This window comes from Ochotona curzoniae, unplaced genomic scaffold, assembly GCF_017591425.1.
Source record: "Ochotona curzoniae isolate NIBS_2020 unplaced genomic scaffold, NIBS_Ocur_1.0 scaffold_4505, whole genome shotgun sequence".
Lineage (NCBI taxonomy): Eukaryota > Metazoa > Chordata > Mammalia > Lagomorpha > Ochotonidae > Ochotona > Ochotona curzoniae.
In genome coordinates, this window is record NW_024467118.1 from 53,203,765 (window position 1) to 53,347,943 (window position 144,179).

The window sequence follows — 144,179 nt, forward strand, 5'->3', positions numbered from 1 at the left end:
AGTTTGTATAAAACTGGCTTCTATCTACCTTAAATTGGTATAGGATACCATTCACCTATCTCATGTCTATTTTCATTTTAGTATTTAGCAGTTTATTGTGTTGAAGCATAATTTTTACTGAACTTGGCAGATTTTAGGATACTCTAATCTGCTTATACCTTTAGCAAGGCATGTGACACCCGTTGAGGCATAGAACACTGTTGGGAGGGGTGTGCAGAGAAATCCTACATGCCCTAGTTAGGAGTAGTTTATTTTCATGTCCTACCTAGTAAGGTATGTGTGAGTCCCCACTGATCGTTTCCTGTCTAGTTCTAAGCTTTCCTTGTTGTTCTCTATTTTAATTTTTTTGTTGTTTGTTTTGTTTTGGGGGGACTCCAGGGCGACCCTGATGGTCACTGCAGAGAGGGTGGGGATCCAGTACTGGAACTAAGCAGTATAGTTTTAAGAACTAGCAATTTTGAAAATTTAAAACTTGTGTATTTGCTTATAGATTAGATCTCAGGATGTTGAATACTGATACTAGAATCTAAGTAAAAAATTTTCTTGATTCATTGTTCAATTCCTCCTCCTGTATACTTGCAAATCTAATGTTATGACTCAAACATGTTTGGAAACTCTCTTTCAGAAGCATCTTTTTTTCTCTTAATTTGAAGAAAAACATGTTGGTGTTTTAAAAAATATAGCATAGTAGTGTAGGTACCTCCGTAGGAATGCTTGCTGTGCTATCAGAGATTTCAGCAGTGTATCACTGTGCTGTGTCACGCACTGAAGACACCCTGGCGAGGGTTCACTTAGAAGATACTGCGTAGCTTCCTAATAATATGCTGTTCAAATATATCATTGACAAGACTGATAGCTGGAGAAGGAAGACTAACACCAAGAGCATGATTTTTCATAAGGAAAAAAAAAGTGTGGTTTAATAGAAATTATAAATTGTGTTAAGTGGGAGCATGTGTGTATATAACACACAGATGATAGTATATAATGTTATGTACACTGTGAAGTATGGCTATGAAAAGAAAACTTAAAATGTGAACATTAACTAAATAGAAACTATTCTGAATAGATGGAAAAACAATTGAAAGTAGCCAGTAGTCCATGCTTTTGTTATTTAATCAATTTCATTCTGAATATATCTGGTGCCCTGCCAAAGTCTCTTATGCGTTCCAATAGTCTTGACTGAGCATTTCAGTTCTCCTATGTAGAGAATCATGTTGTCTGCAAATAGAGATAATTTCCGTTCCTTCTTTCCAATTTGTGTTCCTTTAATTCTTTTTTCTTGCCTAATAGCTCTGGCAAGGACTTCCAATACTATATTGAAGAGTAGTGGTGACAGTGAACATCCCTTTGAGAAAATCAACAAAATTGACTCCCCACTATTCCAACTAATCAAAAAAATGGAGGGAGAAAATATGCATCAATAGTATCAGAGACAAGAAAGGAGATATAACAACAGATACCTTGGAAATACAAATAATCATCAGGAACTATTACAAGCAACTATATGCGAACAAATCAGAAGACCTAGAGGAGATGGATAGACTTTTGGACACACACAGTCCACCAAAATTGATTCAAGAGGAGCCAGAAGCTTCTTCTAGTTTTTCCATGTGGGTGTAAGCATCCAATCTGCTATTATCCCAGTAGAGTTAGCATGGAGTTGGACCAGAATTGGAACAGGCCAGACTTAAACTAGCACCCAACTGGGATGCCAGCATTGCAGGTGGCAGTCTATCCCATTGCACAACAATGCCAGCACCAGGTCATTATTTTAAGTGATAGAGTGTTATATCTGCTTAATGTAAGATATAAGGAAACCTCTTCCTTTTACTGTGCCTTCTGTATCTGAGCCATTCATCCATTGGGATCCAGGTATATATGCCAAGCAGTTGAAGACCTTTCCTGATAATAGAGATTTTACATGGTAGCTATAAAAAATATAAAAATATACTTGTAAAACAGATAATTTCAATTGAATTTCTTAAAATTTCCCATGAGAGATTAATTCAGTTGCTAATCAGTGAATTAACAAAAACATCACGTTATGATTCTATAAAGATTGCTTCCATTTCAGATAAGATAACACACAAGAAGTATCGGGAAGATGTAAATTTGCTTCTTATTAACTTCCTTTGCTATTATTGTTTTCTGTGTAGACTGTCTTTTGCAGTCAGAAGGCATGAGACTGCTGACACTACCATAGAGAGATATGCCAGATGGAGAGAGAACAGTTAGATTTTTGCACATATTAAGCAATAATATTTCTCTTGAGGAAGCCCTTGCCTTTGTGCTTCATAAATACTACGGGATCAAACAGGAACTCTCATGGCTCTGTAGAATAAGAAATACCTCCCAGCTCACTAAATCTCCAGACAAAAGTCATTCAATCTGGGTTTACTAAAATACAGTTAATCCTATCAAAGGACTATAACACTAACGTCCAAGGCAGCAAGGGGAATAACATGTTGAGAAATAATAAAATTCCTCAACAATAACCATAAAATTCTCATGATTTGATATGTATTATATTTCTCTTTCCTTTAAAAAATGCTCTTTAATCTCCCAAACCTTAAAAAACCGATTTTTATAATAATGAAATGTCTTTAACAGATAAGAGATCCCATAGCTTGTGAGACACGTAGTAACCTAATTACTTAATGGCTTAAGTAATGATGGACTGGCACTAAACAAGAGCATTGGTGTAAGCTCTGAATTCTTATGTGATTCTTTCAGTAAATTAGAGGTAAAATATATATGCAATAATTTGCTGAACTATCTGTATACTCAGTACCATCGATGGAGAGACACATTAACAGGAAGCAATTACGGGCCTGTATTTATATCTGATTGTATTAACACACACATATTGAAGAGGCAAGGGGTAATTACATAGTTTACATATAACAAGTTATCGGCCAGACAGCTGTCATTCTGATAAGGATAAGACAGCCACATATCACATGTAAATTGCTTTTTTACTTATTGATCAGAGTCAAAAATAAAGTTTTAAAAGTAAACAAAACTGGGCTAGGAGGGTGCCTAACTCTCCATAGGGATAAAGTCAACAGTTGACTTGAATGCTGAAGAGGAATAAAGAATTCAAAACAGGTAGCTTATTTCATTTCTCTAGACAAATCACTTTCAGAAAGTTAATTCAATTAATCAAATATTGAGCGACTCTATATCATGAGAAAAGGAGATGTCTCCTCCTTCAAGATACTACAATCTATTAAAGGCAAAAAAAAAAAAATGCTAAGGGAGAGGATAGAGGACAAAGCAGGGAAGAGCGAGCTGTTTTGAAAATGCAAATGCCAACACATTATGATAACCAGTACATGAATAGAAATAATTAGATCAGAACAACAAAGGCGGTATGGTGCAGAAGACTCGGTGTTTCACGAAGAGGTCTGATCGGGTGAAAGGTTAGGTTTTGAACTTCCAGCATTATCGTCAGGAGTCCATAGGAAGTCCCTTGACTGCTGAGTTAACACTTGTGACTTAACAAATCAGAGTTTATAACCACAAGAAGTCAATGTTAAGAGATAGATGAGGACATGTCAAAAAAAGAAAAAAAAAAAACCTTTATGGAGTTAAGAATGTGGAATTGAAAAAATAATGTGTATTTTCCACAAAAGTTTTGAAGTAATGCATACTAAGATTCATTCAAGTTTTATGTTTCTATGAAACTAAGACTATGAACTAAAATAGAAAAACTTTTCACCAATTCATCTATTTATGTGTCTGATCATTTGCACTTTGAAAGCTGTAACTGAAGGAGGTTTTCATGAAGACACAATTAAATCCACAGCCCTATCTCTGTGCAAAGATGATTAATTTCAGAATTATCTAGCATGAGGTTCTTTTTAAAAAGCATTGGTTCTGGGTTTTAAAACTCTGGTTAAAGTGGTTCTCTTGAACATGCCAATCATCTAGACAAAAAACATACCTAAGACTTCTAATAAAGTAATATTCATTTGTTTCAGAAATATTAGGTACAGGGGAGCCACAGTCGCAGGGGCACAGCTGATGAAGCAGCTGATTCTCTCCCGTGAAAGCTGATGGGTAGGAGGTGGTCCATCCAGGCCCACTGAGGCAGTGCTGCAGCAGACTTCACAGGAGCCCCAAATCCTTTGGGTCCTGCACTCCAGGATACTGCCTAAGAATGTCAGGGTTCTCACTAGAATGATGGGAGCAGAGGGCAGGTCTTTGTCTTCTACACTGGCTGAAAAACTATCAAAAAACACAAACATGCCTTAAAAATTGAATTATACTTTGCTAAAGCGGCAAAAACTTGAAAACATTATAGCCAGCCATTTTATCCCTGGGAGTCTATTTTTAGATAAAACAAAATATGGTATCTTTGTGCTGAAGAATCCCAGCACTGTGTCATAGGGAAAAGAAAGTTAAATGACCAACATGAGAGAAATAGTACCGTAAATATTGATGTGAGGAATAACAAATTGCTTTTCTGTAACCTTACACTGTCTACAAAATACTTCTGTGCCTAAGTATGTGGAGTTTTGTTGTTGTTGTTTGCATGTTACCCAGTTCACCAACTCCCTATAGAATAACTTGGCATCGTAAAGCTTAATGCAAATCTGACACCATCTCCCTGGTATTAGTGTGAGCCTTGTAAACTGGGATTTCAGTCACATAAAACTGTCCCCTCTTCAAGCAGCAACCTCATCTCCCACTTGTCACCCAGGTTTCTGACTAACGGGCTGCCTATCAGAGATTCCCACAACTTCCTGCAAGTTAGCTTGTTTGCTACAGCAACTCACAGAACTCAGGGTTTGCATGTGAAAGATATCTGTATCCAAGACAGTTTCTGGAAGTGATAGGAACCACAGAAATACTTCAGATCAAATAATCATTTTCCTGGTATTCTAGACTCTGGACAACCTTGTGAATGACATGAATTGCTGAATTATTTACCTCGAACAATAAGAGAAAATGATTCATGTTTTCCCAGTGACCACCACACAGAAGATACTAAAAGCAGTAAAACAACTGATATTTAACTTAAGTAATTAAAGTATTGTATGTGGGAGTATTAGCGCATTAAGAGCACAATTTGCATAGATTATAAGAACTATGAAAGAAAACAGATCTCAGTGACACAGCCCTAGGTTTAACTTCCTCTGTCTGAGGGGTTTTACAGATTTCTGGGGTAATAAAGGACTCGTGGTGGGAACTTTGACCCCTCTGAAGGAAGTCAGGCAATGTGACAATGTGACGATGTTCCTGTGTAACTGTAGCACTGTACATGAGGTCAGGTTGAAACAAACAGGTTTTCTAGAAGAGCAAAAAGTATAGAGACAGACAGAATCTGTCTGTCTATCTATGGACATGGGCTCATACCCTACAAACTTTAGTCTAGACTCATATATATAAATATCTCTATTAAAAGTAGTTTCCAAAACACAGGTTTAAGGAAAATCTTCTGAGTCCCTTAATTGATGTATATTACTCTCTAAGCTTCCTAAATTGTTGCCATCAAATTTTAAGCTTCACCTAACTATATGAAAGGCAAACAATGGAATGAGAGAGAGAGAGAGAGAGAAATGTTCAAGCAGAAGCCAGACTCCAGGACCAAAGAACTTCATTCTAGTCTCCCATGTGGATATGGAGAGCAAGATCCATCCACTTGGCCCATAATCCACTGGTCTCAAAGAGGCATCAGAAGGAAGCCTATTGGACAGTGAGTAATCAGGACTGGCACTGGTACTCTGCTATGGAATGCCAACATTGCAAATAGTGGCCTGCTGCTCCACAGTGCCAACCTCCTAAGAAAAAAGTTCCAATTCTTGTAGAAAGGTCTTCAGCTGTGTTCTTTAATGATGAGAGAATATCACTGTATTTTCTTGCCTAAGTAGAATTTTTTATACCAACTCTCAAAGGATTTCCTGTCCCATTACTTAGCCACCTCACACCAGGAAGAGCATCCTCTGTGGGACACATCCTGACGTTAATAAACCTCATCACCATACTGATTTCCAAAATAGTTCATTTGATTATATTCAAATTCTCAACCACACATTTATTTCCTCACTATTTTAGAGACTCAAACAGGTCTATAAATGAAAAGTGTGATTATCTTGGACTGACAGTTTTGCCAAAGTAAGAAAAACATTAACTACCAGGGAAATATGTTCCAAAGAAACACAGTAGGTAAATTAAAAAGACAGGCTGCTATCAGCAGGTATGTGATTATTAGAATTACATTTAATGGACAGGGAGGAAATGTAGGAACATAATGATATCAGAAAAGTATGAGAACTGGCTTGTTAGTGCTTAATGAGGAAGAGGGATATAGTCCCCCAAAGTCCTATCACACTCCTTTCAGTGACTGTAATTGATTGGCTGGGTTGGTTAATGAGGGACTGTGCACTCGAAAATCTAAGCAAAGATCTCTATTCTCATTTTATGATAGAACAGATTGATTGCAGAGTTTTCGCTGGAGACAGGCAGATGTTTCTGGGTGTTTCATACATTTCCCTTTATATCCTTGGTGCTGGGATATTGTTGTGCACTGGGAAATTGACTTGAATACTACCTTTAATAGAAAATGTGGAGAACTTTTAAAAATTCTAACAGCTCTGCCATTCAGTCTAAAAAGAAAAATAACTTTTTAGTAAGTATACCTTTCATGGAAGTAAAAAATACACATGAAGTGTGACTAAGAAAATATGGCACATAATATTGAAGCAAACTTCACATAAACTCTCTCATCTCGAAAATTGTGAAACGACATATGATATATTCCTTAAGCATAGGAAAAAGAAAATGAGGAGATGCTTCTAGGCTTCCTTGAGAATTGACAGTTGATTCAAAAGTAAAAGTTAGTTGCTTGTTATTGACTAGAATAACCTTATGACACTTCTTAATGATGACGAACCTATTGAACACTCTTTGTACTTATTTTGGGTTAAAAATAAAATCCATATATTTTGAGGAATGTGGTTTTTGTGGCAGTTAATGGATCAGAAAACTTGATTCTAAATTCTAGCCCTCTGGTTTGTGTTTGGTAAAACACTTGCCATATAGCAGTACTCAAATACATCTTATTTTGATCTATTATTGGTGCATACTGATGAAAAACTATTTGTACTGAACATACAAATGATAAAGACTATACATAATAAATCCTTTCAGTATAAACATTATTATGCCTCAGTAACAACAAGACCTTTACATTAATAAAGGCAAAAGATTTAAAAGATAACACTCATGAATTTTGACATATAATAGTTATGCATATTTTCTAAATATTTATTTAATTTTACCTGAAAGGCAGATTTTACATAAAGAGAAGAGAGATGGAATGTTCTCCATTCACTGCTTCACTCTCTCGATGGCTGCAATGGCCAGAGAAAAGCTGTTCAGAAACTGGGAACCAAGATCTTCCTTTGGGTCTCCCCTGTGGGTGCAGGGTCTCAAGGATTTAGGCCATCCTCTGCTGCTTTTCCAGGCCAATAGCAGTTAGCTGGATTAGAAGCAGACATGGACCCACGTCCGCATGGGATGCTGACACCACAGGGAATTGGGGTAGCCTGCTGAGCCACCATGCCAGCCCCAATACTATGCATCTTAATGGAGTACCATATGATAATTTGATAATCACATGCAATGCATGATAAACAAAGTGTAGTTAAAATATAGTAACACAATATTCAAGAAATGGGATAAATCAAGGTATAAATTGATAGATGAGTGAATAAAGAAACTTTAGTATTTAAATACAGTGGATATTATTCAGCTATAAACAAATGAAATCCTGTCATTTGCAGAAACAGGGATGTAACTGGAGGATGCATTGTTTGAAGAAATAAGAAAGGCCAAGAAAATAACTTTGTGCAGGTTTACAACATCTGAAAGAGATTTTAAATGCTCAAAATTAGTGATTAAGTTTCCAGCAATTCATCCTGCCTCATTAAAATATGTATTTGCAATTAATATTACTTAACACTGCAAATAAAAATTATTATATTATTATTCATAATTGCTTCAAAATTATATAAATGTGAATATACACATTTAGGTATGTATGTATCAATAGGTTTAATTTTTAAAAATGTCAAAAGTAAATTATGACTCTTTGAATCTATTTTTCCATAGGGCCAATGAGATTTCTGGACTATTCGTTTACTTTTCAGGGGGCAAAATTAGAAAAGGACTTTCAAAGAAAGTTGGTTGGATCATTTTGGCGTGATTTTATTCTAGAATGTGTTGGGAAGGCATACGCAATCTCAGTTCCCACAAAGCTGCTGGAGACAATAGACAGATGGATAGAAGGATATTGATGAGGACAGTAGGGCAAAATGTGGACAATTGTAGCATCTGAATCAATGGTATAGGGGAGCTTCTTATACTATTCTTAAATTTTTTCCCTGTAAATTGTAAACTGTATGCAAATTCAGATGCAACAAAAATACTTCTGGAAAATATGACATAAGATTTTATTTTCAGAGATAAATTTTCATGTAGAGAACTTTCATTAAATCCAAAAGACAGCCATGTACTATGAATAAGGGAACTGCAGTGCAAATGCAAAACTAATTCTGAGGAGAATAGAAAAGTGCTATTTAAAGTTGTAATGGACAAAGGGAAGATAGACAGGCATGAATACATTTCAGGTTAACAGTGCCTGTGCATGCTATTGAAACTGTCAAAAAGTAAGTTCATGAAACACATTGTCAGAAAATTCATCCATATAAAACTGCTCAAACTAAATAAGAGATGAAATGAGAAAAATTCTTTGAGGTTGCTGAGGACTAAAACTTGCACCATTTCCAAAGGAGGAACATAGGATTAGATATGTCTTTGTCTTGCTGGGATTTGTAGGATGTGAAAGTTGATGCCACTCAACAACACGTTGATATTTGTTGATGGTTTGAAAAGACCTAATATAAGAAGGAAACATTCGGGCAGTCATCAGAAAATAGCTCTCGAATAGAAGAGAAATCATTGTCCAAAATTAGCCATTGGCATCTTTTCCTAAGACGATTCTGAAACATGACATCGGACATGGAGGGCATTTCATTGGTAGAGCCAGTGGTCACTGAGGATCATGAAAAGGCTCGTCTTTTGTCTCCTATTACGGTTTTGTTTGCATGGAATACTCTGCAAGCAGACTGAGTACTCATGAATTAGCAGCCTTAGTAGCAATTCTACTATTATATTTCAAATATCCAAGCTCCTTTTTAGACTTTGAAGATCTGGGTTACTTGCCAAAAGGTAAAGTTTTTGTGTAGTTATGGCTTGGCCAAATTCAGTACACACCTGATCATGTTTTTGTAAACATTAGCACATTTTTGTTTTGTGAAATCGAGTCATACTCACATACACATTTATGCAAGACAACTTTCCAGTTACCATTTTATTTCCTGCAGATACTGCTCTCATGGAATCAAGTGCTATTGGAGTGATCTATCCCTGTCAAGGTGCTAGAATGAAATGTCTTTTTTATATAAAATTTTCAAGATATAAGGAACAGCAGGCATTTTATTGTACAGAGAACATGCAAGATCATGCAGATAGATATCCTCATATTTTTTTCTAACAGTTCTTCAAATTTATAACCATAAGACAATTTTTTTTTCTGAGTAACCTGGCAAAGGCAGTACTATCAGATATATAGTTTAACAATGTGTCCACATTAGGTTCAAACAGCAAGTGTGAGTGACTTTATTTTTCTGAGGAGCCACCGTGTCCTGAAAATAATAGATCTCACTGGCAACTAAACCTTACAAGGATATCAGCTGTGATTTCATGTCTTTGAGAAGATAGAATCAACAGTCTGAACAGTATTATGTGGTCCATGAAGAGGTGCTTCATTCAGTAAACAAGGAAGACATTGGAGACATTGGTTTTCTTTGTTTGCTTGTTTGTTGTAATAAAAGACTGAATGAAGGTCTTATGTAAAGCAGATTTATCCTTATTTATCTGAAAAAAAAATGTGTAAGCACATTTTGATCTTGCATCTAAATCTCTGCTTGCCTCAAGATTCTATGATTATCTGATTCATTTAATATGCTCAGTGTCTTTATATTTAAAGGATTTGTTTTCAGTTTCTAGTGGTTCAAAGTGGTGTTCTGTGCATCAAGACATTCTACTCATTCTGCGGCTCGAAATTCTACAGCCATGTCCTAAAAGATGTGTAGATACAGGTAATAATTATCATGCAGGTAAAGGATATTTCAAAAATTGTTCTCTTCTACTCACATGAAATACAAAGATTCTAATGAAAGAACTATATTAACATGTTTATGGAATCTCAGGGGTTGTTTATCTAGAAGGCCTGGTTCCTAGGTCATTCAGGCTGCATTGTGACGTGATGACAAGAGGGAAATAAGCATATGAAAAGATGCAATAGGCATGTTCCCAGCTGGATCTCGGTATTAGCTTCTGTTAGGGAACGATGACAGAATAAACTGAATTTTTTTTTCCTGCTAAATTTATGCTGTTGAATCACCTTGTTATTAAAGGCTCTTTCCACTTTTGGTATTTTTAGGGGGAAAAGCACCTGTGAGCTGTCTTGTTACTGAAATGTAACTTTCCTTAACACTTAAGACTGGGATGACTCAGTCTTGAGTTCAATTTTATATTCACCTTTTACGTTGTTTATATATTTACATTATATATATTTTATATTATTTATTGTTATATAATTCCCGATTTTTTTTGGTAACAAAACAGTATCTCCTGTGAGTATAGAAACAGATATAACTTGAGGGTGGCATAACTAAAATTTTTTTCATATCATTAAAAGCTTTCATCAGTTGACCTAGTAAAAAAGTAATGGGGCAGGACAGAGCATTAGGCTATGGGACCAACACAGTACAGATCTATTTTTAAAGATTTATTAACTGAAACTTAGTAGCAAGCAATACATTCCTATAATCAGATTAAATTTTTATGAGCTCACTAAGTTCTTGAATGAAAATAAGTGTCCTTTTACTGGCAAAACGTATGTGTGGTCAGGAGATACATCCAGTCATGGGCACAAATGCTCATCATTTTCAGAGATGTCTTGAAAGAATAAGAACATAAATCAGTTGCTGTGATCTAGAGACATTAGGATTTATTTAATTTCTTTCTTATGCTGTCACCTACTTGGTTGCTATGAACGTGAGGTTGTATGTATTGGGTATTACTCTGAAAAAATACATTTTTGGAAGCCACTGAAAAGAATGACTAACACGCCTTTACCATCTGGTGCTGGTTTTATCCAGTTTACTTGTGCTGATATTTCCTTTCTGACCTGAGTTGACATGCCACCTCATAGTCTATGGGAAAAGGTGATATTTTATGAAATGCATTCAGTGAGGACTGAGAACTCAGAAATAATGATAAGAGCCCCAGGCAAAATTCCTAAGTAGCTGAAATTCATTTTTAGAAGTCAGCTCCTCCTTTTTTCAGCATACTTTCCCTACTTTTTGGTTGCCTCTGTCCGATATTCAGTCACTTCACAATCTTTTCCTACTGCTGACTCATACCCCATACCCACCCTCCCTGGAAGTACCCTATTCTGATATTTGCACATTGTTTACCCTTTGTTCATTTCTAGGTGTCTCTGTTCCATTTAGCACTACCACCCGGATAGCTGACATTCAGGAAGTAAAGTAAGAAAGCTATCTTACTGAAAATATTAATGGCTAATGAGTCCTTACTCTTCCACTGGCACTTGCATTTTCCAAAATTTTCTTATATAAAAACGTGAAAGTAAATCAGTATCCACAGAAGTGAAGCATGAATGATGAAGTCAAGTGCAGCTAAGGGCTAGTGTACCTGTATCATCAAGCACCTTTTCCTATCTCAAGTTATTTAACCTCAAGCCTCATTAAATGTGTCTCCAGAATGCCTAATGTTTCCAAGCACTTTCTTATTAGCCTAGTTAGTTCTAAATCTCTTAATTTTGAAAGGGCTGAAAAATTACATATATATGTATAAATGACCCTGGACTATTTAAGTGAAATCATAAATATTTTATTGAGCACTCTTTTATGCCAAAAACAGTGCAATTTTTTTTATATATATATAAAGCATTTTTGGCATGCAAATACAAAACTAAGAAAAAGTCTCTGTCCTTATGAGATACATATTCTGTATCAGCTCAAAAGTAAGTCAGTGCAACATACGGTGTCCAGAGACAGACATAAAGAAGAGAAAGCGGTGCTGATGCTGTTTAGGGAACACTGATACTTGACATCCAGGAGGGAAATTCTAGATGGCTCAGGCTTCCTTTATTTGGATTATATAAGTTCTAGGGAAAAATGCAAATGGAGCCATTTGACACCATGAGTAAATTTCATAGATGGGTTCTGTCTTGTGCTGTACCAATTTCCTTGTCTTTTAGAAAGAAATGGTTTAGTATTAATGGGCTAGTGTGCTTCCGAGAAACTATCTTCAACTGAAAATGATCCACAAGTACAACCCTGGCCAGCTGACAGAGGGTAACAACTCAGTTCCTGAGATCTCCATTAACGTCTCTGAGGTCTGTTTAAAAACAGCTCCAATTCTCCGTCTCCTCTACCCGGTTCCCTCTCCTTTCCTGCCATGACTATGGCCTGGGAGAGTGATCCTTTATAAACTCCTCGGAAATGATCACAAACCCTTGCGTTGCTTCCCAGTGATCACAAACAATGCTTGCTGACATAAGATTGGCCTGAAAAGTAAGATTGCAAACAGAATGTGAGAGGTGGATTGTCACATCTGGGTAGTGTATCTAAATAGAGCCTTATCAATGATGATATATTGAAGAGAGGCCGTCCTGATTATAGGTTACTAAACTTTTCATTGGAGATGAACTGAAAAGATATTTTTAGCAAAAAAAAAATGCATTAGGAGTAAGATAGGTTGGTCATCTGCAGTAAGAAGATTGGTCTGGAATAAGATAGACTGGTACTAAGTATATTTGATGCCTTGGAGAAAGATGCATATACTCTTTAATAATTGAAACAAACAGGACTCCCTTGAGATATCTGTGCTCCTCATTCCCACATAGCTGAATCCAGTGGTATCAGAGTCCCTTATTTTAAGAATAAAATATTCCACAGAGCATAGCGGTTCTTGAACAATGACCTCAGAGTCCATTCGCCTCCACAATTCAAAAGACAAGCAGGGCCCGGCGCGGTGGCGCAGTGGTTAAGGTTCTCACCTTGCACGCCCGGGATCCCATATGGGCGCCGATTCTAGCCCGGCAGCCCCGCTTCCCTTCCAGCTCCCTGCCTGTGGCCCGGGAAAGCAGTCGAGGACGGCCCAAGGCTTTGGGACCCTGCACCCGTGTGGGAGACCCAGAAGAGGCTCCTGGCTTCGGATAGGCCGTTGTGCTCACTTGGGGAGTGAGTCATCGGACGGAGGATCTTCCTCTCTGTCTCTCCTCTCTGTATATCCGCCTTTCCGATAAAAAAAAATAATAATAAAAATAAATGTTAAAAAAAAAAAGACAAGCAGTCTCCATTCTTAAAGGTGTAATTAAAGAGATCATGAGAGAGACACACTGAAATGCTATTACACCCAGGGGCCAAGAGGACAATCACCTCTGCAGACTGTTGATATTCCCCTTGCAAAACATGGGCAATGCATGATCTGCGCAGAGCTGTCATCATGAGGGCTTGCGTTAGGGGTCAGATTCCTCCTGGATGAAGGTGTAGGACAGGACTCCAGGCAAGCCAGGTGGAGGGAATCTAGAATGGTGGCTAGAGGCAAGGTATGCGAAGCACCTGTTGCTGTTTAAGACCCCTTTGGAACTTTGGGGAAGTAGTTCTGTCTTTTCAAACTTTCCCAGCAAAAAGTGATTCGCCATCACTGCTGGCAAGCTGCTCTCAGAGTTTATATAAAGAAGTGGAGCTGCAGGGTATGGTAGACAGCAGACACTGCAACAGGCGGCAGACTCCTCTTCATGACTGAAGGACTCATTCCCTTGGTCACAAGTGTTTTTGGAAGATCTCACATCTCTTCCTTCTTTAAAAATGTCCCAGTTAGAAGGTCACACCCCTTCTCAGGTTTATTCAATGATTAGTTGATTTAAGGGCCATAATAGCTTTAGAATTCTCCTGAGAGGCTTTTATTGAGATAATATCAATATCCATCTTTAGGCCTCAGATACGGTGTTTAAAATCCAGTTGCACCGCCACCTTTGCCCTAGCTAAAACTTTCCTGAGTGGTTGCTTTTGATTGATCCTGAATGTTTCTTCTGCTAACCGCGCACAGCCTCACACACTCCACAGCTGTTGATGATGGAGCACCCTAACGAGCAACACCAGAGTCGTATTTAAAAAGTCCCGCTTCCGCATGTGAACTTTCTTCAGCCAATCACAAGGGAAGGCAGAGACATGCGCGTTTTCTCTCCCCTGTTCGAGCTCGACTGTGAGCGTCCTGATGGCACCGTTCCTCTCTGTGATCTGTGAGTATCACATTTTTTTTCTTTTTCATGTTTTGTGGTTTTATAAACCTCATGTGTCTTACCAGAAACACTAACTAGAACCTCACCTCCCTTTGAGGTCTCCTTTTAGAGTCTCTCAGGGCTGTCCTAGAGAAGGGCTCCTTTGGTAGGCATTAGCTGGACACAGAGCAGAAGAAAACCACATGGCAACTTTCACTAGGAATAAAATCCATGTGTGAGGGACACTTGTCATGTTAGGCCAGCTTCCAGGATCAAGTGTTTGATGAAAGGCAAGCTGTGAACAGCCATGGCCAAATCGCCAGAATTTCAGGCCTGGGTTAAAGTGTGTGGCCTTCCTGGGCAACACAAGACCACATTAAAAGGTAACTATAACAAGTTAAAACAATGTCAGAGCTTTTCTGCTCCTGTCCAAGACTCCTTGTCTTTGAACCCCAGCTGTTACTAGATGTCTGCTTCCCTGGAAGTGGCCAATGAGAACCTACCCTCTTTTACTGATACCCTTTTTTTCTAAGTTTTTTTCCGACCATTTCCCAATAACTGGCCTGCAGGCAACCCAATTAGGAATATTTAGAACCCAAATTTTATGTTGACTAAGCTTTTATACACAAGTCACATTTCCAATTGCTAACCGCTTTACCTAATGACCGCTTCCACAACCTACCAGGCTACTTGGATGATAAGTATTCTTTAATCCTTGGTTGTCCTGAGTTTTAGCACAACAGACTTACACAAACATCTTTACCATGTTTTTTCATGCATATTAATAATAGGAGAGTCAAATTCCACACTAGCTTCTCCTGAAGTGTTTTTTGACAAATCTACACAATTAAGTAAACATGTGGTGTCCCCACGTGTTTTCCATACTGCTGATTCTCTTCAGTGACTACATATTCAGCAGATGTGTAGATTTTCTGAGGTCCACATTCACTGGGTTCTGCAAATAGTTGGAAATTTTCACCCTTTGCTAAAGACAATGGCAACAGAGTATTTGATTGCTGACTATTCTTTTTGTATTAATTTATGTTTTCTTTGTCCTTATGAAATAAAAGTTACCTACTAAAATAACACAAATCTTTTCAAAAACTATATTGAGGACAAAAGCATTTGAGGGTGTCATGAGAAAAAGAACAATAAAGATATGATAAAAAGGTTAGTAAAGGGACAGGTGGTTCACTTAGCTGTGAGGATTCTGCTTGGGATACCTGTGCCCTATATTAGAGTAGTTAGGGTTAAATCTCAGCTTTGCTCCAAACGGGTTCTACCTGTTACAAATCCTGGGAGGCATCAGGAGGTGATTCTTACATCTCTGTCATCCATGTGGGAGACTTGGCTATGTTGGACATTTGAGGAATAATCTAACAGGTAATACAGCTCTGTTTCTGTGCCTTTCTGATAAAGAAAAAAAAATTGAAATGCTTTTTAAATGCCAGTAAAGAGAGAGTCCCTGGTTGAAAGACAGGGAGTTTGAAAATATTTCAATGGAATGCAAGGATAAGTGTAACTTGCCTCAGATATAAATAAAGCTGGAAAATAATAGGAGTCTGTTTATACACAGCCTTCACTAATGTAGCTGATGTAAGTTAGGAAAAGATGAACAGCTGAGCATTTACACAACAGCTTTTCAACCATTCCTGGTAGTGCAGGCATAGACCGAGTGAAAAGGTGTACTTAGAAACAAAAAAGTGAGTAAGTATCCAGCTCATCTTCTTACCTCTGTTAGGTCAAAATAGATAAGATTATGATTGCACTATTGACAACTGGTGTTAAGGACAACTTCAGAAAACTATCACAGTGCAGCCTGAAATACTGGAATGCAAGTGTTACACTAGATGAGTGGTCCCATCTTAATGATCTGCTTATCTTGTAAATCAGCAGTTATATTATTAAGAAGAAAAAAGAAGTCAACCTGCTAATGCTAATCACTCAGTAAGCAAAATTGTACATACACGAAGTGTGATGGCATTAATCTGTGCCGAAAAGGCAACGCTGGTGATACCTATGGCAAGCACTACATTCTTCTGGCTCTTGGACATGGCTGGCTATCACATTAAAAAAAAAAAAAAAAAAAAAAACATTATTTTTATTGGAAAGCCAGGATTTACAGAGAGAAAGATCTTCATCTGCTGGGTCTCAGAGTTTAGGCCTACCCAGCAGGCCCCCTAGGTCATTAAGGGTGAGGCAGGCAGGATCTGCTTGTACCTATGCATGGCTACACTTTTCTTAGACTTTCTCTATGTCTGTGGCACTTGTGACCTTACTCAACACTTCACAAACTCCTTTAGTCACAGTGAGCGCCACACTTTCATGCATCCTCAGTTAGGAACCTATTTAAACTGTGAGGGCACATCATAGTCATTCAATCATACTTGCTTTATAACCCAGCCGTTTTTGTGTATTTTTTCTCACCAACTTATAGAAAAAACCAAAAGGTCAAGTCCTACCCACATTTACATCTGTTACATTGTTTGGCATGTTTATTATGTGTACTCAATTCTAAAATTGAATTTTTCAAATAAGCATATTTGCGTTTGGTTTTCATATATTCAGTTACATAGACTTTTTGCTCTTGAAATTCGAACTTCATTTTGAGTCCGTTTTTTATCCTACCTTACTCTGCAAATTCTTGACTGATCAAAATATTACCAACATCATATTAAGACAATGTCAGTATTATAAATGTCTGCTTTTCCTACTGTCCCAAATATACTTGCTCCCTCACCTGCTTTCCCACAACATATCCAAACACTATCACTGTATCCTTCTAAATCTGTTACAAGTACTCATACAGCGGACCGGCACTGAGGCATGGCCATTGAAGCCACAGCATGTTGTATCCCAGCCTGTCCCACTCCTAATCCAGCTCCCTTCTCATGATCTAGCAAAAGCAACAGGAATGGTCCAAGAGCTTGCACCCTTATGACCCACATGGAAGAAGCTCCTGGCTTCCTTCCGGCCCAGCCCTGGCCATCGCATCCATGTGGGGATTGAAGCACTGAATAGAAACCCATGTGCTCTTTTTGTCTCTGTTGCTCCTTCCTTGGTGTAACTCTGACTTTCAATTAATCCTTAAGAGTAATTTACTATCTGTGCTGCTTTTACAAGATTAATAGGAATTATAATTCCTTCAAAATTAATTTCATTATGCAAATACATCCTTTGGTAAATGTGTATGTTGAGGCAAAATAATATTTTAAAACTAAATCTGAAAGAGTCAAATATTGACTTATGTATACATAAAATAGAAAATTATCCTCAAATTCAGCATTCACATTTTTAGAAAAGATTTATTTTTATTGGAAAGTCAGATTTACAGAGAGGAGGAGAGGCAAAGATCTTTCATTTGCTGCTTCATTCTCCAAGTGACTGCAACAGCTGAAGCTGAGCCAATCTAAAACCAGGAGCCAGGAGCTTCTTTTGGATCTCCCACGAGGATGCAGGGTCTTAGTGATTTGACCTGTTCTCTGCTGCTTTCCTAGGCCACAAGCAGGGAGCTGGATGGGAAGTGGAGCAGCTGGGACACAAACTGGCACCCCTATGGGATCCCAGCACATACAAGGTAAGGATTTTAGCCACTAGACTATCATGCTAGGCCCAGCACTTACATATTCTAGTATTAATCTTATACTGTATTCTTGATTTTAGTTTTATTCTAGAAAAACATATTCCTGGATGTCAGTCTCATTTTTTGCTGTTTACCTGAACACTTGTGCTCAATATCTGTTTCTTTATTCATAAATGAACAGATTTTCTTTGTTATCTGTCACACATTTCCTGAAATGAAATTTTTAAGATCCATAATATATTCAAAATTTAGCATTATTCAGTTTCATGTTAATTCATCAGTTACAATTAAGTATAATTGAAATGTAAATTTCTTCCAGAAATAATGTGTTAGTGGAAACCATATTCAAACCATCAGTGTTAATTTCAGTTCTTATTTTTAAACATATTTTAAAAGATGGATTTGTCCGTCCACCTGATCACGAACACCTTGGTTGAGGCTGTATTTTAGTTGCCATGAAGAGTGATTCCGTGGAAATGCCCGTGTGTGTCACTTTGTGGAGAATACTGCTTTGTTAAATTTTTCATTAAATATTTGTGAAAATTAAGAAGTATATGCTTCTATCGTATTAACGTCTTTGTAATTCTTAACATTTAGTTTACATGAACGAAGTTGAATATCTTTCCATGTGAGCATCGTTTACAAACCTTGCCTATTTTCCCACTGGATCATTTTGTGGATGTTTATTTACAGGAGTATTACGCTTTTTCTTACAATTAAAATGAAAATGGTATCTCAGAATTTAAAAAGCTGGACACAGTGATGTAGGGGCTGGGGATGCTCTCACAAAGGGGAGGGGTCTTTCTGCTGACATGCTCTCCAGAGTGACAGAGGGGGAGAGAAGGGGAAACAAATAGGGAGATTGTTTCTGGTTTTTTTTTTTTTTAAGATTTATTTATGTTTGAAAAGTCAGATTTACAGAGAGGAGTAAAGACGGAAAGATCTTCCTTCTGCTGATTCATACTCAAGTGGCTGCAGCAGCTGGAGCTGAGCTGATCTGAAGCCAGGAACCTCTTCCTGGTCTCCCACAGGGGTGTAGGGTCCCAAAGCCTTGGGCCGTCCTCAACTGCTTTCCCAAGCTACAAGCAGGGAATTGGTTGGGAAGTGGAGCCACCAGGACATGAACCTGCACCCGTAGGGGATCCAGGTGTGCACAAGGTGAGGACTTTAGCTGCTAGGCTACCGTGCCAGGCCCGGGAAATAGTTTTTATCTGCTGATTCACTCTTCCAAGGTCCACAAAGGCACAAACACCAGGGCTGGAGCAGGCCTCACGCAGGAGTCCAAACCTCCATTTGGCCTCCCAGATGGGTGTTAGATGCCCAAGTGCGCTAGCAGAGAGTTGTATTGGAAGCAAAGCACCTGCCATTCTACAGGTCTCTCCAAAATGAGATACAAGTGTTGCAGACAGTGGCAACTTAATGTGTACAACACTGTAAAAGTTGGTGAAAATGTGGACCTGGCGCCATGGCCTGGCAGCTAAAGTCCTGGTCTTGAACCCATTGGGATCCCATATGGTCACCAGTTCTAGTCTTGGCAGCTCCGCTTCCCATCCAGCTCCCTGCTTGTGGCCTGGGAAAGCAGTCAGTGATGGCCCAAAGACTTGAGACCCTGCACCCGCGTGCAAGACCTGGAGGAAGTTCTTAGCTCCTGTCTTTGGATTGACGCAGCACTGGCCGTGGCGGTCACTTGGGGAGTCAATTATCAGATTGAAGATCTTCCTCTCTCTCTTTCCTTCTCCCTGCATATCTGACTTTGCAATAAAAAAAAAATGAATCTTTAAAAAAAAAGTTGGTGAAAATGTTAAATGTATAAGACACTGTATAGAAAGTATATTAAATTAATGTGTAACTCAGATCATAGCCATTCTTGTATAAATGACACATTAATAACATTAGAATATCTCATCTTGTGTATAATGTTTAAAAGTAAGTAAATATAAAACCTTAATTCTTTAAAAATATGCAAGCATTTCTAACTGGGACTAATGAATGCTTTAAAGTAATTGCTTCATTTTAAATCATTATACACAATCATGTATGAGCACATGCACAATTTGAGTTTTATAATTGCCTTTTAATGGACATGGAAACTATAGCCTCTTCATATTTCATTTCTTTTGTATGCTGTCTCTGCCTAAGAATGGTAGAATGCATTTGCAGAAATTCCACCTTAGGGGAGGACAGCTTCAAATTTATAACGTAAGAAAAGGTTAATGTGGTACTCTGTGGTTAATTAAAACAGAGTCCCCAATAGTCTACTTCTTAATTAAGGGAATGTTCTAAATAGGATCCACCTTTTATCTTCAGTTTAGTAATACCCACTGGCCCTAGTTTGCCAACTTAATGGTTAGAAACAAATTCTCACCCTATGCTCCATGTACTTTCATGGTCATGGAAAATACATTCTTCTACCACAATGAACGTCCTTCTGGAATAAAATACTGGTTATCTGCACTGGCTCCTCTGTATAAGAGCGCACTTAAATATCAGTGTTGTGGATCATACGAGTGTCGGCTGAAACCTGTACAGCAGGCAAAGCCTTATGCTTAGCCATGTCTCTTACACTTTGTCCCCTGCCTTGGCCCATAGAACATTCTGCTAATGTCTTCTCGTTTCTACTATCTCCTCTCTTTTCTTTCTTTACTCTCTTTCCTTCTCTCTCCCCTCTCTCCTTCCTTGACAATACGTGCCTTTAACGAAAATTTTTCGAGTGCAGGAATTTGCTCTAGTGCTTCAAATGACTTATTTGGGTAGTCCTATTCCAAACCAAAGGACCTGGCTCTAGTCCCAGCTTACTCATCTGGCCCAGCTTCCTGATAATGTAACCATAGGAGACAACACGTGATAACTCACTTAATTGGGTCCCTATCATCAACATAGGAGACTGGGCTTATTTCCTAGCTCCTGCCTTCTGCTCTGGTCCAGCCCCCTAGCCATTATGCACATTTTGAGGAGTCAACCATCATATGGATTCCTTTCCCCTTCATAAAAATAAATTTTTTCAAAATCTTAATATCTAAGCATAACCCTTTTTAAAAATAATAAATTCATTTTATTTTTTGATGTTTACAAAAGTGAGAGGGAAGCATGCCCATGTGGACCAATCATTAGGGTGAGGAGGGTTGAAGAATGGGGGAAAATAGATGACATAACTGCCTCCAATTTCCTTTTTTCTTCTGGTATCTGGGGAAAGTAGAGAAAGGGAAAAGGTGCCCCCGGCAACCCAACTGCATCAGCATCCAGGAGTGAGGGAAGGCCAACCAATTTCGTGAGTATAACTCTTCAGCTGATTTCTTGACTACACAGAAAAATTTTATCCCTGTCTCCTACACATTGATACACCCAGATAACGTATTGTAGAGCCCTTTGTTAATTCTTTGTATCATAAATAGACCATCATCTGTACTAGTTCACTCTTGCTGTCATGTCCCATTTACGAGTTGTGCTCTCTATTGCTCTCAAAGGTGGCCTTGTGTGCATACAGTGGCAAGCAGAACAATGTCCTGAGTGATGTCCCTGATCCCATTCAATAACCTGGGGTATATTACCTCGTAGGATGAAAGAATTTGCAGATACGATAGAGTAAAAACCTTGAGATGCAGGGATTACCTTACATGAAATAGATGAATCCAATCTGGTCACTTAAATCCTCAAAAATAGAAAAGTTTTGCTAGGTCTTTCAAAACATGGCAGAAGGAAAGCTTTCTTCTGTCTTTGGCAGTTTTGAGGATGAGGTACAAGAACGAAAGTTCAAGAACATTGAGACTTTTAAGCAAGATTTATTTTTTTTATTCGAAATACAGATTTGAAATAAATTGAGATACAGATGGAGGACGAGACATAGGGAAAACATTGCCTGTGCTGATTAACTCCCCAAATGACCACCAAGCCCAAGGCTCAGCTGCATCAAAGCCATGAGCTTTATCAGGGCCTCCCATGTGTGCCCAGATGCCCTCCGACTTGAGACATCATCCTCTGCTGCTTTCTCAGGCCGTTAGCTGGGTGCTGCGTCGGAAGTAGAGCAGCCAGGGCTCAACCTGGTGCCCTCATGGGATGCTGGCATTGCAAACCAAGGTTTAACCTGATAAATGGCAATGCTGGCCGCATGAGGAGCCTTAAGAATCAGGCTGTCCTTCACAGCTGACAAAGAACTGGGCTCCTGCCTTCCAACCACAATAAAACTAACTCTTGGGTAACTCAAAAGAAAAGGAAATGAATCATCAGAGTCTGCAAGTGGGAAAGTGTCCTAACAACAGTTTTAATTTTAGCTTGAATTGACTTTGCTCATGTTTTGCACTGTGACTTGCTTTAAGATACTGAAATTGTGGGGCCAGCACCGTGGTGTATCATACTAAGCTACCACCTTCACTGTTGACATCCCAAATGGCTGCTAGTTCACTTGCTTCACTTTAGCTGCAGCTCCTGGGTGATGTCCCTGGGAAAGTATCAAAGGATGGCACAGCTGCCTGTGTCTCTGCACCCAAATGGGACACTCAGAAGAAACTCCTGGCTTCAGTCTGGCCCAGTCCCAGCTATTGGGGCCATTCGGGGACTGATCCAGCAGATAGAAGAAAAAAAAAAAAAACCAACATTGCAAACAGTAACTACAGTCACTTCTAGCTGGGAAGCCGTGCCAAGCCACTGATCAGAGAATCTGCTAAGTAGGAAACCAAAGCAGAAATCTGCTTTAAGAGTCAGAATATAAGCAGAGAGAAGAGAAAGGCTACTCCTCAACCCTCTTTGTTCTTATTATCTTCATCAATGCCTTTATTGGGTATGGTGACATAATCTGACAGGCATATTCAATAGCTCATGATCAAATCAGGTTAGTGTTTCTATCACCAGGAATTTTTATTTTTGACTATTATAGGATAATGAACACTTCTTTTTTGTTTAGAGCCTTTAAGCTTGTGGGTTACTTTTGTTCATAAAATATATACTACATTATTCTGATTCCTTATGTTTGATAAAGTTAGCCTTTCTATCCTAAAGATGAGAGTAAAAATGCATTTTTTTAATACAGTAAGATGGCAAATGGTGTTAGTTTAGGCTATCACAGGTGGAACTTTTAATGTCATCTGTTCAGAAGAACTACATTGTGGATGTACACAGAAATGGCCCTCGTGGTATTTTTGAGGGTGTCCCAATGCGGCTGAATGGATGGGAGTTGTACGGGACAGGAAAGTTCTTACAGGGCGGAACAAGCTGCTGCACCTGCTGTGAGTTCCACTGATCCAGTGCTGATTTCTGCAGCTGCCTTTGCAGCTGTCTCAGGCTCGAGTGCCACTTTGTCTTGTCACTCGACATTGTAGAAATTAGTTGCCTTAGTTTTAACCAGCTCATTTATTGTTAAGCAATTAAATCCATCTCTTCAGGAAGTCACTCTTCTGCTTTGGAGAGAAAGTACATAAGGAACATAAACATACAAAGTTGTACATTGAGTGGTACACACTGTCCTAAAGCCCACAAGTAGTAGTGTGAGGGGGCTTCCCACATTTTGTGGAAAATGGAATTATCTGATGCTTAATTGCAGAAAATGAAATCCATGAATATGTAGATTCTTGAAAAATTCATGAGGAGTATATGGATTCTGAAAATTTTGTACATGAATTTCAAGTTTTGTGTAAAATACACTCTATGTTCCTTTCCCATGAACTTTAAAAAATATTTCTATTGGAAAGGCAGATATGCAGAGAGAAGATGCAGAGATACATCTTCTGTCCACTGGTTTACTCCTCAAGTTGCTGTAATGGCCAGAGCTGAGCCAATCCAAAAGCAAGAGCCAGGAGCCTCGAGCCTCACCCACGTCTCTGATGAGGCTTTGGGAAGTCCTCTACTGCTTTGCCAGGCCACAAGCTGAATGGGAAGTGCAGCAGCCAGGACATGAACTGGTGCTCAAATGGGGTCCCTGTGTGCAAGGCTAGGATTTAGCACTAAGCTACCATACAGGGCCCTCCATGAAGTTTTTGAAGCATTCTTTTACATGGCCCTGGCAGAACCATTTTACATATACCAACAATAGAATAATATGGACTTAGAGATGAGAATATCTGGTAATGACCTGGGAGGAGATGAGGGAAAATCTTACAGGCCAGATTGAAATTTATCAGAAAACAGTCTGGTATCTTCCATCTTCCTACAACATGGTGCTAGCAGTGTGGGCTCTAAGCCACAGCATCATATGGAAACTTCTCGGGATTTGTAAATTTTGGGTTCTTTCCTACTATGCTTCCTGAAGCCAGTAATCTGAAGGTATGCTTCTATGATAACAAAATCCTGCAGGTGATTGTTACATGTGCTAAGTTTGCGAAACAGTGCCCTAGTAAAACACAAGGAACACCAGGAATTACTTTGAAAGTGGTCCTTTCACTGCCTCTGAAGCTAGCGTGTGACAGCCCGTTCTGCAGACACAAGGGCTGCACTTACACTGTGGTCCCTGAATGGTATTCCTTTGGGTGAGTTAGTTTACTAATGATAGATTTCTATCATAATCCAATGAGATTCTCTACAGAGCAGATGCTTACTAAATGAAAATCAGTAATACATTTTGATAAATAAGAACATTTTTAATGAGTAGGAATCTGAAAGAGGAGATAAAGGAATGCATTTATTTACCTCATGCCCATTGGATGTGCATCCCTCATTTCATTTTGCAGACTTTAGTTTGTGTAGTAACAAGATATAAAAATGAAACACAATTGTAAAGGTACAGATTTGCTGCAGAACCCCAGACCCTGGATGTGCTCAATTGATGTGCAACAGTCTGATCACTGGCATGCATGTGTGGGAGCAGATGCTTGTTTGCACGATGTGGATCCAATGGCCCAGGCAGCTATTGCTCAATTTTAGATTCCTGAAGGAGTTATGGGTAATTTTTTTCTAGATTGAAGGTGGGACTGAGTGTTTCATGTTCAGTTCATGTGCAGGCTTATGATTGGTCCACAGCACTTGCAGTGTTGCGTGAGTTGATTAAGTGATAAACCATTGTAGTTTTTTGTGGATGCTTTGACGGCAGTATGAGCTGCCTTCTGTCTTGGGTCTCAATGCAGTTGATTATTTTGATTCATCAAATTGTGGAATCTAGTGAGACATCCTATGTTAACTTTGGAGGTGATCACTTAAATTCTGTGTCTTGTGAGGCAAAGCAGACCTGATAAACCCTACTCCCCTAATTTAATGAGTGAATCTTTAGATATTATCAAAGTGAAGATAAAGGAATTGCTAGATTAGGGGAAAGAGAATGGATCTTGGTACAATGTAAATGTAAAGCATAACAGATAGGAGCTTGAATCCGACTGACAATTTATAAGTCTATGGAATTCTTCAGCCCCCCACCCCACACATGCATTTATTCAGTATGAATGTACATAGCACCTACACATTAGCAACTTCTATCTGCATGTATTTCTAGATAAAAAAAGAAATATGCCATCTGGAAGAATCATTAGATTCCTCCACATGTCTGCAGCTGTGAGATTTCTCGAAATTGGGTTTTTGTAGTACCTCTGCAATAGTTACCGCATAATGTTGGTCCGTGTCCAGCCTGGAGATGTAGGATGATCCTTGCAGCACATGCATTCTTTCCTGCATGTTTTCCTTGTTATATCCAATATTTATTTGCATTTATATGCATGCATTTTCCTGAGGAATCTTCAACCTTCAGCACTTTTGCTACAATTGTAATTCCCTGCAGACCTGGTAGAATATCTTGAAAATACACACCTGCATAATCGCAGGCTAATTATGCCATAGTTAAGAAATTCAGCAGTAAATAAAAATTTAAGAAACCATAGTGATGGCTTTCTGTATTTTAGGGTGATAAGTTTACCAGAAAAACAATGGTTGATAAAATATTAATAAATTCAGACAGCATGGAGCTCTCTAACTTTCACACAGCTGAAGAGGATTTTTGGAGACTAGAAGCAAAAGGGCCTATAGAAGTGGAAAAGTAAAAATTAGCTCATGTCTATGACCCTGTGACCTGGTCTGAATTATTTCTACTGGGATTTTGCGCATCATATTTAATGCCCTTTTAAAGCATTAATTCTTGCTTCACTATGTATTTTAGTTAATACCAATTCTGTTTGCTCTCATTTTTTTTTTTGCTTTTTTTCTTTTTTCTTTTTTTTTTTTTTAATAATCTTAGTTGATTAGGGTGCAAAGGGTCAAGGACTATAGGAAAGTGGGTAATGCCATTGTTTCTACACTAATATCATTTTTTCCCCAGTATCTGGGGACAGGGGAGAAACAAAGAGAAAAACCCCACCCAGCCTCCCACCCATCCCAGGTCCCCGATGTGAGGCACGCTCTGAGGGTCCTGCTCAAGCAGTTTGATAGTTCAACCATTGTGAATTGTTGCCAGTCTCGCCGTTCAAATCATGATAAAATCTATTCAGAATCCACTGTCTGACATAGTCTCTTCATGGTTGGGGTTCTGATATCAGCAGTTCAGTTGGAGGGATGTCCAAAGAAATTTCGTCTGAGGTGATCCCAGACCTGATTCTTGTGTGAATTCACCAGTACAGGGTCCAGCACAGTTCGTTGCCCCAATCAGGTTATGCATATGCTGGGTCAGTTCTGTTTCCAGCCCTGTCTTCCATGTGAACTGCTGGGTGTGGTAGCCCAGCCCAGTCCTGCCCACTTCATACTCGGTGCTGATGCAAACCAGTGGGAGCTGCAGCCTAGTTGGGGCAACTCCCCATACGCTCTCAAATTTTTATCATTTAAATTTCATCTTTATGTGGCAGACAGAGGTTGATTGATTGCCTTATTTAGATCCAAAGACCTGTCTTCTATTCATTGCTTCACTTTCAAAGAGCAAGATGGGTCAAGCCTGAGTTGGAGCCAGGAGCTAGGCATTCCATTCTGGTCTCCCACACCAATAGCATGAAGCAAGTCCTTGAGCCTTCATCATGTTCTAGCTGCCCCGAGCATGCAGGCCCTCTCAGAAGGAATGTGGGCATCCTAAGTGGTCACTTACCTTGTCATGAAATAATACACACCCCAGATTGGGCTATTTTAATTCTAATGTTTACCAACCTTTGTAATAGTCACTAGAAATGATTTATATAGCTAAAATCGGTGATAACTGCAGCAAAAAGAAAAGATAGTAATGACCTCACTTTTGAGATCGGTCCAACTTCCTCCACAAATCAGAATAGAAGGGCTTCTTGATGCAGTTGTGAAAAGCTGGTTAATTTAGTCTTCTTGTATACAACCTGGAATTAGAATACTCCGATTAATACGGATTAACTTCACCATCTTCAAAATCATTGAAGGCTCAAGTGTCAACTCTGAGAAATCCCTTTCTGTAATCCAGTCTGATGTAGATGACACTTGCATGCTCTCACTGCACCCTGTGTGATGGTATATAACAGGGTACATAGTAACACTCATATCTCAACTGTAAATCCCATGTGACTTCTCCGTTTTTCATCATTAAAATATATTGTTGCAAAATCATTTTTATTGTTTTCAATGTCTAAAAAAGAAATATATGTTCTTCATAAAAGTGGGAGGTAAAATGAATAAATGCACTTAATAAATGCAGTTATGATTAATAGTTCAAATGAGCTACGGATAATAAACCAGTGGTTGTCACAAGTTTATGCTCTAGTTTGAAACTGGAATGGAGGCTTTGTTGAAACTTTGTGGTTTGAGCAATAAAGCTAAAAAGCAATTTAGCAAGCTCACTACATTTATGGACTTGTTGATTTATTTCTAATTATATTGATTTGTACTTTAATGAAACAAGAGTTGCAAATGGCAGTATTTTTTATATGGGCGAAAATGCAAGCCCCGCTCCACCTGCTCCCCATCTTCGTTTTCTCTGCATGTTTCCTCCCCAAATCTTTCACCCAAAGATGATGATTGTGTGCTTCTTGAATAATTGGATTGTTTTCTCTTTAATGTAATCTGCGGTGAGAAAATCTAGGGGTAAGTGTGGATATACTCTAATACTAATATCTTGCTTAAGGCAAAACTGGAAAATCACAGCTTATTGGTGGCTTTGTTTATAAAAAGCAAAGCAGAACTTAAGTTTGAGACTTGCTTATGTGTTTTCTGTCATTTTATAACAGCATTAGTCACTGACGTATTTTATTAGTCATTTCTTTTTCCAGTTGACTTTTTTTTTAAAGATTTATTTTTATTGTAAAGTCAGATATATACAGAGAGGAGAAACAGAGAGGAAGATCTTCCCTCCGATGATTCACTCCCCAAGTGACTACCTTGGCCAGTGCTGCACCGATCCAAAGCCAGGAGCCAGGAGCCAGGAATTCTTCCAGGTCTCCCACGGGGGTGCAGGGTCCAAAGGCTTTGGGCCATCCTCGACTGCTTTCCCAGGTCACAAGCAGGGAGCTGGATGGGAAGTGGAGCTGCCAGGATTAGAACTGATGCCTACATGGGATCCTGGCACTTTAAAGGAGAGGACTTTAGCTGCTAGGCCATTGCACCGGGCCCCCCCTTTTTTTTATGGCCTTTTGTAAACTGTGCTTGAATTTCTGGTGTTTTTTTTAAACTTTATTTTTAGCATCCAAATAAACTTACTTTCAATTTCTTTTTTTAATGAGCTTTTGAGATTCCCCTGCCTACACAATGTTATGAAAATAGCTTTATTCAATGCTAGACATTATTCTGCAGAGACGTCTTCCCATTTTTTAAGGAGAGGAAAGAAACTAGCTACTGCTTCAGTCCCTAAGGTGCTGGGTAGTCACAACCAGACCAGAGAGCAGTAAGTACTACCATTAACTCACTAGGCAACCCAAGGGCTAATCAATTTTTCCCTATCCGAAAAATTAAGTTTTTTCATGGAGAATATATAGAAGAAGCCCTTTTTACTCTACATGCGTCTATGTTTGTATCAACATGAAAGATGTTGCCGTTCTCTGCCATCGTGCTTTCTGAGTTAACTAGCTCTGATCAAACATTCCCTCCCGGAGTGTGTAATGGTCTCCACCAGCCTGTACTTGTGGGTCTCTTGGGGGCTCTTCAAAGACCTAAAGTTATGAATTAATACACTAATTAATTTCAGCTGTAACTTCAAAACTTTGTTTTCACTTTGTTCCTTTTTTTAAAAAATAAAGGGATCCAGGAGCCAGGAGCCTCTTTCTGGTCTCCCATGTGGGTGCAGGGTCCCAAAGCTTTGGGCCGTCCTCAACTGCTTTCCCAGGCCACAAGCAGGGAGCTGGCTGGGAAGTGGTGTAGCCAGGACTAGAACCGGTGCCCATATGGGATACTGGTACTTTGTACAGAGAGAATTTGCCAATTGAGCCATTGCACCAGACAATTCCTTTCTCTCCTTTTCTCCTTGCAGAGCTGCCTTTGGGAATACTTTCAGAAAAGCTCCAAGATTGCTTTCTTGGGAGTTGGAATCATAGAAGTTTGCATGGGTCATAAAAATGTTTAAAAAGGCTAATGAAGAAGAAAATTTCATTGAGAATAGTTTTCATGATGCCTGCCTCCATTTCATGACATCCTTTTATTCGCTGTTCACAGAACCAAATCATTTTTTCTAAAACTGGGTTAGGTATGAAGAGAAACAATCCAGATAATGCAAGTTGACCAAACCTGGACGTACTTGCTTCTCTCCTTACATGTTCTCAAAACTATACAGAAAGAAACGAATTCAGGTAAATCCATGCCACACCATTTTGAAGAACAAAATCACCTTTAGGATATTCTAAGTTTTGTTGACATTTGATGAACAGGAAGTACCTTGTTAATCCCCTGGTGTTTGCTGACAGCTCTAGAGCAGGTTGTACTGTTCTGGTGTCTACTTCTCGCCAGAGATGAGCAGACATGCACTCTTCCCTGATGGAGGCACGGTGTCAGACACTGTCTCAGGGCTCTGCTGCTGTGCATGGTTTGCTCTGCAGAAAGGAGTGGAAAGTGAGCTCATGACTGTGTCCTCTCCAGGCTCTCTATTCCAATGAAAACCCTCACCCTGTTCATGTATATGTATGTGCAAATTTGCAGATGTTATCTAGCATGTAAAATGTTATATGAATAAATACAAAGCAAGAGCTCGTTTGTTACAGATGAAGTCAAATCCAAACTCCTCCACCAACAAGCTGTATGATCTTAGGGGAAAAGGTGTACCTTCTCTCAATCTTCATCTGGTCAATTGTAGAAGTGGTAGCATAACGCTTTTTCCTGTTGGTCCTTACAAAGTGTGAATGAAAGCGTATGATAATGAATGAAGCCCTCTGGGGACAATTACTGATGATAGTTCCCATCCTTTCTAACACTATTGAATTCATATATTGCAAAGGGAATAAAATTATAGAGAAATAACCCCAAGATGCCAGATAAACAAGGTACATCAAAAGTAGAGGACCCGATACAGTAGCCTGGTGCCTAAAGTCCTCACCTTTACATGGGCGCCCCACTTCCCATCCAGCTCCCTGCTTGGGTCCTGATAAGCAGTTGAGGATGGTTCAAAGCCTTGGGACCCTGTATTCATGTGGGAGACCCAGAGGAAGCTCCTGGCTTTGGATCAGCAGAGCTCTGGCTATTACAGTCACTTGGGGAGTGAATAATTGGATGGAAGATCTTCCTCTCTCTCTCCTCCTTTCTATTTAACTGTTTTTCCAATTAAAAAAAAAAACTTTAAAAAAACTCAGCGGAACTAAAAGATGTATAGCCGTTTTTGAGATGTACGTATGCGAATGCTTTTCAAAAAGCTCATAGGAAATGCATGTTGTAGGTGGGGGAAGCACGGTTTGTTAATTTTTGTGTCAAACACACCTTTCTAAGTCCATTTTGTTAGGAGGGTTTTTTAAGTACTCATATGTATTTTAATGTTCCTGCTGTGCTCATACTCAGATCTACTTGCCCTAGAGGAGTGAGCAAAGCTTGGGGAATTTCTGGCATCTGAGCACTTGGGTGAAAGAAAAACAATTAAGTCTACATAATCTTCATACTCTTAGGAAATAATAGTGTAAGTTTTTAGTATGTTAACATTGGTTACACATGCTGTAAATTTTCTTCCTTCCTCTAAACCCAGGCCTTTCTGTTAAAGGTGCTATTTTGAAAAAAAAAAAAAAAGATTGTTTATGTATTATTTAAGGTAGATTCTATACTCTGATTTCAATTCCCATTTGACTGCAAAAGTCAGAACTAGGCAGGAGTCAGATCAGTTACTCTCTCCAGGTTCGCCATGTTGGCAGCAGGAACTGAGGTGGGTTAGCCACCACCCTCTGCTCCCCAGGCTTGTTAGCAGGGGACCGGTTAGAAAATGGAGAGGGCAGGGCTGGGACGGCTGCTTCAATATGCACTGTGTACATCCCAGACTGCATCTGGAGTCACTGTGCCACAGCGCTGGTCCTCCAAGGCCACTCTTTTCTTCCTATGTCCTCTCTTGGACCAGGCAATTTCTTGCGCTGACTGTATTGTTCTGCCCGTTGACTAGTAAAGGTTCCCATTTTTTAAAAGTGTAGCAATTTGAAAATCTAATCCAACTTTTCATCTTCCTATATTGATTTTTGACCAAAATAGTCTTGTCATACCACAGTGAAGCTTCTTATAAGCAGAAGTCAAAATGATTTTTACTTAAATCCTTTTGACTGTCACCTTGAGCTTTTAAATACTGACACTTCTGGTGTATTTTCCGAATCTGTAAGAACAGGTTTTCATTTAACTTAATGTGTACCTCAGTGTCAAGACCTCACTTTGACAAAAGAAGCACTTCTCTATTCTTCATTTAGTTCAAAGCAGGTTCCCCAGCTCCATTTGCATTGTGCATTAGAAAATCAGGAGAAAAACCTCTCAGTTATTTTCAATGTCCTTTGGAGACTCCCCCTAACTTTGTGTTATCAGGGATTAACAGCTCCAGTTAGGAAAATCATTAAAATGTGTTTTTACTGACCCACAGCACTTGTGGGTGGAGGGACCAAAGAACAAAGCAAGATCTCAAACAGAAATAGATTTAAAATAACCACTGTAGAGTAGGAGTCCAGTGAATGCCGTTTCCCATACTGGCTAAGAGACATGCATATTCTGCTCCATTCTCCGGTTCCCAGGCTGCCTCACAAAGATCGCCTTCCATGCAAGGTGCCTGTGAGGGTGGACCTGCCCAGGATTTTGGCATTTCACTCTGTTCCAGACCATGTGATCCTCTGAACTTCAATGAAATGTAAATGAGGATTATACCAAAAGTTCCCTTGTTTTGAGAAACATCCAGTTAAGCAAAAATAAAAGATGTCTTTATTATTAAATTTCACAGATAATTAAATGTATCAATGTGGAATGTGGGTTTCAAAAAAGAGGTTTGATATTGTAGTTTATAGCTTATAAGAGGACACTTCAAAAGTTTCAAGTAAAATGCTTCTTACGAACAACGGCATAATTTTACGTTTTTTCTACACTTTATCTAATTTATTCTTATTTTCAGTAAACAGTTTGTTGATGGATAATTTTTGTCAGCATCATATCAAGTTATGTAAGATTTTGCAACAAAAAACTTGTTTTTTATAGACACTTCTAATATGTAGTTGCACATATTATTCATTTATACTTAAGGAATGCGATATCTGAAATTTAAATTTTATGCCATTATTTTTGGTTGTTCTCTCTATCCCTGTCTGAGACTCCTGTGGAGCTGGTGTTTTTCTCTTTGTTTGTCCAAAGTCATAAATTGTTTTGATGTGCATAATATTTATCTTTTATTTTTATGTATAAATAGATTTTCAAAAAAAATTTGAAGTGACTTTTTAAAGTCTTGTTAATATCAGTAGCAGTCTTCCTGCTCAACTGTCTCAGTCATTTCTGCTTTTATTTTGGAGGCTTTCATTTAAAACTTTCAAAAGGAAAATCGTGCAGGTTCACCATGTGCTAAGTGTTGTTTCATCACATGTATACATTGTGTAATATCCAAGTAAGGTGACTTTGTTCTTTTAATCATTTTTTTCATTTCTTTACAGTGGAAACACAGTTCTCTTTTCTAGGCATTTTTAAGTTATGAAATAGACAGATATACACATCAGCCATTGTCCTCTTATTATACAATAAAAACCCCAGGAACTGCTTAAATTCCATTCAACCTTATCTGATTATCTGTCAATCCAGGATTCTGCATTTCTTCCTTCCCACTTCCCTCCCCATCCTCTGAAAACCACCATTTTTTTTTTTAATTTTCATGAGCTTACCGTTTTTCTTCAGATTCCACATATAATTTGTGTCATAATTTTTTTGGTACTGTGTTTCCCTTGCCATAAGGAGCTTGACATTTATCCATGTTATTGCAGATGTTAAAGTGCCACCCTTTTTCATGCGTGACGATCCCTTTGAGTATCCTTATCTGTTCTAAAATCAGCGCACAGGCCTTCAGATAATATTTTTTTTTTGACTATTGTGAGTTGTGCTGCAGTAAACACTGCAAAGTACATGACTCCTGAGTGGGTGTATTTCATTTCTTTTGTATATATATGCAGGAGGGGGATTGCTGGGTCACACTGTACTTCTACTTGGTTTGCTTAGAAAACCCGATACAATTTAGCACAATAGCTGTGCTAATGTACACTGCCATCAACAGCATCAAAGGTGACTCTTCCACATCTTGCCTTGCTTAGTCTTTTTGATAGTAGCTCATGTGAGGCAATTTCACGTTAAGGTTTTGAGTTACGTTTTCTTCATTTGTAATCGCGAGCCCTTTTTAAAACTCATCTCTTCATTCTTATTTTAAAGGAAGAGTGACAGAGAGAGAATGGAGAGGGGGGGAAATCTTCCATGTGCTGCTTCACTCCCCACATGACAGCAGTTGGATCCTGTTGATGCAAAGGCAGGGATTAGGAGCTGCTTTGGGTCTCCTAAGCGCCCATACCACCCACACCTCCTTCCTGGGATTTGAAAGGGAGCTGTGCTGAGGTGCAGCAGCCAGACTAAAACTAGTGCCCCTGTGGGATGCCAAGCCCATGGTGGAAGGCTTAGCCTGCTTTGCTGTGACGTCAGCCTGCTATGCCGTGATACCAGCCCTGTGTGTACTTGTGTATTGTAAAATTGGTATTCAGTTTGTCTTCCTTTAAGACATGCCTGGTAACATTTTACAATTAAAGTTATACTTTTTGTGATGTATCGCTCCAAATATCCCACGGAAGGAGCTGTCTCTTTACTCTGCTGGTTATTCTTTCTGCACTTTGATCCTTTTGCTTGCATTTCCTGTGATTTGGGGGGGGGTGGGAGTGGGTTTGTATAATACTTGTCATTCCAGACTCTTAAATTGTTTTCTCCACATATTATTCTAATATTTTCATTATTTCAGGTGCAGTTTTAGGTCTTCATCCCATTTTTAGTTTATTTTTGTAAATACCAAGTGATAGGGGTTTTGTGACTCCTACATTAGGACATAAATTTTCCCAGCACTGCTTGCTAAACAAACTGTTTTACTAAGTGTGTTTCTATTAAAGATCAGTTGAGTACAGATGTCTGGGTTTACTTTAGTGAATCTTTAAGTCAATACCATGTTGAAGTTACTAGAACTTTGTGATAGACTTTAAAGTCAAGTACTGTATTGCCTCCTGCATTTTTTTCTTTTTTTGCTCAAGATTGCTTTGGCCATTTCGAATCATAGTATGTCCATCCAAATTCTACTAATTACTTGAAAAAATGGCGTTGGTATTTTCACAGGGATTGCATTGAATGTATAAATCTTAAGTTGAATCAAAATTTTATATGGAGATAGGGTGTCTATTTCTTTGTGACTTCTTAATTGCTTTCATAAATTGTTTCTAACTCTCATGGTAATGATACTAACCCTCTTCAGTAAGTTTTATTTCCAGGTAGTTTTGGTAAATATTGAAAATGACATTGCTGGTTTTTTTTTTTTTTGCTCTATTTCTGAGATGATTCACTGTTGATGTGTCACAACTATACTGATTTTTCTACATTGACATCGCATCCTGCAACTTTGATTATTAGTATAAACATCTACTTAGTGGACTCTTCTGTGTCATATCCATAGGAGATCAGTCACCTATATGACAGTTTGAATTCCTTTAAGTTTTGATGACTTATATTCCTTTCTCTTACCCTTGAGCAACCAACAGTGACTAAAGTGGGCATCCTACTCTTGTCCTGGATTTCATACAACTTTCAAGTTTTCTCATTCAGTATGATGTTAGCTAATGGCTTCTTAGATACGATCTTTATTATGCCAAAGTATGTTCCCTCTCTAATTTGTTCAGAATTATTATCTTGAAGGGTGTTGAATTTTATTAAATATTATTTTTGTGTTCATTTAAGTGATCAGAGTTTTCATCTTCATTCTGTTAATGTGATTCACTAATATTTGCTTATTTCCACAGGTTTTACCGCAGATTCATCTCTTGGAAAATTCCATGTGATCATGGTGAGTAATTTTTTAATGTGTTGTTGGATTATATTTGCTAGTATTTGTTCATTATTTTTGCAATTGTGTTCATCAATACGTGTAGCATCCTTGCTATGGTAGTGTATTTTGTCTTTTTAACATTTTTATTGTCTGTTTTTTGATCCAGTGCAATTCTAGCACTGTGGAATGAATTTGGAATAGTTCCCTCCCATTTTTTGGAGAAAAGAAGGATAGGTATTAATTCTTTAAATTTTTGTAGAATTCAGCAATGAACTCATGTGGCTATGGACTTTTCTTTGATAGGACAAGTTTAATTACAGATTCAATCTTCCTATTCTTTAATAGACAAGTTAGGTATTCCATTTCCTAATGATTCGAGCTTGTTAAGGTATATTTAAAAAATTGTGTGCATGTGTTCTAGGTTCTTGGTGTCATTTAATGATTTATAGTATCCCTGAGCAATGCTTTTCATCTTGTAGTATCAGTCATAATGTCTCTATTTTAACTAGTGATCCTACATATGCAAATACTGTATTTGTTTTGTGTATTATTTTAGTTTGTATGGGATCGGAGTTCTATTTGTATTCCTCCTTCAATTTTGTATTTGATGCTCTGGTTCCTTGAAGTGTAGTGATAAATTTAGACCTGGATAATTTTGTCACTGTTGTAAACATCAGTTGATGTAAAATTTTCTATTTTGTCCTATATTTGTAGAGACACGTTCTGTCATATGCCACACAAAATGTCCATCCTACAAATTCTCTTGTGCTGTTGGGAAGATTGTGTCCTGCAGTTTCTGAAAAGGTCTGTCTGTAGGTGTATATTAGTTCCACAGTGAAGGGACACGTGTCAGCTCTGCCATTGCTTCACTGCTTTTATGTCCAGATCTGTAGATTTTCTAAAAGTGTGGTGTTAATGTTCCCTATTATATTACAGTCCATTTCTTTAAATGAGGCTAATAATATTTTAAATAGATTTATAATTGAATATATATGTATGTATATATTTGACATATAGATACGACATTTCACTTTTTATACAGTGACACTCCTGAGGTATTTTTACTCCAGTGTTCTTGTTTGCGTATGGAATATGGTTGGGGTCCTGTTTTAAATTCATTCAGATACTCTATGATTTAATTTTATAATTTAATACATTACAATTTAAGTAATTTTTACATGTAAGGGATTACTGCTGCTATTTTGATATTTTGTATTTCTTTCATAATTTCTTATTTTTTTCTTCTCTTTCAATGTTCATTTTTTCATTAATTATTTTTCTGGTGATATGCTTTCTCATTATTTTGGTAAACATTATGCATTATTGCTTTGTGTTTACTATGAAGCTTCCCCAAATTTGTAACAACCCATCTTGACCTTGTAACTTAGCATTGATCATAACGATAAAGACCAACAAAACCAAAAAAGAAATCCTTTTAAAGAATGCTTTTCAGTTGTGCTCTATTTCTCCTCATACTTTCCATTTTTGAAGTTAGTCTTTCAATATTATCATTCTTCACATTTAGTTAATTACAGTTTCATCTTCATAGTAAAGAAATAAGTGGATTACATCAGAGGATAGCAACTTTAGGCTGTTCTGAATTTGGCTACTACTATTTGTTAATTTTCTAGCTTGTGATATTTTCTTTTTCGTTGCTTGAATCTCTTTTAGCTTGAAGAGCTCCCGTTAGTATTTCTTGCAACACAGGTCTAGTGGTGATAAATTCTGTTTGGCTTCATATTGGGGATGTCTTTATTTTTCCTTCATGTCTGAATGGCTCCTTTGCTGGATATGATATGCTTGGCTGTATGTTTTTCACTTAGTATTGTAAAAGTATTATCCTGCTCCCTACTGGCTTGTAAAGATTCTGCTGAGAAGTTTGCAGTCAGCAAATTGGTACACTTTTATGTGTTCTTTGCATCTTTTTCCATTGCAGCTTTGAAAGTGCTGTTTTGTCTTTAACCTTGGAGAGATTTACTGTAAAATGTCTTAGGGCGTACCTGGCTGGGTTGAAACAGACTAGTGACTGTTGATCTTCCTATGCCTGAATAGTTACATTTTTTAGATTTAGAGAATTTTCTATCATTTCTTTGGGTATGTTTCTACCCCTTTGGTTAACCAGCATTCTGCTCTTTTCCCGTTATCCCAAATTTCCAACAATAGTTCTTCATCTTCTGATTCTTACTCTTCTCTAAGTTCGTATTTTCAAATATCCTATCTTAGACCTCATTGATTTTTTTTTCTTCTGCTTGATGTATTCTTCTATCTATACTCTCTTTTGTGTTTTTAATTTCACCTAGTGTACTTTTCAGTTGAAGGATTTCTGCTTGATTTTATTTAGTGGATTTTCTCTCCGTTAAGCAGTCTCTGTTAGAATATCAAATCATATTGCTGTGCTCTCAAGTTTCCTTAAAAAAGCCATTTGAAATTACCCAAGCATTTTGGAAATGTCAGTTCTGACACTGTTGATTCCTGGTACCTTATTTTGTAAATTTACAGTTTCCTGAAACATCCTAGTGCTTGTTGGTTTCCCACATTTTCTTCATATTGAAAGACTGGTTGCAAAAATATGGTTCCATTGGGAGTTGTCTTTCTGAGCAGTCTGTATGGCCAGGGCAAAGGGCTCTGCCCGAAAGTGCGCAAATCCAGTGACTCTATTCATAAGCATTTGCCTTTGGAGGGAAACTATAGAGATATGCCCTATGTTAGGCTTTGCCAGTCAAACACAGTCCCATGGCCATTGCTGTCTGCCCAAGTTTGGAGGACAATGATAAATGTAAACTTCTGGCTACCTAAATTGGCCCCAGGTGAAGTATTAAAGGATTATATAGATAAAATTACAAAAGATAAAGGAAACATTTAGTGGTTAATTCCAAACGTGGGATGCTTGGATGTGATATTACATCTTATAAAAAAATTAAAATGTGAAAATATCGTTCTGGTATATTTAGTAATTATTATACATTACAATAAAATTTGCTTCTCTGTTATTTAATATTTCCCCTGACCCGCACATTTTCCCCCAAATAATAAGTGCTTCAAATATTTATGATAGAAAATAAGGCAAAATTCTAGTACCTTGTATAAGAATCTTCTTGCATTTAACCTGATATTGAGATTCCTTTAAGAATTCAGTGAAAGTGATAATTAAGACTCATATTTTCTAAACATCAGTACACTAAACAATGAGATGGTATGAAGGCTGATATTGCATTTCTGCACATAGTTTAGAAAGAAATTTATGACCCATCAACAGGGGATTCAAATCAATAATTTGTATCTATAATGGTTTTGGAACATAAATTAGGTTTAGTATAAAACACCTTTGTTGCTGATGATAATAACAATTATCTAAACTGAAAAATTCAAACTGTTACCACTTCTCATTATATTTTGAGATTCCAGATAGTATCAAAGCATACAAAAAAATAAAAAGCAAATTTATTTGAAACAAATACGCTTGTACTTGTAGAAAAAAAAATGTGTGTAAAACCCTAAGGGTGAAACCAAAATAAAATGTTTGAAATAGCAAGTTTTTTTTTTATTAAATGCATAGGTTGCAAAGTCAGTATACATAATTCAGTATTTCTGCATATTAATGACAAAAATATTAAATATAGATACTTTTAAAGAAAGGAAAAGCAATTTTATTCAGGACTAGAAATCAAATACATTGAGACAAATTTAAAAAGTGGTGAGTAAGACTTTGTTCAGAAACTTGTTGAAGAAGATAAGTAAATGAAGATAAGTAAATACAGAGATAACAGAATTCTGGTCTGCAAGAGGAATATGAACCCGCCAGTTCTGCTAAATGTATCTAATCTCAGTACTATCCCAGAAAAAAAAAATGAAGAAATCAATAACAGAATTTAACAAGCAGATTTCAAAATGTACTTCACAATGCAAATGAGTTAGTAAAATGGGAAAATTCCTGAGCGCCATATGCATCTATGAAAAATAAGATGCATTTATGTAGTAATTAGAGATCAATAAAATAGAAGACTCCAAAACAACCCACATACACCACGGAGTTCCAGAGAAATCCAAGGTAATTCAGTCAGAACTTGGAACTGAAACGTTGTCGAATGCCACAGTCATAGACACGATGAGCATCTTGGACCTGCTGTGGTCCCTGACTGGTGATGAGTATATGGATATAAAAATGAGACAGATCTCACTAACATAACACATAGTGATGTATTTCTTGGTACACAGATGGAGTAACACTAAAGTGAACAAAGGATTATCTCATGGGAGACCAAACTTCACAAGGGAGAAACTACAAAACACTTCAAGAAGTTCTCAGAAAATAGAGCCAGGGCCCTGAGAAAGCCCCCAAAGTTCATGTGCCCCGTGGGCTTCACAGGTGCGGCATTGTGCCCTGGGTAGAGGTTTGGAGAAAGCTCCGGGATGCTATGCAGACTCGTGTGGAGCTTAACATGGAGCACAAGCAGCACACAGATCCTTGCTAAGAGGATGAGGACAGGTCTGAGCCAACAGGAATGAGACACGTGCAAACCCGACCTGTGTGTGCCGTCCGGCAATCTGGAGCTTTGGTGCCTGGGAGATCACACCCTGTTAGCATGTGTAGAGGATAAAAGGGACCCGGTCCTCTGGGTGCCAAGGGCTGGGACCACTGAAGTCTCTCAGACCTTGTACACAATTCCAGTGAAAAAGCAGGGACCCCAAGTTGCCATCTCACATGATGGGCCAGGGTGCATACTAGTCACCAAAGTGGCTTAGAAGGAAACAACCACAAAAAAGTGAGTCTCAGACCTGGCACAATGGCAACAGCCAGAGCTGGGGTAAGCTAAGGCAAGAACCTGTATAGCCATCTCGTTCTGTCATATGAGTTAGAGGGTCTCGGGTACCCTCGTCACCACCAACTAATTGCCAGAGTGTGATTTGCAGTTGTAAACTAGCAGAGACTAGAACAGCACACTGCAATACAGGATTTGATGGCCCAAGTGGTTAGTTTGCTCCCCCAGAAGGTGGTAGGAATTTTTCAAAGAATCAAACCAGTTACATCTTGACTTTGGGTCTTCAAAAGAATGCTAAAAATGTTTGCTAATGCATTTCCTACTTTCTAAAAAAGGTGTCTAACAAGGAAAACGCACAGAGGTGGTTATGGAGCTCTCTCAGAATATTTGAAATGAAAAATATCAACAGTACAACTGCATAAGTGGAAGCCACTTCCCCTAGATCATAGCATCATCTGACAGGAGACAAAATTAATCACACTAAATTTTATTTTTTTCCATTATGGGTCTTTCATTTCTGCTCCATCTGATCTCTAAATCTCCTGCATACATCACACAGTGAGAGTACTGTTGCATCCACATGTGAAGCCCATTTATTTGTTCATATCAACTTCAGTTTCCTATTACTCTGCAGTGCATGTTTTAGCTAATAATTGATACTTTTTTTCTTTCGTTCTGCTATATTAATGATTTAATATGCCTGACCCCCCCCATGCCCCTTGAAAAGACTAAGCAACACTGTAGTTCTTACCCCGATCCCCCTGTTAGCATTCTTCTTATACATTTATGAGGCTTCCTTGAACAGTGGGCTGGGTGGAAGGAAAAGCACCAGTTGTTATAGAGCACCAGGTGAATGCTAGAATAACTACCTCACAGGCCATTTTTTTTCACACAATGAGGCAACACATCCATAACATTGACAGCAAGGGAATATCAGTTTAATTTCCCTGAGTAGGATTTAGAGAATTAGACAGAATTCAATTATTCTAACAAATTAATTATCCAAGATATCCCCAGGGACACTGGAGGAGGATACTATTGGTCCCCAAGTGGTCTCCTCTCATAAAGTGTTGTATAATGGTGGTGAACACCCTTAATATGTCATGCACTATGATTGGCAGCCCTGGGGATGGTTTGCTTTGGAAAAACACTTTAGAGCAGAACTAACCAACATACGCCATTAGCTATCATAAATGTGTAATACCCAGAGGCATTTTTTTTTTTATGTAACTGATGTAAGACTGGAAATATGGGGAAAACCTTCAAACAGTCCTACAATTAGACATACTTTTTATAGAGTTTCGATATTAAGATAAATTTGAGGCTGATGATGTATTAGTCTGTAAAGTTGTGTATCTGTCACTCAGGTGGAAGTCTAGCGTTCATCTTGTAAGCACAATGAATACATTCCCCTTTTTTGCGGTCCTAAGACACAGGACTTATGCATTAGCTACAGCAGATCCCTGAAAACCAGGAGCTGCCACTAGGAGGACACAATTCCCATGTGACTCAGACATAAGGACTATCTGCCCAATGTTATTTTAAAATAGGAATGAATTTTTAAAGTTTCCATTTATAAATATTATATGTATATAAATATGGGGATGGACTTTAATATCCACAAAGTAACTTTATCACATCATAAGAAATCAGCAATTCCCAGAAATAAAAACTCAGATTTTCAAAACCATTAGTTGATTTTGAATGAAGATTTACAAGGTTCTATGTATTGCTATTTTTTAAAATATTTTTTAAGATTTATTTTATTTTTATTAGAAAGGCGGATATACAGAGAGAGGAGGGACAGAGAGGAAGATCTTCCATCCGATGATTCACTCCCCAAGTGACCGCAACGGCTGGAGCTGAGCCAATCCGAAGCCAGGAGCCTCTTCTGGGTCTCCCATGCGGGTGCAGGGTCCCAAAGCTTTGGGCCGTCCTCAACTGCTTTCCCGGGGCCACAGGCAGGGAGCTGGAAGGGAAGTGGAGCTGCCGGGATTAGAACCAGTGCCCAAATGGGATCCCGGGCGTGCAAGGTGAGGACCTTAACCACTGCGCCATCGAGCTGAGCCAAGCATTGCTATTTTTTTGAACCTGTGTTTTTTAAATCTCAATCTCTTTTTTTTACTGGCAATCATTCATTTTTTAAAGATTTATTTTATTGGAAAGGCAGATACATGGAGAAAGGAGGAGAGACAGAGGATTCTGTGCATTCATTCACTCCCCAAGTAGCTGCAGTGACAGGAGCTGATCCGATTCAAAGCCAGGATCCAGGAGCCTGCTGCGGGTCCCCCACAGGGGTGCAGGGTTCCAAGGCCTTGGGCCATCCTTGACTTTCCTAGGCCACAAGCAGGGAGCTGGAAGGGAAGCAAGGCTGCCGGGATCAGAACTGGCACCCATATGGGATCTTGGCATGGGCAAGGAAAGGGCTTTAGCCACTAGGCTACTGCATTGGGCCGACTGGCAATCATTTGTTAAGGGGGCTGTATAGTTGCTTCTGTACTTCCCAGTTCTGATTTGTGATTCTGTCCATGCACTGTAGCTTGATGAGTTCCTGTGCTTTCTGTATCCTTGTTTCCTTGTAAATCAGGAGTTAAATGTAGAAGCGATACTGGGTTCTAGTTTCTTTTTTTGAAAAAGGACAGTTTCAAGGGCCGTGGCGTGTCCTTCTGATTCCTTTTTTGTGGTAACTGTGATTGAAGGTCAGTGTCTACTTATGGCAGCTGTTTTTCAAATGGAGATTTCACGAATATATTTGGATATGCGGCATGTTCAGAAAGAGAACTTAAAAAGCCAGTGGAAATTAGCAAGAGCTGAGTAGCCACTATTCATTTTAGATGGGTGTGTGATCTCTGGACCCGCAGTGCCTTCCTGCTTCCCCTACGGCCACCGTTTCCTTCCGGTTACCTGAGAAGCCTCCTAAAGGGCTTTAACTTGGAAGCATCTCCTGTAGAACAAGCTATTCAAATGAAAAGAGACTTTAAGATTTTGTCTTAATCAAAGAACCATTAGAGTAGTCTACCATTGGGGGTTCTATTTGTGTAGAAGAAAGTGAGACTTAGGGTTAGTATTGGGGCTCATCGTGCTAAGCTGTCACTGAAGCTCTGGCGTGATAGCCAGTTCAAGTCCTGGGTACTACATGTTTGATCCAGCTCCCTGGCAATTCACCTGGAAAAGAAACATAGTTCAAAATATTTGAAACCCTGACATCCACGTGGAAAACCTGGCTGGCATTCAGCTTCCTGATTTAACCTTTGGCTTAGCTACAGACAATTAAGACCATTTAGGCGGTGAACAAGTGGTTGGAAAGTCTTTGTCTTTCTTTACTTCTCTCTGTCTCTCTCTTCCCCTTCTCCTCCCTCTATCTCTTAACAATTAAAGTATTTTGAAAGAAAATAGGAAGTAATTATGAATGGCTAGTAAATAAAATGATTTATATGTAAAACACTTGTAATTTGATTCTATACTATGTGGGAATGGCAGTTCAAACAGTATTTTGCAATCTGTGAAGCATTTCTCCAGCCAGGACTGAAATATTTCATCCATGTTTATTCTACAGTAAGAAATTTTTAATTTACTTTAGTAGTATCGAGTATGACTTTTCTAAAAAAATGAGTTTTGTCTTCCAAGAATTAAGTTATTTTAGTCCAACTCAATTGCTGGTGCTTCTGTCTCCCTTCGTCCTTCAATTAGAAATCCCTTCTAGAAAGATGCTTTTGGGTTTTCACAGTAAATTCTCTGATCATGTGAAGCTGGATTATGCATTCATAAATACAAAGAATTTTAAATCCACCAGCATTGTTTCTGAGAAGAAAGAAAAATCAGCATTGACGTAAGTCCTAGCTATAAGGCTCATTGAATCCCATACAAAGACAGATACTCTCCAGGCTGGTTGGTGGTACACAGAAGCATAATTTGAGATGGTAAAATCGTTTTGCTCATAGAAAATCTTGCTCTTACATTATCTTGTTTTTTTATTTTCCACACCCCTTGTGAATAGTAAGAATCAGTTTTTTTAGCCTGACAGATGTAAAAGTATTTTTTCTTCCATTGAAAAGAATGCTACATTTCCACCCTCAGCATTTGGAGAAAGAACAATATTTTAGGGAAAGGAAAGAAAGAACATGAAAGTGTTATTAACAACATTCCATGTTTGTTCTAGAAGGAGAAACTCATTTAGAACATACTAAACAACTCCACCAGTGGTCCCTGGGGAGGGTTTGGTTTGGAGGAACTGCTTTTGCCTGAAAGTAACTGGTGAGTTCTTTGCTCTTTTGTCAGAAAGACAATTAACTCAGGAAAAAAAAGAGCCACAAGTAATAACATAATAAATATATTTTAATTTGGACATCAGAATCTGGCCCATCAGGCATAGATTAATTCATTAAATAACTGTATGTTCAATTTTGGTACAATGTAAATAAAACACGGTATCTGTTTGAAGAGCCACCAAATGTGAGACTCAGTTACAGTAAAACGTTATAAATACTAATACAAATATGGATAAACTGCCCTAGAACACGGATGATGAGTGAATTATTTTGCCTGAGGGAGTTAAGGAAATATTTTCAATGAGAATAAATTGTGCGGTGGAACCAAAGTGAGTGGGAGACAAGGGCAGGCTTTGTGAAGTTACCATTTGGGATGCCCACATCCCAGACCTGAGTTAACCTGGGCTTAAGGCCCAGCCCTGCCTTCATTTCTGGTTTCTGTGACTGCGCATCCAAAGAAGCAGCAGTTGAAGGCTGAAGTATTTGCATTCCAGTAGACAGGGAGGGAGTTCCTGGCTCCTGGCTAGTCCTTGCTGTCACAAGCATTTGGGAACTGAACCAATGTATGAAAGATTTCCTCTTCCTTGTATCCGTCTCCCTATCCCCATTCCCATCTTCATTCTTCAATCCCATCGCTTTGCCTTTCAAATAAACAGATGTAGAACACTGGGTAAAAGTCAAGAAGCATGCAAAGCAGGGAGGAACAGAGAAGAACTGGTACATGATGTGTCAGCTACCACACTGTGTAAAACATGATTTCTAACTGTGAAAGTCAAGCTCACAAGATGATTGCTGTAACGACAGAAGTCAAAGACATCTGAGATAGAAAGAATAAATGAAAGTACATCAGCAATATCTGTCATCTTTTATAATGAATATAAAACCTTTTGTAGAAATGCCCAGTAGAGTTTGATTTACCTCTTACCAGCAAGAGATGTGCTAACAATCACTGCTAGCAGTAGTGAAATGTGGGAGTGGAGATGGTTGGCTGACATTTAAAGCCGGTATTATCTCAACAATATAAGACACAAAAATGCCCCTGGATGAGCATGTATTACAGAGTTTATAAAAACTTCATGGGATAGAGAAAAAGGACATTTGGATAAATTCCACCTCCATACTGATCAAGAACCTGCACAACTGGAAAAATCACTTTTTTCAATGTTCCTTATTCACTTTTTTCAATTTTCTTTCAAAAACTTAACCTCCAGTGCTTGAGGGAAATTTTCATCACTTTATTCAGTTTTTGTTTCTTGAAAAATCAGACACTTCACAGATGAGTGACACCTAAACACAAAGGGTCAACCTATTGGGGCAAATAGTTTTCTAAACTAGGTCCCAAGCCCTATCCCAAAAGACCAGAGAATAAATCACCCAATCATACTGCTTTTTAAAATCCTCATAGTTTGCAAGGAAACAGATGTGGCAATAGTATCAATAAGCACTTGTCAGTCAACTTTGATTCCTGTTAAATTTCTCTGTGATTGAATAATTTGGAAAGTTGACACAATGCAGATTCAGGGCCTGTTGATAATATAGCACTCTTCGGCAATAAGAAAATCATTGTTTTTGATGTTAGGAAAAAAAGTAAGAAAATAAGATACTGGTCATATACTCTGTCTTGCTGATTTCTGTATAAATCTTTGAATTAACTGGCCTTCTTGCTTTCCCTTTAAATATCACCCACATTTAGGAACTTAGTGATGGCACTGGTTTTAAAGAGAGTTATTGCTGGAGTCAGAGTTGTGACTCATCAGGTTAAGCCTTTGCCTGCAACACCCATGTTCCATAATGGCCGAAATTTGAGACACAATTGTGTTGCTTCCTATCCATCTCACTTTAATGGTCCCAGGAAAGCAGTTGATAATGTTTTAAGTCTTTGGGCCCCTGCAACCCATTTGAGAGACTACAAAGATGTTCCTGGCTTTGGCCTGGCCCAACCCTGGCCACTGCAGCCACTTGGGAGTGAAGAGGCAAATGGAAATACGCTCACTGGCTTGGTCTCTCTGTGTAACCCTATCTACTCTTTTCAATTTTTTGTTCATTTTTGCTTTTCAAAAAAAATACAGTTAGCACAATAGTCTTGTCCAGGATATGCAGATGTGCCTGGATTCCAGCATGAGACCAATGTTCTGCAGCTGAGGAGACAGGCTCTTGCTGGTGTTGATTCGTCTGGTATTGTCATTAACTGAGTTAGCTTAAATGGTTCTGTGACTGTGTTTTGGAAAAAGCCTTATTTCTGAGATTGAGCTCTAGAAAAGGGCAAGAAAAACCAAACTTGGCCAAAGCTTTTCCCCAAGAAGATTTCTTTTCAATGAATATTTGGGGCAGAGCTCACACAATGCCTGGAATGCCTACTCTATTGCCTTGGATAGAGTCTTGTAAGCACTACTGCCTTCATCATCCTATTAATGCACATCCAGACAGGGAGCAGGTGGTAGTTCAAGTAGTTGGGTTCTTGCGATCCATAGAAAAAACTGAGTATCTGTTTCTGCCTTTAACCTGCCCTATACCATGGCCACTGTAGCCACTGGGGAGCAAAAACAGCAGAGAGTCTGGTCCTCTAACCAAAATCAAATAGTGTTTATTAAAATTTACATAATGTGAACAAATTGTACTATATCATCAGTAGACCCTGAATAGTTATTGGATCAACTCTATAATATTTAATCACAGAAATTTAACAACAGGAAATGAAAATTGATGGACAGATGCTTCACATATTTTATGATGCAGATCTCGGAGCATAGCGATACTTCCCACCCTCCCAAGCCTCCTGCCCACCTTCCCCACGCTCCCTTCTCCACCTGCATTTCATTTTGGAATGCCATATTTTCATTTCAGGTTGTAATCACAGGCTGACCACTCCATCAGGTAAACATGTCAACCCAGAGTAAGTAGGAAAAAAAAATTGAAACAAAAAATAACCTACTATTCCTCAGGAGTACAGATACAAAAAGATGTAAAGAATAATCAAATTCAAGAATGTTAATTTTTGTCATGTGGACTAATTTTGTGCTCAGTATTGTCACAGATAATGGAAAATATATGCTATTTGTCGTTTTGGGACTGGTTTATTTCACTAAGCATAATGGTTTCAAAATGGATCCATTTAGTTGGTAGATCCTAGATTGATTGTATGATTTGACTATTGTGACTAGTGCTGCAATGAGCACAGGGGTGTGGACATATGCTGAATTCATTTCCTTTGGACATAAAGCCAGATAAGGGACATCTGTGATATTTGATACATCTAAATACTATTCTGAGAAATCTATATTCCATTTTTTTCTGAGAAGCCCATTTCTTAACTGGATTGTTTGTATTCTGGACATAAATATATTTTTAACATTTTCCTTCAGAGTTGACCAACATTTACAAAACAAAAATCACAAGGTAGTGATAAAAACAGTTTCAATTTAGTCTTTCCCCCATTTCACCTGTTAACATTTCAGGTTAGTATCTCTAGTCACAATTAATAAAGCACACAGAGCTTCCTTTACTTTTTTATATTAATTCCTTTTAATGATGAATGATGTGCAGAATACTTTGTCTCATTCTCTAAGTTGTTGTTTTACATGTTGTTTCTTTTGCTTTGCTAAAGTTTTAGTTTGATATAATACTACTAGTCTGTTTTAATTTTGTCATGTTTTATGCAAGTTGCTTGTTTGTCTTAAAATTTTCCCTATTGTTTCCAGTTTTTTAGTTACAGGCCTTACACATGTATCTTTCATCCATTTTTGAGATCATTTTTTATATCAAGTGTGACATAGGGGGGAGTCAAGTTTCAATTTAATGCATATGAAAACCCAGATTTTGCACTACGATTTGTTTCTGAGAATCTTCTTTGTCCAGTGCATCATTTTGGCACCTGTGACTATGGACGTATATCATTAATTTCTGGAGTCTATATCCTGTTCTCCTTGTTCATGTGTTTTTATTCTTATGCTACTTTTGTTAATTATATAATTTGTTTTGAAGTTTCATATGGAGTTACTTCCACTTTTGTTCTTTTCCTTCATGATTGCCTTAGAGATTCTGAGTCTTTAGTGCTTCTAAATCATTTGATAAGACTTTTCTCCTAATTCTGAAAAATATCATTGGTGATTTGAAGCAGACATTCTGACTTTGTAAATCACTAAAGTTAATATGGACATTTTAATATCATGTTTTCTATTACATGAACATGGACTGTTGCTCCATCTTTTAATGTGTTTATTGATATTATACTTTATTTCATAGTTTTTGTAGAGGTTTCATAAGATAGATTTAATTTGTCCTTTATATTTTTGTTCCAATTATGAATGAAATGCTCTTAAAATTTTTTTTTCTCAATGAGTCCAGTATTTGCTTACAAAGTGGTAGAGATTTTTGCTTGCTGATTTTTGCATCTTTTTTTAAGATTTATTTTTATTACAAATTCAGATATACAAAGAGGAGGAGAGACAGCCAGTGCTGCACCAATCTGAAGCCAGTAGCCAGAAAGCTCCCCCAGGTCTCTCACGCAGGTGCAGGGTCCCAAGGCTTTGGGCCGTCCTCAAGTGCTTTCCCAGGCCACAAGCAGGGAGCTGGATGGGAAGTGGAGCTGCCGGGGTTAGGATTGCTACCCGTATGGGATGCTGGCACTTTCAAGGAGAGGACTTCAGCCGCTAGGCCATGGAGCTGGGTCCGATTTTTCTATCATGTGACTGTCAGTGTCCTTTACCAATTCTAATAGTCTCTTGGTAGAGTTTTTCAGTTTCTCATACAGAATCATGTCATTCAGAAAAAGAGATAATTTGATTTTTCCAGTTCTTTTTTTTTTTTTAAAGATTTATTTTTATTATTTTTTTTCATTGGAAAGGCGGATATACAGAGAGGAGAGACAGAGAGGAAGATCTTCCGTCCGATGATTCACTCCCCAAGTGAGCACAACGGCCGATGCTATGCCTTGGGCTGTCCTCGACTGCTTTCCCGGGCCACAGGCAGGGAGCTGGAAGGGAAGCAGGGCTGCCGGGATTAGAACCGGCGCCCATATGGGATCCCGGGCGTGCAAAGCGAGGACTTAACCACTTGCGCCACCACGCCGGGCCTGATTTTTCCAATTCTTATACAGCTCTTCCTCTTGGCTAACTGTTCTGTTTGAATTTCAAGAATTATATCAAAGAAAAGTAGTGAGAGTGGACAAGCTTGTTTTATTCCAAATCTCAGAAGAAATACTTGAAAGTTTTCTTCAATGAAAACAATGTTAGCTGTGGATTTGTCATATACATACAGCTTTTATTAGATTGAAGTATGTTACCTATACACATAATTTGTTCAAGATTTTTATCATGACTTGATGGTCAGCTTTGTCAATTTTTTCTAATTTATTGAAATCTTTTTCTTGTGGTTTAACACATCCATTGATTTGTGAATATTTGGCAAATCCTGAATTTATGGCTTAAATTTCACTTGGTCCTGGTGAATTATGTTGTAAATATCTCATTGGATTTGAGTTGCTACTATTTTATAAAAAATGTTTCCATCTCTATTCATGGAATATTGTTCTATAATTTTGGTCCTTTTTTGCCTTTGGGATCAATTCAATGCTATATGCATAGAATAACTTTAAAATGGTTCCTTTTTTTCGATCTGGTCCTAGGCTTTTCTTTGCCTTTTTAAAAATTATTTCAATGTGTTTATTTTTCAATTTTACTTCAATAAATATGTGTTCAGAAATTATCCTTATGTAGGTTCTTTGTAGTTGTTCATGATAGTGCTAACAGTATCATTTTGGTGGCAATACTTATTTCTCATCGGACTTTCTCCTTTTATTTGCTAGTGTTTTTTGCAGTTATTGTAGCTAAAGATGCATTGATCTTTATCCTTTCACAAACTAAACTTCTCATTGACTTTGTTGTTTTTAGTATTCATTTCAATTATTTTTGCTTATATTGTTTTGAATTATTTCTAATAACTTTAACTTTATTTCTAATAACTTCTCAGTCAACCTTTTGGTTGACTCGCAATTCTCCACATCCTGGAGGTGCCTTTTCGGTTGTTTATTTGATATTCCCATTTTAATAGAACCTTATTGTTATAAGCATTCTTTGCAGTGTACCACAAATTTTTATTTTTATAGTTTTATGGAAATTTTAGATTTTCCTTTTCATTTCTTCAAAGATTTGTTTTTATTCAGAATCATATTATCTAAGTTGTACATATTTGTACATTTATAGGATTTCATTTATTTCTCCTGTTATGTCTTTGTCATCAGAAAAGAGATGTTATAATTTTGCTTTTGAAAGCTCAGAATATTATCTGTTACCTAGTTTTTGGTGTCTCCTAGAGAGTGTAATATTTACTGTTGAAAAAGAATGTGTGTTATGTAAGTATCTGCTAGATACTTTCACTTGTCTTAAAATGTTAATTTTTCTTCACATAAAAGCTAGCTTTGCTGGGTAAAGAATTTTTTTTCTGAATGTTCTATATATTTTTTCATTTTCTCCTATCATGTTGGATATCTGATGAAAATAATAAATAAGTAAAAGGGAGTTTTTAAAGTGACTTAGAGGTCTGACTTGTGATTATAGAGTTCTTGCTTTGTGCTTTTGAGAGTTTACCTGTAATGTATTTTAATGGAGATCATTTCTGGTCATGTCTGTTTGACCTTGGGCCTTTCAAAACCCATGTAACGGACCCAGAAGAAGCTCTTGCCTACCTGCTTCTGAGTGGCTCAGCTCTGGCCATTGTGGCCATTTAGGGAGAGAGCTAGCAGATTGCAGATTTCTTTCTGTGTAGTTGACTTTCAGTAAAATAAACACATCTTAAAAATTTAATCTTGATTGACTCACTGAAGTTTTTCATCCCTAATATGTTGAGGTTTTGTTTTTAATCTCTCGACTGAATTTCTCTTTTATTTCATGTTTCATGCATTGATTTCTGTTTCCTTTAACTGTCTCCCCTCTCATACACTTCCTGAAACATACTTATGATCTTTATTAGACCTTCAATCATTTTCTTGTCCTTTTTTGGTGTGCTACCAAAGCATTACTGTGCTCCCTTTGGGACATGTTGTCTTGCTTTTTCCTGCTTCCTTTGTCTTACAAATTTCCTCTCTCCAACACTTTCAATGGATGGCTTGATGAACCCTGGGCGTTTTCCTGAAGATACATCTTTGGATGTTGATTTGAGAGGGTACTTCAGCTTGGCTTCTAGTTTAATGCTCAAGAATAATCTCCATATTTTTCCAGTGTCAGTGGCAACGGTAGCATAACCTTAGAGCACACATCTCAGTCCCTGCAATGGTGAGCATGTCCTATTGATGGTGTTCAGGTCATGCCCATCATAGGTCCATGTCTGGGGTTGGTCTTTACAGCTACTGAAGAGCAGCAAGATAAGGGTGAATCCAGGAAGGGAACTGTCCTGATGGAAAAGGAGAGTGCACAGTGGGATGGTCCGAATCTTCAGATTTAAGTACCTCTCCTTTTAAAGTCCTGGGGAGTGCTTTATAGTGGAGGACTAAGATGGTGGGGTTACTATTTCTGCTGGGTCTAACTGGATTAGTGAGGTAGCAGTCCTTCTTGCTAATGTGGAAAGTTTGTGGAGCTCCATGGATGGGCATATTTCAGAAAGGAACTCTGACCTGTTGGGCACGATGGGTTATCAGATGACCACTTCCTCTCCAAGGCATTATACTGCCCCAGCCTATGCACTGAGGATTGTCGAGAAGGCAGTATGAGTTTTGTCTCTGACACATTGTTACAGCATGAAAGCATGAAAGCTTCCGAATACGGGAGGCTTTCTTTGCCGGGTTCTCTGTCTGTGATGATAGTTGATTCTTCTGAAGTTAATATTGCCAATTGGCAGGATCCTTGGAGATGAGGTCTGCTGGATTCTGTTTTTGATGCCCCTGCCCTGCTCATTCCCTCCCTGCATATAGAGAGCTGGGTGCCTAGATTTGTGCACGTTTTGTTCCTGTTTATGCTGCTGTCCTAGGTGTCTGAGACCCATCGGTTCTGATGTGTCTTTATTGATCCCCAGTCTACCTCCCCATGTGTTTCCCTTAGAACGCAGTTGTTTACTTGCAGTTTTCATTCTTTTGAAACAGGAGTCAAGTGCTGGACATCTGTCTTTGTCTTTCAGAATCCTATTTGTTCACTTGTCTGTTCTGAGAGAGGAGAGGCTAGATGCTGCAGGTTGACTTTAACGCTAAGTATCATTTACACGTTCCATGAATATTTGCTGTACATCATTTTCTCAGATAGTCATCTTTAAGATGTTCTGTAGTGGCAGTGGGCAAAATATTATAGAGAAACCCAAAGTTTCAACTAGTCAATTAGACTGACCAAAGAGTTATTTTTTATGTTATTTTCATAAAGACTCAAATTCTCACCTCCTTTTGATACATCTAAATAAGAAAGACTTCAGATCTATATTTGAAGTAGCCTCATTAAAACAACTCTTGCTGTTGAGCGGCTACTGTAGACTTCTACAAAAATGGAGCAAAAAAGAATTAAAATCACACTTTTACAAAGCTATTTCTGAATATGAATTACATTAATTTCTACCCCTTGTGGAATCATTGAAAGTGGAAATACTTAAAGTATTATATTTTGGCAGGAGTAGAAGTAAAACACTGATGTTGTATAATTTTCAACATCAGTGTAAATGTCTCTCATGTTCATATTTTTCTTATATCTTTACAATTCTAGTAACCAGGTAAGTTTCTGGTGCTTCCCCGACCTCCTGTGGCTTTAAGAGAAGCCAATCTCACAACAAGATAGAAATGGCATTACTCTACCACTACAAATTTAAGTCCTTTTGCTGTGTCCAAACTACAGAGTGAAGCTACTATGATATTTACTTAATTAATTTAGAAATTTTATTGAAATCTTATAAACTAAAGGTTTTAGGTGTTTCTAAAACAGTGGTATTATCATTTATTAAATTTATTGATTTTTTTTTTAAACTCTGGCCCAAATTGTTGACAGCTAATTTGTACAGCTTGGTAATTTATCCTTTGTGAATCATTCCCAGTTTTATAGATTTAGGAAAATTCCGAAAAGGCTCCATGTTCATTCAGATTACCCCAGTGTGTAAATTACATCCTGAGAGGGAATTGAGTATGCTAAGCAGAACATTAACTCCTTCTGGTCACAGGGGCATCATTGAGGAAATTCTGCTTCAGCCTAAAGCACCATTGGGGCCCAAAAGAGTTAGACTTTCTCTTGACTTATCAAACTAACTCCCTGAGAGGGATTTATTCAGAAAATGTTGCTAATTTGCATCCTAACATGATCTATTGGGTAATAAGTGCTTAGTGGATTTTTCTTCTGATGTAAAGCGAAGTTTGGTAATTTTTGATGTCTGCTCTACATAAAACCATCCTTTTAGTAGTAGCAGGTGTTATTCCTCTTTAAAAAAAAGTTACCGGAGACATCTCTAGATCAATTTAGTAAATTCAATGTTAAAAAAAAAGTTAACCTTGATTTTTCTAGTAAAAAGTTTGTTAATGTGATAAATTGTGACTTTTCCAGAGATAGGACTTAGATGGAAGAATGATGGACTTGTGATGTTGTAGGAGGACTGTACTGCTTTAACATAGGAAAAATTTGGGGGGAGAGCAGAATACAGGAGGAAACTCCTCAGAATATGGAACTGTGTACAAAATAATAAAAGGGTCCACATTTAACCAGCTGAAAGGACCCTTTGAGGTTAATCCTTTTAAGAACTTGCTCAGTTTCGAGGTTTTATGAGTTTTTAAAAATGTATGTATGTATGTATTTATTTAATTTACTTAAGGAAGTTAGATTTACAAAAAGAGACAGAAATATCTTCCATCTGCTGGTTCACTCCCCAAGGGCTGCAGCAGCTGGAGCCGAACCAATCCTAAGCCAGGAACCAGGAAGGAGCTTCTTTCGGGTCTCCTTTGTGGGTGCAGGATCCCAAGGCTTTGGGCCATACTCTACTGCTTTCCCAGCCCACAAAGAGGGAACTGGATGGGAAGAGGAGCAGCTGGGACAAGAACCAGTGTCCATATGAGATCCTGGTGCATGCAAGACAAGGACTTAAGCCACTAGGCCAGGATCCAGTTTTGTAAAATTTTACTTCAACCTGGCTTGAAACATTTATCTAGGATATATCACAGAAAATGTATGGCAGCACAAAACCACCTGCAAGGAAGGAAGGAATCTAATGCATTGCAGTCATCTTGAAGCATTCTCCAGCAGTAGAATGAACTATTCCACTGACAGTTTGGAGATTTGTGATCATGGATTCTTTCCTAGTAATACAACGTGTAAGATCTCAATATTCTTCCAAGTCTAGATGGAATCCCAATGTTTCCTCACGTATAGCTCAATTGCCAAGGTCAACCTCTTCTGGTAAATTATACTGTGTGGAGTACCTAAACCTGTCCTCCTCATAATCTAAGTTGTCATCATCAGGTAATTATGTGTAAAATAAATAACCTTCTCATATCCAGAGTGCAACTTTAGCTACTTTTTATCTTTTAGCAATAAAGTTAAATCATAATTAAATTACCCAGAGGCATGTTTCCAGACAGGACCCCCAAAGAAGCTCCAACATGTTTTGGATGTTAGCATAAGTATTCATAGGGTGAGAGGTAAACATTAAGGAAAAATAGAATTTACATAAGAAGAAAGGAACAGGGAACAGTTGAGTGTTCATTTGAGAGTGCCATGGGTGGTAGGTCTTCCATTGAATCTCTATATGTTGTAAGAAGATTGATGTTACTAACAAAAGGTCAGAGATTTACATGTCTTTTTGCAAAACAGGTAGAGGTGTAGGGTTGAAGTTGGAGGTAAGAAAATGGTTGTATACTTTTCAGAGATGAAGATCCATATGTTTAGGGTTCTGTAATAACACGTGGTATAAAGAAAATACATGGTACATATTTTTTCAAGGGGATAATTTGCATCTAAAATACCTTGGGTCTGTACATGCTAGATGGATCATGGTGAAACTGAGGACACAAAAGTTAGTATAATTACATAGGACTATTAGTACCAAAGCCTTCCAGGGAGTTGTGATAACATAGCCAGCATCTTTTTAGGTTCCTAATTATGTTGCATATCTAACACTATTTTATCCTACTTGACAAGGCAGTAGGGACTTAGGTAATTGGAGAACCAGTGAAGGAAAGGGTAACAAGGGCTGGTATATGCCAGAGGTCATTAGTGAGTGTTTCTAAAGGTGGTCCACACAGTTCTAAGTCAAACTTGAACAAAAGTGTGGCTATGTATAAAATGATGTTTGACAAAGGGATGTTGATGTCCTGAGACCCCAAAGGAAGAGTACCATAAAGACGATCCCCTAGAATTTCAGTTTGATTCAAGATTGATTTGATGATTATTCTAGCCTGTTTCCCATTCTTAGGAAAAGAAATTCACTAAGCTATCGTATGCTCACTGCCCTTGCTGTCTAGTTCTGGCCAGTTTGATCATTTCACTGATGAGATAGGAAGACTACCTAGTAGAATGATCAGCTTTTATTCTCTAATGAGAAATATTAATTCATGTGCGGAAATCTCCAGTTTCACAGCACACAGCTTGATACACAATGCCTGATAAGGCCCCACCAATAAGGTTGAATGAAATTTGTAAGTTGGCATCTTCTCCATATAAACTGTTTGCAGGTTTCAGGTTGTGAGTGATCTTCCTCCATCTTCTAGGCGGTGGAGCCTTTGAAAGGTCAGCTTTATGTTATGGACTGTTTTAGTGCTTCCTCCAGGAATATAGAGCAGCCAGTAGCAACCATAAAAGGAGACAACTCAGGTTTTTTGGAAGGAGTAGCACGAAAGTTGAAGGGGACTAGGAAAGGGCCTGTGTCATAGAAGGCTAAACAATGCACAAAATTTTATCAATTGAAATTTGCTCTTCTGTTAATATTTTTCCCACTTTAATGGATGACTAAGAACAGGCATAATGGAAATGTTGATAGACGAGACATATTTGATAGCTATTGTGAATGCTTTTCCCTGTAAAAGGAGTTCCTTGGTCACTGGGAAGTTCCCAAGTGACTCCCTAGGAGGGTATCATCTTTGCTACTAATGCCATAGCTATTGCCATAGTTGTAGCCTCTTAAGAACAGAAGCTTTAAGTGGCTGTGAAAACATGCTGTAAATGAAGAGAATATGTTTCTCTCCTTTTGATGTGGAGAGTTGAATAAAATCTAATTCTGAGACTTCCAAAGAGCCATTTGGTAAAGGAAAATGACTCATTTGAGCATGAAATGGCTTCTTGGGGTTATATTAGGGCACATGAGAGCACTTGAAAAAGCTTGTGGAAAAACTAGAAATTAAATGAGTTTATGTCAGTGGCAAAATGGTTTTGAAATTCTTGCATTTTTAATACTATGCATATTTTATGAGGAAATTTTGCATCAAAATAATAAGCATTCAGTGCCATTTTCCATGAGTCTTTTGAAGTTTCCTAATAGTTTACAAAATCTAATGAGCAGTGACAGGTAAGGGGCTCTAACAGCATTTCTTGCACTATTTGGTGACTTTGCCAGTATTATAATAGCTCCAATAAAAGATTACAACTTCCTTTTTAAGGACATTTCTGAAGAAGGTAATCAATTTGGACCTGTTCAAAGAAGTCTATTACCAGAACAAATGTCCTTCATACTGATAGTGGCTTGGGCCTTTGCTAGCCTGTGGCAGAGTTCTGTGGTTCATGAAGCTGTAGAACTGGAGATGGATTTTTGAGGTTCTGATGTATAGTCCTTTGTAATGCAACAATTTTGGTGGTGGTGTCAATTATGTTTGCTTTGCTATCATCTGTCTTACCAGAGGAGTGATAACAAACTTCAGTGATGACTGGAGTTGTTGGAGCTTGAGCTCTATCTAAAAGGGTAAGCATGGAATCTTTGTTCTTCATTTGTTATTGTGAGGAACTGGGAAAACCCCTCTGGTTCTGCAGCATGCAAGGTGCTCTGGTGAGGATGTGGAATTCTGCATGCTGTAGGATTGGCCTAAGGAGAAAAGCCCGACTCCAGGGTCTCTTCAAGGGGGACCACAGTACATTGAGAGTGGTAAGGACCATGGGTCCCCTGAAATAAGATCACCTGTAAACCAACTATAGTTGGGAGCTGTCTTCTAAGTTTAGCTGCTTAAGTTGCTATCCAAACAGAACTATATTCATAGTCATACAGAAGGCTGCCACCTATGCTTCACCTTCAGAATAGCACAGTAAGCAGATTGCATCAAATTGTGAGATACAAAAAAAAAAAAAAAAGAGGGTCTCACAGGCAGCTCACAGAGAGGTTTGAGTATGGTAACCTTTAATGAGAGTTTCCAGAAAGTAGGGAGGTTATGTGACAAGTAAAGACCCCATTGCAATCTCATCTTCTTAGTAGTTTTGAGAGTAGAAGTGATAGCAACTGCCTTCAACTGGGAATTAACTCCTAGACTAGTAAGACTCATCTCATTGTTGACTATATTTCTGTATTTGGCTGTTTTGTCTTAAGTAGAGTTGAGTGAGGAGTGTAAGCCATTCCTTTCTCCTTCTTGAGTAAGTGGAAGGACGGTAGTAATTGTGGATCCCTGGAATCAGAGCCAAACATAACTGGATCTTTTTGTTCTAAAGGGGTCATTTCTCAACAGAATCATTGAATGTGGTCAGTAATTGATTGTTTTAATGAATTATAAAGAGAATTAAGGAGGAGATTGGTAGCCTTTCTTGGTAATAAGCTGCAAGTTCTAGGCATTGCTGAATTTGTCTTTTATTGCAAGAAAGAGGGAAAACCAATATGCCTTGAGGCCAAGAGTGGTCAAGATTTATACCCGTGGTGCCAGAAGCTGACCTCCACAATTGCAGTGAGATATGACAGAAATTGAAGTTTTGCTGTGAAAATATACACTCTGGAGACCAGAAGATTGCAGAGAGAATTCATGCTGTGGTCAAGGCAAACATCTTGGGATGATGAACAGAAGAAGTGGATTGTCAACATATAGAAACAAAATTGAACTACATTAAAAGGAAGCATTAGCTAAGCCAGTTCAGAGAATTAGAAAAACAGTTGCAACTTTCAGTATATCCTAGTCCAAGGATGTCCCAGTATGATATTGACCCTTCTGGGCAAAGTGAAGAATTATTGGCTCCGTGTCTTCCGGTATACTGAGAAGGACATTGCAGAAGTCAGAAGTTCCAAATTACTGGCTTGCAAGGGCAGTGTTGGACACCAAATTGTGAGAGTCAAGATCCACTAGGTATTGGGATTAACTATATTGTTGATGACTGTAAGATCCTTCATAAATCCCCAACCTCACCTGCTGGGCTATGGATAGGTTGAAAAACACATCAGAAAATTCAGGTTAATAATTGCTAGTGATTAAGCCAAATTTTTTTTTGAATTTAAGAAAGTTATTGGGATTTCAGAAGTTTTAATCAGTGCTACTAATTTTAATTTCATCCAGTAAGCATAGATAGCGCATTTTCATTCCTTAGCATTATTACCAAGGTAGAACATAGATGTCAGTACTGTTGGAAGGAGCAGGTATGTGGTAAGACAAAAACAAAGGGAAATCGTGTGAAAACACAGGCAGATGGAAAGCTGGGATAGAAGGACAGAAAGAGATTACGAGAGACAGAGCAACAAGAGGTGAGAGGAGACGGTCATGTCGGTGTGTTCCAGGAAGAAGAGCTGCTTTGGATTTCATTATAAATACTAGTTTCTTTTTTTAGCAGGCAGAACTGCTCACTTAATTTGAAATTTATTTCTTTGATAACAGCAACCATGGATTTGTGGGTTCACTTTGAAACCTCAAAAATGTATGTGCTTGTAAACAGATACATTCTGGGTATTCATATGTGTATGATAGCAGCTATTCAGCATGGTGGTTAAGGTGCCTGTGTTCTGCATAGTACTACCTAGGTTAGACTCCTGTCTGAGGCTCCTTATACCAGCTTCCTGTGGGTGTGGATGTGGATAGCAGCAGCAATGCCTGAAGGAACTTTCTGAATGCTAACTGATGTCCTAGCTGAGGCAGTACCCTCTAGGATTAGAGCAGTCTGTGAGACCTCAACATGGAGTGTGGGAAATCTGCAACCAATAGGGCCTTACCAGTGGGTCCTGATACCATGGGGATACAGCTGATTTAATGGACTCTTAAAGGTATCCAAGTGTTGTTCTAGTATTTACTGAGAAGGACTTGAAAGAAAGATAATTTTGGCTTCTGCTGTTGACACCAAAGAATGTTAAAAGTCAACTAGCAAAAAATGTAGGATAAAAAGTAAGAATTTGTTTCAGTAAGTAGTTGTAAATTGGAAGCCTTAGGTACAAAACAAAAATGTGTACTCCAAGAGAACAGACTAAAGGGCTGTCTATTAAAGGCAAAATTGTGCAGGCAGTAAGTACCTGTTTCTGATTAGTTGACATTTAAATGGAACACAAGTTCAAAGTCATTGGCTGGGTCAAGGCGGGTTTCTGGGAACCTGGTTTTGTCTCAGCAATTGATACAGGAAAACATCCAACTCATGAGTTTCTCTCTCCACTCACAGTCCACTCATTGGCAAACCCAGAGTGTAAGGGTATGCTGTAACCTCTAGTCAGCAAGTAGCTGCTCAATGCCAGTTTAAATGCTAGACTCCATTAGCTACCCACGATCCATGCTGAAGGTTTGGTTTTTCCAGGGTTCACAATACTAATGGAGTTGAAGGCCACTGCTTTCAGCCTCCTGCTTTTAGTAGCATGCTTTTAATGTTGTTATTTAGATTATAGTAAATAATTTTATCATACTTGAGCAATGTGCTCCTGTTTCTATTTTAGGAGATAATCATAAGAAATAGTTATAGCAACTAATATTTTTAACTTTTCATTATCATGTAATTATAATTGTCTAGGTAAACATTTTATTGAATTTCTTAATATAGAAATACCTATGCATAGCTGAATCAAACCTACTAGTTCATAATGCTGTAAGTTGAACAGTTCTCTGACAAAAATGGAGTTCTAAGTACTGTGAGTTTGACCATACTTGAAAATGGAGTCTGCAGATATAACCAAGTTAAGATGAGGTTATCTGTGTGGACTCGCATCCGAGAGTTCCTTTGGAAAGAACAAGAGAAATATCCATCTACAGCAAGAACAGTATGCAAACATGTAGGCCAAGATGAGAAACACGTCTCTACAAGCTACAAAATGATCCACATCTCCCGGAATAGCAGAAGCTAAGAGGCACAGGTTATTCCTGAGAGATTTCAGAAAGACCATGGCCAAACAATCCGAAGAGGATCAAGATACACTTAAATAGAGTGATAGACTCAAGACTGTTGCTGAAGGACATACTATGATAAGAATATGGGGGAAGAAAGGAGAGGGTTTGGGGGTGGTAGAAAAAGAAATCCTTGTGCCTATGGAACCTTATCAGAAAGATTAAAATAATTTAAAATATGGGGAAAACAGACTTAGAAATGTAATCTTTCAGAGGAGAAAGCTGGCAGTCTCAGAGGTAAAGCTACACAGTTTGATACTTTCTGTAGCATCACTATCAAATCAATACACTGAACATTTGCCAATGATAATGAAAAAAAATTGACAGTGTCTTTGTAGTTGTGTTTTTAATAGTACATTTATTCTGATTTGTTGTGAGTTGTAGAAGAATCCATCTCTTTATATGATCTGCTGAAGTTTAACATTTGAATAATCTTTAACATTTAAATGCTCTGGAATTTTTAAATCACTTTGTATTTTTAAATTTGTCTCCAAAGTTTTGTTGAAGCCCTTCATTTGTGTTACTGCAGATATAATTCCATTTTCTTCTATAAATTAACTTTTCTTGTTCACTTTCAATTTCTGTCCCCTTAGTGATCAGTGGTATTATTAAAAGGTTGAACACACCATGCAAGTGAAAAATGAACTTGTAGTGAATGACCTGGTTGCAGTAACTGACACTTGAATGGCTCAAAGTCACCATTATAAACGGCTAGGTGGCCTAAGTCACGTAACTTTAGATTAAAATGCTCTTCTTAATAACAGAAATACTACTGTGGAAAACATACTTCATACATTTAATTTCTGATTTTGTGTGTTAGCAATTTAGGCTGAGTTGAGTTGATTGGCTTTCATGTTGGGCTCATGACCAATGGTGATTACTGTGTTCTCTCTGCTTTGGGGACAGATCTGGGTCACAGAGGGTAAGTTAGAGATCCTATAAACTTGACATCTGGTTAGACTTGTCTAGAACCTATAACACAATCTCTCAGGGTCCAAATGGGGAGTGTATACTCCTATGGTACAAAACTTGAGAGGTGAGAAAGTTGGAAATGGCATTCTCCTAGGACAGCAAAAACATACACATAAAAAAACTCTTTTGATTCTCACATGGAATAAGGAATAGTTCTCCAATCTATAGGAAATTCAGAAACAAGGAAACTACATTCTCTAATTATCCTGTTCATGCCTGAGTTGTTTAAAAGGGCAGAAAATGGAAAGAAGAAGCATCCTTATTTTTTAATTAAGTCACTTTCACTTTGTGCTAGTTAAAGGGGCAGTTTTTTAAAATTGATAATGTCTATTTTGAAAAGACTGCATATGTTGAGAAAGTGATGTGCAAGGCCAAAAGGAAGGCCTCTCTAATGGTGGTGTGGCTTGCAGGATGGCATGCAAATAGAAATCTTAGAAACACAAAACATGCCCTGGAAATATGGCCTATTTGAGACTCATAGATGAAGAATTTCCTCAAGTCTATTTCTTTAAATGTGCATCATCTTTTAGAAGTAGAAGAACATGATCACCTTCCAAACCAGCTCAACATGTACAGCCTGAAAATTAGTCTTTATGGCTCATTCAAACACAGAGAATACAACGGAGTCTGAAATGATTTCTTTCTTTAGGGAGCATTACATTTAATATCTTTCTATGGTAAAAGCAGAAACTGTATAAACTTTAAGGAATTTTAATGTATGTATGGAAAAGTATTTTATCTTTCGAATGTTAATTTGTTTCACATCCTTACTCCATTTTTGCCCTGACCATATGCTTCCAACAGAAGCCACCAATCATAGTAGCTTACCCTGACAGCCACAGGCCTTAGACCCGAGTGGCACCGTCATACCAGCCAGTCTTGTTGGCTGTGGGAAATGGTTCAAGGAGAAACACACTGAAAGGAGAGGGAATCCCTGTTCTCACCTTCTTATAGCAGAAGGAATAGGCTACAAATTTCAAGAATGCTTCTTTCTGAGGACATGAAAACCAGTCTGTGATGATCAGTATATTTGGACAGTAGCAGGTGTAGGAGGCATAAAGAAAGGGAAAAATCATACTTTCAAAACTGCAACTATGAAATATGATTCCATAAAAAACCCTAAAAACTAGGTGCTAATACTAAAGCATTATGGGTTAAGCTGCTGAATGCCCTGCTAGCATTCCTTATGGGCATGAGATCCCAGCCCAGCCTCTCCATTTCCCATCCAGCTCCCTGGTAATGTACCTGAGAAAGTGGCAGGGAATGGCCCTTGCTTGGCCCCCTGCCCTCTTATGGGAGATCCCAAGGAAGCACCTCCTCCTGGCTTCAGCCTGGCATAATTTTGGCCATGCCAGCCTTTTAGGGAGTGAACCAGCGGGTGGAAGAACTCTGTCTTTATCTCTATAACTATGCCAGTCAAGTAAATAAAATGTTTTTAAAACTAGAAAAAAAACTATTTAAAAAATCAGTTTTTTCTTACATGCTAGTACTGGTTGTATCATTGATATGTTATTTTGTTGCCTTCTAGCTCAATGGCTACAATTATGCTTTTGTATCACACATATAGCATATTTTACTTACTTAAAACTCGTGCTCTGGGGCCAGCATTGTGGCATAATGGATTGAACCCCTGCCTACAGCTGTGGCTTTCCATTTAAGTACCAGGTCAAAATTTCAACCTCTCCACTTCTGATCCTGCTGCCTGCTAGTGAAACTGGGAAAGCAGCACCATGGCCAATATGTGTTCCTGCCACCGATGTGGGAAGCCAGGATAGAATTCCAGGCTCACGGCTTTTGCCTGTCAAGGCTGTTTGGGTAGTGAAAGTATGAGAGGTCTCTCTCTGTTTCTGTCTTTGGAACAAAGACATATTTAAAAAAAATCAATGCGTTTTCACTAAAATTGATAGCAGAGCAATGTTTTCTTATTGGTGTTTTGTTTGAACAATTCTAGAACTATACAAAACACTGCTAGAAAATAATGACATCAGTGCATAAAATGGTGCTGCAATTAGAATGCCAAAATCAGGAGAAACAACCAAAGTTCCATAGCCGCTGATCAGCTGGCATCATTAATTTGTTGGGACCTGGATTTTGTGTGATGATTTCAGGAGCCTGTCTTATTTCACTGGATTCCCTGGAGGTATATGTAAATTTCATTTTTTTAACGTTTATTACAGTTCATTACATTCCTGGCTGGCTAGCACCAGGAAAGTCAGGTAAATATTGAAGCAAATAATCTCTAAAGTCTGAAAAATTGGATGTAAGTGAAACCATTAACCAAGAATTGTTGCTCACACTGATTTGGTCTGTCCCCAAAAGAAAGTCTTTTCTTGCATTCCCACAGACCAGGCACTTTATTTTGAACTTATATTCCCAAAGGGCAAAAGAGACCTTTAAAAGCCATTTCTTACAAGAATGGGATGAAGATCCCAGGAGGATGGGCTGGCACAGATTTGGGAGCAATGTAAGAGAACGACATGTGAATCATTCTGACTAAACAGTGTGCAGTTTGCCAGCAGGATATTCGTTAGGGTCGACAGAAATTGCTCCATACTATTAAGAAAGAAGAGGAAGCAAAATTAGCCAGTGGCAAAGAACTGAGCAATGGCACAATCAAGAAAAGAAACAGGTACACAATGTTGGGATCAGATAGAGGGACCTAGGTTCCCAAAAGGCAGACACAGAAAGATGCTGTGAAAACACACCTGCAGATCAAATTTCCAAAACCAGTATTTGTCCAGATTTTTCCCTTCAGCGTAAGTCTCTGAATATGATTTGCTTTTGGTTGTAAGAAATTTATGTCTTTGAGTTCCCAGGTGTTTCAGTGAAGGGGTAGAGGGAACTTTTTAATTTTTTCAGGCAGCTGGTGCGGGCGCAAATGATACAGCTCATTGAAGTCCATTCTGGCACTTTTTAAATGAGGCTCCTACTTGTTCTATAGTTCAAAGATATCAAGGTCAGTGTCTCTGCTAGTGGCTTGGTGTTGTCTCATGGCCATGTTGTTAGCTGCCACAGCTTTTGTCATCACTTCATCACTGAAAGCTGGAAAAGGATAACAAATTCTCAGTGAATGCACACAGAAGACTCAGGGACTTGGGGGAAACCTTGAATCTGTTCATCAGGAAAGCAAAAGGTTCCTCAGGATTTGTATTCCCCAACTTATTTCCACTTACAGTTCATTGTGAAAATTAGGTCAAATTGTGAGTCCTAGCTGCAAGGAAGAATGGAAAAATAGGAAAGCTGAGTGGCTTGATTGGCACATCCCAACCAGAAAAAGGAGTCAAATGTGAAAATCTGTTAAGGAATATATAATATTATTCAGCATCCTTGGGTTCCACATTTGCAGATTGAAACAACTGTTCATGTAAAATATTCAACAAAGTTCCAGTAAGTTTGAAAAAGCAAAGCTTGAAGTTGATGTGTACCAAGTATTACACTGAATTACTGTGAAAGCAGTGATATGTAGCCATTGTATTTGGTTTAATATGTAACATAGTAAAGTATACAGAAAGTGTATGTTTTATAAATAAATACTATGACCATTAGCACTACTTTTCATATTTTTGAAATTAGTTCTGAGGGATAGTTGCGTGTCTACCATATAACATTACACATGTTTATGTTTCTTGCATTTGTAAAGCTATTAAATCTTACATAATTGACATAAAGTAGGATATTTTCAATTTAAGTGACTGAGCTAATATCTGCATAATAATATCTGTTTATTTTATTTTTCAATATTCAAGTGAGACTATCTGCAAATGAAATCTGGCCTTGGAACTATAGTAATCACATTGTTCTTTAAGGGCTGACCAGTAAACATCTCAGGCCTTGTAGTCATGCTGTCTCACAACTACTCAGCTACACAAGGGTCCTCTCACATTGTTGCAGTTTGAAAGCAGCCACAGCTAATGTGTAAATGAAGGGGTGAGGGTGATGTATGCAAGAGCAGAAAACTCCATTTGGGAACTGAAATCTGAATTTCATATGATTTTCACATATCACTGAATATTATACTTTAGATGGTTTTAATCACCTAAAAATGGAAAATCATGTTTTAGAGATCAAATCTTAAAATACCATGCATTAGCCTGTGATTTGCTCACTCTTGTCCCCACAACTCAACTGTCGTAAATCCTCATGTGGAAAGCTGCACAACCAGGAAAGACAGACTCCTGCCACCAGAGATGAGAAATCAGAGACCCATAAATACAAGGTCAGGAAGTCACCTAAACAGACATTGGGAGGAAACTCTCGTGTCCTCAGCTCTTTTCCTAAAAACCCATTTACCTTTGCTGAAAGTCATTTGTTTTTTCAAAAATGTGTTTTGTCTCTTTTCCCTTCTCTTGTTGAGACGAGAAAGTTCTGTAGACCTCTTTTGCTGTATCTCCTGTGAGATCTAGGGTTCATGCTCTGTAAACTTTGTCTTTACATCTTACCTTTTCATCTAATGTTTAATTTTCAGACCCCCAAATAATGAATATTAAAGCATAAAAGAAGTTTTTTTCTTCCCAGCAGCCCACAAAACGTGGTAATCCCAGGGCCTCAGAAGAGGAAGGCCATCTACAAAGTTATGTATATTAAGGAATTTATAGAATCTTTGTTGGTACAAATCTCTGTCCTAATCAGAAAATACTGGTTAACTCCTAATGGGCCCTTAATGCCAAGTGACCAATAAAATTTCACAGAACATGAGACAGTGAGAGTTAAAGATTCTTTTTTTCTGGCAGCGTGTCATCCTATATTAGCAATCATCCTAATTTTGTACTGGAGATTTATTCTTTCAACTCTGTTCTCTTAGTCACAATGTCATTGAAGCATTGTGAAAAGCATTGATTCCCATTGATTGAGAAATTGTTAACAATTTTTCTGGATTTTTTTCCCTTTTCTTTCTTTTTCTTTCTTTTTTTTAAATGTGAACTCTAAATCATCCTGTCCTCCTCAAAGAGTAATATACCCAAGTTTTCCTTTGGACCACGCTGAAATGGTGCACCAGAGACTTCTGAGATTTCACAGGGGTTGCCTTTGGCCTAGTGATTACACAATGCTTATTATGTTGGTTCCCATGTTGAAATGCCTGGGTTCAATCCTTACTCCGAGTACCTGCTAATATGGATCCTGGGAGGCAGTGGTGATGACTTAAGTGATTGCATTTTTGTATCACAGAGAAAAATGAAGCATTGCTACTTGTATATAGCTGTTGTTCAGCTTCCAAAAGATAGCATTGTAATTACTATTGGCAGGAGTGCTTGTTGGTAGACACGCATTGCAGTGATTAGCAGTAATCCATGTGTTTTTTTCAAATTGTTTATGAAGCAACAAAATCATGAGGTGGTTTTAAGGGCAAGAAATTGTTCTGATTAATGATTCCAGAATGAAATTACAAATTGATATATTAAAAAACAAAAGACTTGGTCACTGCTATAGCTAGGTATGTAAAGCTTCTGCTTGTGAGGCTAGCATACTATATAGACACCAATTTGAAACCTGGCTGTTCCAGTTCTTATCCAGATCCTGTTAATGTGCCAGGGAAATTAGCAAAGGATGGCCCAAATGCTTGGACCCCTGAACCAACATGGGAAAACTGGAAGAAGTTCCCTGCTTAAGATGAGGCTCATTTCAAGCCAGGTTGAAGGATTCTGTAGAGTGAACCAGCAATTGCAAGATTCATTCATTATCTCTTTCACTCTCTTTTTCTCTCTTATTTGAAAGTCACAGTTACAGAGACACACAAAGACAACAGAAACTGACCTTGTGTCTGTTGTTTGAATATCCAAATATCACAAGGCTGGGCTAGGCCAAATCCAAAAACCTGGGGCTAGGTCGTGGTGGCAAGGTGGTGTGTTAGTGGTGAGAAGGATTGGAAGTGGAGCAGCCACTAGGCTACGTGGTTACTTCCACGTGCGAAGCCTGCTTGCCATGTGAGAAGCCCTGGATTCAAGTTCCAGCTCTGCTTCATAACCCAGTTTTCTGCCAACTTGCACCATGAGGAGCATCAGGTGATGGAGCAAGTCATTTGGTCCCTGCCTCCCACGTGGGAAACATGGCCTATTGCTGTTATAAACATTTAGGAAATCTACCAGAGTTTGGCAGGTTGTTTCTCATAAATAGATAAAATATGTATAGAGACAGAATTTAGATGGGTCTCACCTACCAAGAATAACTTGTGTTCGTGACCAAAAAAAAAATATATATATATTTATATATATAATATATAATATATATTAATATTATAATATTAATATTAATATTAATACATATTATAATATTAATATCAATATTAATACATATTATAATATTATATATTATAATATATAATATATTATAATATTATATATAATATATTAATATATAATATTATAAATATTATTAATATATGATATATATTATATATTATATATATGTATATATATATATATATGTGTGTGTGTGGCCAAATTAGCCTAAGGGCTGTAAGTCTTGGTTTACAAAAAGTGAAAGACTAGGTAAGTCAAGGAACATGTATATCCAAGTAGGATACCTTTGACTCCTCACTGAAGTACAGCCTGATGACAGACGTTGGAGTTAGCATGTACATTTTGTACCCAGCCATCATTTTTTATTTCTTATTAGAAAACAGGAAAAGAGCTGGTCAATTCTATGGAAAACAAACTCCAGTTATTTTAAGGCAAATTTTAAGTAGGCTTTCTAGCAAGTGATTATCTAAGATAAATGAAAGTTATAAAGAGGCCAACATTTATATAAGAGCACATTAAAGTAAAATGCAAATTTATTGCCCTCTAAGATTCAGGATGCTTTTTACAGTAATGAAAATCATACTTCTTTATGTTTCCATGAATTACTCATTCCTTGTCTCCCTTAGTTGTAAAAAGATCAGATTCAGTGCCAGAAATCTATACTTAAATGTACAGGCTGAAGGACTCTATTTATTGTCATAATATGGAGGAAAACAGGGAAGGATGGTGGGAATGAAGTGGGGTTGGAGGGGGAACTCCTGTGCCTATGGAATGGTATCATGAAAAATGAAATCAATAAATTTTTAAAAAGGAAGAGACAGCCAAGTAAGTTCTGAGCCTTATCATTCAAAGAAGACTCCAGACCCCTATATTCCAGACCCTATGCTTTCCTTATCTTCTCAATTTAGTGCCTTTTCCTCTTAAGTAATTTCATGGTCCTTAAGTTTTTGTCACATTATTTCCTTTTCGTTCTGACTTCCTTTGCAAACCACTTCATCTAGCACCAGAATACCTCAGCGTTTTGAATGCTCATATTTTCTGATTGTTCCATAAAACACTTGAGATGCACATCTGGCTGGCCTACATTTCTTGAACGCTCCTAAAAAATATGTAATCACAATATTGATGCCAGCCATGGGTTAAACAGCATTTGGTTCCTGAAGCCATCTAGGTAGCAAATTCCAAAGTGAGAGGTTGTAGACAGTATGAGGACAGAAGTTTGACCCATTTATGAAATTTAATAAGGGTTTCATCTCTATCTAGCTATCTATCTATCTCACATATAAGGAACTCAACAAACTCAACAGCAAAATAAACTCTCCACTTAAGATATGGACAAAAATGTAAATAGGCATTTTTCAAGGTTGAAATACAAAGTCAACACACACATGAAAAGATGTTCAGAATCATAGCAATCAGAGAAATGCAAATGAAATTGCAATATCACCTCACCTCAGATAAAATAGCTATTTTCTATAAGAAAAAGTTATTTTATGCTATTTGTTTATTTCTTTGCTTGTATATTTATTATTGGAAAAGCATATTTACAGAGAAAAGAGAAAGATCTGTCCACTGGTTCATTCCTCAAATGGCTGCAAAGTCCAGAGCTGAGCTGATTCAAAGTCAGGATCCAGGAGCATCCTCCAGGTCTCCCACATGAGTGCAAGGTCCCAAGGCTTTGGGCCATCCTCTGCTCTTTCCCAGCCCGCAAAGGAGGAGCTGGATGGGAAATGGAGCAGCTGGGACATGAACCAGTGCCCATATGGGATCCTAAATAGGCAAGGATTTAGCCACTAGCCTATTGCATCATGCCCTATTTCATGCTTTGAAAAATGCCGCCTCATGTCTGTTTCCCATTTATAAACTGGATTATTTTTGTTTTGTTATTGAGTTTATTGAGAACTTTGTAGAAACTCAATATTGAATAGTTTACAGATGTTTTCTTCTGTTCCTTTGGTCACCTCTTTTCCAGGTGTTCCTTTTTCAGGGCAAACTGTTTTATTATTATTAGCATTTTATGATACAGTTCCATAGGTCCTGGGATTTCCTATTCCCTTCCTACCCAATTCCCCACTTACTGAGTTCCCCTGTATTATTAGTATAGTATAATTCTTCATAAACAGTCATATGTCCATTATTGCTGGCATGGACAATGGCAGAGAGTCCAGCATCCTATTATCAAGATATAGTTAACAGTTTCATTGGGAGTCCATCTTTGATGTGGAAATAGAGATGCATACTGCATCGTATCCTCACATCTGGATATGATAGTTTACATTACAGTTACTATACATCCCCTTAAATGAAAAGCAACAATATAAAATCAACAGCAGGAAGAAAAATAAAAATGTATAATGCCATTAAGTTAAATAACATGCTACTGAAAATGATAGTCTTCATTACACAGTTACCGTACATCCCCTTAAATGAAAAGCCATAAAACAAAATCAACAACAGGAAAAGAAGAAATTAAAAACTCCATGAAGTTAAATAGCATGCTACTGAATGATTAATATGTTGCTGAAGAAATGAAAAAGAAAATTAAGAATCTTCTTGAAGGAAATGACGCTACTGTATGATCTATGAGTTTTGAAGACATGAAACCAACAACAACAAAAAAATCAATCTATGAGATCAGGTTTCTGCTGATGCTTGTTGGTGAGATATACAACAAACACATGGGTTTTGTGTTTTTAATCCAGTCTACTTTTCTGTGATGTTTGATGAGTGTAAGCCATTTACATTTAGGGCTAATATGAATGGGTGATAATTCGGTCCTGTCATTTTAGCAATGGGTTGTTCGTTCATTTATTCTGTTATTTTACTTGGATGTTCCTCATTTGCCTTTGGTCTTGATGGGTACTATTCCTTTTCTCTGTCAAGAGAACATCATGAAGGGCATTTGTATGGCAGGTTTGGAAGAGGCATATTCTTTTAACTTTTCTTGATTGTGGAAGAATTTATTTCATTTTCAAAGACAAGGGAAAACTTTGCTGGCTATGTTATTCTGGGGCAACGAAATTTTGCTTTTAGAATCTGGAATATGTCGCTCCATTCTCTTCTTGAGTATAGAGTTTCCAGTGAAAGGTCTCCTGTGAATTTAACTGGCATTCCTTTATATGTCAGTTGATTTTTTTCACGTGCATATTTAAGGATCTTTTCCTTACGTTTGATTGAAGAGAGTTTGAGGATCATGTGTCATGGTGAAGACGGAATTTGATCAAGCCCATTGGGAGTTCTGTGCCCCTCCTGGATGTTGTTTCCCAATTCTTTTTCTAGATTAGGGAAATTTTTCCTTATTTCATTAAATGCATTTGTAAACCCAGCTTCTCTTTCTGCATCTTCTGGAACTCCCATAGCTCTTACATTTGACCTTTTAATAGTGTTTTTCAGTTCCTCAGTACTTTTTATAGCTTGACCTAGCTCTGTTCCCAGCTTTCTGTTTATTTCCTCCTGGTGACAGGAAATACCTGCCCTCTTTTATCCTCCCTTATCATAAACCTTTATAAACCTGGAACTTGGGCTGAATAGATGGACATTCATCACCAGCTTGTTCCCAGTGGTTCTTCTGGCCAAGGAAACCATTGCCTCACCCTTCATGACTCAGGGCCGGTTGGCAGGATTCTAAATCCTGAGATCTGTTTGATCTTGTGAGTGTGTGTGTTCATGTATGCGCAGAGGCAAGATCATATGCCCCTGTGTTACATGACTCTGAAAATGCATCAGGCCGAAAGGGGAATTGTTACACTGATGTATCTACTCTCATTTGAGAATCATATTCCTACATTATCAAATATCTATTATCTAACCCATTTATTTCACATAGTTCATCGCTTACAATGTTTTTGAAGGTTTGTTTGAATCAGAGTTTCTTTGAAGAGTTAAAGATGGAGAGAAATCTTTGATTCACTGGTTCTCCCTCACCCCTGCAATTGGCTGCCAGGGCTGGGGTTGGGTCAGGTCAAAGTCAGAAGTTTGGTCTTGGGTTCTTCCAAGAGTCACAGGCACCCATACGCTTGGGCCATCTGTTGCTGCTCTTTTTACAGGCCGTGAGTAGGGAGCTGAATCAGAAGCAGAGTAGTCAAGACAACAAATTGTTGCTTATATGGTTTGCCAGTTCTACCTGGGTGCTGTTGCACGAGGACAGCATCATCCTTTATAATTCTTTACAATGGAAAGTGACTTTGAGACTTATTTCTGCCAAGGAGTTAAAAGCAGGAATCGTTTTTGAATGAATGAGGATGGATTTCACAGCCATACAAATAAATGGGTGTGTCCAAATTCAGGAGGATATTTTACTCCATTTAGAGAAATTAATCTAGTCTCCTTAGGATAGTAGGGTGATGTGTCAGTTTGGTGTAGACAGTGTATCCAGCTATCTGGTCAAACACTAGTCTAGATATTGCTGTGAAGATATTCATTTTGTTTCCAAGTGATTAATATGCATATTAGCTAAATTTGAGTAAACTGTTTCAGCCATTGTGTTGTGGGTGGAACTCATCCAATCCTTTGAAAATATTAAGAACAAAAGCAGATCCCAGAAAAGCAGCAAACCGGCCTCCAGAGTAGTGGCTTCAGCACCTTTGTGGGATTTCTGCACAAACATTGCAAGTTTTCCTCTGCTATTCCTCGATAGATAAGGCATATGAGATCCAGCCCAGTAAGCAGCCTGTGGTTGAGACCCTCAAACATCAATGCCTTCCCTTCTTTCTCCTAAAGTGTTTCTCAATCAATATAAACCCTTCCATAGAAGACACTTTTGTCCCATTGGGTTGTTGTTCTACTAAGTGTATGCTTGCATCAAGATGGAATTGGTCATTGTAGGTTGAATCTGGAAAGCTGGTAGCGCTGGGCTTCAGTATCATTATTTTTATAACTGTATCTGACAGGAACTGTGATAAGCAGTTATATATTAATTCATTCTAAATAATCAGAATGGCTGTGTCTAACAATTTGTTCTTAAAATTTTTTGAACTAACGTGGTTGTCCGTGATGTGGACTTTCAGATTGTCATGGAGCAAGGACTTTGGAAGACAAAAGCAGACATCTATAGCCAATCTCCCTCTCCCTCCCTCTCCCTGTCTTACCCATTCCCCATCTCCCCTTTTCCTTTCTCTCTCTCTCTCTTTCTCTCTCTCACTAGATACTAAGCCCATCGAGTGAGCAAGGATTCTCCTCCTTAGTCTGCCATATCCAGCTGAATCCAGCTCAGTGAATCCTCACCCAGGGCTTTCCATCAGGAGTCACCAAGTGGTATCAGGCCAGGCAGTCATTCTAGTACTTTCCCTAAATTGTTCATTTAAAACAACATTCAGAATCCTAGCAGTTTGTTTGCTGTTTAGCAGAAGTCAAGCTATAAAAGATGAGTTTTAGACTATATCCCTAGCTACAGAAATCATCCAGGGGACATGTGGGTAAGTTTGAACCCCAAGAAACACTCTTGAAGTTTGCATTTTCATCTCACTTGCAAAATTCAGCTTTGTATCTGACATAGTGAATTAAGTCACCTGAAGCACATGTTGACCTGTCAAGAGACTGCTGGACGTACTAATATCTCGAAAATACTGCCCAATCATGGAAAAGGTAGGAAATAACAGGACCTTACTGCTTTTTTTTTCTAAGTTAGACTCATTTTCTTCTTTTGAAGAAAAAAACAATAACTTCTGCTAATGTGGCTCATCTGTTATTTTAATTAGAGACTTGGAGAAATTTCTTCCATGCTAAATCTTCTCATTGAATGATAATGGTCAGTTTCAGCTTGTCAGCACAGAAATAGCTGCACCTGCCCCATCATGCAGATGGCTGTTTTTCTTCACATCAAACCTAGACCCTTTTTCTGTATGTAAGTGAGCAAAATAGGAGGATGCCAAAATGAATAAATCTTCATTACATTCCAGAAAGGAGAATTGTAAACTGCTTAGCAGGCAGATTAACTGGAGGAGACCCCCTTATTACACCAGAAGGCAGGGCAAAGTCTCAACAATTGAACAGAGTCTCTGAGAGTGTGAATACTCTAATTTCAGGCCTGGCCCAGATATGTCAGGCATGATCTACCTTTTCCATTTGAAATATCGCTCCATCGTACTGCAGAATAGAGTAGGTTGCATTTGAAACAAAACTGACTCAAACTTCTGCTTTCTCCATTTTCTGTGTTTTTGTCACCCACATTTACGCCTTCAGTGTATATTTTAAAAAATTAGGTTTATTTTTAAAAGATTATTTTATTCCAAAATTGGAATGTATAAAAATATGAAGTTTCATCATTTTTTTTTTTGTACCACACTTGGTGGTCTGAAAGCAACTGAATAAGAGCAAAAACAATGCAAACGAAGGAGCAGTGGACATGTTGTGTCATCTCTTCACAAATGTGGATAATACACATCGAGTCATTCTGCAAACAGAATATTAAGGTGAATATATGAATGCAGGTGGTCATTGTGGAAGCTATTTTCCAGGCTCTCCCTAGAATGGTACAAGAATATTCAGGTAAATAATTGACCCATTTATTTTTTTCTAAAACCAGTATCGTATGTGTTAACAAGTGTCAGTGCTTCCCACCTACATTCTGCCCACGTACAGCTGGATATGCCCAGATAGAGAATTCTGTTGAATTTTCATACAGCAAAGTGTATTTCATTCCATGGGATTTTTTTTTCACACATCATTTTATATAAGTCAAAGATAAATACATTATCTTAATAAGCTGAGTCATTAAAATCCAAATTTGCATGTTTTAAGCTTTTATTTCACAGTTGTTAAGGTATCTCCATTTACATTTTATACAAAGAAGACATTCAATTTTATTTAGAGAATAATGCTAGTTAAACATTTAGCAGCACGCTCTATTCAATAAATTGCAAATAAAACTTAGGGATAGGGGCTGGCATTGTAGCATAATTAGTAGCATGATTAGTAAAAACCAACCCCTAGAGCCTGGCATCCCATATCTGTGTTAGTCCAAGCACCCAGGTGCTTGAGCCCTGCCACTCACAAGGAAGACCAAAAAGATGTTCCAAAATTCAATCTGGTCCAGCCCTAGCCATTGTGCCATTTGGGGAAGGAATTAATAGATGGAAAATCCCCCCTCTCTTTGTCCCCTCACTTTGTAACTCTGCCTTTCAAATAAATAGATCTTTATAAAAAATTAGGGATAATATATATATTTTTTAAAGATTTATTTTTATTATTTTCTTATTGGAAAGGCGGATATACAGAGAGGAGAGACAGAGAGGAAGATCTTCCGTCCTATGATTCACTCCCCAAGTGAGCACAACGGCCGATGCTATGCCGATCTGAAGCCAGGAGCCTCTTCCGGGTCTCCCACGCGGGTGCAGGGTCCCAAGGCTTTGGGCTGTCCTCAACTGCTTTCCCGGGCCACAGGCAGGGAGCTGGAAGGGAAGCGGGGCTGCCGGGATAGAACTGGCGCCCATATGGGATCCCGGGCGTGCAAGGCGAGGACCTTAACCACTTGCGCCACCACGCCAGGCCCAGGGATAATATATTATGAAATATATAGTAATTGTTATTACTTTGTATACAAATAACTAGAGACAGATTCTGACTTCTCAAATTATTAAATACTCATATGGATGATAGGATAAGAGCATGTAGAAATATTTGTTTAAAGTAATTCATTGCTGTACAGAATTGGTTATATATCTAATGTTCTATAAATTAAGATATGATGAATACATTCAATTCCAATGATCTATGATGTTTATTGGTATCTCTGAATTACTGGCATGGTACTAACATTTGGAAACCTACATTTTGAGAATATTCTGTACACTGACATAAACTTACATAAATTCCCTGGCTTCAGTGCATTGGCTGCTTCTCTCCCTCTTTTAAGAGTGCAGTGATGGGGGACAGTAGTCTCCGGTGGATCACAGAGGTTCCCTGGCTGTCTGAGTAGTCAGGTCCATCTACTTCCCCCAGAGCTTCTTTTGAGCCTCACCTTCAGTGGGTCACCTTCTTGCAAACACTCCTGATGTCTAGGAACTGAATTTATCTTTCCAAAGAAAAAGTCTAAGAAATATGAGTTACAATAAGGATAGAATATATTTTGTTTGTTTTTGGTAGTTTGAAATTTCTCTTTGAGACATCTTCTATCTTGTTCAATTCATAAACACAATGTCTGTTATACCCATACATTTTTGACAGGGGACATAAAGAATGAAATATTATGTAACACTTTAGAAGGTGAAAGAATTATGGGATAGGAAAATGAAGAGCAATTAAGAAGGATCTAGACTTCAGGGCAGAGAGTTTGTAAATTTTATTGTAGAAGACTTTGCAGCGCAAATATGACACTTGGGCAAAGATGTGAATAATTCTTAGGAAGGGGGTTCTAGGTGTTCCAGGTGGTGGGCAGCTGAGACACAGCAGTGGTCATCTCCCCACAGGAACACCAACTGGTGTATCAAACCACCTTCTCAAGGGCTAAGGCAGCCAGGTGAGGACACAGTGCCTACTTTTATTATATTATAGGGGAAACAAGCAGTGAAGGAGAAAAGGAGATATTTCACCACCACTGCCACTTCTCCACCACTCTTTAAGCTGAACTTTTCTGCTTGGAGGAAGAAGAAGGAAGTATTTGAGTCTGATACTAATTCTGATCTTATACTTGGAACTTAATACCAGGTCAACCACTGAAAGCCCTGTTCAGAAGTAGACCAAAACCTGTGCCCTATGATCAGCACCTGAGAATGAGCCCTGAGACTGTCCTTAACCCAGCAGCCAGGGAACCTCCTCCACCATTCCCCATCTCCAATATTCCCTGGAGATTGAGGAGGAGCTTCAGTATGGGACTTTGCCTTGGAGTTTATTTCCAGGCCTGCTGTCATGAAATCCAACACCAGATAAAGTCCAAAGGACTCTACACACTCCAGTGTCTGTAAACAGATTTTGCACCAGTTTATTCTAAGACATGGACCACAAATCTGGGACAAATGTGATACAGGGACAGTGTTTAGTGCTGAAAGAGTGATAACCAATACCAGGATTATGACAAACCGTGACTTAGGGCAACCACCTAATGCAGAAATAACGGAAGCGTCACACAATCAACCAATTTTTTTTAAAATTTCCCATTTGATTTCTTCTCTAACCCATTGCTCATTTAGTAGTGTATTATGTAGTCTCCAGGTATTTTTATGTCTTCTGGGGTATTTTGAACTATTGATCTCCAGTTTCACTCCATGGTAAATGAGAAGAATCATGGTATAATTTTGATTTTTTTTTTTTTTTAATTTGCCGAGGCTTGTTTTGTGTGTGGGCTACAATCATTCCTGGAGAAAGTTCCATGTATTGATGAAAAAAAAGTGTATTCTCTTAGGATGAAAGGTTCCATAGATATCAATTAAGTCCATTTCCTCTAGTGTCTGGGTAAGCTCTGTTGTTTTCTTTCTGAATTTCTGCCCCATCAATCTGTCCATTGATGTTAATGGGGTATTAAGAGTCCCCCACTATTGTTTCAGAGCCTATTTCTATCCTGAAATCCATTAATGTTTGTTTCATGTAGTTAGATGCCTTGGCATTTGGTGCATATACATTTATTGTGGTGATGTCTTCCTGTTCAATAGATCCTTTGATCATTATGCAGTATCCTTCTTCATCTCTTTTAATGTTATTCACATTAAATTATTCACATTATATTATCTGATGTAAGAATGGTTATGTCCGCTCACCTTTCCTTTCTGTTAGCCTGGAATATCTTTTCCATCGTTTCATTTTCAGTTTCTGCCTATATTTTTTGGTGAGATGTGTCTCCTATAGGCAATGGATAGATAGATTTTGTTTTTTGATCTAGTGCACTGATCCATAATGTTTGATTGATGAGTTTGAGCCATTTACATTCAGGGTTAATATGGATAGGTAGTAATTTGGTCCTGTCATTTTAGCAAATAGGCTGTTCATTGTTTGATTTAGTCTTCTGTTGTCCTTTAATTGAGATGTTCTCCACATTTGTCCTTGGTTTTGGTAGGTGCTATTTTCTCTGTCAAGAGAACATCTTTAAGCATCATTTGTAAGGCAGGTCTGGAACAGACTGACTCTTTAAGCTTTTCCTTATTGTGGAAGAATTTTGTTTCATTTTCAAAGTCAAAGAAAAGCTTTGCTGGGTATGTTATTCTGGGCTGACAAATTTACCCCTTTAAAATTTGGAATATATTATTCCATTCTCTTCTGGCCTGTAGAGTTTCCTTTGAGAAGTCAGCTGTGAGTCTGATTGGGGATTCTCTAACTGTTAATTGATTTTTTTCACATGTGTATTTAAGGATCTTTTTCTTATGTTCAACTGGAGAGCTTGATTATCATGTGTCATGTGACGATCACTTTTGGTAAATACTGGTAGGATTTCTGTGCCTCTTCTCAGTACATGAATAAATGCTTAATATTACAACTGAGGCTATAAAAAATATGACTATAATGAAATATCCCCCCACTATTATTATGATGGATGTTATCTAAAATGATAAATGATAGTAAGAAAAAGCAAGAGAGGAAGTAGAAGTGTAAGTCTTTACAACATTTGTGGAAAACAGCATGAATATTTCTCAAAAATTAAAATAGAACTGTGGTATGACTCATCAAACTTTCCATTGTGAGTACATCCAAGGAAATGAAAATAGTCTCTCAAAGAAACATCCGCATGAAACCCGAGTCAAAACTGTTGAGAAATGGAAGTGGGTACTACTTTCTGACAGATAATTAGTAGAAAATCTAAATACTCATTTTGTTAGCTGGGCAAAACTAATTTAACCAAATGTTTACTATTCTGTGAAGGTATAAATTATTTTCAAAATATCAATATCTATGAATATATAGTGCATATATATACACAATATTGATGCAAATAATCCTACTTAAGCAGATTAGTCAAATGTCAGTGTTTAGTGAAGACGTCTCACAAAAAGACAAAATAACGTGTTGATTCTAAGTGATAACTACAGGAATTAATTCTTCCTTTGGTAAGCACCCTCCTGTGGAAAGAATAATTTCAAAACAGATTTTTTTCTTTTGGTCCATTTATCCCTGAATTCTCGTTCCTTCTATATTTAAACATGTGGAATTAATCTCCTTCGACTTCATCGCAAACACACCAGATTGTGTGATGCCAAATGAGCCCTCAGAGAACCTTTCCGGTAGAAATTTTTAGATCTTTAAATTTTCTCTCAAGGTTTCATGTAAGTGATTAAATATTATTTTTTAATCAAGTATATTCCAACTCACACTAAAATAAAAAGTAAAGTTATTGGAAACAGGTCAAGTGAACCTATCAGCAAATATGTTTTTAAGATGCATAGTTTGTGTTTTGGGTGAGTTATCAATTTCAGCTGTGGTCTGTGGGATGTTTATTTCATGTTTTAATTTTAAAAGACCTGTTTGATACAGCTGGCACACAACAATGTTTAAGTACCTTTAGAAGTAACATTTGAACACACTCCTTCCTTGACAGTAAAGGTTTGGGACACTAACCACAGAATTCTGCTAAGAGAGTTAGTGATCAGTAAAAGAATTACAGTTCTGCCTGTATTAGAATGGGCTGGAAGGAAACGTCCCACTCACTCCGTCAACCTCAGTCACACCCCTGCGTCTTTGTTCATGACAGTCAGTGTTCCTGCCGTGCCCAAGCATGAAATCTCGTCAAAGGAATTAAGATTCTGTTTAATTAGCACTTTTATGCAAGAAATAAGTAACTCGGTAATAAAACAGATGTTAGACATCCTTCTACCATTTGAAGTTTGCACTACCTAAAGTTTTGCCCCGAGACGTGTCATCTACTTTGTGAATGAGAGCGCTGCTTCTGGCCACTGAATAGAATCGACTCTGCTGTGACTGTGTCAGAGGGAAGCTTATTTCTTGGAAATTCACTTCCCATTACACAAGGCAGCGAGAGTTTCTGCCTTCTGTTATGTATGCATGATCTACCTCAAAGGTACATGAGAAATAGAGTTCTTTAAAAAGTACTTTTTGATACAAACAATTAAAAACAGTACATAACATTGTTATATATATTTTTCATAAATGTTTTTGAACTTTCCTTTGAAATGCAAGCATATGGTTTAAAGAGTTCATAAAAAATGCAGGATTAAATTATTTTATTTTGGTGTAAAATCTTTTAAATCCATTCAAGAGCTTTTTTATAACACATTTTCCATAAATCTTTTTGTTTGGCCTTCCTTCCTTTCTCTCTCTCTCTTAATTTTGACTGATAGGGAAAAACAGAGCTAGCTTTATGTATATGTGTATGTGTATTTATATATATATATATATAAGTTATATATGTGTGTATATATAATATATATGATATATAATAATATATATTATAATATACTATATATACACATACATATATAATTTTTTCCCAAAATGTCCATAGTAGCTGGAACATGGCCAGAATTAATTCAGGCTCCTCAGATGGTTGCAGAAACTTTATGATACCAGCCATCACCTCCTACCTCTCGTAGTCTGCACCAAAAGCAAAAGTGGAACCAGAAGCAGAGGCAGAACTCTACCCTGGGCCCCTTTGCATGGGTTGTGGATATTCCAACCAGCAATATTAACTGTGAGGCCCAACACCTGCTGCTCATTTTCTATGAATTTTTAAAGATTTTTCATTTATGTCAGAGACTATACTGTGTTTAAGTGTCTTAATTCTACCTGGAGTAATTGTCTTTGATTGCTTGATCTTTGTGTATTCTATTAATAATGTTTGATTTCTGTGGACTATCTAAAGGAATTTACACAAAAAAGTTTTCTATAGTGACATCCAGATGTGTGAATGGAAACCATCAAAAATATGCTTAATTTAAATAAAGTTTACAGCACATGTTAAAATGAATCCATGATACATTAAACATACTTTATGCTTTGAATACAACAGCCAAGAAAAAGATTTCAATTTGATGTATCTTTTCTTTTCTCCAGTCTTGCATCTTTTTGTTCTCCTTTTGAGCAGAGTCCACGACTGGCTGCAGAAAAGTTATTTAAATTCACCATCTCAGGGAGCAGCATTGTTCCACAGTTGAAAAGAATAGCCTCTGAGGAGGCAAACTAAACATTGTGTGAAGGATTCATCTGTAGGGCAAATATTTTCCGCCTTTGGTTTCTTGCACTGTGTCTCCTCTGAGGAGGACCCCTAATACTTTCATCTGGTATCTGAATGGTTTTTCTGACATGTATTTTCATCCTCTGACATGCCACTCATCCCTGCCTTCCTATCAAGTGGTCATAGTATCATCAATATGTGTCTGGCAGTATCACAGACAGAACACTATTGGACATACAAGAATCATTTACTGCAAAGTAGAGCAAGTAAGAAAACAAGTGTTTTCCACTCAGAAGTTCATTGATCTCATATCATATTTTTCACCTTCCTCTGGGTGCTTGCCATTTGGTGTGTCATGAGTTTTAGTGATACATGATATATATAGATATGATATATATGGGATGTGAGATCACATCCCAGGACAAGGTACATTTAAGGGATAACTCCTGATAACAACAGTCTTACTGTTCTGGAGTTTTCCAAAGCACTGTCATGTATATTATTGGCATGACTGGCAGACTAGGTAGTTGGAACTGAAGTCCTCATTATCTGTATTACACAGTTGATGGTGGTGAATATAAGAGAAGTTTCCATCCTAGGGATGCTGTCAGAAAAGCTGTCCTTTTCACCTCAAGTCTGTAGTGCTGTCTGCTATTCAATGATGTTTGTCACACTGACATATCACTTGATTTGCACAGAAAGGAGCTCAGTCTTAGAATGTAGTCAATTTATGCTCAAGGTCAAAAGTTGTAATATGTAAGCTCATTTTTTCTTAGATGACTTTTCTGAGACTCTTGGCTATTCTGGAAATGCCATAACTGTGCTCAAAATTCATGATTCTTTATTTCCTATACCTGTTCAAAATTGGCTTGTCCATCACAGTCCCTAAAATGCCAAGTGGAATACAGTTCTCATAAGGATAAGCACTGAAGAATGCCGTAGTGATTATATTCTAAATCTCTCTATGCAGATAACTAATATGGTCAACATATTTTTTGATATTCTCTCTATTCCAGTGTGAGAAGTTTTGGCATACCATGGAAATATAAAAGAATGTGCCGACCTGCTGCTTCTGAATGGCCTAGTAAAGCCATAGCAGTATCCCTGGGTGCAAGTCAACCAGAGCTATCTCACTCATGGGCAACATATAACACAGTTTGTCTTTAATTGTGGATACTTTCAAAGGTCCTGTGTGGACTGATGCTAATTATTTTAACTTAAATTTTTGTTGTGAAGCCTATTGTTCGGAACATAGGAACTGCCATGCCCTGTGAGTTGATAAGACCAGTACAAACATTCTTCCAGAACTTTCCAAGACTCGTAGTAGGTTGTGCTTGCACTTCTCCAGTGATTAACACCAAAGCATTTCTTCTACTTTATGTTGTTAAAACTGATGCAAAAATTAAAAAGAGGGGGGAAGGATGGTGATTTTATTGGTAGTCCAGAAGAATAAAAACAAATATTTCACTTTTCATCATGTGCTGACTCATAGAAACAAGAAAGTAACACTGATTTTTTGAACTGGAAGAAACATGTTAAGAATTCTTAGGCAAAAACATCTTCAGGTTTCTTTGAATTATGGTCTAGTTACACTCAAATCTGTAGTTTCATTGGTTGTGTTCATAAGCAAGACCTATTATAAGCTTGTAAAAATTTTTCTTAAGGGGGCCCAGCGTGCTAGCCTAGTGACGAAAGTCCTCACCTTGCACATGCCAGCATCCCATATGGGCACCAGCTGTAATCCCGGCAGCCCCACTTGCCATCCAGCTCTCTGCCTTCAGTCTGGGAAAGCAGTTGAGGATGGCCCGAAGCCTTGGGACCCTGTGGGTGTGTACCCGCGTGGAGACCTGGAAGAGGTTTCTGGCTCCTGTCTCTGGATCAGCACAGCTCCAGCAATTGTGGCCACTTAGGAAGTGAATCAGCAGATGGAAGCTTTTCCTCCCTGTTTCTCCTTGTCTCTGTATATCTGCCTTTCCAATAAAAATAAATAAATGTTTAAATTTTTTTTTCTTCAGGCATGGACCTGAAAATATTCTACCCACAAAACAATTGTATGCCTTTTGTCCAGAAAATACTGCACATTGCATTTGCTTCATGAACAGAAATGCTGAAGAGTTAAATGTAAAAAATCTGTTTTTACGATGAAGTCACATCAGTTATTCTTATTTAATATTCAAAAAGAAAAAAATACTCCTTTCATTCTATAAGATTTGTTTCTGTGGTTGGGTAGAAAGGTAATGCGAGCCTGTAAGATATTCCCGTTAAATGGGACTTCTGGTGAAGGCTTTTTACTCACACTTACTACTCCATTACGCACCAAATGTTCTGTGACCAAGTAAAATACCGGAGTGCTGGTGGCATGCCTTGCTCATCTACTTGCTGAACTGTCTCCTAATGCTGGAGAGAAGATTAAATTCCCATTAGAGAAAACACATAGTTGATGAGATGGATGGGTAGTACAGTTGGGAAAGATGTTGGAATGAGCTGAGTATAGTTTTAACAGCTTTTAACTTTGACTCTTCACATCATTTCTGGACACAGATTTGTCAAAGAAGCTGTAATTGGTTTGCTCAAAACGTGAGCAAATGTCATTGGCGTGTTAACTCTTAGGAAACCTTCCTGATTCTCAGGCATAGCAGTTTATGTCGTGGGTTTAAGTTAGTCAAAATTTTTGACTCAGAATTGCCTACCAGAGGAGGGTAGTTATCTGATTGATTAAATTGTCCCAAGAGGAGAGATAACCCATTAATGGTCATTATCACCCTTGATTCCTGCCAGACTTCTTTCTCTTATGATTTTCTTTTTTGAAAGGCAGAATGATAGAGAAGAAAAAGTAGATTTCAGTCTTCTTATTCTTTCCCTAAAATGCGCCAACAGTCATGTCTGGGACAGGAAGGAGCCAGGAACTCCCATCTTGATATCCCACATGGATGGACAGAGATCCAGGAATTTGGCCCATACCCTGTTGCTTCCCAGGAAAGTTAGCAAGAAGTTGGATCAAAAGCAAAGTAGCCGGGACTAGAGCTGATTTTCTGAGGTATGATGCCACAGTGCCGTTAGTAGTAGCTTGGCTCACTGTGCCACAATGGCAGTCTCCTTATCAGAATCTGCTCATATCTAACATTTCAAGATGTTTGTATCATCACACAATACACAAGTGTTTCCAGTGATGGTGCTGTATGCTACCTCCCCATATGTAACATTTATTTCAGGTTTGGGGCTTAACCCAATGTGTAAGATGTTGGCAAGGTGACAACCATACTGAAGAGCCTCCAGTTAGTGACTCACTCTGTTCCTGAGCCCAGATTGGTGCTCATGTAGACCCTGGGAGGCAATAGTGGTGACAAAAGTGATCGGGACTTGACACCCAATTTGGAGGCCTGGTTTGGGTTGTAGGTTCCAACCGTTAGCACCTATTCCAAGGTCATTGTGAATATTTTGAGAGTGAACTGGTAGATCTAGGGGCTCTGTGAGCTCTCTTTCTTTGTCCCCCTCTCTCATCTCAATCATCTTAAAAATACATTAGTAAAACATTTATATGTTTATGATGTACATATTATATAAAGCCTGATAAAATGTATTAGATATATACAAAACAGTTTTCAAGTCTGAACACATGTAATAAAATTATAAGTCTGAAAATCAAGAAAATGTTCTAAGTTCACATCTATTTGAAAATGTAATCTGTCTTATTAGTACTGAAAGCAAAAATTGGCAAAATATCTTCCATTGTTTGTCACAGTACCTGGTAAATATTTTCCCTTAAAAAATCAATATTCTATTTTCTTCTTTACAAAACATATATTCAATATAAAATTAAACTTTAAATAGTAATAGTTTTATGCTTATTACTAGGATATGAATATACCAGAGTATTGATCAAAACTAATTAATGAAATTTCTGAAATAAAAATGGCAAGAAACTAATACTGTTGATAAATATTAATGAAAGGAGGTTCCATTTTTTTCTAAAGCCATTGAGAAGATGCAATTTCTTTAGAAAGAAATACAGCTTTCACTGAAGGACTTGGACTATATTTTCTTTCTTACCTATAAAATTGAATATTGAAGAGCAGTAATACAGCAAGAGACAATTTTAAAATAAAAAAAAGACAAAAGAATGGAGACAAACAAGTAACAATTCAAGTAGCCAAAGAACTAGTAGCAACTTTGAGTCTAATTGTGAACAACAAGGAGAAATTGATTTTTGAAGAACTTTCTTTGGACCACAAAGAAAAGCAATCATGCTGTCTCACTTTGTGAAGCAGAGAATGGATTCTGTCCATCTGTGAGGTCTACAAATTGGAAAGGTCAGCCTCTAAACTTGAAGGAGGAAAAGAAAGTAGGTTCTCCAGCTTGGGCCGGGGATATGCCTTCACACACAGCCCTTTGCAGCCCAAGAATTGGCATCTTGCATAATGGAGGGCAGTCTGTTATCTGAGAAGGGATATGAATCATCTTTAGCTAATAGAGGTAGAATAATTTAGAATTGAAACTTTAGAGATGTCATTGAGGGAAGCGAGATAAGTTATATAGACTTGATAGTACTTGAAGGAATGAGTTTCCATTAGTGCCCATGCTTCTTAGAACTTTCTCAAAGTTGCCTGGCTAATAGAACTCCTCGTGCAAAAGAACAAAAGCAGTGAATAACAATGTGCACTTCAGCAAAGTATAATCTGGTTAATTCTACTAAAACAAAGTCAGGATGAAAGATGACTTCAGTAATAAATCATGAATAAAGTATCAAACACTGTGCCTTTGAAAGGATATCATTTGGTATAAATCAGGTCTATGTTGGCTTTCATTGGCCTCTTTTGTGTGCGTCTGTCCTTCATGAGTGGTTTTGCTTGGAAAAGAAATTCAGGAATAGAAAATGGTAGAGCTTATTGTCCTATTAGCTTTGTATAGCAAACTTGAATTATTCACCCATGTGACGTCTTCCTGTCTGTTTCCTTTCTCCTGATAACACAAAAGAAATTTACAAACACCTAGAATGATTCATAGAAACAAAGTCACAAGGTACTTAGGAATTAGACCATGAAACTCCTGTCACATGAAAAAACGTGGCAAGTAACAGATGCGATGAGTGGCTATACACTAAATTTGGTTCATTTTACAAATACTGTGACACAGAATGGAATGAATTCATGAGGCTTTGTTAAGGGGAGATGCCATACCCAGCCTTCCAATTGCCCCAGTAACCAAGGATGGAGAATGGCCACCCAATATCAAGCCAGGGTCCCAATGCGTTGCATACTGTGAGGGTTCTGCCCAGGTGGTTTTGATAGTTCTGAAATGTTGTCAATCTTGCGAATCCAAGAATGATGGAGCCCTTTCAATGTGCATTGGCTCACATATTCAACCTCAGAGTCTCCATTTGCTCAGATATTTGCTGTCATTGTTTGCCTGGGATAATTGTTCTCTTCCTCCTGGGATGGCACAGATTGCCCATGCCATGTGGATTTGGGCCAGCTGTCTACTACTCTGCCTTTTCCACTAAGGAATATCAGTTCTCATAGGTGGATCAAGATCCCAGAACAGGGCCCTTCTGGACCTGCTGCCCCAAAGTTCACAGACCTGGCACCCACCACACAGGTGGACCAAGGACACAGGCCAAGAAACCTGGGCTCTACTGGACCCTCTACCCCTGAGGCTCGTGGGCCTGGTCCCAATGCACAGGCAGGCCCTGGACCCGGACTAGGTGATCCCCACCCCCCCAGGGACTCATAGACCTGGCACTCATCTCGCAGGTGGTTCAAAGACCTGGACCTGGTGACTGGGACCCCACCTGACCTCCCCCCGCCTGGAGTTCACGGACCCAGTACCCATCTCCCCCTGACTGTCATGGCTTGCCTCACTTTGGCATATACCAGCAGTGCTGCAACCTGGTTCTGTCCATTTTGTCCCCAGTTCCGGCTTGTGCTTATGGGTGCTGCAGCCTAGTCAGGCAAAGCCAGCCCCCAGTCCCAGCCTTGATACAAACTGGCTGATGTTGCAGTCCAACCTGGCTCCTGCTGTACCCCATCCTGGTTCTCAAATCTGCCAGTATATGTTATGAACTGGCCCAGCCTGGCCCTCACCCAGACCTGACCCACATGTATGCTGTTGGGTATTGTAACCTGGCCTGGTCTGTGCTGCTCATTGCCTTAGTTCTTGCACATTGTGCTTAATCAGGCTAAAAGGCCAAGAAATTTTACCAGAGGAGTTATTATAGAGAAACAATGAGTAATTGCTAGATTTGGCTCAGCTTTGGAATCACTAACATGAAGTTATTTTTCTTTGGTTGTTCTAAACATCATAATATTTCATATCATCATTCAGGTTTGACAAACTAGATGGTTGACTTTTTGAATTCTTTTTAATGTTTTATGCACAGTATTTCAACTTCTATGCACAGTATAAGCTTACTGAACGAACCTGCTAGCTTTTCCACTTCCTTACGTTTGAGCTGATCTGAAGCTCAGTATACTGTGAAGAAGAGTCATCCCAGTGTCCTTCATCTCTGACACTTGTCATTTCTACCTGTATTTTGGTACTATTTACCTACCTTCCTGCTGTCCTCTTCCTCCCCACCCCTTTCCAGCATAGAGTGATCATTAGTCTAAGTTAAGATCCAAATATGAAAGAGAATATTCAGTACTTTACTTCCAGGGTCTAGAATACTCCATATAATCAACTCCTGATGTAGGTGATTTTTAAAGTTGATATATAATGCCCAGCATTTGAAGGAAGCTTTCTCAAATCTACTTAATGATTATGTTTGTCACATTTAAATTTTGCCAAATTGGGTTAGGGATTATGCCTAGTAGATGAAGCTTCCATGTTAGACACAGGCCTTTCTGCCAGTTTGAGTCAGGCTGACCTGCTTCAGGTCCAGATGCTGACCCAATGCTTGGTATCCAAACCATTAACACTGGGAGACCCCGATGCAGTTCCAGCTCTTGGCTTTGACCTGACCCGTACTTGGCTTTTACAGGCATTTGGGGAGTGCACCAGTAAATGCAAAAAATATCTGCCATTCTCTCACTCTTTCTCTCCCTCTCACTCATCCTCCTTTATCATCAATCTGGCTTCTGAAATCACAGATAAATAAATATTTTTAAAAATTTGCTGGATGCACATTCATATATAAATGTATGAATTTGCTAATGATTTTTAAATATATTTTAAATGTCCATAAATCATTACAAGGAACTGAATAAAATGCCTCAAATCTGCATTTTAAATGGATGCTGCAATTATGTTGCATATATTAATGCATTAAATCTCATTTTCTTTAAATGTGATGCTCCAATAACTATGTAGCAGAAATTTGCAATAAAAATTCATGCAAATCACTTCAATACTGTGAAAGAATAATTTCAATGCTGAAGTTAAATTTTTACAAATATAATTACATTTACAGACTCCTAGCCCTAAAAATAAGAAAACACTCAGTTTTTGTATGCAAACACTTTCAACTCAGTATTTTGTTTTTATTAACATAAAGAGAACAGATTTTCCATAGGTTTGGTTCCAGGAAGACAATGTCACTTCCTTCACTCTGCTGCTCCAATCTGCCCCTTTCCCTCTCTTCATCAGTTTGTGCTGAGACATAATTTTAATCCACTAGAATTTACATGTTTAATTAGCCACGAACCATTGAACAAGCTCAAAGGAAGAAAACCCATTTCTGCAGCAGTGTAAATAAGAGTTAAACATAACAAAACGGCTGACCAATTCCTATATACTTTTTGAGTTCTATCTTAACTGCCATGTATCATAGAAAACATATGATAGCTATGTTTCTTATTTTAAAAAAAGATTTATTTATTTTTATTGGAAAGTCAGATATAGAAAGAGGGGAGAGACAGAGAGGAAGATCTTCCATCGTTGATTCATTCCCCAAACTACTGTAACTGCTGGAGCTGTGCCGATCCAAAGTCAGGAGCCAGGAGTCTCTTCCCGGTTTTCCACATGGGTACAGTGTCCCAAGGCTTTGGACCATTCTCAACTGTTTTCCCAGGCTGAAGGCAGGGAGCTGGATGGGAAATGGGGCTGTCGGGATTAGAACTGGTGCCCCTATGGAACCCCAGCACCAGTGCAAGGTGAGAACTTTATGCTACCATACCAGGCTTGGTAGTTGTGTTTTGAGAGTTATTTCACTTAGCATAAAAATGGTTTCCAATTTTATCCATTTGGTTGCAAATGACAGACATCCATTCTTTTAATGACTGAGTAATATTCCATTATACATATGCTACATTTTTTCATCCAGTAGTATGTTGATGGATGTCTGGCTTAATTCGATATGTTAGCTGTTGCTAATTGAGCTTAATTATGATGATACAGATAACCATTTCATATTACTGATTTTGTTTCACTTGGGCAAATTTCAAGGGTTGGAATGGCTGGGTCATATGATAGATCAACTTTAAGATTTCTGAGGACAATGCATACTGCCTTCTCTAGTAGGTGTTCTGCATTTCTAACAATAGTGGTTTACATTTCTGACAATAGTGTATTAGGGTATCTTCCTCCCTTATCCTCATTGACATCCACTGTTTCTTAATTATTAGAGGATGACCATTCTAACTGGAGTGAGGTGAAAGCACATTGTGGTTTTCTTGCTTTTCCCTAAGAGCTAGTAACCCCAAGCATTTTCTTCATCTGGCTATTTACCACTTGTATTTCATTCTCTAAAAATTTCCTGTTCATGACCTTTACCCATTTCTTAACTTGGTTGTTTTGTTGAAGTCAAATTTCTGTAGCATTTTAAAGATCTTGAAATTCTTTTAATGATTGCATACCATGTAAATATTTTTCCTCATTTTATCAGTTGCCTCTTCACTCTGATTAGTGTTTCTTTTGTGGTGTGGAAGCTTCATAGATTGATGCAATCCTGTTTGTCTATTTTTTATTCTATTGTCTATAGTTTCAGAGACTTATGAAGTAACTATTTGCCAATGGCAATGTCTTGATGAGTTTCCCCAATGTTTTCTTCTAGTACGTTCTAGTACATCAAAGTAATAAATTTAGATTAGGATCAATTTTGAATTGATTTTTGTATAACATGTAAGATAGGCGTCTTGTTTTATATTTCTACAAGAATATATCCAATCTTCCCAGCACCATTCTTTGAACTGTTTGAAAACACACTATATGCATTGTTTAAAAAAAAACATGCAGAATTTAAAATATATATAATGTGCCTCTTCTTAAAGACTTATTTATTTAATATGAAAGTCAAAGTTACATGGAAAGAGGAGGGAAAGAAAACAAGAAAGATCGATCTTACATCTGCTGGTTCATTCCCAAAATTGCCACAGCTGCTAGAGTTGAGCTGATATGAAGCCAGGGACCAGGAGCTGTTTTCCCCAGATCTCCCACATGGATGCAGAGACCCAGGCTTTGACCATCTCTGATGTTTTCCCAGGCTATAAGCAAGTAGCTGGTTTAGAAAGTGGAGCAGCTGGAGTTGAACTAGCTTATGTATGGGGTGCTGGTATCAGAAGTGGTTGGTAGATTAGCTTATTTTAACACTGTACTATGTCCTAATATGCCTCCTTTTAAAATTGTATTTATTTTTATTGGAAAGCAAATTTACAGAGAAAAGGAGGGAAAAGAAAGATCTTCTATCCACTGGTTCACTCCCCAAATGGCTGCAACAGCTGGAGCTGAGCTGATCTGAAGCCAGGAACAGGGAGCTACTTCCTTGTCTGCATACATGTTTACAGTCCCAAATATTCCTCCTTTAATGTGTAGATCTCCAAATGTGTCATGACATAGCATGTATTGGGTGGGAGGGCACTTTTACATCCCTGTTAAGACGCTGGTTAAAATGCCACATTATGGATGGGGCTGTCTGGGTTCTACATCTGGCTCTGCCACGGCTTCCTGCCAATGCAGACCCCAGGAAGAGCAGGTGAAGCTTCAAGTAGTTGCCAGCCTGGGAGGGATCAGCATTGAATTCCAAGATGCCAGTTTTAATGCAGTTCTGTCCTTGCTATTACAGGCATTTGGGAAATCAACCAGTGGCCAGAGGATTGATCTGCTTTTGTTTTTTTTGTTTTTTGGGTTTTTTTTGTCACTGCATCTCCCTTCCTCTCATATTAAAAAAAAAATTAAAATGGGACAGATAGGTCATGTTTGCAGCAGGCAAGTATGACAATCATCAAAATAGCTCATATAAAGGAAGAAAGATGTGGCATTTCCAGTCATGGAAAATCCATGTGGTAAGTTTTGGTCATGCAGTGTTGTGAGAAGGCAACAATGTGGTTTATAGAAGGAAATGACATGGCTGCATCACTAGGAGTGCAATGTAATCTGTTTACCTTTTGAAATCAAATGCCGTTTGTGTAGTGTGAGCAAAGCAAGAACTTCACGGAACAGTCAGGGATGCCAACTTTCATGTTTTAAGATGTATCTATCAGTTATTCCTGTGGAACATTTATTTTTTATTGCTCCAGTCAATAAAAGGGTTGCTTTATTGAGGTAGTGAGTCAGGAGGCTTGGGCAGTGCCTTCAACTTTGTTCCTGTAATGGAAGTTGGGGTGTGGTCACATTTCTTGGCAGTTGATAGTGTAAGGGTGTGGGCAAATGTAACATTTGCAGTAGATCAATTTGTTGCAGTTGTATTTCTGGGAGCTGAATTATGATGTCTCATAGGCAGATCACCAAGTATAGAATAGAGTCTTTTTTTTTAAGATTTATTTATTGGAAAGTCAGATATACAGAGAGGAGGAGAGACAGAGAGGAAGATCTTCCGTCCAATGATTCACTCCCCAAGTGAGCGCAACGGCTGATGCTATGCTGATCCGAAGCCAGGATCCAGGAACTTTTTCCGGGTCTCCCACATGAGTGTAGGGTCCCAAAGCTTTGGGCTGTCCTCGACTGCTTTCCCGGGCCACAGGCAGGGAGCTGGATGGGAAGTGGGGCTGCTGGGATTAGAACTGGCACCCATATGGGATCCCAGTGCGTTCAAGGCGAGGACTTAAGCCGCTAGGCCATGCCGCCGGGCCCTACAATAGACTCTTGATGGGGTAACCTGACAGAGAGTGCGTGTCCTCCAGCTCCTTGCCCATCAGGGTGCTCATAAAGATGTGTATCTCTGGAGCCATAGAATACCTCCAGCCCATCCCAAACCCTCATGGCCTATGGAGAACATTGTAATGGCAGGTAAAAATTAAAAATTACTAAATCACTGGTCGAGAAGGAGGGCCAGAAACAAGTCCTGAGCACGCACCTCTTACGTCACAGTGCTTATCAGCTACTGTAACCAGTGTACACACCTCTCTATAACAGGAAACACTAGCTACATTTTAAAAATGGGAAAACCTAGCTTCTGTGGAACTGTGAGACCTAGTTTTTGATTGGAATATATTTTGAATGAGATTCAAATGGATTTTATGTTGTTTGTCATAATGGGATCCCACTCAGTGGCTTGTTCTTGCTACTTCTAGACAACTCATTTATAATGTTGTGCATTATATAAATTATGAAATTGAGCAGCCGTTAAACCATTTCTATATATCTCCTTTTGATGAAATGCAAATGATAACAAACACACACATTTTCTGTTAGTTTGACTCTGTGACCTTGAAAGTGGATGCATTCATTTTCAGCTTAATTTGAGGATTGGTATTCTTATTAACTCACACAGAATTTATAGCTGTCTGATGGTGGAACCAAATTTTGATTCTGAAAATCTGAGTTGAGAATCTAAACTGAAATTCACTCCAATGCACTATTTCCCTTCTCTTGGAATGTATTCACAGGTGGTGTGTAAAATGAACAGCTATACAGCAAACTAGTTTTAAGGAATACATAAAAATCAGTGTTAAGGAGAAAGTTGATAGCACTTAATCCTCACATCAAAACATTTTAAAAATCCAATAAATGAACAAGAAATGCATCACCAGAACCTGGAAAAACAGCAAACCCAAACCAATATTAGTAGAAGGAAAGACATTAAAAATTAGATTATAAACAAAAATGAAAGTAAAAAAATGAAGAGCTGGATTTTTGAAAAAAAGAAATAGATATACCATTGGCAAAACTAACCAAGAAAAAAGAAGACCTAAATTAAAGAAATTAGATATGCAAAAGATTTTACAAAGATAACAAGAAATGAAAAGAACCATCAGGAATTACTATAAACAGGAATATGCCAACAGATTGGAAAATCTAGAAGAAATGGAGTAATTTCAGGTTATATACAATCTATTGATTTATTCTTATGCAAATGCTACATCTTTATGATTTTAAATGTCTAGCAAATAAGTATGAATTTTGCTTGACCTGCAAATTCAAGCAGAAAATATGCTAATGACTTTAAAATATCTTTATTTTGGTTTTTTTTTTTTGTCGCAAACTTAACACAACCTGCCTATCACAGACTTAAGTCAAATGAACCAAAAGTTGTTTGGATTAATTTAATAGTTTCAATTTATTTTGGTGCTCTTTTATCAATTAAAACAGAGCTCTTAAAAATTTGTATCATGTATGCACAATGTCACAAATTGGGAAGGTGATCCAGTAAATATTACAGCTTTGTTAGCTCTTTAACTCCTTTGGAAAATTACCATCAGTTCTTTAGAATTGCTTCTTTCCCTTAGTAACCTTGATTAACTATAACTTTTTTTTCTTCAGTTGAGATGTACAAGCAAAAAATATAAAACTTGAGCATTTCCTTTGCAAAAATAACTCTGGTCCTATGTTTTCACAAATTTTCCCAATGCTCAAAAAACAATGGCGGGGAATCCAGTTACCCTTTCTGTGCTAGCAGACAGAAGTAGGGCAGGCAACCAAATATGACTCCACTGTATGCCCTAGGAGAGAGGTCTGTTTGTCACAGACAAGGGTGGAAAGAGAAAGAAAAAGCACACATTCCTTCAGGGATGCTGGATTCCCAGCTCTGAGGTCCTGCTACCTCAGATGTGCCCCATGTGCCCCATGGGGGAGCTTCTGCTGTTACAAATGAAATGGCTTTCACTGTTATGAAATAGTTTTTTAAATGTCAGTATGCTCTTCTCTTTGTCTCCCCTTCTCTCAGTTACTCTGATCTTCAAATAAAAATATTGCTTTGTAAAAATGTCCTTATTACAGCAATGTACAGATGGAAGGTATGCCATTCAAATTCCAACAACATTCTTCTCAGACATCAACAGCTGCTTTAATGCTGTGATTTGCTCTCAGGGAAACTCAGTCAAACAGTACCTGTTTTGATGCAAAAATCCAGGACATAGAACCATTACTTCCCAGGACAAACTTTCAGGGAAGCCCTGCCAACTCTGCCACCAGAAGAGACTGCACAGATTTGAAGAACCCCAGGCTCACGATCACAAAGCCTGCTGGTTCTTGGCCAAAGAAGCTCTCCATTCAACCAAGAGTTCTTGTTGAATCAGGTTTATTAGTAGTGTTGCAAGCAGATTTACATATTTCTGCGCCTTTGTATTACTTGCTATGTAGATATTAGCCCATGTGTGCAAGAATGGGAATTCTGTGTGTCCATGTGGTCAGGTATTGCCCTTGTTCATAATCTTGTCCAGATGGTTCCAGGCCTCTTCATTGGAGCAGCGTAACAAAATCTCCCTGACCCTGCCTCCAGGCGACTACTAAATCTATGATAAAGTCAAGGAACGAATTTTAGGAATTCTACATCCAGGATGTCTTCCCAGGAAAGTGCCACACAAGAACAAAACAAAAACAAAATGCAGAGCCCATATATTCTACCTGAAAATATCACTTCAGGATCTATCTAATAAAACCTCAAGACAGACATTTCAACTGAGTTTAAGGGATGCAGTATGAAGATTCTTCAGAAATTTGACCCATGTAGCTTATGTGCTCCTCCTCCCACTCCACTCCTAGTAATTTACCCAAATAAGATAAAATCAGCGTGCATTACCTTCATGTTTATTGCAGTTCAATTCACAATAGCTAAGATATGGGGTGAATCAGAAGTCCATTAATGATAATCCATTCTCAAAATGCGTAATATCATATCTCTGATACTCGCCAGTTAATATAATATAGAAAAGTATAGTAATAAAACATTTGGTGGTCCTCTTACACCCTTTTATATATATTCTTGTGAAACTGTGGCCTTCCTAATTTTTTAAAGATTTATTTATGTTTCTTGGAAAGGCACATCAGATATACAGACAAAAGGAGAGACAGAAAAATCTTCCAACTGCTGGCTCACTCCCCGAAGGGCAGCAGCCAGGGCTGAGCTGATCCAAAGCCAGGAGCAAGCAGGTTCTTCTAGGCTGTGATTACTGTGTGGGGCCCGAGGCTGGGGGCCGCCTCTGCTGCTTTCCTTAGGGATCTGGATGAGAAGCAGAGCGCCTAGAACATGAACCAGCACCCATGGTCTTTCTACTTTTTACAGGTTGAATATTATGGTTAATGGTGAGTTATGCCAGTGAATGTAATTGAATTAAAATTGTATCTTTTCAAAAACTAGTAAAGATAAAGGAGGCAAAGAGGTTGGGGATTTGGATACAAGAGAAGGGAAAGGAAGGAAGGAAAAGAACAGTGGTTGTACTCTTGGAACCACACCTATATAATCTATTCTCTTTATATTAATAAAAAAAATTTAAAGATTTATTTATTTTATTGCAAAGTCAGATATATAGAGACAGACAGAAATATCTTCCATCCAATGATTCACTCCCCAAGTGACCGCAACGCCAGTGCTGTGCCGATCCGAAGGCAGGAGCTAGAAACTTCCTCCAGGTCTCTCACGCGGGTGCAGGGTCCCAAGGCTTTGGGCCGTCCTTGACTCCTTTCCCAGGCCACAAGCAGGGAGCTGGATGGGAAGCGGGGCTTCCGGGATTAGAACCGGCACCCATATGGGATCCCGGGGTGCTTTCAAGGCAAGGACTCCTGCCACTAGGCCACGGCACCAGACCCAATAAAAAGTTTTTAAAAACTAACTCTAATGAAATGCTTAATTTATGTTATTATATTCCATATTTTCCACTTACAATGCTTCATTTCTTCGGGGTCGTACCTTTGTGCATCCTTTGGTTTAATAAAATTGAGTTTCTACACTTGATCTTAGCCAAAAGACCGAGAAGCGATAATAAAAGTGAATTTCTATAAAGTGCTCTTCAGAATGGATCACAAAATAACTCAAGTCTATGTGTAATGCCTATGCCATTTTTAAGATACATCGAAGCAAAAAGAGATTTACAAATATTTAAAATTAAATATACAATAGGGAAACACAAATAAAGCACTGATGAATATGTTAATACCCTATTATGCAGAGTTCTATAAGAACATGATTAAATGAGGAAGGAAGCATATGTTCTTGTATAAATAGTGTGTCTCAGTGAAGACAATATTTATCAGTGCTCACTAAATAATATTGAATCCACATTTTAATATGTAGTTTTGACTTCCATACATTTGAATGGGTTTTGTCATTGAGTATAATAATCTCCAATTTCATCCACTTGTTATTCAGTATTGTATAACTGACATAATTTACCATTAGGCAAAGGAGTCAACCTGTAAAAAGTAGGAAGAACAGCTGAGGAATGTTCCACTGTGTGTGTACCACTTTTTCTTTATCCATTCATGCATTGATGAGACATCAGCTCTGAATAATGCTGCAAATATCCTGGGAATGCACAAGTATGTTTCATGTGCTGATTTCATTTCCTTTGGATAGATTGCCAGAAAGGGAGATCCGGAATTATAAAGTAAATCTAGTTTTACTTTTTGAGAAATTTCCATATTGGTTTTCATAATGGCTATGCTAATTTACGTTTTCAATAACGGTGTTTCTGGCTTTAATTCTCTGTATCCTCCCAGAGTGACAGGCGTGGAAGGGAAGACAGAGAGAGAGAGACAATCTTGCAGGTATTTTCTCCTGCTCTGTTGGTTGCCTCTTCATTGTATTGAGGATTTCCTTTAGAGTGCCGGAGCCTCGTAGCTCAAAATAATCCCAGCTCGTGCTTCTGGATTCTTTTCCGGAAGGTCTGTACCTACATTTGTATCTTGTAAAATGTGACCAATGTCTTCCTCTAGTAATTTGATAATATCCCCAAATGACATTACAAGATAACATCAAAATCATTGTACATTTAGATCTTTACTACATTTAGATTTTGTGTAAGATTTAATGTTGTAGTCTTGCTTGTCAAAGATTCATGGGTATTAGATGTATGGATTAATTTTCGTAGTTTCTATTCTATTCCAAAAGTCTATAGGTCTATTTTTGTGGCAGTAACAGTCCACTTTGATTACTATTACTCTGTAGTTCTTGAAGTCTGATACTGTAATACCTCAGGCTTTTTTGTTTGTTTTAAGATTGCTTAGCCATTACTATCTCTTGTGTCTCCAGATGAATTTTGCATCACTTTTCCTAAAAAGAATAGCCTTGGGAGTTGGGGAATCACTTAAAATCTGTAAAATGCTATGGATAGAATGAACATTTTGGTAATATTAATTTTTGCAATCCATGAATGTGAAAATATTTCCATTTTTTGGTGTCTATTTCTTAATTTTTAAAATTTTCATTGTAAATAGCTTGTAAACCTTCGCTAAAACTATTTCAAGTTATTTTGCTTTTTGTACTTATTGTAAATGATAAAAGATCTTACATATTTTTCAACCATAGTATTTTCTTGACATACAAAGGCTGTTGATTTTTTATGTGTGGATTGTACATCCTGCAAGTTTACCAAACCCTTCTATGAGTTCCAAAATTCTCTTAGTGAAGTTTTTGATTTTTCTATTATTGGATAATGTTATCCTTAAATAGGAATGATTTGACTTAGTCATTTCTCACTTGAATATCTGATTTCTCATTCTTGCATAATGGCTCTGGTTAAAGCTTTAAGAACTATATTGAATGGTAGTAGTGAGGGTGGGTATCCTTGTCTGGTTGCAGATCCTAGTAGCAATGTTCCAGAGTAACCCCATTCAGTCTAAAGCTGGTTGTGGATTTGTCATATATTGCCTTGATTGTGATAAGGAAAATTCCTTCTATTGAATTTGATTAAGGTCCATTCTTTTCCTTCCTTCCTTTTCTTTCTTTTCTTTCTTTCCTTTTTTGCCATTAAAGAATATTGTATTTTATCTAATACTTTATATGAATTGATTGAGATCATTGATTTTCATTCTTCAATTTGTTAATGTGGCACATCACATTTATTGATTTGCATACATTGACATCCAAGTAGGGATAAATCCAGCTTGGTCCTGATGGCGGTTATTTCTGATATATTGTTGGATTTTTATTAGCTAGTATTGTATTGAGGATTGTTGTGCTTGGCCTAAGGTTCTCTTTCTTTGTTGTGTCTTTCCCTGGTTTTGGATAGAAGGTGATACTGGCCACATAGAAGTAGTTTGGGTTGAGACAATTTAATTATTTCCATTATTTTGAATAGTTTGAGAAAAATTACAGTTTGTTGTTGAAAACTTTGCTGCAATTTAGCAGTGAAGCCATTTGACCCTGAGCTCTTCTTTTTGGAAGGACTTTAACTATTTATTGAATTTCTACCTTCTTTATTGGTTTATTTAGGTTTTCTGTATCTTCATGACTCAATTTTGTTATTGTCAATTTTTTTTGTTCCTTATATATTCTAGATATTAATCTTGTATTATTGGCTAATCCTGAATTAAAATAGACATATAGGTCAGTACAACAGGATAGAAACCCTAGAAATATATTCTTGCATCTCAAGCCAACTTATCTCTGACAAAGGTACTAAAAACTCAGGCTTTTAAAATATAAGACCCCTGCCTTTCTCCTCATACAAAATTCAGCTCAAAATGGATCAGAGATGCACATGTGTACTGCTAGGGAACAAACATAAAGGAAACACATCAAGATACTGGTATAGGCAATAATTTGGGGGAAAGGTCATATCACAGGAGCACAATAAAAGCAACAATAGATAAAATTCGATTTTTCAAATTAAGCTTCTATACAAGGAAGGAAACAATCATTTAAATAGACAACTGACAAACTAGAGGAAATAGTTGTTAAATCTGTGCACATTTTAAAAATTCTCTTTACTGCTGCTCTGACACTTGTGGCCTAAGCTACAAAACAACTGGAAGGACCTAATGCATAGGAGGCTTCACAGGTGATAGCAGCTGCTGTTTTATCCTAAAGGACAGGAAAACTGCTGTGCAATCCCAAATGGACTAGATGATCAGCACATGTAAACTGATCCTGCATTAGAGCCCATTTACATGCAGATCATTCTGGAAGGAGTCTTCATCCTTGCTGCATTCTGATACGGACACACAGCAATAGTTCCTGTTGTCTAAATGCAAGGAATATTCAAATCACTTTTGTTTTCCAAAATTCAGAATCAAAAATTTACTTCAAGTATGCTTTGCTTTTTTTTTCTACTTGATTCATGCAATAGTGACACTTGTAAACAAATTTAAGTATTTTATAGTTGAAATAGTTTATTTCTGCTTTTTTATATTTTGAGATTTTTTTTAGTAGTTTTTATTATTTGAAAGACTTACAGAGAGAAGAAGAAGAAACAGAGGAAGAGAGAGCTTCTCTCCAATTTTTCACTCCCCAGATGGCCGCAATGGCTGGAACTAAGCTAACTCAAAGCCAGGAGCCACTTTTGGGTGTCTCATGTGAGAGCAGATGCCCAAGAAATTGGGTCATCCTCCACTGCTTTCCCAGATCATAAGCAGCAGCTGGATCAGAAGTGGAGCAGCCATGAAACAGATTGGCCTGTGTGGGATGTTGGTGCTGCAGGCGAAGTATTAGCCGGCTACACCACAGCACTGGCCTCAATTGCATTTTTAGTGCAATTAGAGTAATACAAATCGAAACGCTTTAATGCCCTGTTTAAAATTGCATCAAGCAGATCAAATAATTACAAGTTAACTTGGTAAGTAATGATGTTTCAAACTCTGGAAAGAAGCTATAAAACCCCCCAAAATGTGAAGAAAACTTAAATGGCAGGACAGCCATAATATTTGAAAATATTAGTTCCTCAAATTGCTTTATGGTAATCCCTGGAAGGATATTTGTGAATATTGACAAAAATTCTAAAATTACATGATGAAATTCAATGAATGCATGCTGTAAAAAGTTCAAAAATCTAGATATTTGTACTAAGTGGCTATTAAGATTAAAAAAAATCTAGACATTTGTTCTAAGTGGCTATTAAGATTTTAAAAAATGAATAAATACCATACTGAAAAAGGACAATTATATAAGTTTAATAATAATAAAAATAGCCATGTACAGAGCCATCTATTTTAATAACTTTATGAAGATTGGCCTGCAGAACAGTGGAATAACATTATACTTTAAATGAATTACCTTAAGATAAATGGCTGCTTATAAGGAAGAAATTTGTAAAATTAATGCTTACCTCACACAATACTAAAATTAATTCCAGTGGGATTATTGATCAACTGAGAAAAATTATATAAAAAAAGATTTTCACAAAATCAGCATGCTCCTTCTTACAAGCAAACTACAACTCCCTGGAAAGAACAGAACACATTCCTGGATTTGAACATTGAAAGTAGGGGGTCTATTAATCAGAAGGGAAAATAGCAGAATACAAAATTACGTATTTTGTAACTGACATGTACCTTAAGGTCAGAAAAAATACACACACAGATACACACACACACACACACACACACGAATACTACATAGAATTGCAAATCAAGGGAAAGGCAAAGCAGTAAATCAGTAAGAATAAGAACCCAATACTTATGAAAACTGAGATCCTAAGAGTTAATTGATGTATGAATACTCAATATCACTATTACCCCTTAGAAATTGTTACCAAAATTCAGTGAAGCAATACAGATGCAACTCTATTCCCAGAGTTGGTAAACATTAAAATTGTGAATAAAGACTCAAAAATAATCCGAAACAAATGAAATTCCCTGGGTGTTGGTAGGATTACATAGATTGGTATAGATAGTCTGCAAAATTAACAGTGTCCACAAAGCTGTTCTTATATGTTCATTCATTCTCATTTGCTATCATAATTAATATGTACTATCTACTATGTTGGTTTTATTCTATATGATATGTATTTGAAAAAATTCTAGCTTATGCTCTTGTACCTAAGAAACACAAAATTTATATGTACCATGTATTTCCTATTTAACGTACATGCCTACAGAGGGATCAGCTCAGTTAACATGGTTAAAAGTAGTTACCCAAAATATGCAAAGGGAATAATAGCATTTCTAAATTTTTAAATACTAAAAAAAAAAATGCCCAACTAGTCTTCCTGAAAATGAAATTAAAGGGGATAATTTACAAGTTTAACAAAGACAAACAAAAATGTTAACAATAGCAGTGAAAGTGAAAGTAGAAATGATGATTTTGACAGAATGGTTTAAGGACTGAATGAACCTTGTTAATAACAATGCTAAAGTTACTTAACTCATAATGACTGAATGCAAGTATGAAGGGTTAACCATGACAGGTAATATATTGTGATAATAATAATTAACTGTATCTTTATAATCAGATTATTTACATAAAAAATGAAAAATGGAAGAATAGGAAGGGAAAAGATTTGGCAATATTTTCTTGTTTTGCTAAATACATGACTCAGGTGTTTTATTTAATAATTTATTAAATTTGGTGTTATTCATTGTTACATAGTAAGTAACCTTTAAGTGTTTGTAGTTTCTCAGACTCTGTATTACCTCTCTATAAAATTATATTTTCATTGAATTGGTAGAAACACAGAAGCAATACGCCTGCATAGCAATACAACATCAGAATCTTGCAACAGGAAACAGCCCCTTCCTTTGCAGTGTAATCGTTGTTAGCGCTGTTGTCGGTATCCATCTACAGTGCTTTCTTCATTCAGATATGTACAAATGCATAGATTTTTCCCCACAGATGAAATTGTAACCTATATTTACTCTTATAACTTTGCTTACTGCCATGTAATGCCAATCTCTTTTCAGCCTATCATAACTTAATAAACCACTGCAAAGTAAATTGTATTATACATAAACATTCAAATTATGTTTCATGTTTCATAACTTATTAAATCATTCCACAGTACACAATAATTCAAATTGTTATTAAATGTATACTATTGAATTTCTCTCATTTCTAGTCTGCACTTTCAGCTTTAATTTTTATTTATGTATTTGTGAGACAGAGAGAAATAGAAAGTTTCCATTTGCTAATTCCCAAATGTCTATAAGTGGAGCCAGGGAAGGCTGATGGCAGGAAGCAGGCTCTACTTGAGTCATTATTAGTTACAAGTCTCCATGGCATTTGTTTGTGGATGTCGTATTTCTCCACATATTGGCAGGTGGCTTAATACCTAAATGCCCCATCTGTGCCTGAGTGTCCTAAAAAAATATTGTTTATACTGACACATCTTTGAGACTCATCTCATTTGTACTCAATTGATTCTCACCAAGGTGACCTCTAAGACACCTGACCTAGAAGGCATTTAGAGACAGGTGTGTCAATGCTGTGAGACACAGAGGAGAAAACTCAAGAAAACACCAAGAATCTGCCTGTTGCTTACAGAGTTCAGAGGTGATAAGACAATCTGTTTTACAGGGCCATCAGGAACATGTGCCCAACCATCTGGTAGGATAGAGATGGACAACAGACTGACTTGAGGACTAAAGCCTTCACTGGGATACAGGGCATTACCATGAAGAATTGGCGATAAGTGGACATAAATTCTGTAAAATCATACACTGAAAGGTAGTCACTACATCGTATGTTAACAGGCTGTGCAGAGTCTGGGTGATAATAGGCTGGGACAGATAGATGGGAGCTGCTTGTCCCAGAGGAATGTGGCCATAAAGGGGCAGTTAAATGAGGCAGGCCTCTGGTTTGACCACGGCAAGGAACTGGGAAGAAGCAGAGGCCTGGGAACTGTATAAAGGGAGACAGAACCCTTGTATGAGCAAGGTACAATTGCATTCAGCGTTGATTCAGCATGCCTACAGAGGCAACACAAATTATTAAACTGCACTGTACCATGCATGTAGCATAAATATTCAGTATCAGACATACTTTCTACAATTATTTCTAAGTGAGAAGGTTTTTGTCTTTTTTTCTATTCTGATGCTTTGTGTTTTGGCACATCAATATTTGTGACCAGTGCTTGTTTAATATTCTGATTATTTACCATGATACGGTTTTGTAGATAGGGTTTTTTTTCTCCCCTACTCTACTTCTTCCCTCCCTGTCCCGCCCACCCTGCTGTTATTCCCAGAATGATTACAGTGATATAGTCCCTTAGTAAGTTAAAGATTAAATTTCTGCTATTTAAGTGTATCATGATATGGCTGGTATAGGTACAGCTGGAAAATCTAGTGTCATTTTGTAGGGATACATTTGCATGTTTCAAAGTGGCATTCCTACTTTTATTCAGGAGTAGAGACATGTGCTGTAATGTGGCTTTACTTCCCAGCATGCTGGTCTCTGTTGTATCATTCATCTGTGACAGTATAGATACACACTTGACTACCTATATCTATTTATCTTTTGCCTAAAGGCTCTCTTAGAGAGGATGCATATTTGTCCAGCTTTGTTACACACAGGACATTTTATCAGAATTAAATTATCTCTTTATAATGATTTTGGCCCCAACTCTGTTATCTCTTGTTGTTATTGCCATTATCAGCCTAGTTAACTGAATATTTTTCTAGAATATATTTGCAACTTTGCATATATTTTCGTTTCTATATTTCTATATGCGTTGCATATATTTCGTTTCATTTTGATTTTCTTTAAGCAATTTGTAGTAGAACAGTAGCTTTGCAATCATTATGTAGTGCACAGGCAAGGTGTTCCAAACTCCTCTGTGAATTTGAATCCTTTTTCATTGTTTCTGGGTTAGTGTGGTCACAGGTTAATCAGTCCTGTGTGTTTTCAAAGAAACGATATTTGTTTCACTGATAGTTTCATTTTTAGGATATCTTCCACTTATTGCTCTAAGGTAAACAATTTCTTTCTTGTTACCAATTTTGAATTTGATTTATTCTTATTTTTGTTTATGTAAAGTCTTTCTCTTTTTGATGATGCCAGGACTGATTACTATAAACGTCCCTCTTGGAACTGTTTTGCTGTTATGGAAAGTTGTGTTTCCATTGTCACTTATTTGAGGAAATGTTTTCATTTCCTTCTCTTTTGTCAATTGATTGCTCAGAAGTAGTTTTTTTTTCTTATTTTCTGTACATGTGTATAGTTTTTAGAGTTTTTCTTAGTATTGATTTCTGGTTTTATTGCCTTGTGTTCAGCAATGATTCTCAATATGATTTCTTTTCTTTCAAATTTGCTGAGATGTGTTTTGAGCCCTAACCTTATGTGTTTTAGAAAATGTTTCATGTAAAGTTCAGAAGAATGTGTATTCTTCAGCGGTTGGATGTAAAGTTGTGTGGATGCCATTTAGGTCCAATTGATCCAAGGTGCAATTTAACTTTATTCCTGCTGTTATTATATTGGAGCCTCTCTTCGTTTAGGCCTGTTATGTATTTTGGTGCTTCAGTATTGTGTGTGTATATGTTCATAGGTGTTACGTCCTCTTGGTGTGTTGAACTTAATTATTACACAATGATCTTCCTGGTCTCTTTTACCTGCTCTTCATTTATAATTACATTTTGTTCTGTAAGAAGTAGGGTTATTCTTGCTCAACTATGGGTTCCAACTGCTTGCTGAATCTTACTCCATCTGTTCACTTGCAGTATAAGTGTGTTCTGAGAAGAAAAATGAGAGCCTGCTGTGGTAATCTAGTGACTAAAATCCTCGTCTTGAACATGCTGGGCTCCCATATGGGCACTGGGTTCATGCTCCAGCAGCCCCACTTCCCATTTAGCTCCCTGCTTGTGGCCAGGGAAAGCAATTGAGGATGGCCCAAAGCCTTGGGACCCTGTACCCACCTAGGAGACCTGGAACAAGCTCCTGGCTCCTGGCTTCCAGTTGGCTCAGCTGCAGCCATTGCAGCCACTTGGGGAGTGAATCAGCTGACTGAAGATTTTCTTCTCTGTCTCTCCAATTCTATGTATACCTGCCTTTCCAATAAAAATGAATGAATCTTTTTTTAAAAGTTAAATGAATTTCTTGTAATCATCATATAGTTGGGTCTCATTTTTAAATCCATTTTAATTCATTCATTTACTCTGTTATTTTTATGTAAAAATTTATTAGATACATAATTTCATATATACTTATCTTTCATATGATATTTTATTACATCTGTACAATGTATAATGTTCAGTCAAGGTGAATGTGTCATCTTTGAAGAGTTTAACACTACATTATACTGACAATAGCCCCAAATCTTATCATCTACATTTTTGATGGAGAAATACACAATAAATTAATATTTCCTATCTTTACTATACAGTACAAAATAACCCCAGAATTTCCTCCTGGTATCCAGCAACAGCCTGACATCAATCAGTGATACATACTTTGCATTCTTTTAGTATCATCTTCCCTCTCAGGCCCTAGTAACCACAATTACATTTTCAACTTCAATGATCCCATGTAGTATTTTGTGCGCTTGGATGATTGTCGCATACCGTAACACTCTCCAATTGGATCCATCTTTTTAGGAATATCAAGAATCCAACCCTGGCAGACTACTTTTTTATTGTGCGTATATACACATGTTCTAATTGGATAGTTTAACCCACTGCCCAATTGTTAGTAGGTAAGAACAATGAATTGTTGATAGGTAAGCTGATTGTTCATAAGTAAGATCTTATCTGCTGTCATTTCAGCACTGTTTTGTTTCTATCACAGTTTCTTTCTTTCTCCCTCTCTTAATTAGTAGGTGATATTTTTTGTTATAACTTTCTTTTTATTTTTGGTAAGTTTGTTAGAGCTGCTTATTTTGTTATTACCATGAGGCTTACTAAAATCTTATCTTTACTGTAGCAATATATCTTAAAATGATAATGGCTTAACATTGATTGAAAAGCTAGGGGGAAAAAAAAGAAAAAACCAGCCAGATAAGTGTTTTCAGTAAAGAGCTCAGATTTGCATTTTGTTTTCCTCCAGATTTTGAAGATATTTTTTTATTTGTTTTTATTGGAAAGGAAGGTTTACAGAAAGAAGGAGAGATACAAAGAAAGATTTTCCATCCACAGGTTCACTCCCCAAGTGGCTGCAACAGCCAGAGCTGAGCCAATCTGAAGCCAGGAGCCAGGAGCTTCTTCCAGGTCTCCCACATGAGTGCGGTCCCAAGGCTTTGGGTCATCCTCTACTGCTTTTCCAGACCACAGCAGAGAGGTAGCAGCTGGGACACGAACTGGCCTTCATATGGGTTGCCTGCGCTTGCAAATTGAGGATTTAGCCACTAAGCCATTATGCCCTGTCCCAGACTTTGAAGTTTTAGCGTTACATATGACCTATTTCAAAATTGCATGTCTCTTAACATTTTAACCCAGTTATTACAGCTTTTTCGTTTCCAAAGTGAAAATATAAACATTCTGAATTTGCAGTTACATGGATCAGTTCCGTCTTCTACTTTTGGTATTCTCTCTCTACGTGTTAGTCTCCTTTTGCTTTGAAGAACCCCTGTTGGCATTCTGTACACAGGTCTAGAGATGATAAATTGTCTCAGCTTTTGTTTGTCCTGGAAAGAGTTTATCTCTTTCCTATCTGACAGATAACTTTGCTGGATACAGTACTTTTTGGTCTACAAGCTTTTTCTTCCTTATTGTGAAAACCTTATCTTTCTCTCCTGCGTTGTTAGGATTTCTCTGAGAAGGCTGAAGTCAGGAAATGTCTTATTTGTTTTGCTTTTGGACGTGACACCTTTCACTTTGCCATATAGTCTTGGTGGGGTTGACTATGATCTGTCACGGCTCGGACTTGGCAGAGTTGAAGCTGCTTGGTGCCTTTTGATTTTGCTGTATCTGGCAGTTGAATCTTTTTCAAAGTTTGGGAACTGTTTTATGTCATTGCCTCATTGGATATGTTTTCTCCCTCTTACATGCTCAACTACCCTTTAAGTCTACATATCTTGAATATTTTCTCCTTTCTTGCAATTTCGTATTTCCCATAAACCTTCTTCCTCCCTTTTGTTTCTTTTTTTTTTTTCCCCTGACAACTAGGTATTTTCAAAACCCCTGAACTCAGGGGCTCTTTGTTCTGTTTGTTCTCTTCTGCTATTAATGTCACCATATTTTTAATTTCAAGGATTTGTTCTTGGTTTTATTTTTAGTACCTCAAACAGTCCTTAGAAATTAAAAGGCACACATATTTTACTGTCTCTCCATTTTTATTTTACTGTTCACAATCTCTTAAATGTTTTCCCCTTTTTATATCACAATTTACTCAGCTGCTTAGTAGCAGTTTCATTGGAAATTATTTATTTATGCGTAGAATACTCTCAAAATACCTATCAGTTGAAACTCTCACACATACTTAATGGAATCAGATAAAGTTGAATGAAATCAATGGACACAGTTACTCAAAAACATAATAGTAAATAAGTATAGGATATGACTAATTGTAACTAACTTAGAATTTTTTATTCAGTCTTTATTTTCTAATTTGTTATATGCATGACAAAACTTGGAGTTTGAACACTGAGTTAGAGAATTGAAACAATATCAAGATTTAGTAATTAAAATAATTTGAATAATTTTTCAAAAGAATAAAGTTTCCTGTATTTGTAGAGGCACTTATGTCTTCACAATATTTACATTTTAGCATTTATATGTATTAATGCCAGTTTCTTTTCCACATGGTGCTAAACCATTGACTGCTTCTATTCTTAGATTTTGTTACAAGTTGAACTTACTTTATATTTCTTAATTATATTAGAATATTAACCTAAAATGTGTTACAGGAATTATAGCAAGCTTTGAATCAGAGATCTGATTTTTTGGTAGTTTTATAACTGTGTCATTTGCTTTGGATCTCAGTTCACTAATCTAAAAAATAGCAGAGATACTCAAGAGGAGTTTAAATTGTTTATAAGCTGAGAATCTTTGCCATGGCTCCCTTGGTTGCATATCACAGAAAACCCATCAGTCTAGCTCCAAGAAACAATAATGTATTTAACCAGAAAAATACTGTGGTCTGTCATGAGAGGAAACAGAATGCTGGAAAACTGGACTCGGGATGTGGATAACAAGCAGGTCTATAAGTTCAAGGGTAGACTGTAATGTTCATGCTATACTTCTGATATTAACATCACTCCTTGTGAATCTCTACACCCCTCCATTCAAGCTTAATCTAAAGAATCCAATTTTCACATCTACTGCCTCCCTCCATTCAGGCTAATTTTTAAAAGATTAGGGTTAAGTTAGCACATACACAGCCATGGATCCCTACTCCTGTGGAGGCAGGGATGTGTGACTTTCCAAGCAGAGTTATGAGCTCAATAGACAACCCTCAAAAAATAATCTTCCTATTTGGATGCTCAGTACAGCCTCTTCTTTCCTGCATGTGACTCTGAATTCTCTTAAGGTTGAACTCACTCATGTACAAACAAGACCATGCACATCTCCTTCACAATGAGAGGAAACAAACAGTAATTAGCTTTCTGCATCCAGAAGAGAAATCAGTGGGGAAATTTTCTTGGAATGTGAAATTTTCGGGTGATGATCATTTTCCTTTTGTTCCACTGACAGCTACTTTATTGAATTGTAATCCATGGACCAAAAATTTTCTAATAATGCTACCCCGTAGCATCTTTAAAGAACAAGGTTAATTAAAACAGGTAGAAGAAGAAATTAAAATGGACTGCCAAAAAAATCAAGCAGTAACAATTGACAATCATTGGAAGAGGATCATTAATTATCCCCAAAAGCGAATGATCTCGTCAGTTTTTTCATGGCTAGATTGATTTTTTTTGCGATTTAAGTTCAGATTTACCCATTTGAAAAACTTTATTACAATCAGAATATAACAATAACAATAATAGCAAACATCTACTTTCCATTTTTCTTTGATTCAGTGCAGTGTGTGTTTTTACAGAGCCTAAACTCCATGCCTCCTGTAGCAGCGGTGCCTGACATTGGCTGAAGTTCGGACTCATAGAGAGAGTTGGGAAAAAAAACAAAACTGTTATTTGATATGGGAGTTTGACTAGCTCTCAACACTGTTATGGAGGTATCTCACATCTGAGTCCTTGGGTTCAGTTCATGACTGTTTCTCCTAAATCCAGCTTTCTGATAGTGCAGACATTGGAAGGCAGCCGGTGACGGTTGAGGTGATGGGATTCCTGCCACCGATATGAGTGGCCTAGATTGTGATCTCAGCTCTTGGCTTTGATTCAGAACAGCCCTGGTCATTATGAATAAATATTTCATACATCTGAATACAACTTCAAATCTCCTCAATAGGTGATGGAATAAATTTCAGAAAGTATAAATACAATTTTCATGTTGATATACTATTATTTATAAAATCTATATACTCATAATTATAAACTCATACTGATAGTATGAAATTATTAATAAGATTTTGTTTATTCAGATTATACCTGATTATTTCACTGTAGAAAAAAATCCAAAAATGTAGTAATTATTACTAAAGTGACAAATAAAATTAAATTTTGTTTTCTGATTAAATATATCTAATTCAAAATGTTGATGGAGAAACTGAATTAAATGACGCTTATTTTACTGCTTGGTTTTGATGCTTAATTTTTTGCGAAAAAATGAAATTATGCATAGTTTTCCATAATATATGTTCTCATGCACTTTTTTATAACCCTTGCTAAGTAGATTCCAAAATTAGTCTACAACAAAATCAATTTACATTTATTTATGTTATCCATAAATTTTTTAAGTGCACTCTCCTAATGCTGTCTGGAAACATTTTTCTACCTTTCATTCTGGACTGTACTTGAAGAAATTACAACATACTTTGTTATCTTTAATCCATCGAGTTGTAGAGGTTGCCTGTTTAAAAAGTGAGTTTAGTGGATGAGTCTAACTTGTAAAAAACTAAAGTATGTCTATGAAAAGCTTGTTACTTATGGCCAGGTGAATTGAGGAAACCATACTTTTATTTTATTTGCCCTTTCTAATAAAATGAATCAAAATGAGATAAACAGAAGCTGGCCTCTGTTAAAATCTTCTGTTACCAATTGGAAGACTTCTGATGAGGCAGGAGAAAAAAATCAAGTGGCCTGTCACATAATCATAGGGCAGGGAAAATATAGAATAATTTATTTTTCCTTTTTCTTTCATGATGAGTTGAGAGATATCATTTGTCTCCAGCACATTAACCAGAAGATTCTTTTTGTGTAAGTTCTGTGTACTTGAGCAGTAACTAGTTTTATTACTCACTCAAAAGGAATGTGGAGGACAAACTCGTACGAGGGACTGAGGTTTGTCCTCACAGGAAGTAACATAGTTGTCAGAGAATCTTGACTAGGGTGCTGGGGATGGGCAGGTGTCCACAGCAGGTGTGAGGATGGAGAGAAGTACGGGATACACTAGAGAAAACAGTTGCCATTTACTTGTGACTAACATGGGCCAGTCCTTGAGGGAGAAAGTGAGGTATAACAATACCCAACTCACAATAGTTTAATCTTTTTCATAACTCCTTGTCTTTCATTTTTTATGATACATTTCCATAGGCTCAGAGACTTCCCCTCTTTCTCTCTCCATTTCCTCCCTCCCCACTGATTTTCCCTGTGTTATTGCAATAATATAGTCCTTCAAAAACAGTCCTAAGTCCATCATTCTGCTATGTAAATGTATCTTGACATTGTAGTTCTAGACAATGGCAGAAAGTCCAGCATCCTATTGTGAAGATATATTTAACAGTTTCATAAATCCCTTAAGAGAAAACTTTTTGTTCCTGTGTGGAAGAAGATGCTTTTTCTCCCACTGACTTTTGATAAAGCAGTCTCAAAAGCAATAGTAAAATGACCTAACTAGTGGTTCTTTCCTTGGCAGTTAACATTCATTTTTATCTTCAATTTTTTTAATGCTAGACACTAGGAATTCAAAAATAAGACACTTCTCTCATGAGGCTAACAATCTCCTGGTAGGTATAAAGCAAGTCAACCAAACCAGCATCAGACTAGTACCTACCACGCACAGGATTCTACAGACAGGTACACATTTTCTAGAAACAGTAGCACTATAAAACGTCTATTCGTTGAACACTAACTTAGTCTCAGGGTAGGTGGTGTTGAGATATTTCTTCAGGGTACAAAACTTACCAATCCTGTTATTGACCAACTTCTCCAGTTCTCTGGATTTTATTAGGTGTCCTCTTTGTAACTAGGGGAAGCAGCTTTGCATGAAGACACCCAGTGCACAAGGCTCAGGGTATCTGACAAAATTGCAGCTCAGAGCCAGGTACAAGTGGGGTGTTTGCAACTTGCTTTTCACCACAGAAAACAGCTTTCGTCTGGCCACTAAGATGCTGCAAAGTAAGGAAAGAAGTGGGACAGAAGTAGGCACTGCCCATGTGATTACGTGATACTCCACATTTGTCCACACAAATTTGTACTGCCTTCATAATGTGTTAGAAAGGAGAGCGTCATTTCAGCAGTAGAATTATTTGGAAATGACACACAGAGAGTAAATGGTGAGGACACAGTGAGAAGTGAAAGCAGAGGAAGCTGACTGAAGGACTTTGCCCAGGATTTTGGAGTCCCTAGGAAAAGACAACAAGTCTGACAACTCAGTGATGTAGCCATGAAATCTAGTAAGTAAACCAGCCTGTGTCAATCCCATCATGAGCCTTCTACGTTTCCATCTACCTGTCTAAATAAAAGTGCTGTAGCACCTGTCTGCCAATGGCATATATTTTTCATGGTAAATCTAAAAGTCCAGACATGAATATCTAAAAATCGATGCCATCTTGAGTGTGCGATGCTAATACCCTTTTGTAGTCTAATGAAGAATAATGTGGTGATAGAGATTCTTGGCGGTGATGTAGATACGGTTTGGGAAGATTAAGCACTTTGTTGAAAATTGCATAACTCCAAGTGACAGAACCCTAAAAATGTTAGGTTCCAAAGTCTGTTCCGCTATGCTAAACTCCCTCATTCACAATAGCAAAAACTTTACAAATCAATGATTAAACCATTTGCTGTGAATGAGAGAAGTGCTAGTAGCAAATGCATTAGTTAGTATATAGCTGTGAATAATCTTTTGCTTTTCCTGCTTTAATGATGATTTATAGTTTATCATGAAGGACATATTAGTATCATTCCATTTTCCTTACCACAGATTCACAGCTCACAAAGCATCCTTAATAAGCAAACTCTGGGGTTCAGAACAGAAGAAAGGGAGATTTTGGTCGTGAGGCAGCTGATCCATTCCCAAGGACATTTGGTGGAGACCATTGTTTCCTATGTTTACTGATGAAGTAGTCTGTCAAATAAAAGAATGGGAGCCTCCCCAGCACCTGGCTGTTACCTGGCTTTCAGCCCACTTGGAAGTCCTCCTCAAGTCTGCTCAGGGAAATAAATCTTGCACATAAATCAATCTGTGGACCTGCTGAACAATTTTTGCTGCTGGGCTCCCCGTTAGTATTAGGGAAACTGAAGCAGCTCAATAACTTCACTTCTTTTCATGGGCCAAGACTGATGGAGGTGGGGACTTTTAAATAACAAATTCACCCTGCACATGTTTGACACAGATAATGTAGCATCTATATAATGTTGAGATAAATCTTGATCAATTTTCCATGTCATGTATCTAGAAGTAACACAGAAGTCTGGACTGGATAATGTAAACCAAAAAACAAACCAGGAATGTGATCAAGCTGTTTGTATGTTCAAAGCTATCGCATTTATTGGTTTGTTGCAAGGTGATGTTTCTGCCACCCTCACAATTTATAATGAGGCGATTTTATTTTTAGAAAATCAAGATCATTTGCAAAAATAAGTGGGAAAAAACCATTCTACATATTAGGAATTAGCAAACCCATACACCAGAAGCAGCCAGTCACACGGGATGTCTTTATTCCAGTTGGAAAGTGGGCCTAGTGGGGGAGAGGGAAAGAGAGAGAGAGAGAGCAGAGTTTGATGGAATGTTCGCTGGTGGGAGACAACCCAGGACCACTTCCACATGGCCAAGTGACCATATGAAGGAGATGGCTACTCAGAATATACAGCACTAGGCTTTTATACATTAGATGGGGGAAGGATCAACTCCTCAGTTTGGACATGCTTGTGAGGTGTCATCATGCCAGGTGTTGTTCTTCTGCATAGACTCTGCATTCCAAACATTCCTGGCTGGGAGTGTCTGCTTGATCCAGGTAAAAATAGCATTGAGGCTATTAGGGACACTTTCTTCTGTTGTTTATGGCCAGTGAGGGGCAGGAAGGATAGAGCACTGGAACTCCGTCTGCTGCTTGGTGGTCCAGGTTTAGCAGGTGTTCCTGGCTTGTAATAAGTTTCCTTGTCCTCTGATGCACGTCCTACATCTATAGCTTATGAAGTTTTGGAACTGATTATTTCTGAAATAACGCCTTGTAAAACAGGTCATAAAATAAAGACCTATCATATGATAGGAGAGATTTCAAAAGTTGGTATGGACCAGCATAAACAAGGACATTTTTCATACAGTGATAATATCTAGGTTTAAAAAAGTCTGCTTGTATATGTATGAAACAAACCAAGGAGCAGGGATTTCATGTTGCATTTGATAGGGTTATGATTGGTAAATTTTATGTGGAAATTTTGAATATGGTGGTTAAAGAAGAAATGATTAGAAAAGTAGATTGAGATGATATCGAATAGAATTTTTGAAGCCCAAGATGAAGGTTTCAAAAGACAATATATCCACAATGGAAAGTTAATGAAATCCTAAAAGTGCCGCATTAAGAAAACTATTTCATTGTCATGGAAGGGCTACCTTAGAATCAGAACATGCTAATAATGGTGATGAACATGCTAAAAATTGAGATGCTTGTACATTCTGCATTGTAAGTGCCAATCTGAATTATGGCAACTTTGCTTCTCACCAAGTTTCTCATTATTAGACGCCAAGCTGGCAGATCATGACTCTAGTAGTTGAGTTCTTTCCCTCCACAAGGGGACCTGAATCGAACTCCTAGATGCCAGCTTTGTCCTGACAGCCTTGACTTTTTGGCCATCTGTGGAGTGATCAGATTTGACTTAACAGCCTTTGCTATTTGGAATTATGTTGCTTTTATGCCTAGTATGTGGCAGGTATTTGTTAAATATTATCAAATGCATTATCTGCGTCTGTTTAGATGATCATATATTAATTTATTCAACAAATTATTTACTTGTTTGAAGAGCAGAAAGATATATTTCTTATCTGCAGGTTTACTCCTTAAATGCATGCATTCTTCTCTCCCTCCCTCCCTTTATCCTTTCCTCTCTCTCCTTCCCTTTCAAATAAATTTTTTTTTTAACAAAATACTAACAGCAAAATGAAGAAGGTTTAACCTGACAGGTCAGAAATAACAAAACCAGTTAACCTTCAACTAAAATGCACTGGAGAACTATCACTAACATCTTGGCTATTGTTGTCATAAAGATCAAGCTTCAGTCTTTTGTCCTTTTGTCCTTGGTATGTAATTCAGACCTCCCTAAGCAGTTTCTTGCTTTGTGGAATGAATACAATAATATACACTTTGCGATTTTATCTACTTTTTAACTAAAGTTTAGAGAATCTAATATAGTTGAATCATTTACCACTGTATCATATAAATTGTGCAAAAAAATTTTGTCGTTACATTATTATACCCCTAACATAGTTTCTGCATGTATGTTGTCATTCTCTTTTCTCTAGAATGAAATCTGTAAGTGGAGGATCTTTTGTAGATTTTGTTCGTTGCCGTATTTACCTGTGTACCCAGAGTGGTGCTAGGTACGAGCAGATGCTCAATAAATAATAGTTTTGTGGCAGACATTTGGTGTGTAGGTTAGTGGATTGCCTGAAACACCTCAGAGTATCTCATTTTGGAGTCCTTGGGTTCAATTCCAGCTCACTCACGATTCTAGTTTTACTGCTAATGTGCACTAGGAGAGAATTCAAATGATGACTCAAGTACTTGGCAACCCTGTGGTACAGGCAGGAAAACCTGGACAGAGTTCCTGGTTCCTGGCCTCTGACATGGCTGTTCCGGGTAATTAGGAAGTGAACTTGCAAATGGGAGGTGTATCTCTTTTTCTTTCTGTCTCTGGAAGAAAATTTTAAGTAATGCATTAGAGAGATTACTATATGAGCTTAATGGGTACAAAAGAAGCATTTCACAATATTCAACATCTCTTCATGACAAAAACACTCCACAAATTAGGTATAGACAAAACAGAGCTGTAAATGATAAAGACTGTGAGTGACAAACTCACATTCAATAACATACTGAACACAGAAAAGACAGATCCTCTCGGTTCTGGAACAAGACAAGGAGGTTCACTCTCACCGTTCTTACACTCTAAAGTATTAGAAGTATTAGCAAGAGTGATTAGGAGAAAGCAAAAGCCCATCAAAACTACAAAGAATGAAGTCCAAATATCCATATTAGTAGATGACATAATTTCAACATTAAAAACCCTAAAAAATGGTTATAATTGATAAATTATTTCATACTAGAGAATATGAAATCCACATAAAATCAGCATATAAAATTAGTGGAATTTTTTATATAGCACTGATTATCCTGAGAGAATATTATAAAGCAAATACCATTCATAATAGCTACAAAAAAAATCAGTACTTGTAAATAAATTTAACCAAAGAAGCAAAAGATGTGTGCAATGAAAACTATAAAACTATGTTGAAATGAACTATCAAAGAAAGAAATAGAAATAGAAATGTGTTCCTTGTTCAGGGTCTGGGAGCATTAACATGATTCAGATGTCTACACTACTCACCGGAAAAGAAACTTCTGGTTCTGGTTTTGGATCGATTCAGCTTCATCTGCTGTAATAATTTTGGGTGTGGACTTGAATCAAAGATGGAAGATGTTCATTTCTGTTTAAATCTCTCAAGTAAAACTAAATATTTTTTTTTAAAAAAAAGAAAGCATAAGAAGCATGGTACTGGCATGAACGCCAGCACAGAGATCAATGGAACAGAAACAAAGTCCAGAAGAAAATTCACTTACATACAACCGACTGATTTTTTGATGAAAGTGCTAAAAATGTAGATTGGCTGTTATCCAGAAGAAAGAGAATAACAAATGCTGGTGAGGGTTCTGGAGAAAGGAGAACTTTCCCACACAGTCGGTGGGCCTATCCATTAATGTAATAACCATGGAAAACATGATAGAAATTGTTCTTTACAAAACTAGAAATGGAGATGTCGTATGATTCTGCAGTGCCATAACTGGGGGCATCCCCAAAGAATGTGAACTCATTGTATAGGAGAGATAACTGCATCATTATGTTTATAGCAGCATTGTACACAATAGCCTAAATATAGAATCAACCAGAGTATCCATCAGCAAGTGAAGAAAATATTACACCTCTTTAGCTCTTTAGCAGAATGAATTAGCAGAACTAATATCCCTACCAAAATAAAGACCTAAAATGTAATCAAGAATACACTTGTGAATCTGCTCATATTCAGAAAGAAAAAACCTTCCTTGGGGCAAGGGAGCCATATTTAATAACAGAAACACATAGAAATAAATAGAAAATTCAAAGCAGGTTCAATTCACAAAAGGAAGAAATAGATAAAGGTCATCCACTTCTGAAAGTGATCTGATCTCTGTTGCTCGCAGAATAAAGATGCCTCTTTTTGTGTTTTTGCTCAATCCCAGGACTTATATTAAATTTTTTTATGAAATACTCTTAAAATTGTGCTTTCCATTTCTTTCCAAATTATTTCATCCCATTGTTTTAATTAATCTCAGCTGACAGTTCAGAGCTGACAAAATTTTTTAAGTCCGCAATAATTCATGGCTGTTGAATTGAAACAGTGGTACAGAAATGCTAAGTGAGAAGCCTTTGATACAATGATCTGATTGACTAAAATATAAGGAAAATAAGGAAATGAAAATCTTTTAGCAAAGAGTCATAGAATAATTTAGTGAGCTCAACAAATAATAACATGAACTCCAGCAAGTAAAATTTGTTAATTAATGAATGAAATAAATCAGAATAGCTTTTACATAGTCAACCTCAGGAGAAAAAAAATTGATAAGATTTACTGAGGAATCCAATGTTGGTTTTGAGATTAAAGGAACTGTCTTAACTTTTCAGTGTGAAGTAACATGGTTTGAATGGATATGAACCTTGCATAGAATAACTGATTAAGTATTTAATTTCATAGTTTCTGAGCTCCATGCACTTGATTGCAAAGGTTAAATTTGGTGTTTGTTTAAAAAGTCAGCAATGGCAAAAACAAACCCTCTGGGCCCTCCAAACATGTCACAGGTCATGTACAACACTCAGCTGGTAGGAAGGCTGGGAGTCACGTACACCAGGTAACCTAGCAAGTAACATGGACCCCACATGATTTCTCAGTGTTGTTTATCAAGGAAATCCCAGCACAGTTCATCCGGGGACACAGAAGAGAGATTAGGGTGCAACCAACCACCTTTACCCGTATGGCCAGTGATCAGGCCAGGTTGAGGTCTCAGTGAGCCAAGACCATTATCAGGGGTTCCTTCAGGGACATGGTGTGCCATGTACCTATGACCTCCCACATAGGCCCGCAGAGATCCAGGGGGCAGTCGTCCACATCCTTAATCTCAAAAGTCACCATTTCTGTGAATGAAGCATACTGGGGATGGGTGCCGAGGAGGCCCAGAGGTGCTTTCTGATGATCTGGGTCTTCTGTGCGTTTGGAAGCTGGGCACACACTGACCCTGGAGGTAAAGCAGCACAGATCATGGAGTTCATTCTCCCGTTTGTGGCTTCTCAGCTGAAATGTAGCAGTCTTAAATGAGGTCCCTGGCTAAAATTGGAATCATGTGAATTTGTGCTGGTTTTGTGAACTGCAGAATCTCAACTATTCTAGCTGAAAGAACTGCCATAAAAAAGTAGTAACTGTCATGAGAGCATTTGTGTAATTCTCGCCCGGATAACTCCTCGCAGCACTGGCCTATCAGGTTTGAATATACTTGTAACTGCACTGAAATGAGTAAAATGGAAATGAGTGAAGGGCTTCTGGCTACTGTGCTCACTTTTCCAGACCCCTAGAGCAGAACAAAACGCTGCTCCCAACTAACAGAATTGGCAGCTTGGGCCTTCAAATGGATCAGTTGTTTCAAGGGGCACAATTCACTCCTAGTCCTTCCTGCTTATGGGAGAAAATGTGGCTAAAATACTAAGCTGAAAAACTCACAGAACCTGGAAATGTTTTGGACAGAAGGCAATATTAGGGATCATCTTGTTTAGTGCTTGGTAAAGTTTGGATATGCAGAACCAATACGATTTGTGAATTTATTTTCAATGGCAGAGTGACAAAGGTTATGTGTTAGTTCATGTCACCCATGGCTGCCCAGTCAGTGCTGGGCCAGACCAAAGCCAAAACCTGAAATTCCGTGAAGGTATCTCACATACACGACAGGGCCCAAATGCATGGGCCAACATTCTCTGCTTTTCCAGGTGCATCAGCAGTGAGTTGGATGAGAAACAGGGCTCAAAAGGGGTGCTGGTCTCACAGGCAGTATCTTTTTTTTTTTTTTTTTTATGATTTCTTAAGTTTTATTGGAAACTCAGATACACAGAGAGGAAGATCTTCCATCCGATGGCTCACTCCCAGAGTGGCCGCAATGGCTGGAGCTGTGCCAATCAAAAACAAGTAGCCAGGAGCTTTTTCCGGGTCTCCCATGCAGGTGCAGGGTCCCATGGGCGTGCTTGACTGCTTTCCCAGGCCACAAACAGGGAGCTGGATGGGAAGCACGGCCACCATGAATAAAACCAGCGCCCGTATGGGATCCCGGTGCATGCAAAGCAAAGACTTTAGCTCCTACGCTATCACACCGGGCCCAGAGGCAGTATCTTAATTTGCTGTACCATAACTCTAGCCTGCAAATGAGCATGTTTGTGCAAATTCGCATGTGATTTTTCAGACTTCAAGAATCTCTTGAGCCCATTGTTACGGAATTAAGAACTATGGGGATCATGGATTTATCAATTAAATCATAATCCCTTACCCTGCAGTGCTATAACATATTTGAGAACCAGGACAGGGAGCAGGGGAGCCAGGTTGGTCTGCAATACCAGCCAGTCCACATTAGGGATAGGACGTGGATCTGGCTAGGTTGGGCTAGGCTGCAGCACACACCAGCAGGAGCTGGAACTGGGGACAGGGTGGACTGAGTCAGGATGTGCCTGGGATCAGTGAGGACCAGGTTCATGTATCCCAGGGGCAGGCAATCTTGTGGGGCTTGGGTCACCTGGTTCAGGACCCTGGGCCCGCCTGCACAGTGTGTGTGCCAGGTTCATGAACCCTAGGGACAGGAAATCCAGCAAGGCTTGTGTCACTTGGCCTGGGTCCCATGGCCTTCCTGTGTAGTGAGTGCCAGGTTTGCGAGTCCTGGGGGTGGAGGATCCAGTGGGACTCGGGTAGCCTGGCCAGCATCTTTGGGTCCACCTGCAAGAATATGTCCTACTCAGTATAAAAAAAAAAAAAAAAAGTGGACGCGGTCCCTGAAGCCCATTTGGTACCATAGCACAAGCAGAACAGAACAAGTTGGACAACTACCCCAGGATAACAGCCTGGGAAGACACACACGTAGATTTTGGTTGAAGCCAGTAATCCTGATTCTGAAGGAGTGTAAAACCTTAACCATTCTTCCTCCCGCCCTTATTTGTCCTAGAGAGAATCTGCTTCCACGTGAAAGCAAACCTTCCCACTCTTTTTTTTTTTTAAGATTTATTTTTATTGGAAAGGTGAATTTACAGAGAGGAGAAGAGACTGAGAGGAAGATCTTCTGTCCGATGATTCACTCCCCAAGCAGCCACGACAGCTGGAGCTGAGCCAATCTGAAGCCAGGAGCCTCTTCCCGGTCTCCCATGTGGGTGCAGGGTCCCAAAGCTTTGGGCTGTCCTTGTCTGATTTCCCAGGCCACAGGCAGGGAGCTAGATGGGAAGCAGGGCTACCAGGATTAGAACTGGCACCCATATGGGATCCCAGTGCCTGCAAGGCGAGGACTTTAACCACTATGCTATCGTGCCGGGCCCCAAGTCTTCCCACTCTTAAGAGGAGTGAGGGCAGCTGCCTCACACCCATAGAGGCCCTAGGATCCATCAATCCAGTGCTTATTTCCTGAAGGCTGTTTCTGTTTTACATGCACAGAAATTATATCTGTCCTTGTCAGGCTTCTCTGTGGTAGAAACCAGTGCTACTCTAAGAAAATAATCAGTCTATTTCTAACACAGAGCATGAATTAGCCATCAGTATAAAATAAATACAAACATTAAAAATCTTTTAGTACTTAACAAATGTACTAAGTGCTCTGTGTATAATGTTGTTGTAGGGTAGGCAGTTAGGGTATTCTGGGTCCCCAAGTCATCATCATTTTTTTTTCTCAAATATAAAAGGGTATTTTCCCTCCATGTCTTGGATTCACCAGAGCACGTTTCTCCTGAGACAAGAATATATTAACATATCAGGAACACGCTTCCCCGAATACGGCAGCAACCTCAATTCTTGTCTCGCAGGAAAGAAGAATTTTCATGCGGACACAGTTTAGTTTTAAAGCAAGATTTATTAGAAAACCTGAGAAAGGCTCCCGTCCTAGTGATGGGAGGAGCTCTGAGGTAGGAAGGAACCTTACCCCCTGCCATAGTGGCAGGAGGAGGAAAGAGAGACCCCGAGACCTCTGCCATAGTGGCAGAAGGAAAAGTGAAGAAGACCCATAGTAATGGTGGGGATAGCATCTTTTAAAGCTTCACCTCTAAGATGGTTTCCATGGTACCTGGCCCTGGGACAAAAGGCCCAGAAAGGTGTCACCAGCCAACTTCCCTGGTCCGTTTCTAATGATGAAGAGAACAGTCTGAGGCCCTCTCCCTTGGCAATGGCTGGAGACAGAATGGGCTGGTGCTTCAGGTAGGAAATTGGTATATGAATGCACCCTGCCTCTTGATATGTTAAAATATGCACTTGTTTTGGGAGAGTCCATATTCTAGTGTATCCAAGACGTGGGGAAAATACCATTTTATATTTGAGAAAAAATGATGAGTTGGGGACCCAGAATACCCTAGCTGCATATTACCCAGTCTAACTCCTCTCTCAAGTAATAATAACCCACACAGAGATGTGGGGGTATCTTTTCCAGTTGCTGGCTCTAGCTCCAGCCCAGGCCTAGCAGTTGCAAAGGACATTTAGGAAATAAACCAGCAGGATAAAATAACATTATTGTCTCATAACAGTGTAAAGATGAATTTCTTGGCATCATGAACAGCTTAATATTTTTCTTTAAAAAGTAATCAAATTCAGTTCATTTGGCTAGTTATATTAGAATAAAATTTCATAAAATTTGCATGCAACTAGAATAAGGGATTCTTTGAGCTTAGATATCAAGTTTATTTGCTGACTATTTCCAGGAATGCCTATTAATGCTTAATCATTTGATCACAATGAATTCTCTTGGCTGGCAGGGGAGGAGAGAGGGTGATGCTGCCTATAAGTCCCAAAACCACCACGGGGATGAGACAATGCTATTCTGTAGCCGCAAGAACCACTGGAGGCAATATGATCAGGCATGTCTGTTTATTGTAATGCAAATACAAGCTTATACAGACTAAGAAAAGGAAAGGCAGGGGGGCATCTCCTGACATTTCTCCCACCTAACGACAGCACTGTGATTGGCAAGAAGAACATCTATTCTTCTAGAACCTCCAGTCATTTCTGTGGTCCCATGCAGCACTTAGGGCTGGCAGGTAGACTGTGGGCCATACCCACCTGTCGGTGGAGAGAGATCCACAGGTGATCTCCCACAAAATTCTGTTCAAAATGTATATCCCAAATCCTGAACTATTTAACATATTGTGTGTAGAATCTCAAGCCCTATTTCTGGATATTTTAAAATAAGAAATATATACATATTTTTTTAGGTGGAGAGTCACATATTTTATGAATATGATAAAGTGATTTTAAATATTATATATTTAAATAAGATGCAGTTTTATGTATGTAAGATTTGTAACAGCTAAAATGTGGATGAAACAATAAATTTCAATACTGGCTAGATGGTTGCAGTAATTAACGCTAAGCCAGGGAATAACTTCAGTGTATAGAAAATATAAACAAATTTTAATTGAACCAAAGGGATTCCTAGTGCTGTTAATAACAGACATGAAACACACAAAATTAATGTCCTCTAGTAGCTACTTTCAATAAAATAATGTAGCAAACAATTTTTGCTTCAAACTTAATCCATATACAAGAGCCATATTTGACATTAAATTAGTGACATTACTTCTTGATTATTACACCATTAGCTTGAACTCGGGGACCTACATATGTTTTAGATTATCGTGTGAGCACTGGCATTCAGGCAGAGAGATTATTAATTTAGCAAGACAGGACCATTATTGTTTCTTTCCAGCAGGAAAAATCATGAGTATAATGGGATTATCTCTGGATACATATGCCAGAATTATTGATTTATTCTTTTTTTAGCATAATCTATTTTTCATGCCAAATTCTAAATTGCTTTTTAGTGTTAATTGAAATCAACTCTAAGATACTTCAAAAATGAGAAACCTGCTTATCTTTCTTCTTTCAGGGCCACTTATTTTTATGCTTTCAGTATGTTTCTATTTTTAAGTAATTTCATCCAAGAATTTTCCAAACTCTTTACCCTGACTTAGAGTGTCTCCTTTGCCACATCTAATATTCTTTTTACTTTCTTTCTGCTCTCTTGTTTAGATTTAGGTGTGAATATATAAGAGACTTTGTCACTTGGAAATCTGGGATAAGAGATGAGAAAATAATGCTGTTCATGTTTATGATAATAAATATTGCCAGGTTTGAAATCAGACTATTTTAACAAAATAGTTGTGATTTGTTTGGGATGCCTTCCAAGTACTGATAATTTAAACTAGGATACAGTATTAAGCAGGAAAATGAATTGTTTGAACATTTATCAACACATAGAAATTTATGTCTGAATGTGACATACCCTGAGCTGTTGGCCAGACTCTTCCTGTATCTCGTAACTGAAGCTATGCAAATATGAAAGATGCTTTTAGAGCACGCGTGATTGTTTTTAGACTTTCACATTGGTAGGGCGTGGTCTATTGGTGTTAAAGGCAGACTTTGACATAGCGCTCTCCATCTACTGGGGAAGGCATAAACTTCCAAAGAGTTCGATCTTGATTAGGTCATGATTAGAATTTCTGCAAGTGTGTACAACTGCTGTCTTCAAGCATACAATCTCTGGCAAAGATTTAATTAAGTAAAAATAACTCCAAACATGAGTGAGAACCTAGAATATATCCAATACTAAAATTAAGAGGAAAGCTGGAACAAAAAGCAAACAAAATATCCTCCAGTAGATGGTCATGACAGTCCAGATAAAAATTGTAATCAAATATCCTCCATCAATTGAAACATAAAATTCTGTCAACTAACCTTGATACAAGAGCACCAGTCCAGGGCTGGCGAAGTACAGGCTAATTTTCCAGCATCACCACCAGTATCAGTTCCACTTACAATCCAATTCCCTTCTTATGGCCTGGAAAATAACTGGAGGATGGCTCAAGTCCTTGGGACCCTTTATCCTGGCAGGAGACCCAAAAGAAGCTCTAGGTTTCAGATCAGCTCACCTTTGGACAATGCAGCCATTTGGAGAGTGAACTAGCAGATACAAGATTTCTCTGTGTCTCTTCTCTGTAAATTTGCTTCTCAAATAAAAAAATTTTAAAAATCAAAAACAAATTCAGTAAAACAATTTAAAAAGATAAATGAGCTGGTGGGTAGAATTCAGAAATATATAAATGAATAATTGCAGGACTTAGGGAAATTGAAAGGAAAGCACAGGAAACTTGCCATTACTAAGCACATAAGGAACATGGGATAAATAATAAAATTTTAAAAATAGAGTGAAAATTAGCAAAGGATTTAAAAATATAACAGAAAATGACATGTGGATAAGGGAAAATGATAACCAGTGTATGTAAAATTGGTCTAAAAAAGAAATAATAACAAAGAATGCATGTTTAAATATATAGTATAATGTCAGAAATAAAAGAAACAAAATTCTGATTTGGAAAAGGATAGTGTCATAAAAAGAGGAAAGTGACATCAGTATTTTGTGAATTTAAAAACTTACTTCCCCTTACAAATTTCTACAAAATCAAAGCTGTTTATAATAAGAAAAACATTGTTGCTGATGCCTGTCTACCTGCGATAGCCTCAATTTTAGAAAGCAGCATAGTATTCTCTTAATCTCCCATAAGAAAGTAATAGTTGAAGACTCTTATATTGAAAGAAAAGATGACACTAGATTGGGGCCTGCTGCCATTGCTCAATGTCTAAATCCTTGCTTTGTAGGGACCAGCGTCCCATAGGGTACTGCTTCATGTCCTTGCTGCTCCACATCCTGCCCCCTGCATGTGGCCTGGAAAAGTAGTAGACGATAGTCCAAAGCCTTGGGATCTTGTACCCATGTGGGAGACCTGGAGGTCGCTCCTGGCTCCTGACTTTGGATCAATTCATTTGGATCTGGTCATTGCCGACGCTTGAGGAGTGAATCAGAGAGTGGGAGATCTTTATCTCTGTTTCTCCTTCTTTCTGTAAATCTCCCTTTACAATACAAATAGATAAAAATTTTTAAAAGAATGCAAGATTGAAGAAATCTGATCTGTTTTATTAAATACAGAAAACTAAATAGCTATCCATGGTAAATGAATGTGCAAATGACAGTGACAAAGCAGAAGACACTTACTTTAAAACTTTAGCATAGAGAAACAAAATAGCCACAAAAATGAGCTGTATAAGGGAGCAAAAGAGTAAGAGTGAATATAGATATACATAGTCACATTCATCAGTAAGATAAAAAATATATCAGAGCAAGCATACGTTACATCTCATTTTGAAATTTGTTTATTTTACAGAGCATATTGGTCACTGGTTGGGACCATTTTGTTCCAAATGGTAGAATTTCATTCTTTTTAAAATGGCTGAATAGTACTTCATAGAATAGATACATTACAGGGTTTTTTTTTTATTTATTAATTTAAAGATTTATTCTTTTTATCAGCAAGATATCTGGAAAGAAGGAGAGAGAGAAAGGTCTTCCATTCACTAATTCACTCCTCAAATGTTCACAAAGCTGAGATGATCTGAAACTAGGAGCCAGGAGCTTCTTCTGAGTTTCCCTGTAGAATGCAAGGTCCCAAGATTTTGGGTCAACTTCTGCTGCTTTCCCAGGCCAGAAGCAGGGAGGTTGGTGGGGTGTGGAGATCCAGTATATGAACCGGCACCCATATGGAATCCTGTCACTTGGAGATGGAGGTTAAACCAGTTGAGCCATTGTGCTGGTGCTCCTTAACACAGTTCTTTATCCATTCCTGTTTCAATACGTGTGTGGGTTGTTTCTATATCTTTTGTATTGTGGTTCGTGCTGCTATATACTTAGGGTTGATGCTGATTTCTTAATTGCAGATTTCACTTCCTTTGGTTGTATTTTCATGAATGGGATAGTGGTTAATACCTGTAATTCCATTACATGCTTGAATGGCAGAATGCTAAACTTGTGATTGTTACTAAAGGAATATACTACTGGGACTATATATGGGAAATGGTGGGAGATATTTATATATAACATTTCATATATATATATGAAATTATGTATATATTATTTAAAATTTGAAATAATTAAGGAAAAATCAACTAGATATAATTAATTAAATTTTGACGGAGAAGAAGGGAAAATAGATTAATGTGTGCTAGGAAGTGAACAAAAAGTATGATAGAGCTTTGAATCTTTAATATATACTAGGACCTCAACCAAAACCATCTTTAAAGCTTGGGGAGAAGTCTGGACTAGAGGGAGTAGGAAGAAGTGAGTCAAGACCAATCTGTGTTCTCTGTTACTAATTCAATACTATTTTTAAACTATGTGTTTTAAATAACTTTGACAAAGCAAAAAAAATTAAAAACAATTATCAATTCATGTTTTTACTTTTGAGAAAGTGTTTTGTTAATTGACATTTTAGTCAAAGGTTTTAATGCTCCCCTGGAGAAACAATACAACAAATAAAAACTAAAGATAATTTTAGTAGGAATATTGGCCAAAGTAACCAAATAAAACAGTAATCAGAGATGTCAATCATATACAATAAATTTAATAATAATCATCATTAAAATAATAATAGAATATCATTCTTAACAATTTGTTTGCCAAACGACCAAAGTTTGGCAAAACTATACTTGTAAAATATTGATACACAAGTGCCTTGTTTCTGTATTTTTTTAGTTCTTTAATTTCAGTGCCCTTCTGTAAGAGTGAATCATTTGGTATCTGTGTCTGTGTGAGGCTTCTTTCACTTCACATGATGTTCCCCAATTGTAAGATATAAATTACACACACACACGTGTGTGTGTATATATATATTTATATAGATAGTGCATATGTGTGTGTGTATATATATATATAATGTCATCATGCATTACATCTTGAATGACCACAAAGAGCCAAGGCTGTGCCAACCTGAAGGCAGAAGCTTCATTAGGTCTTTCACGTATTGGTGTAGAGGCTCAAGCATTTGAGCTATCTTCTGCTGCTTTTTTTTTTTAAGATTTATTTTATTTTTATTGGAAAGGCGAATGTACAGAGAGGAGAGCCAGAGAGGAAGATCTTCCTTCCGATGATTCACTCCCCAGGCGGCCGCAATGGCTGGAGCTTAGCCAATCTGAAGCCAGGAGCCTCTTCCAGGTCTCCCATAGGGGTGCAGGGTCCCAAAGCCTTGGGCCGTCCTTGGCTGCCCTCCCAGACCACAGGCAGGGAGTTGGATGGGAAGCGGGACTGCCGGGATTAGAACCCGCGCCCATATGGGATCCCGGGTGTGCCAGGTGAGGACTTTTTTAACCACTGCGCCATTGCGCCAGGCCCTTCTGCTGTTTTTTAAAATTCACCATCAAGAACTGAATCAAAAATACCAGCTGAGTGTAGAAGCTGCAGCCATATGGGATGCCAGATTTGGAGGGGCTGCTTAACCCTTTGGACCACAGTGGTGAACCAGAGAATTTTTTCATTTATTTGTTGGCTATTTGCATTTCCTCTTGTGAAAACTGTCAATTGAAATCATTTGCGCATTTATTTAACTGAGTTGGTTACTGTTGGATTGTTAGCTTTTTGAGTTGCTTTTATATTCCTTGGTTAGATACTATTCCTTGGTTAGATACGTAATTTTCCAATATTTTTCTCGTCTCTTAGATGTTTCTTCCATATGTTACTTTGTTCCCTTTGATGTACAGAGTTGATGTAATCCCATTTTCCAGTTTGCTTTTGTTTCCTTGCTTTGGGGGAGTGGCTTTTCACCCAAGAAGTCATCATCCAACACTTAAGTCGTGGAGTATTTCTTCTACATTCTTTCAGCAATTTTATGATCTCGGGTCCTAAATTCGGATCTGTGATCCATCTCCATTTGATTTTTGTGTATGGGGAGAGGTAACAATATAAACTTATTCTAACTATGCACATTCAGGTTTGCCAACATCTTTTAGTAAAAAGACCATCGTTTTCTTCAGTGTGTACTCTGAACACATTTGTCATAGATCACTTAGCTCTATATACATTACATCAACTTCTGTGCTCATTATTCTGTTCCATTGACTTATGTCTTGGTTTTTATGCCTACCTATATCTTACTATTTTAATTAAAACAGCTCTGCAGCGTGCTTTGAAGTCAGGTACTGTGAGGCTTCAGCTTGTTTCTTGTTGGTGTTTCAGTTTTTTTTTACTTGCTTTGCTTAGGATCATTTTGGGTATTCTAGGACTTTTGTGATTACAAAAGAATGTTAAAATTATTTTTTCTAACTCCTGAAAGAATATCATTGATATTTTAATAGGTATTACATTGAATCTGTATATTGCTATGGGTAGTATAGACATTTTAATTATGCATAAAAGATGATCCTATGTAAACACAGGTATGTCAAAGCAAGGAAACTATGTAAGAAAAATAACTTGGATGCTGACCCATAAAATAGTCAGGAAATTAGGTATAAAGAAATGAAGACTAATAACTATAGTAGTCTTAGCACAGAGGCCTGTGTCCCTGTAATTTGATCTGTGGCTAATGCTTTGTGTTTAAATAGTCCCATGCCTTTGATTTATGTTTTCTCAAAAGTACAGATGAGAGAGAGATTAAATTAGCAACCCATGAATCTGTGTGTACTGGAGAGGAAGAAGGAAGGAAGGAATGAAAGAAGGCAGGGATATAGGGAGGGACACAGGGAGAGAGGGAAATAGGCAATGGTATGCCAATAAATCACACAAGTGCAAAGAAAAAGTTTTGAACATAGCACTGTTAAATTTAAAATAGATAAAAATTAAGCAGACATTTTTTACACAATGGAGTGTAATTTACAATGGATATAATGGCTATGTAACTGTTTCAAAATTAAACCCAACAAACAATGACTACCCAGATTTTGTCAAATTTTGAAAATCCAACTCCTCATTTTCAGGAACAAATATACCAAAATACAATGATCTCATTAAATCCCGCTTATAGATGAAGTAAACAGAAAGTAAATGAGGGTATATGAACCTTAACCAACACATGTATGAATGCCGAGCATGCTGACACTTGTCCTTTATTCTCATCCTCCCTTGCCAACCCATATACACGCTGAAAGCTGGGACTGTATGCTTTCCTCTAGATTCATGCAAAACTCTCAATATTTTTATGATTGGTGCAAAGGAAACTTTCATAAATTAAACTTCTGAAGACCTTCTCTGGTGATAGCTCTATAAAATCTGAAATTAAAATCTGTTGGGCAAGTAGAAATAAATGCTCTGAAATATGTTTAATCTGTACTCTGAAGAAACAAAACAAGTAGTGAATCAACTTAAGAAGTTAATGGCAGGAAAAAAAAGAAGACAAAAAAATAGTTACAAATATAAAGGCAAGACTCAATGAAATGGAAAGGAGAAACATGTTAACAGTGATTTTTTTTTTTAATTGACCAGGGACAGGCACTTACCATAGTGCTTAGGATGCTGTGTATGCTTTGAGTTCTTGCGCCTGGGCGTTTAGCAATAGTGTGAAACAGTAGGGGTCCTGAGTCTGTCTGTCTCTTAAAATTTTTGTAAAATGATGAAAGAGTTGCTCTATTATCTAAATTGGGAAAAGGTGAGAAGAAAATGATAGTAAAAAAATATGTAAAAGCTACAGGAAAAAGTATGAAGACATAGGACAAAGAGCAGGAATCATGTGGCTGTACTCTCTATAATCCAAAAAAGTAAGAACTAAAGGATAATTTTCTGAGTAAACCTGGTTAAAATATTTAATTCAGAGGATAAGTGTGGAAAGATGAACTAGTGTAAAAGAAAACAGCTAATGAAGAGTAGCATAGGAAAAATAATAACCCAACCTTAATCGTATGGAAGGAAAAGGAGGATTTTTAAAAATGTAACAAAGATAGGAAAGGAAATTAACTTGAATCACTGAAGTGAGTTTTATATATAAATTTTTAGTAAAAGAGAATTGACAGAATATTGAAGGAATGAACCAGTAACACCAGAGACCTCCAGCTGTGTCAATGTTGGTTAATACATGTCATAGCATGTTTATAGGAAAGACGTTAGTGAAGCCGAAATGTATATGATAAAATTGATTATAATTCTTGATTTTAAAAACTTAATAAAAGAGCAATAAATAAGCACTTATACATTGTATCTTCCAGGGTAAAGAATGTATCTATCTCAGTCTAAAAGATATCCTCACACTTGAAAAAGAGTAGTAGGTAGAGGCAATAACAAGACAATTATGGCCATTATAAATTTGTTGTGGATTAACTCTTCAACATAAGGCATGAGAAAGTAATTTGTTATGTACTAACTTAAAAGGAAAAAATTACATCAGTATGAGAGTTCTTCAAATAGATCATAGAAGTAGAACTAAAATGTTTATTTTGGTACAGAAAGATGGGAAATTGAGAGTATAAAGAGCCCTTAGAAAGTGATGGAATAATCAGTATTGTGAATAAATTAACCATGGATTTTAAATTTTTTTACTAATTTTTTTTAGTATTGTACTAAACTTTTAACTACAGGTTTTATGAATTCTTTCAAATTGCCTGTTTTTTTAAATACCTGAAAAACATGTGAATAATTTCAATATGGCATGTGTGGTTCAAAGGGATGTAAATAAAAATTCCATAAGTAAAGAGGCCAGTATTGTGACAGAGAGTGTAAAGCCACCCCCTCTGATACCAGAATCCATCTAGATGCAGGTTTGTGCCGTAGCTGCTCCACTCTTTTACCCAGCCACCTAATGACCTAGGGAACATGGCAGACGTATTTGGGCCCCAGATTAGGCTCCTGACTCCTGGCTGCAGTCTCACCCAGCATTGCTCATTCTGGTCATTCAGGGAACCAGTAGATAAGATTCTCTCTTTCTCTGACCTGAAAGGAAAGCTGAAAAATTATAGTTTGTTCTGAGAAAAGTTTGCTTAATATCAGAAAGATTCCAACAATTTTTTAGAAATTGATTTTAAAAAGAAAGGAATAAAAGAGAGCATAATCCAAGAAAAAATTATGCAACAATAAATTAAACTTATTGTGAACCCATCTTCTGACTATAATAAGTCAACTGAAAAGAAAGAATAGAAATAAGTCCAAATACACCTGGGTACTTCCTGGATGTGTGGAATTTTATGAATGAATGTTACAGTGAAGATGGTCAAACCACTACTTGGGAAACCTACATCTGTATCAGTTCCTGGAATCAAGTTTCACCTCCACTTCTGATCCACATTCCTACTAATGTGTATCCTTGGAGGCAGCGGATTATGATCCAAATATCTGCGACCCTGCCAGCCAGTAGGGAGATCTGCAGGGAGTTCCTGGCTCCTGCGTTTGGCCTGGCCAAGTCTCAACACTGCAGGCATTTGGGGAGTTAGCAAGTGGATAGATGATTTCTCTGTGTCTCTATCTCTTTCTGTCTCTCCCTGTGTCACTTTGCTTAATATATATGTAGGGTGTGTGTGTGTGTAATTTTGGATAAAGCAGGAAGCCTGTAATTAACTATACCTCTTTTAAAAAACAGATTTCCTGATTTATAGAAAGAGTTTTACATAAAGGGAGGGAGAGAGAGGGACAGAGAATCTTCATTGGATGAGTCACTCTCCAAATGGCCACAATGGGCAGAACAGGGCCAGATAGAAGCCAGGAGCCACAGGTTTTATCCAGGCCTCCCATGTAGGTGCAAGGGTCCAAAAATGTGGCCATCTTCCACTGCTTTCCCAAATGCATTAGCAGAGAGACGTATTGGAAGTAGAGTAACCAGGAAACAAACTGGTGGCCGAATGGGACGCTGGCCCTGCAGGCAGAAGCATAATGCACTAAGTCGCTGCCTTGGCTCTCAGACTCCAACTCTTCCTGAGAGTAGTAATACCAATCTTAAAAAAAAAAAAAGAATGTTTTATTGATAAGTCACAATTGAAGCTATAAAAGTTTAATGTATAAGTCATTTAATTTTTTAAAAAGTGCTAGAGAAAAAAATTGAAATATATTTGTCTAACCCCCAAATTGAAGCCATTTTGTGGATAACTTAAGCTCTGAAATATAGAATAGGCTGGCAGTTAGCATTAAATTTAAATCTTTGCATGAGAAAATCTTCTGTAATCAACAATAATGTAAATGGAAAACTATGAAATGTATTTGCAACTCACAAAGGACAATAAAACAGGTTTACTGTCTAGATAATAAGAGAAATGTAATAAAGTTACTCTGAGATAAATGTGAAACTGGCCAAGATTGGAAAGTCTGACAATGTTTCTTTAGATAAGTTTGAGAAAATAGCCCAGGTAGGCGTCTGTTCGGGGAAACCTGACAGGACGCTTTAAGTATACATATCGCCAATCTACAACATGCGTGGGAAGCATCCTGTCCCAACCCAAGCTCAAGCATGCATTCACATTATGGGAATATATTTGAGAAACAAGTTTACATCATCTTTAATGGGAACCTGACTAAACAAGTTACAGTGCATGCGCAAAGGAATCCTATATACCCCCCACACAGCACACTCACTGCTCTGCAATAAACACAGAAAAGGAGAAGTGCTAGGCTTGAAAATAGTAAATGAAAATCTGGAGAAAATGTGTTGGAAAGTTGGCACACGATCTGCTAGAAATGGATGCTTTCTCCAAGTCATGCCTTCTGTCAGCATGGGAAACCGCCATTTAAGTATTTAGTGGATTCATGTGGTTTGTTTTCACTTCAACATTTGTTTGCTTAGCTTCCCTTTGTCCCTCCGTGACAAAACAAATGACACAATGAGACTTAACATATGAAGAAAGGAAAACAGGAGAGACTGCTCTCCACCCTGGTGAATTTGCTAGGCAGCCAACATCTGGCACGGTTGCCACCAAAATATAAAGAAGTGGCAAGAAATTGTCTCTGATAAACTCTTCAACTGAAAAGTCAAATAGCAGACATCACCCTGCACTGTGTCTGCAGATACATTTCCAGGGAAATTTTCGTTTTCTATTTACTGATGTCTTATTGTTTCCTGTATAAAAAGCAATAATTAATGTGTGACTTTGCAATTCAGTTTCTCTGGCAAAGATATGGAAAAAAAAAATTGCTCACTCATTACTAACATCTCGATGGCACATTACAGCTATTGGGAAAATGGTAATAATACATTGCAGAAAAGAAGGGAAACCTATTCAGTCAGTATTTCTTAGTGGCCAGTCTTGCATTACTTGGAAAGGGAATTAGCTGGTGTGTTAGACGAAAGCGTTCAGAGAACACAGGCATGTGGAGAGAGGTAGTTACGAAAAGCAGTTAACACAGCCTGCACACGTGGCTTAGGACAATAGACATTTCCTGTCTCGTGTTCCTGATTATCTGGAAACAGCACTCAAAGACAGCATTCCAGCCTGTCGCTGGATAGTTGAGTGAAAGCCAGTGCTGCCTTTACAAACCCCAACAGAAAACGACTGTGTCTTTATAAAACTAAAGGAGGCCTTTTAATCTATCTCAGTACATCCCAGTTCAAGCACTAAACACTGCTCATGGGGCCCTGTTTGTTATAGGGTGTAACTTTTATTCCACTCTGTCCAAGCTGTGCCATACTTATGGCCAGTATTCTTCAAGAATATTTGTATATAAATGCCAGCTGCTTGTTTTTAAAATAATCATTAATGATACATATAACCCTACGGTGTTAGAGATACAATTTGAGGGCTGTTTTTCTAATGTATATATTTTTTAAACTTTTAATTTCAGAATAGTTTTAAGCTCATAAAAATTGCGGAGTAGTACAATGAGTTCTTAAACACTGGACGTTCAGCCTCCTCTATGGTTGGCATTTTAGATTACTGTAATATAATTGTCACCATCTGTAAGGAGAGGAGGGGGTTCTTCCATCTACTGATTCACTCCCCCAAATGGCTACAGAGCCTGGAGCTGAGCCTCTCTCACATGAGCACAGAGTCCTGAGGACGTGAGCCATCCTGTGTTGCTTTCCCAGGCAATATGTGGGAATTTGTATCCAAAATGTAGCACACAGGACAGAACCAGCATCCATGGAATGCTGGAGCCAGTGCTGCAGGTAAAGGCTTAGCCTGATATGCCACGCCAGCCCCAAGAGATCATGTGCTTATGTTATCAACACTCACACTAAAGCCCAGTGGACCTTCATCAACATGGAGAATCATATAGAGGGGCACACTCATGGTCTCTAATTTGTCTGAAAAAAAAATTACTTCAGAGACAAGAACACAGGGTAGGGTGCCAATATCAGGAATGTGTGAAGGACTCAAAAGGAGAGATTGAACAAATGGATCAAATATGTAACAGTATTCTGACCCAAATCTCTGCATATTGTTAGGATTTGCCTTAGTGTTGCCTTATGTTTTACCTCCTATTCCCAACCCAGAACCAGCCAGAAAGAGCTAAAATGTGTTCCTTAAACCAGTCACACTTGGGGAAGACATGGTGGTAGAAAGGGTTAGGAGCTGCTGGTTAAGCAGCCCTCATGACATCACTGAGGGTTTGAGACTGACACCCTCCTCTGCATTTGATGCAGCCTTGTGCTATGTGTGTGGGGGTAGCTCACATTCCTGGGGATCTGCCATTCTGTAGGAGCCCCAGTTTAGGTATGGCCCAACTCCGCCCTGTCTCTTGTGGGTAATTGGGAAATGAGGAAGACTGATGTAATTAACTGTAACACCCTCTCTGTGTTACTGTATCTTTCAAATACAATAGTCTTTTAAAAGATTTTCAAAAATCGTATTAAATGCCCCGTCTAATTAGTTCATCTCCAGCATTCACCAGGCAACAGCTGTCAATCAGAACATATCCAAAAGCTTCCCTGTTTTCCCACTTCCCTTCCTTTCTTTAATCTCAGTGAGATGTAAGTGAAGGGATCTGACTCCAATGCTGAGTAAATAGCCTCTCCTTGTTCCCATTAGGGTGGTTTGCATTTCTGTGGACGATAGCTACAGTTCACATTAAAAGTAAGAAACAGCAGCTGAGAGGAAGATGTAAGCTGGGGCACGTCCTCTGGAGACCCAGCCCCGCCGCAGAAGGAAGCCGCAGTGTTCACTGAAGAACTACGTTGTGTTTCTATCCTGTGCACAACAGCAAAGTCAAAGGAACTTGATTTTTTTCCAGCAGTTTTTCCTTGTCTGTGTGACTCCTGTTCTCCCCCGAAGCCTCCTGCAAGCTTCCCTGACCTAGTGTGGTGATTTTCTTTCTCCAGCCATGCGCTGCACCTGCTTTTTCTCCCACTGCTCTCTCTGTATTTTTGGCTACACCTTCTTTCTATGATCAACCATCTTACCTCTTTTGATTTGGTCTGTTTTTTGTTAGTTTGTTTGTTTTGGTGTTTGTATTCTGGGAACAATGGGAACAATATACTTAAAAGGCAATTAAAAGCATAGAAGACAAATTATCAATTTCTCATGCATTTACTGTTTGGAACACACAAAAAAAATGATTATAGTTGAGAGGTGTGGCTAGCCAAGTCCTGCTTTGACCCAAATAATCCACAGGAACCACAGTAGTTCCTTAAATTTTAAATCAGAAAATATAGCCCCAAATGCTATCTCCTAGAATTCAAATGCAACTGAGCACCAAGTTTCTATTACAAAAACATTTTACCAAGAAATGCATACAATATAGGACTGGCATAGGAGATAAGGCTGCCATTTGCATTGCCAGCATCCTACATGGGCACCACTTTGAGTCCCACTTGCTCAATTTCCAATCTAGTTCTCTCCCATGTGGCTGGGAAAGCAATGGAGGATGTCCTAGGTTCTTGGGCACCTACACCCAAGTGGGAAATATGCATGAATCTCCAGGCTTGTTGCTCCAGCCTAGCTTGACTTGGCTTTTGTGGCCACTTTGAAAGTAAACCATCAGATAGAATTTCTCTCTCATTCCCTCTTACTCTTATTCGTTCTCTTTCTCTCCCTCTCTCGCTCTCTTTCTCTCTCTCTCTCACACACACACACACACACACAACACCTTGTAACTCTGCCTTTCAAATATAAAGAAAACTTTTTTAAAAATATATGTGATGTGAAATGAAGCTGACATTTTATTAAAAGATAAAAACTGGGTCAGATCAGCAATTTTTTTATTTTAACAGATTCAAGTTTATGCATGAATTTTTCCAGGCTAAAAAGCTCTTTAAAGTGTCCCATATTGTTTGAAGAGCTAAAAAGAACTTATTAGATGATTTAGTAACTGATCACTATCATTGATTTCACTAAACCCACTCTACCATTAATGGAATTAATTTGGTAAAATAGTAAAGCCATATTCACAAAACTGCTGAGCAAAACGTTACAGCAGTTACTCTGATTGTGACTAATATATGTACCTCATGACATCCATAATAACTGAAGCCACTTATTCATACGTGTATATACACATATATATGCATTCCTGTAATAAAGCTTAACTTTCTTAATAAAAACAGTATCTGCTTTGTATCCTTAGCATCCATATCCCAGTAGATCATCACCAGTCTCTAACATAGTATGTACCTGCAATGAGTGAATGAGTGAGTGAAAGTGTCATTGGGCTGTTCCATTGTTTGTTGGCATTGACTATAATTCCTTGTGGTACGTGAAAATAATGTCACTCAGACCGTAACGGAATGAAGTTAGGGTTTGGTGAAAAGCTGAGTTATTACTTTAATTAATATTAGGTTGGAATGTTCAAATTCAAATGCATCAACTACAAAGAGGCTGATTTTGTTTCAGGGTAATAGTTCATATAAAAAGAGTCAAAGCCAACGAGGGCATAGAAGAGATTCTAACAAATCTTCACAAATAATTAAAACTACATTCTAATTCTAGAGAGACAAGGAACATCTTACACTGAGAAAACGAAAAGCTTACCTTGAATTTGTAATGGGAATTCTATAATTGCGCAGAAAAGTTTGAGGGTAGTGAACATCTCCCCAGATTTGAAAGAGCCACAATCTCAAGAATGTATGTATTCAATCTATCGGTTATCTGTGCTGATGGATTTTCCTGGTTTAGAAAAACCTGCTAAGTATTATTTAGTTTATTTGTATTTTGTGTATGAACAGACATTTCAAAGTATCTTTCTGGAGCAGTTTTTCTTCCTTGAGCATTATAAAATATATGATTGGTTTTTAACCATATAATTAATAATCAATAATAAGACTTCTACTTGTTTGGTTATTCATCAAAAACAACAAAATTATTCTCTATTCAGTTCTACCTTGAAATAAGTCCATAGTGTATCAGTTAGACCTCATCTAAGTTCTCCTGCTGAACTATATGATAACTGTCACATGACTTCTGAAACATTGTCTTGCTTGAAATGATTCTCTCCTTGGGAACCCAAATTTTGTGCAATGATAAACAGTTACACATCTTTCATTGGCTTTTTCTTTACACTTTAGTTGATATAGAAAGGGTATTATATTCAGTTTGTATTGTCGCATAATAGTAACTATTATATTTTATAGGAGAAATTTGTAACAGAAAGATTCTTGTTTACTATTCATGTGCCGATAGAACAGGACAGTGATTGAACTTTCTAATTTCAATTACACTTGATTACAGAAAAAAAAAATCTGATCTTCATACTGTTATTTTTGGGTCCAGTTGTTACTTCTCTTGGTATTTACCGTTAGATTTGCAATTAAGTGCAAACATTTGTATGGATAAAAACTTTATTTAAAGCTTTTTTGTGTAGTAGACATAATTGCCCAAATTCTATAAATGTGGACATTCACAAATATTTAAATATAGATTGCTAACATTTATTTGAAAAATCTACAATAATTAATAAATAAGACTTGTCCCTAAACAATAATTCGAGTATGGAAACTTAGAAACTTAGAAACACAAACATCACCTTGACTGCTGTACAAATATTATATTTTGTTTTCTTAAAAAAAAAATAGTAGTACAGAGAAAGAGAAAGACAGATCCTTCCCAAATACCTACCATGTCTGGGAACTGGCTGAAATTAATTTGGGAACTCGGTCAATTTCTCTTATGGGGTGTTAAGAACCAGCCCTCTGAATCATCAAGACTGCCTCTTCAGGACCCAGGAACCAGAACTGAGTGTCCAGCCCAGGCACTCTGATGTAATCTTAATGTAAAGTCATTAATTTTTAAAGATGAATCTGCTTTTTACAAGTATCTTTCATGAGAGAAAGCTAAGGTTATGGCTGCTTGATGCAAACAAGAAGATAAAATGTGGCTTCATAAGAAGAGCAGGGTCATGCTCAAGCCTACGCTGCTCAGTCTGACCTTCTTGTTGCGCTAGAGAAAACTAAGTCCTGTCTGCAGAGCTACAGTGAATGAAGAGCGGAGTATCTGCCAAGGTTAGACTAAATTTTAGGAGACTGATACTCCAAGCAAAAATTCAACTTCCTACTTTGAATTAAAGACACTTGGTGAGAAAGTATACAGTAAAATTGCATTAGTTGATCTCTTTATTCTCTTTCTTCTAGAAATCTAAAATGAACTGTGTTATTAAGCTTAATACTCAAGCAAATAATCTTCATGTCTAGTGTTTGAAGCTACAGGGGCAATGGATCTGTCTATGGTAAAGAAATATGATATAAATCTACCATAAACAGATTTTTGCTTCAAGCCCTCAATAAAGCAGTAACTGTAGAGGTTGCCAGTTAGTCTCATTTTGGTACACCAAATGGTGAACTCTCAATTCTCTTTGATTTAACCTAACAGCATCAAATGTCAGTCGATAGTCACTTTTCCCTGAAAAGATCATTTCTAGGATGCTGTTTTCCTGGTATTGTCACTGCACTAGATGATCCTTCGCTGCCTCCTTTTGCTGGTCCCTTACTTTTCCTCTGATGTCTTAACACAAGTTCCCCAGAGCTTAGTCCTTGAATATCTTCTCTTCTGTATTTATATTCATGTGCTGGTCTCTAAAAGTGCTCTCAGACCAGCAGCATCAGCATGACCTGGAAACTTGTAAGAAATGCAAATCTTCAGATCCCTCCAAAGGCCTCATTAATCAGGAACTTGGGGATTGGGGCACAGCAATCTGAGCTGTAACAAACACTGCAGGTGATTTGAATACTAAAGTTTGCAAATTATTTCCCTAAGGGAACTTAGAGATCCTGAACTATTAATGCCATCTATAAAAGGTGGATTCAAATTTTATTTTAGTCAACTCTCCTCACTCTGAAATTTAGATTTACAATTTGATCTTTGCTCTATAAAGATTTATAATTTCATCTCTCTACCTGGGTAGAAGGTTTTCAATCATTTCATGTCAGAGCTAAACATCTGATAACCCCCCAACTTTTTCAACTCATTATTCCCTAATCTTTGTAAATGGCTAAACTTTACTTCAGCTGTTCAAACTAAATTTTTGGTGTTACAATTGATGTCTCACTCCTTCTCATACTCTATATCTGATCTCCAAGAGAATTCTCTTGGATTTAAGAATGTATCTAGGAAGTCATTGTATCTTACTACATTTAATACTGTCAGCCTTGTCAAATCACCATTATCTTTCACTTAGATGTGTGTTATCACATCCTCCCTTACCTTTATGTACTCTAACTTTAGCAAAGCCACTGAAGTGAGCCTCAGTAAAAATACAGTCTGGGAATTCAGTTCAATTTTTATGGCATATGGCCCCCCACATACAATCTTCTGGCTAACTACATTTTTTAAATGTTGAACAAAAATAATATAAATATAAGGCAAAAGGAAAATGAAGCTTCTGATTTGTGCAATAGATCACATTCTATCCTTTGTTGCTATAATCTTGCTACAGTTGTGATTTCTTCTGAAAACATATTGTTAATCTTGACTGAATTTGAAATGATGAAGGTGATAGTGGCTTCCAAGGTAACAAGTAGCATTAAAAATTCTATTTGAAATAACCTACTAATATACATATTTTCCCTCTTAATCCTTCTAAAATGCCAACAGAACCATTGTTGTTCTTCCCATCATACCTAAAAATAACAAGATTGAGGGACAGGAAAGTTAATGTTTGAAACGTTAAACAGACTAGTTAAAACTAAGCTGTATATCCAGATTCTTATTCCCTAATTAACTATTAATACAATCAGGGTTCTGCTTACATATAGTCCTATCAATTAGATATTATTGTTAATTTTTTTATTACTTGATACAGTTTAGTTGATACAGTTGGTATAGTTTAGTTTGCACTGGGGTCTCCGTTCCCTCCCCAAGTTCCCTCTCCTTCCCTCTGTTCTCTTCTCCAATCTTAAAATTGGTATCTTTCATGAATTTTCGCAAGTCCCACTGAGGTGTCTCCCAAGAATGTAGGAGATTGTCAGTCATTTCATTGTGAGTCTATCCTTGTAGTACATAAACAATGACTTATATCTCTCTGTTTCCCCCTATGAACATATTAAGTTCCATTACATTTCCATGATGCATGCCCTCGAGTACAGCACACTACAGGGAGAAGAAAAAGGAAAGAACAAAAAAGGATATTGAAAACCTCCATCCACCTGAGGTTAATGAACATATGACAAAGGTTTCAGCATAATGGTAGGGTGGTGAAAAAGAGTGTCCTGCATCTTCGCATAGGAATAAGTATCAGTGTGTGTCCCAAGGCACTAATGAAGGTACAATGAGGACTAGATCCTCATTATTTATGGGCAGTAGCAATAGCAGTGATAAAAGGGACATTAATAATCTCAGGTGATTATAAATAATCTCTTATGGATGGTTGATTAATGAATTACATCACAAGGTCTTATTACCGAATGTATAAATAACTAGGAAGTGACATAAGATGAAATTCACATGTAATATACTTAGATTTGACAATCATATTGTCTTAATTTAGAGCAAACATATGATATCTGACCCTTTGGGATTGGCTCATTTCCCTTAGCATAATGGTCTCTAATTTGGCCCACTACTCAGCTATTAAAAAAAAATAATAAAAACAGGTATTATCTGTAACAAGTATAACTTTCAAAAAGTAATCTTTCTGAGATCATGGAGGTCAAATGAATGGAAGACTATTAACTGTAGACATATAAAGTCCACGAGGTTATTTCAGTTAACTGATGATTCAGCCAGAATGTGTTATTTTTGTTCTTGTTTTTAGTCATTTGTTTTTTATTCTAAGAACATCACCTGTCTCCTTTCCCATAACATATTAGTTGATGGAAGTCAAAATTTGTCCAACATTGGTAGGTTCCTAACTTTTTAAAAGATGACAACTTTTACCATTGTTGGCAAAAGACTTCAGAATAATTCTTGATTTTTCTCAGAAATCAGTGTTGTCTAAACAATTAAACACAGCCACATCTGACTTGATAATGAGTACCCAATAAAATATATAATAGAATAAAAGAATAGATCAGATTTAAAGTGAAAATGCTCTGCAATGAGCTTACCTGTCTTCCTTCAGTTATCTAATCTTATCACAAGGTTCATAGAAAATAAAATTAGTATTCATTATTAGTGGGCAACTAGAGTGAGAGCGAGATAAGAAGAAGCAGTTTAGAATCATATCTTCCATCAGGGCTGTGTCAGATAGCCTGACCAGCTAAGTAACAAGAATGTTTACAAAATAAATGAAAATAATAGGATTAGAAGGAAACATCACCTTCTGCCTTTGTCATCAATCAACACAAATTGTGGAAAAGACCCACCTCCCTCAGACACTGAAATTGTGACTGTTGAATAAAACTGGAATCGCAATGGCTGCCTTAACCACTTGGCATCATCTTCACATGATAAATATTTCTTTAGACTACAGACAGGGGCAGCAGTATTAAATTTCGTTGAGTCCGGTAACCTAGAGTTTTATTAAGTTTCAGTTCTCTATACTGACTGTGAAAGGCATTAAATTCATTTAAATATGAGAAACATCATTAACCTCTAAAATAAATGTTTCGCTTACATGGAAACAAAGAAACTGATGGAGTCATTACATCCTTAGAGATCTTCTTACTGGTATGATTGTGACTGTCAGCAATGAGGTGTAGATTTCAGATGTAAACATAGATTGGTAATGATCTGCCTAGAGGTAATATTGGAAGATTAGGTGATGGAAAGAAATAAGAATTCAGTGAACATATCAAGGAGAACAGAAACAAAGTATTTTGCTTTAATTAAGTAACATTAAGCATGAGAATGAGAAGCAAAAGTATTGCAAAGTACAAAAAAAATGCAAACTAGAAACTGGACTAAAGGTAACTTAAAGATCATAGTTGTCCAATGTACTGACAATACAGCTGAAAAATGGTGTATTTAAATAAACATTTCAGAAAACCTTTGATGAGGTTTGATGATTGAAGATAAGAAATTTAAGTTTTGCCAGATGAAATAAGCAGAAAGAGAAACACAGCACAATTTTCCTTATATGTAGTAGCTAACTTAGACAACAACAACAAAACAAAACACAACAATAAAAACAAAAACAAAAATCCCACAGAAACAGCAATAAAAGAAATCGCAATGTTTTTTGGTTTGTCTCCAAATATAATGATTTTGTCAAATTTTATTTTAAATCTTTTTCTTTTGCCTTAATAAGAATTAAATACTACCACAGCTTGCCTATGTTACTGCCCATAGTCGTTTTCATTTTTATTTGTGCAACTTTAGTTTAGTGGGACATAGGCTTTCGAATGTAACATACATTAAAAATATTTTCTCAAATTGAGGTTTGACTTGATGATGTTCTGAGTTTTCACCAGATACATAAACCATACAATGTGAAACAGCATTATTTAAGCAAAATAGTGGTGTTTAAATTTCTTTTTTGACACTCAGTGTGAGTCACATAGGGTTTGTGAAATGCAAGGTCTCTATACCCTTGAGAAATTCTTTTTTAATCACATTCTAAAAGCAATGGCTGAGTTGTTACAATAAGAACAATTATTAGAGTCAAGCATCACAATCAATGAATTTAGAAATAGTACATTTCGATAAGGCTGTGTGAAATTTAAAAATAGAGTACATATGAAAATATTCTTAAAAAGACAAATTACAACAAGATTTATACAGGCAAGTCAGTTCTAAGAACAAATACTGAACAACTATTTGAAAAAGAAATTCTGTTGAAACCATACAATGGCATATGAAATTTCGTGTGTAGTTCACCTCTGAAGACATGTTCTATCAGTCATTGAAAAGAGTAATGAATATCTCATGTCAGATTTTATTTAGGGTATCCACAAAGGAAATTAAACATTTTTAAAGTTTATCTCGTCATTAGCTCATGACAGACTCTCCTAATAACCTTCATTTCCACTATAGGTTCCTTTTGTCTAATCTTACCTCTGCTTTTCTCCAAGGTTCTAGCGTTTGTATAGGAAATTTTATGGTCACCCTGACTTCTCATTTTTCTTTCTTGCCAATTGTCAGCAGCCCCATTCTTATAAATCCTGTAATCACTTCTGGGGGTCAGGGGCTTTGACTTGATCTGTTGGAGTCCTCAAGGTTGGTTTTGTGCTTCTGTGCTGGGACTTGCCCTCAGCACTGTAGGTCAGATTCGCCGAAGGGACTCAGACAAATCGGAAGAGAAGGTCTTTAGTGGGGATTGATATCCATGAAGTGAAGCGGGAGACAGGGAATAGAGAGGAAGAAAGCATACCAGCTAACTGCCTTAAGTTATGGTAGCATCTTATAAGCAGCTAATACTTCTCATATGTCTTTTTAGGAAACATTTGGTAAAGACATAACATTGCTGACACTGAAGACTCTGAAAGCACTCAAGTGCTTAATCCCTATATGCTGTGTTGTTAGTACATCCCAAGATATTAATGTTGATTATCTGTAGTTATATGACAATATTCCCCTTACGCTTTTTTTGAAAAAAAAATTTTTATTCTCATTAGAAAGTCAGATAAACAGGAGGAGAGACAGAGAGGAAGAGCTACCACAATGGCCGGAGCTGAGTCAATCCAAAGCCAGGAGGCCGGAGCCTCTTCCAGGTCTCCCATGTAGGTGCAGGGTCCCAAGGCTTTCGGCTGTCATCCACTGCTTTCCCAGGCCACAAGCAGGGAGCTTAATGGGAAGTGGGTACACCAGGACATGAAACAGGCATGCACATGGGATTCTGATGCATGCAAAGCAAGGACTTTAGCCACTAGGCTACCGTACCAGGTTCCCCTTCCCTCCACCCCATACACTTTTGATTGAAATGAGGAAATCAACTGAATTCCTTCTTTCTCTAGCAATATGCTTATAGGGATGAGCATTATCTAAAACCTTTGGTTTGTGTTACGATTAGCACAGTTTAAAATACCTGGTTGCACAAGTCCCTTATGTCCTAGCCTTTGCTGTTTCCCTAGGACTGAATTTCTGAAACTTTAGCACATAACAGATTCTTTTGGGAGCAAGGTGGTGAGCTCAGCTCAGGGTGTAGACTCAGGATGGGATGATTGAGCTCATGAGTGTCAAATAGTAACAGATGGTGTTCTAGTGACTCTGGAAAGACCACTGGCCCTACTTTACGAGCCACTTACCTGAGAATGGATAAACCCAAATATGCAACCAGATTATTGATTTTTGAAAGGTAAGGCCAAGAAACTTTGAGGAATGTGATTCCAGTGTCTTTGTTTTATACTCCTCTACCAACCAGTCAGTTTAACTTGGAAATTCAATTTTCAAATAAACTTGTGCATTTATGCCAATGTGTAAAGCCAAGATATCTGCTAAAATATTAGTGAATTATAAAATGCAAAATTGCCTTAATGACTAAAAATAGAATAAATAATTATTTGATAGTTGAATACTAGATAGCAATTAAAAAGGAGAGCACAGGCCACCTTCTTGGTACTGCTGCATCTAACACTGGCATCCCATGTTGAGTACCAATCTGAGTCACAGGTGCTCCACTCTAATCCAGGCTCCTGCTAACATCCCCAGGTCACATGTCAGAGATTG